The sequence below is a fragment of the Silurus meridionalis genome, chromosome 10 (assembly GCF_014805685.1).
Source record: "Silurus meridionalis isolate SWU-2019-XX chromosome 10, ASM1480568v1, whole genome shotgun sequence".
Classification (NCBI taxonomy): domain Eukaryota; kingdom Metazoa; phylum Chordata; class Actinopteri; order Siluriformes; family Siluridae; genus Silurus; species Silurus meridionalis.
In genome coordinates this window covers 18,946,423-19,090,601 of record NC_060893.1, presented here as the reverse complement: position 1 = coordinate 19,090,601, position 144,179 = coordinate 18,946,423, and the positions used below count along the sequence as shown (strand labels likewise).

The 144,179-nt window shown below is 37.5% G+C and overlaps 3 protein-coding genes and 1 long non-coding RNA gene across 4 annotated transcripts; 2 read left to right on the top strand and 2 right to left on the bottom strand.

The window, feature by feature from the left end:
- Positions 1–39,333: 39,333 nt before the first annotated feature.
- bnip1a (BCL2 interacting protein 1a) lies at positions 39,334–43,490 on the top strand. The gene is made up of 6 exons (XM_046858649.1): positions 39,334–39,692; positions 40,977–41,069; positions 41,149–41,240; positions 41,474–41,578; positions 42,415–42,533; positions 42,879–43,490. The coding sequence occupies exons 1-6, from the start codon at positions 39,618–39,620 to the stop codon at positions 43,073–43,075; spliced, it is 681 nt and encodes a 226-aa protein (XP_046714605.1). The 5' UTR covers positions 39,334–39,617; the 3' UTR covers positions 43,076–43,490.
- An 8,678-nt stretch (positions 43,491–52,168) lies between these two features.
- nkx2.5 (NK2 homeobox 5) lies at positions 52,169–54,885 on the bottom strand. The gene is made up of 2 exons (XM_046860116.1): positions 54,400–54,885; positions 52,169–53,277 (listed from the first exon to the last, which is right to left on the bottom strand). The coding sequence occupies exons 1-2, from the start codon at positions 54,716–54,718 to the stop codon at positions 52,676–52,678; spliced, it is 921 nt and encodes a 306-aa protein (XP_046716072.1). The 5' UTR covers positions 54,719–54,885; the 3' UTR covers positions 52,169–52,675.
- LOC124392862 lies at positions 54,866–62,464 on the top strand. The gene is made up of 3 exons (XR_006927233.1): positions 54,866–54,943; positions 56,619–56,805; positions 62,021–62,464. It is a non-coding gene; the product is annotated as an uncharacterized LOC124392862 (long non-coding RNA).
- A 6,932-nt stretch (positions 62,465–69,396) lies between these two features.
- stc2a (stanniocalcin 2a) lies at positions 69,397–75,506 on the bottom strand. The gene is made up of 4 exons (XM_046860117.1): positions 75,063–75,506; positions 72,564–72,706; positions 71,969–72,180; positions 69,397–71,410 (listed from the first exon to the last, which is right to left on the bottom strand). Exons 1-4 carry the CDS (start codon positions 75,205–75,207, stop codon positions 71,077–71,079), a joined length of 834 nt encoding a protein of 277 aa, XP_046716073.1. The 5' UTR covers positions 75,208–75,506; the 3' UTR covers positions 69,397–71,076.
- Positions 75,507–144,179: the final 68,673 nt, after the last annotated feature.

The following is a 144,179-nucleotide window of genomic DNA, read 5'->3' as shown; positions in this document are numbered from 1 at the left end:
CTTTTGTAAGTCCATGATTTCAACCTTTATAGTTTATCATGTATTATATAACTTTCAGGTTATTAGTACAACTAAGAAAGAGGGAAAGAAATTACAATTGCACTTTTTATACATTTTAACCTTTATTGATGTAATATTCTATTTCATTTGTACTCATGCATGATTAATGATTACTAGGATCTATCTGTATTTGAAGATCGTTTTATCATATTGTTTTCCATTAGCTTTTCTTTTTGTCTCAGAGCGGATATGATTGTTTGAATGGGTAAGCATCACCTCATCCTTTTTTTTGTTTGTTTTACCTTTCTCAGATATGTTTTTCCCATTTGCCTGCCTTCTGCTTATCTGAACTTTGCTAAAATCCTGCCGGCTCACTGTAAATAATACATTCTCATGTTGCAAGCATGTTTATACTAGTAACATGTAATGCTTTTTGATAGGAAAAATGTTTTTCGAAGGTCACATGCTTTGCTGCTGGAGATAATGTGTCTTATCTGGGTGCATCTAATGGCAATACATAATGGGAAGAGTAGCCAAGGTTATTAAATGTTTATCTCAAGCGCAACACCATGCTTTTTGTAGGAATAAATAAACTATACTAGTAGTCTACTGCTACCACTTTAATAGAAAGGCATTTTAGTACATTTCTAAATATATTAAAACTGCAATCATAATCATACCTTTTTAAATGTAGTACACAGACTCTTAAAAGTGCTACAGAATCTTCAGGAGCAACAGAGAGAGAGAGACTCTGGAGGAGTTTCTACCCTCAGGCAATTTGGCTATACTGAACGAAGACACTCGAGAGAGATTACATATTCCTACTTGACACGTACACATTTACACAATTTTTGCACCTTAAAAAAATCATGTAAATATTTTACACACTGTGTAGATTCTGTATTAATGCACAGGAATTTTCAAATATATTCTAAAATTAATATATTCAGTATATTTTTTTATTATAATTTTTCCTATATTATATTTTTAATGTGCAAGCATGCTCTCTGTTTATTGTTGAATGGTGAGATGAGTAAATGAGAAACAAAAAAACATTTGAAAACTGCCTTGAACAATATATACATCATAGAAACCTTTGTATATATAATTCGAATCATATTGAAAGGAATCCTTTGTAGTATATTAAGTCAAATTTATGTGTTATTGTCAGAGGTGTAGCTACAGGGCAGGAAAGGAATAAAACTGCCTGTGGCCTCACATTCTAAAAGGGCCCAGACGGCTTATAATATAAGAAAAATTGGGGCCCTGGACGGAAATATCATCTGCTTAAGGCTAAAAAAATTATTAATAATTATAACTTTTGAATATTTATTACTTTCAGAGTTGTATTCTTTCACAGTATCCATTCAGATGTTAGCATGTACTGTATCTATCAGTATATTTATGAATGAATGATGATTCTTGATATGAGTCACATGATAATTTTTGTATCGCTATTTAATAAATTAATTTCTTTGGTCGTGTCTCTTTTCTTGTATTGGTATTTGTATGTGTGCACCTGTTCTGTGTCGAGTGTTTAATTTATTTGTATTGTTCATAGTTTCATGCATTTGGGAAATGGAGAATCAGCGGTAAATTATGACTGAAACGATGTGAGTTCAAATCATAACACTGCCAAGCTGCTGCTTTTTGGCTTTTGAGGAAATACTTAACTGCTTATTTGTGTAAATACTATAATTACATGTTGCACTGAATTAATGTTTTTGTTAATGCTGCAAATGTAAATGCAAATGTAAACCTTGTTTAGAATCTAATTCTGCTAGATTTGTGTCTGGACTCTACCAGCCTGTGACTTGACCTAACCTATGCTGTCGAATATAACAATGATTCCTGAATTGCCTTAATTGAAGAAATGAAAGAAGTTTACTTAGTAATTACATCCTGTGCACTTCTACCACATTAACTCTCTATTGAGAAATCTACATTTAAGATTCCACACAGTATAAATATATGCTTTCATGATATCCCACAAGGTTCTATTTTAGCCCTCTTATGTTGTATTTTGCAACAGGGCAATCACTTCTAAAACTCTGTTTTTGAATGGCTGTTAGCTGTGTTAGTTCACTGTGAATCAGCAGCTACACAATACAGAAGACCATGATACAGCTTGGATGACTATAAATGGATTTCTGTAAAGCTGCATTGTGAGCATGCCTGTTGTTAATGGTGCAAAGAAACAAAAATCAACTGAACAGACTAATATAGAAACGATTTATCATTAGTGCGTGAGAAAGCAAGTCCTTTTATTTCGCCAAAATATTTTTGACAACTGATGCCCACTGCAACCACAAAAAAAAAAGGTCTATGTCAGCTGTCATTTTTGTGGGTCATGTGTTCTGTAGCCTTGTGAACACTAAGATTATTCAGTGTTGCAAACACACATCTTGACCGCAATGTTATCAGGGAAGAATCATTGGGAGGTAGAGTCCTATAGGGTTAAGGTCACAACAAGGTCACTGTACACAGAGCAGTGTTTAAATGATTGTTGTTTTGTTTGGTTGCTTCACGTTGGTGTGCATGTGCTGGCTGAGAGCCATGTATGGAGAATTCCTCAGTGCTAAGTCACCTTCCTGATCATTTAAATGACATTGTGTTTGTTTAATCTCCATTAGAGCCCCTTGACATCTTGCAATATTAATAGACCCCATTCTTAATGATGCATGTTAATGCTGTGGGTTTGTGTGTGCGTGCATTAGAGAGAGGAAGTGAGAGCGAGAGAGAAATAGAGAGAGAAAGAGAAAGATGGGTTTTATTTGTACATTTCTATTACTTTCAAAACCTTTTTTAATCGCATGCCATTACAAAATCAACTTGTGACCAAGGTGATAAAAAGCAGCACAAACATAAAGACAGATTTGTGTGTCACTGCTAAAACCTTGCATCGCTTATCTGTAGCAGTGCATGGTCTTCAGGTGTTCGCAAGAGAATGATTGCACAGAGGACAGTGTGTGGTGTTCAATGCAGAATGCAGTTTGAACAATGAGTGTCAAAACCATTGTGTTGCTGTTTTCTTGCTCCACAATACTAGTGCCAAAAAAACCCTTGAATTCTCAACATCTTTTCCTCTTCTGGCTGCTTTGCATGTGAATTTTACCAAGTATTTTTGTGTCTGTCTGTTCCTCAGTATATTCATACACAGAACATTGCTAAGTCCAATTGTATAAAGAAACTAAAAATAGAAAGTAGACATCCATGAGTATACACTGACCAACCTAATGCACCCAAACAAAAACTTAAAAAAATACATTTTTTCTGAATTTGACCTGTTTTGGTTCTGATTGTATTGTTTGCTGATCGCATGATTGTATGTACTGGTTCTAGACCTGATTCACATTTCGAATCTGTTTGCAATATCTTAATAACAAAGCCAGATGAAGATCCTAACTAATTCATAATTTATCATAAATTATACAATGTTTCTACTGTATTATAACAATATAGTCACATCAGTGTTTACATTCTTTCCAGTGTAGAAAACCACCTATGAGACTAACAAGTAATAAACAAATCCCTCACTGCTGATCTTCCAACTCGGATCACAAAATGGAGCACAGATAACGAACACTCTGAAGGCCAAATCATACGCACATCTGTGTGAAGTGAAGGACACAAAAGATAGCATCTGTCATCTTCAAAACTTCATTGATCCTAAGGCATCTTTAAAAAAACCTCTGTACCATACAATGTTTAATTCCATTTTATCAACAATGGCACACATTGTCTCATTCCTAGAAACTGGAGTTGTGAGGAAAAACTTTGAGAGAACATGAGGAGAAATCTTCCGGGATACTAGACTCAAAATAAATCCCATCCTGGATTTCTGATTTTTCCAAAGTTGATGATCAAATATCAGTAAAACACAGTAAACACTCTCTTTCTCTCACACACTGTGTCTTTCTCTCTTTTACTCTCTCTATCCATCTAACTATCAAACAGTAAGATACATACAGCACTATCTATTTCTCTCTCACTCGCTCTAACCATCTTTTGATCAGACTAACAGTCACACTCTCTCTTTTTTCTTTCTTATTGTATTTATCCAGCTCTCTATCAAACTAACTAAAAGACATATGCTCTCTTTCTCTCTCTCCCTCTCCTCCATCTCTCTTTTAAACAAACAGTAAGACACTCTCTTGCTCTGTATCAAATTAACAGTAACAAGCTCTGTCTTTCTCTCTCTTTCATTCTCTCCATTTATCTTTCAATTAAACTAACAGTAAGACACACACTTTGTCTTTCTTTATCCTACTCTATCCATACATCTCCAACAAACCAACATGAGACATACTTTCTTACTTTCTCTTTATCACTCTTTCAATCCATCTCTCCATAAAACTAACAATAAAGCACACACTCTTTCCCATGCTCTCATCATCATCCCTCTATCTTTCTTTTTATCAAACTTACAGCAAGACACAGTCTCTCTTTTAAACTAACAAAAACAATTTTTTTCTTTCTCTCTCTCTCTCTCTCTCTCTCTCTCTCTGACACACCCACACACACACACACACACACACACACACACACACACACACACACACACACACACACACACACACAATACAGAACTGAGCTGTACAAAACACACACACTCACTGAACTGTGTGTTACTGTACTGTTACTGAACTCAACACACACTCAATACATATTTCACTTTACTTTGTACACATCCCTCATCCTCAGAACCACCCATAGTATAGTATTGTATATTACTCATATTATCCTGTCTACATGCTGTTTTGCACCTCCTGATTGCTGCTATTGCTGTTTTTGCAAAACATTGTGTTCATTTGTGTTTCAAGTCAAAAAGCTTTTATTGGCATTCCAACCATATATAGCATGACAATAAGAGCTTCTTGACTTGACTTGACTTGACTTCCCTCTCCATCTGTCCATCTCTCTATTAAGCTAACAGTTAGACACTTTCCCCCTCCCCTGCTCTTTCCATCTATCTCCCTCTTTCTCTTTCTACCCCTCTCTCAGTCCACCTGTATCACATTTTCTCAATCTATCTACTTGTGTCACTTTCTCACTCCATCTTCTACTTGTATCATTTTATTAGTCACCTTCTTTCCATCAGTAACCATCTGTCTGTCACTCGTTTATTCTTTATGTCTATCTTCAAGCTTATAAAACAATTTTAGTCTTTCAGCCTGGCTTTGTCAAGCGAAACTCAGTGTTTGCCGTGATAAACTGTACCTATTTATCATTAAAATCATTAAAATCGGTACTGTATGCAATAAACAGAACTAAGTCTGGTGAAAATGACAGGTTCAGTATGAGTGTATTGTAAGTCAACCCAACTCTCATGTGCAGTCTGATGGTCACCTGTCTTACAACCTCCTTATCCACCATCACAATTGTACTGTAAGTTAAAATACAACAGACAGTGATGGAGGCATTCTATTTTGTGTGTGTGTGTGTGTGTGTGTGTGTGTGTGTGTGTGTGTTGGGTTGGTTCGGGTGCGGGGTTTGGGGGGCTGTGAAATTGTTTGCTGCATTGCACATCAGTCCTGGCATGACAGATGTGCCACTGGCTAATGATAGGTTGAAAATAAGAAACAAAACAAAACCAAAAAAAACCCAGCGCTTTCTTTGTTCGACTAAACAAACACCGGCATTTAGAGTTGCTGCTTATTGCCTGTTACTTCTGTTTGCCTCAATTTTAGAGTAAAATCTGCCACATCTATGCATATGTGTGTGTGTGTGTGTGTGTGTGTGTGTGTGTGTGTGTGTGTGTGTGCGTATGTGCGTGTGCGTGTGTAGGCGAGCTTGATATTGAGAGCAATACAAAGAAAATGACTGCGAGGAGGTGATGAACTTGAAAGAAGAAAATGCAAAGAAGAAAAAAGGGAGCAAAGTAGAGATGTTTATTACAGATGAGAGATGTCATTATGGATGAGTCAGACGAGTCTACAGCCAGACAGCAGATGCGGAGCCTGAGAGCTGTAATATTCCTTTAATCTGAGATTCACTTCAAGTATTTAAGCCTCCCGTTACATAGACACCTTTCACTGCTGAACTGCCCTCGGGTATTTATACGTTGTTTTATCTGCCTTTTACTTTAATATATGCCACTGTACAGTTTTACACAGCATTCTGAGCAGTTGATTCATTTCTCAGAACAGCAGCTCAGACAGAAATGTTGGCTTAATGGCAATTCACAGGTGTGTACACTGATCAGGCATAACATTATAAGCACTTGCCTAATCTTATGTTGGTCCCCCTTTTGCTGCCAAAACAGTCCTGACTTATCAATTAGCAATTTGAGCTACAGAAGCTCGTCTGTTGGATCAAACCACATGGGCCAGCCATCAATGAGCCTTGGCCGCCCATGACCCTGTCGCTGGTTCACCACTGTTCCTTCCTATGACCACTTTTGATAGATACTGACCACTGCAGACCAGGAACATCCCACAAGAGCTGCAGTTTTGGAGATGCTCTGACTGACATTTTTCTTCTAACACATCAAATTTAAGGAAAGAATTTTCACTTGCTGCCTAATGTATCCCACCCACTAACAGGTGCCATGATTAAGAGATAATCAGTGTTGTTCATTTCACCCATCATAATGTTATAATGTCACAATGTTATGCCTAAACGGTGTATTAATGTGCCTGCTCTGATGCGCTACTGTTTCCACAGCTTACTGTAAATAGATTTTGTATACAAGTGTTCTCCATTTAATAAAGAATTAAAAAATGAATTAATTAGTTACGTTTCATGAAAGGCAACATTTTAACATTAAAGGGCAAAGTCTTTATAGACAGGTCTTTAGCACAGAGAAATGTCATAACAATATCTTGTTCTACAGATGTTCCGCATCAATAAATGTACTTATATATTTGTATATAAGAATTAAACATTGTAATTGTTGGAAAATTTGTGTGGCATAAGAGTAACTCAAAGTATAGTAACTGAATATTTTCCTATAATGTCATAAGGGCTCTGGGTTATTGATTGAAAGGTCAGCATTTCCAGCCCCAGCACTGCCACTGTAGGGCCCTTGACCAAGTCCATTAACTCTCTCTGCTCTAGGGGGCTGTAACATGGCTGACCCTGAGCTCTGACCCCAACTTCCAAATAAGCTGGGATATGCAAAGAAATAATTTCACTGTGCTGTAATGTATGTGTGACAAATAAAAAAAGCATCCAACAAATACAGATAAATAAAACAATATGAAGAATTGCAAGCCATACTTGACATTCTAAATACTTTCTTTCACTCTATATGATGTTCCCAGCTCTAATGTTTAAAATGTGCTTGGATCTACACTGTGACCTGAACGGTTTGATCCAAAATAATTAGAATACTTTATAGATCAGATTCAGATCAAAGATTTCATTCATGTTTGTTTTTAGACAACATTATTAATAAATATTAAATTTTAATTATGTGATCATTTATTGTCATTTAATAATGACTGAAGTACTGCCATAGAAAATAAATCCACATAATTTAATATGAACACAATGCAGTAATACTCTGCTAAAATTATTTCGATTAAATTGAATTACATTTTATTTAAAATAATAAATAAACAAATAAATACATGCATAAACAATCAAACATAAATGAATCTAAAAGATACATTTACTCGAGAAGTTTTCTGATGTACACTCAGTCTCTACAGACGATTTGATATTTGGCAGATGCTTTGTATCCTGACATTTGCGCTTGAAAAAATACTTTCTTTCATTTATAAAGAAATGCGTCTGGAATTTCACTCCTTAAATGTCATTTTCTATTTATGCAGAAGGAGCAGTTATGCGCAACAGTGCACATTTAATAAGGATAGTTAGAATTCTGGTGAACCTTTGCAGGGATTTGAATTGACTATGCTATGAGTGTGTAGATGAATCCAATCTGGAAAAAAAACAAACAAGACCTAGTGATGATGACCATGTGTTATACAGAAAGTACAATAATAATCAAGAACCAAGACCCTCATTAGTCCGTTATGGATACCATTTTGTTGTTGCAGGTTTTAGCAGCCATTGATGAACCTTATTGCCACGTTGTTTAATGTATTCATGTCTAGATTTTTATATCAGGGTGTGGATGGCTGTGTGAATTGCTGTAAACAACATTCACTTCCCTTCCATCCACACCTTCTCCTGTCCCAATCCACCACCCGGCATTAAAGTGTTCAGTGACAAGGCTCAAAACAATGCTTTACATCTAGTTAGGACATGAGCTCACTTCCAGGAAAGCAGTTATTATGTGCAATCAGCTGCTGTTGTGCTGCTCGTGTTTACCTCTGGCGCCTTCAAACAGATATATTGTATTTTTATGAAGGTATTTTTAGAGTAATGCCACAAAAGGACCATTTTCACTGTTATTCTTTCTGTGATATTTTGCCTTTTTTTTTATATATATATACAAAAAGCATAATAATCAATAACAATACAGCCCAAATATTCTGTTTTTCTGAAAAATGTCATTCTTTGTGCCAGCTCCTAAAATATTGCAAGATCTTAAAAGATTCAGCAAACAAAAGATTCTTTATTAAACAAAAAATATTTTTTTAAAGCAGGGGTTTTCAATTTCAGGCCAAAATGTAACAAAAGTCCTGAAACTAGCATTCAAACATTTACTTATTTCACAGCCTTTGCCACAAGTTAAATTTTTTTTTTTCTCACCTAGAGGGGCTTATCTACTTCTTAATCCTTCAAATCTTTACAATATATCATATAAAAGAAATAGTTCTGTAAATATTAACACACAGTCCATACACCATGCACCATGACATAACTGTCACATGTCACTTAAGAACTCGCACTTGTTTCTTGCCACCCTTCATGTAATACGTTTTATTAAGGTCTCATAATTATCTTCAATACGTTTGTCCATAGATGTTCAGGTTGGTTTTTCACTGTCATGTTTTTTGCTACTTGGTGTAGAATTTGAGAGATTTGGCGCTTGAATTCTATACACATTCCTTCTGTTTGCAATGCAAACATGGACTCTTTTTCTTAAAGCAAATCCAACCACTACTTTCTTTCATCTTCTCCTATTAGGGGTCGTCACAGCGGACCATCCGCATGTTTGATTTGGCACGTTTTTACGCTGGATTCCCTTCCTAACGCAACCCTCCCCATTTATCCGGGCTTGGGACCGGCATTAAGGCTTGTGCAACCCTAATGGCTGGGGTTGGTTCCCTGACCGGGGATCTAACCCGGGCCGCAGCTGTGAGAGCGCCGCATCCTAACCACTAGACCACAAATCCAACCACAAACTAGCTAAATTGTGTGTTAAAACTGTATAATAAGTGCAACATGATACCTTAGTATAGAATTATTCTGAAAACATTAAAGTTATAGTGGATCTTTATTCCTGAACCTTTCACATTCATTATGATTAAATTGATTAAATAAACACTTTTAAATTTATTAATTTAATTGATTAAATATTTAATGAATTCAGTTGAAATTCTATTCAATTCAACTTAACAGACAGAGCTATTAATAATAATAAACAGAATAACCTTAATTGTTGTGTGTTTTTTAGCCACAAAAAAAATCAACATCCCTCTGGCTATACTTCATAGAAACATGGAGAAACTTGAACCCTATTTTTGGAGTCACTTATCAATCAAACGAATGTCAATATTTCCAGAAGTGTTGTGTTGTAGCTATTTGAACCCCTTTAACTATAAATTAAATTGTATGGGCATGTCAATGCAGAGTTATTTTATGAACATAATCCAACTATTAGCCTCTAGATGTTTTTTGATGTAGTTCTGATGCCATAAAGCTTTCATTCTGGACCCAATTTTGTAGATTTTAACAGGCTGAATTCAAATTACCAGTCAAAAGTCTAATAACCCTAAGAACTCAATAACAAATCAACTTTGAGGATGGTGTGTTTGTAATTTTCTTCAATGTAAAAGCATAAATAAATCACAGACTCTTTGACTCTGCTTTATGTATCCCTGTGCTTTCTCTTAATTTTTGCTGGTTAGCCTTCTTATATCAATATAAAAACCAGCTCCTTCTCACCCAAAAGTCTGTGCCCTGGATAACTAATCGGAATTATTTCCACATACGTCATCCCCTCCTGTTTGGGTCTATTTGACTCATAGTCAACAGATTAAGACTTTCCTCTATGGATGGCTTGTCTTTCAGTAGAATTTCATTTGTTTACTCTTTCTGTTTTTTCTTCCCATGCTATCGCTTTTTCATTCGTCACTAAGCAATTTTGAGCAATCACAAATAGACAAAAACTAGATGTTGCTTCAGGCTACAATTAATGTATCAAAGGCAACTTCCATGACAGTCTCCCACTAAGTTGAACTAAATGGCAACCATTTAATTTTTCCCAGCACATAGGATTTATAAGGAATGTAGGAACAATTTCTAAGAAATTAAGAAGTTAAAAAAGGCAGATGATGTGAGATTGCAGTTTGTTTGCTCCAAAGGTTGTTAAAAATGTAGAAAAAAAGTAAAAAGTTGGGACACTGTACAAATTATGAATAAAAAGGAATGCAATAATTTACAAATCTCATCAACTTATATTTTATTCACAGTAGAATAAATATAAAATATTAACATTTTGAAAGTGAGACATTTTGAAATGTCATGCCAAATATTGGCTCATTTTGGATTTCATGAGAGCTACACATTCCAAAAAAGTTGTGACAGGTAACAATAAAAGGCCGGAAAAGTTAAATGTACATAATAGGAATAGCTGGAGGACCAATTTGCAACTTATTAGGTCAATTAGCAACATGACTGGGTATAAAAAGAGCATCAATTACAACATCATGGCTGCGTAGAATAAGGATCCAGGTACTGAAATGGCCAGCCTGCAGTCCAGATCTTTCACCCCTAGAAAACATTTGGTGCATCATAAAGAGGAAGATGCGACAAAGAAGACCTCAGGCAGTTGAGCAACTAGAAGCCTGTATTAGACAAGAATGGGACAACATTCCTATTCCTAAACTTGAGAAACTTGTCTCCTCAGTCCCCAGACATTTGCAGACTGTTATAAAAAGAAGAGGGGATGCCACACAGTGATAAACATGGCCTTGTCCCAACTTTTATGAGATGTGTTGATGCCATGAAATTTAAAATCAATTTATTTCTTCGTTGAAATGATAGATTTTCTGAGTTTAACATTTGAATAAAATATAAAAATTTGAAACTTCCACATCATTGCATTCTGTTTTAATTCAAAATTTGTACAGTGTCCCAACTTTTTTGGAATCGGGTTTGTAGATCCAACACCAGCTTCTACATGCAAGAGCCTTTTAACACTTAAAGAGGTCCAATGTCCAAACTCAACATGAGGTGTAATGCAAATGATGCTGGTACGTCTCTAGATGGTTCGGGATGTTTGCGGGGTCGGCATCTACTTCTTTAAAGGTCCATAATCTTCATGAGGTGGGACATGACTGGAGCTGGCACAACCTCAGGATGCCTCGGGATAAGTAGAAAAAGAGAAGCAGTGGAGAGGAATTAGCATAGCTGCTGTTCATAAAATTAAAAAGCACAAGTTGATAATGTAATTTGATCAGATGTCCTGAAGCAGAAGGTTATGATATGTGATATGTGTTGGCCTTGCTAAAAAAAATGTTTTTAATTTACACTTAAACTGCCAGAGTGTGTCTGAGCCCCGAATACTGTCAGGAAGACTATTCCAAAGTAAAGAAGCTAAATATGAAAATGCTCCACCACCTTTAGTGGACTTTGCTATTCTAGGAAAAGAAAGTCCAGAGTTTTGAGATCTTAGGGAGCATGATGGATTGTAGTGTGTTAGAAGACTGGATAGATACATGGGAGCCAAACCATTTAGTGTTTTGTAGGTAAGAAGCAGTAGATTGTAGTCAATTCAAAACTTAACAGGTAACCAGTGTAGGGACGATAAGATTGGGGTTATATGATCATATTTTCTTGACCTTGTGAGAACTCTGGCTGCTGCATTCTGGACTAACTGTAGCTTGTTTGTTAATGCTACAGGACATCCACCTAGTAATGCATTACAATAGTCCAGTCTGGAGGTCATGAATGCACGGACGAGCTTTTCTGCATCTGATATAGACATGTTTCTTAGCTTAACAATATTTATAAGGTGGAAGAAGGCTGCTTTTATAATATGGTTGATATGATTTTCAAAAGACAAATTGCTGTCTAAAATAACTCCCACGTCTTTTACTATGAACTAGTAATTACATCCTTCTAAATGCAGGTTAAAATGTTGGCACTTCTGTGTACTGGTTTTTGGACTGATTTCAGTTAGAAATTTCAGTTTTATCAGAATTTATTAATAGAAAGTTATGCGTCATCCAATCTTTTAATTCTTTGACACACTCAGACTCACACTCAGTTGAGCCAATTGAGCTGTATCGTCTGGTTTCGATAAGATATATAGCTGGGTATCATCAGCGTAACAGTGGAAGCTAATCCCATGCCTTCTAATAATATTTCCTCAGGGAATCATGTATATTGTAAAAAGCAGGGGACCTAGACCTGAACCTTGTGGCACCCCATAATTTACTTGCATTAACCTGAATACCTCTCCATTTAAGTGTACAAAATGGTAACGATCAGACAGGTAGGATTTAAACCATCTTAATGCCTCTCGCTGAATGCCGATGTAATTTTGTAAGAAATCCAGGAGATCATGATCTATAGTGTTGAATGCAGTACTAAGATCAAGCAAAACTAACCGAAATATGTAGCCTTGGTCTGAAGCTAAAAACAGGTCATTAGTGATTTTAACTAGAGAAGTTTCTGTGCTATGATGGGGCCTAAAACCTGACTGCAACTCATCAAATATATTGTTCTCTTGTAAGTAGCAACAGAACTGGGCAGTGACAATCTTTTATAAAATCAGACATAAATGGGAGATTTGAAATGGGTCTGTAATTTGATAGCGTGTTTGGATCCAAATTAGGTTTCTTAATAGGGGCTTAATAACTGCTAACTTAAAGGGATTTAGGGACATGACCTAAAGATAGTGAGGAGTTAATAATATTAGGAAGAGGCTCACCAGCTGTATGTAACATCATACAGCTCTTCCTGAGCTATACATGTAAAGCAGTGTAGTTGTGGAGTTTTAGGTAAGATTGTGTCAGGAGATGCTGTCAGAGATTGGACCACCAATCGTTTTTCTAATACTATATAAGTACTCACTACTAAACTGTGATGGAACACATTTTTCAGATTCCATATTTGTTGTTAATTTAGCTACTGTACTGAAAAAGAACCTGGGATTGTTTTTGTTGTTTTCTATGAGTTTGTTCAGGTGTCTGTCTGTAGCTGAGCATACTGTCTTTATACGCAATTCTAAATACCTCCAATTTAGTTTTCCTCCATTTTCTCTCCAGATTACGGGCTGTTCTCTTGAGGGCATGCGTATGACTATTATAACAAGGTGTTTTTTCTCTAACCTTTTTTAACCGGATGGGTTAAAAAAGGATAGAATAAGAAACATAGAATAGAAATGTTAGAAACATAGAATAAGGTCTAAGTTTTTAGTCATTACATCAAGATAATTAGGAGTTATGGGTTTAGTGAGAAATTGAGATAAATCAGGCAGGTTATTTATGAATCTGTCTTTAGTGGTTGGAACAATAGTCCTACCAAGTCGATAACATGGTGAAACATGGCTAATCTGCTCTACCGGTATTATTCTCTAACGTAACTGGGCAGACACAATCTTTTGATAGTGTGTTTGGATCCAATTATATTTCTTAATGAGGGGCTTAATAACAGCCAACTTGAGGGGTTTAGGGACGTGACCTAAAGAAAGTGAGGAGATAATAATATTCGGAAGAGGCTCACCAGCTGTATGTAACACTTCTTTCAGTAGTTTAGTTGGAATGGTATCTAACAGACATGTTGATTTGTCTTTGGTAATAACATCATACAGCTCTTCCTGTCCTATACTTGTAAAGAGGTTTGGAACTTGCTTTTGTAAAATGGTATTCACCCTTCATATGCGAAATGCCTCTCTCTCTATAATGCCACATGTTGTTATATTGCGTTTTTGTATTGTAATGATGGTTTCAATAATTGCGAAGTGATACTGGTGGTATTAAGAGGTGGATTAAGTCCCCACTGAAGGCCCAGGCCCAGGTACTAAATGCACGGCCCGCCACTATATATAAATATATATATATATATATATACAGTGGAACCCGGTTATGTTGATGTCCTAGGGGGTCGCCAAAAAGCATCGAGGTAACCGATGATCGAGATAAACGAAAATCAAAATGGCGGCAATATATTAACGTGCTTGAAATTTCTTTATGTACAAGATGTGCGTTAATAAATGAGAATGTGCATGCACGTGTTTTTGAAGGGGTTTTTTACACAACAGCGTTGCTGCGATTTGTTTGATGAAAGCATGCTATAAAAATACATACAGTACATGTTTATCTGTCAGGAATCCACCTGCCATGCCCCCTTCGGCCCCCTTCGGCATGTCAGGTGTTTTCACAGCCACTTTCTCTGAAGCTCCCGGCTTCAATCGCTCACATATGGTGCTCGTTTAGCATCATCACCAGCTCCTATTTAAACTTCCACACTCTCACCGTCCGTTATTGTTGGTATATGTTGGTTCACGGCGGTCGTTGTTATCGCTCATGCGTATAACTAACAGCAGAGATTCACCAGTAAACAATACAACACCTGTAGCAGCTGTAAGCGTTGATTTTTCCGCCACTTTCGCGAGTTCTTCTGCAGCTGCACCGAGATAACCGACGTTAAAAGGCAAATTTTTCCCCCCTTGTGCTCGAGATATTAGGGTTCGGCGACATAAAAAAAGTCGACATAACCGATAAAAAATGCTTTTGCGAGAATTTGGCGGTTCCACTTCAAAAACGTCGACTTAATAGGGTTGTCGAGGTAACTGAGGGCGAGATAACCGGGTTCCACTGTATATATATCTTATTCATGCATCCACTGATTATATTATATTATATTATATTATATTATATTATATTATATTATATTATATTATATTAAATTATATTTAAAAGCATCTCGTATTGTATTATGTATATCCATATGATTATATTCAGGCTGTATTTATTGCTCATTAGCACCATTGAGTTGTTTAGCTCCCTTTCTGTGGTATTCAATGAGTTTAATTATCAGTGCTGTTGGGAGTCACTCTGCTTGACCTCTGGCTTTTTCTTCTGTCAATTATTGATGTTCAATAAAGAGCACGGCTTTTACATTTAGTTTTGATCTTGTTTAAATCAATCTCTGTCTCTTTGTCTGTCTCTTGCGTTTGGTTCAGTGGTGGTTTCCTGTCAGAGCCAGACATCTGAAAATAACTGTTTGAGCTCTCAAGTTGGTGTTGAATGTCTTCACTCGAGGACAGTCCAAACAGAGGTGGGAAAGAGAGTGAGAGGGGGAAAGAAAGAGATAAGGAATAATTTATGGATGACAGAATGATAATGAGAATGAAGGTATGTATGTTTAAATATTCCTGTGCATGTGTATAAGTGAATGTATTACATGAGCTTGTGTACACATTTTGGTTTTGTTTAGCATGTCGAGGTGATATAACACCTTTCGTTTCCCTTCTTTTATATCGTGTGTCTTTGGAAAAACATGGTCTTAAATGTAAATCCAAGAGAGTATTCCTCTGACCCCAGAGTCAGAACAGTCGTAATAAATTAGCGGTAAGTATTGCATCAGTCTTACAGAATCATGGACACTCTGTGTGACCCTAATCACACTAATGCTAATAGTGGCCTTGATTTAGTCCCAAAGCTGCCATCCTAATGGCATTGATTGTGACCGTATCACAATAGCTCATTCGGGTAGTAGAAATAGTCAAAGCATTTATGAGTGTGAGAGAGAGAAAATGGTGTGGAAAACAGGAAATCAGAGAGTGCAATTCAATTTTGAGGCATTTAGAAATTTATTCAGTGTTTAATGATGATTGAGGAGGATGTTCTTAAGTCATTAACGTCAGACATAGAAACATAAAGTTTGTTAGTATTACACTGTTTGTTCCTAAATGTGGGGCATGAGGCAAAAGATGAAAAGGCAAAAAAGTGTTTTACGGATGGATGGATGGATGGATGGATGGATGGATGGATGGATGAATGGTGGATGGATGATAGAACATATTAATTAAAAAAGATTTTTACAAGAGTCAGACAGGTAATTCAATTCAATACATTTTTTTTCTATAGCGCTTCTAACTATGGACATTGTCTCAAAGCAGCTTTACACATATAATATAATGAATGAATAATATGTTCTTGTTAAGTGTAAGTTTGTCCCTGATGAGCAAGCCGGTGGCGACTGTGGTAAAGAAAAACTTCCTGTGATGGCATAAGTACGAAAGCCTGAGAGGAACCTCATTTGGGTGGCACTAAATGTCTCTTTAGTACAGTTAAACGATGTTGAGGTGTGCAGTGATGGTGATCAAATGCAAACTGTAGTCCTGAGTCTAGCAGAAGCAGAGTTTAGCAGATTGTTAATATATATAGTCCAAATCTATAGGTTACTTTGTATTATCATGGATGCCCCGGCCATTGATGTGAAACTATCACCAGCTGCACAGATGGCTTCCATTAGAAGAGAACAACGATAGATAGGTAGGTAGGTAGGTAGGTAGGAAGGTAGGTAGGTATACTACGTAACTATGTAACTATGAAAATGGAATCACTTCATCATCACTTTAAAATCATCACAGACATACAGATAGACAGACATATATATATATCTGAGACAGAGAGAGAGAGAGAGAGAGAGAGAGAGAATGAAAGAGAATGTACTTTCATCCATTAGTAATGATGCAGGTTAATGCTTTGTTTGTCTAAGTGTGACAGAGAACTGAGGGTCCAGGTCTCATATGGAGGAACATGCTAGTTTGGATGACATATCTCATAGGCCATGCCTTAATGGGCTTTTACTGAATGACAGTTGTGGGGTCTTTTATAACCGACACATATCCCAGTATAGCAAATTATTAAGCCATGTCTGACCCGAATTGTATATTTTGTGTCACAGGAAGGTAGACAGATAGCTATACCTTTTACCTCCATTTTTAAACAATACCTATACACAACATACTGTACATATTGCACATATTTATTTACACAGTGCAAAAACTTCAGTGTACAAGCTAGAATTGTTTTTTTTATATCTGTGTGTGTGTGTGTGTGTGTGTGTGTGTGTGTGTGTGTGTGTGTGTGTGTGTGTAAATCGAACATTCATTGAGAAAAGTGAGGCCAGGTGCATATAAAGGAATAGTTTATTAATATAAATATCCGAAACCAGGCAAATTCAAAGCACAATCCAGGCTAAGTATACTTAGTATACAATATACATAGTATACAGCTAATTGAATGCTAACTGAAATTAAGATAGTAGCTAACTGAGGGTTGTGGAAATAAACTGTGTTATAGCTAAAAAAAACAACAACAAAAAAACACTTATAATCCTTGTCCAATGTTTTTGTTACCATGGGTATTATCTCTAGATGTTTTCTTTGCTTTACATTCCAGGTTTTGGTAATGGTAAGACTCCAAACCTCTACACTACAACCACAACTGTGCACCTACATCATCTGGAGCAGTCAATATTTGTATAATAAAATGACAAAAACATTAAAAATGTAAATAAAATACAACCTACTCACCAGAGATGAAGATTTATAATTTCCTCAGAGGCTGCAAGCCAGTGGTACCGCTCGTATTCACTGGTCTGGAAGTGGAGAACAAACCCTTTCCCAGGCTGAGATAAGCTAGCTAGCTTCGGGGTTGGCCGACCTCCTCATGATGTCTAGCTTTTCTTGAAAATGGATTTTTAAGTATGTCCGAGACCAAATATATTTCTCTTCCTCCGCAGGCATACATTTTTTAACTCAGATGTATTTATGTGTGCAGAGCTTTTATATTTTTTTATTGTGTTGCATTTATTATAATAATAATAATATTTATTATTATTATTATTATTATTATTATCATTATTATTATTGTTATTATTATTATTACTTTTAGATCTGTATCAATGCAATATATCATCAGAATCTCACTTACATGTAATCCAGCTAGTGTGGTCACACCTGCTTGTCGAAGTTATAAATTAGCCCTTGCTGTTGCACAGGCCTGTGCACTTCGCTGATAAGTGTGAGATGAAGCAGGGCAGTGTTTTATGAAGATTTACACACAGCACAATCTTTCCTCAGTCCTGACCTAATCACAAAAGCGGAGTTTCCAAACCAACCTGGCAATTAGTCAAGTTCTCTTTTGTTCTAGTTTCAGTGTGTAAAATCTTTTATTAATCAAAATTTAAACACGAGATCCAAACATTCATATAAGGATCTGTCTTGCTTCTCTTTTGAGCTCTGTTTAATCGGTCGTGTCTGCTTTTGGAAACAACACAAATTCCGATGTTGAATGTTGTTTAACTTTAATGAGTTGTGCTTTTTCTCCTTTATATTGTAGTAATGTTAACAAAATTAGATAGCAATTTTTTTTCAGAAGCGATCAACAGCACACATAGTGATGACTCACACTGTCCCTTTTTGTCTGTTCCCATCAGTACTACTTATAAAGATGTTTTTATTTTGCTGTACTGAATACGCTCGGTGCAGCTTAAGTACTCCTGAAGTCGACAACATGATTTTTTTTATTGTTCCTGTTGCATTGCTGATTCAAATTACACGAACTGGGCCACATCAGTTAATGTTAAATAGACACATTAATAGACACATTCCCAAATACTTTTTTCTCAAAAACGACATGCTAATCTATGCAGCTAATTAGTGAAATAAAGCTAGTGATGAACAAAATCTCTTCTGGTGCCAAAATAAAATTGGACCAAGCTCAAAATGCAAAACATTAAGCTTTTAATGGTCTCAACAACAAATTGTTGGCTAGAAAATGATCAAGAATGAATCAAATACACTCCTGTGAGCTCCTGTACCACTATTTGCTTGTTGTACTGCAGTGAACTGTTTGGGAAAAGCCAGAAACAGGTGGATTCACATTTATAAATCAATTCTGAATGGAACAGCATTTGCTCATCTATATGTAAAAACCTGTGTGTATGTTTACCCACAGGATTTAATTATTTGAAGAAATCAAATGCCTTTCTCATACTAAGTTACTTTATCTTTTTGTGATAAGTCACATTTTCTTTTACATCATTTAGAGAGCTAGATGTGTGTGTGTGTGTGTGTGTGTGTGTGTGTGTGTGTGTGTGTGTGTGTGTGTGTGTGTGTGTGTGTGTGTGTGTGTGTGTGTGTGAGACCTACGAAAGTGTTCGTACCAGGATGCCCAATGGGAAGAAAGCAAGCCAAAAGCAGTTCAATACTTCAGACAATGTTAGGGAAACCTATCTAAACATTGTTGCAGACCTAGTAAACCCCCTTAATAGTAACGGTGTTCCCTAATGGCCTCTTTCAATGCTCCTTGCCACACTGCAAATATTGTTAAGGAACGGTTCAATGTTGTGCTGGACAAACAAGTTTGATATATAGAGGTCCAGCCTCACAACTTACAGGTCTTGAATGATATATTGGTGCCAGATACCACGGCACATCTTTAAAGGTCTTCTGAATCCATTAAGGTCGTCAAGGCCTTAATGGGTAGGAGCTGTTTCGGCAACAACTAAGGGGGAATTGGGCAATATTAGGCAGGTGGTTTTAATGTTACGGCTGTTATCGGTGTATTGTTATTCTACAGGGGCAAAAAGAATGAGAAAGCTTTTAAACCTCAACTTTTGATTTCAAACACACACACAAACGCACGCACGCACACGCACACACGTGCGCACACACACAAACATACACACATAATGATTTCATTTTAGATCATAGCTTCTCTTGACTTATTCCCCTTCTATTCCACTGACTCATTTTTTTTTTATCTCTTCTTTATTTCCCTTTAGGCCAAAAAATATAAAAAGACAATTGTGTATTTTGACATTCAATGGCAGAGGCTCATGTTAAACAATAAGTTGTAGATTGTACTTAGTATTCATCAAAGCAGAATATGTTTCCTTGTCACTAATAGTATATTTCTATGTTGCTGCTGAGGTAATTCTATGATGTTGATGTTTCTTATTTCATATTGTGATTTTATGATGCTAGAAAGAATTTCCCTGTGTCCTGACACTTTTCAAATAATGCCTGAAGACTCAGCTCTTCTTAAAGCACTCGCATGTCATTGCTAAAGAAAAGCCTCCGGCACTCTGCCGCTGATTGATGTCCAGCTAGGTGTCCTATTTTATCTTGCCTTTTGAAATGATTAATTAGGTTTGTTCACACACTTTAAATTTATTAGCATTTTTATAGCTATTAAGAGTTTGCCTGCTAAATATGTGACTTGTTTTTGTCAAACTGCAAGGTAATCCCACATACTCCAACCACTGTGTGTCTGTATGAGAGTATAATTTATGTTTGGTTATTTTTGTACGTTCTACAATAGATCTGCACCTTACACATTTTTCTCTCAGTTGGCTGACATTTAAGATTGTTTCACTGTTGTTTCCTTTACGTCGTTCCTTTCTCGCTTATTAGTCACTTTTATTGTAATTGTGAGTAAATTAAATAAATAGAAATGAAAATTTATTTGTAAGTAGTTTATGGTAATATGAGAATATTTCTGGGATTATTGTAGGGATCATTTGTACTTCCACCCTCAACAACCTGCAAATCAATACTTATAATTAACATGTGATATTCAATGGATTCCACTGCAATTCTGAATTGAATTTACATTTTGTTTAATTGTACATTACCCACAATGCGATTCTACTGCCTGCTGATAACAGCAACAGTGGGAATCTATTTCTACTTAAAAGAACTGCAGCAAAAGCATCTTATAATCCTTTAATCTTCAATCAGCTCTAACAATTCCTCATCTGTACACACTCTGCTCAAACAGATCATGCTCCAAAGCTTCTGCCTGCATGCTAATGGCATCCACCATCAACACTGTCATGCTTGTCATCATGTACATCGCTAACTGGCCGAGATGAGTGTTGTTTAGCTTTTGGAACTTTAAAATCTTTTGTTTGCTTTCTCCATTCTTAACCCAGCCATTAGGGTTGCACAAGCCAGTGTACTGTTAGTGCCGGTCCCAAGTCCGGATAAATGGGGAGGTTTGCATTAGGAAGGGCATCCAGCATAAAACATGTGCCAAATTAAATATGCGGATCACGAAAGAGAAATTCATATCGTATCGTTTGAGGCCCGGGTTAACAACGACCGCCACAGGTATAGTTAGCCAACAGGGTACCGATGGAAATTGGGCAACTGTTGGCCAAACGAGGAGATGGAGAGGAGGAAGACATCTACAGAGACGGCAGGGAAAGGAGAAGTGTAGGAGAGTGGAGGTTCGGTTGGTACTTTAAATGTTGGTACTATGACGGGTAAAGGGAGAGAGGTAGCTGATATGAGGGAGAGGAGAAAGGTAGATATGTTGTGTGTTCAGGAGACCAAGTGGAAAGAGAGTAAGACCAGGAACATTGGAGGTGGATTTTAACAGTTAAACAGTAAGAGTGTAGTGGAGGTGAGGAGAGTTTCTGATAGGGTGATGAACTGAAGCTGGAAGTTGAATAAGCGATGATAAATGTCATCAGTGCTTATGCTCCACAAGTCGGCTGTGAAATGGAGGAGAAGGAAAAATTCTGGAGTGAATTAGATGAAGTAGTAAAAGGGGTAACTAAGAATGAAAGATGGTGATTGGGGCAGATTTTAATGGGTATGTAGATAAAGGGAACAGAGGTGATGAGGAGGTGGAGGGTAGGTATGGCTTGATGGAAAGGATTGTGAAAGGGCAGATGGTGGTAGATTTTGCTAAAAGGATGGAAATGGCAGTGGTGAGCACTTATTTTAAGAAGAAGAAGGATCATAGGGTGACGTATAAGAGTGGAGGAAGGTGCATGCAGGTATGTTCTATGTAGGAGATTCAACCTGAAGGAGATTGTAGACTGTAAGGTGTTGGCAGGGGACAGTGTAGCTAGACTGCATCAGATGGTGGTCTGTAGGATGGTTTTGGAGATGAAGAAGAGAAGGAGAGTAAAGACTGAAAGAAGAATAAGATGGTGGAAACTGAAGGAGGAAGATTGGACATATTGTATATCAGAGGAAGAATACTGAGGACTATCAGGAAGACGGAAAAGAGGAAGACCAAGGAGGAGGTTTATGGATGTGGTGAGGGAAGACATGGTTTGAAAAAGGAAGATGTAGTATGGAGTATGACGAGTAGTAAGGAGAAAGCTGATCTGCTGTGGTGGTCCCTTATGGGAGCAGCCAAAAAAAGAAGAAGAAGAAGAAATTGCTTTCTCTATTCTTCATTCTACATGCAATGGTATCTCATATGTCTAAGATTTTTCAGCTCTTATATGCCATTGTTAACCTATATGGGCAAAAGTCTGTGTTTGATGAACATTGCATTCTAGATTTAGTCCCCCTTTGCTGTTTAAATATAACTTCAATTTTTCTGAGAAAGTTTTTTACTGGATTCAAACAAAGGCATTGTATACTATTGTGTGCTTTAAACTATTATTATAACTACTATTGTTTGCGTCAATAGTTTGGGTAGAACTATTGTGGCAGCGGTGAAGGGGTTGAGCACCGGATGGTGATTGGTGGGTGGAGCCAAGGAGTGAATGGTAAGGATCACACCTATGGGTTTCGTGGTCAGGTATATTTAAATTGTTTTTTTTGGTGTGGTTTTCCTTCAAAATAACTTGAATGCTTGTTAGAAACCAAGAATTTGCTGTTTTGTAAAAAACACAAAAAATCTAAATATCATGATACATATTTCTTCTTCTTTTTCTTTCGGCTTCTCCCATTAGGGGTCGCCACAGCGGATCATCCTCTTCTCTCCTCCTTCGGCCAACAGTAGCCCAATTTACACGGGGACCCTGTTGGCTAATGATACCTGTGGCAGTCATTGTTAACCCGGGCCTCGACCGATCCGGAATAAAATTCTGATTCCTGATCCGCATATTTGATTTGGTACATGTTTTACGCCGGATGCCCTTTCTAACGCAACCCTCCCCATTTATCCGGGCTTGGGACCGGCACTATTTATACAATTTGCATTGTTTATTTCTAGAAATGTTTGCAATTTTTTATAGTATTTTCCACTGAACCTAACGTTAGTCTCAGTGTAATCCTTATATTTATATCTGGTATGCATTGTTCCTTTTTTTTCCCCGATTGAGTTTGATTGCAAGTTTTACTATTCGGTATTGACACCGACACCAATCTAAGTAATCTGCTTAGTGCTAAACAATAATCGGCATTACAGAGTATTATTTCGTCTTATTTATGCTGGCTGGTGTTGTCTGTTGTCACAGAGCACAGTTTGCTAACTAATTTGTTTTGATTGCCATTTTTAATCAGGAAATGAACCCAGATTGCAGTAATTATATGTTGTCTGTTCATTTGCAAGACAAAGTTGACTAAACTGATGTCACATTGTATTACACAGTATCAGTATATTTTCTGAGTACAACTATGAATTATCATTTTATATATATATATATATATATATATATATATATATATATATATATATATATATATATATATATATATATATATAAAATTTATCCCCACCAGACTTTCCATCTTACTGTTTGTCTTTTTCTGTTTGTTGGCTGCTTTCAGGACTGTCCCATGCTGTACATTCACAGTGCAACAGTGTGTCACTGTGTACTGCCAGGATGGCCAGGTCTCAGGTGGCATAATGCCTGCCTTGAAGCCCTTCTGACTTAATGGCTCAACAACTCCCTTATTGTATGATGATCTAATGCCAGGACCAGTTTAGCTGTACATGCCCTTGCTAGAGAACACCTACTTCTACTCATTTCATACAGATGCTGCTTGTGTTGTTATGTGTAGTTACCTGTAGGCTTCAGTGGGTTTATTGTAATGTGTTGTAACTAGAGCAATAACCTTGGATAACGATTGTGTCTCGACATGTTGTACAACTGTATGTTGCAACCTATCCTGTGTATGCATGCGTTGTCATATACTGTACCCTCATTCTGAAAGCTTGATATTTTGTTCCTCTGTATTTATTTATTTTTAAAATTTTGCCTTAGTTAATGCTTTCTATAGGAAAGATTTGACCACAGCCAGGACACATGTGCAATGCTCTTTAGCTTTACATCCGGCACAATAACGTGAAAAACACAAGACAGTGATGCTGAATAGGGTTCCATTGCATGTTTTGCTATAAAAGGTATTATTATTTTTTATTTTTTATTTTGCAGATTTACAAATACATTTGGCCACACTGGACCTTCTTTTTATTTACATGTAACCCTATTTTGAACCCTAAACGTTAAAATGTACTTATTTTTTACACTTAACTAAGAAACCTGGATTCCTGGCAGTTGAATGGTGAATTGGCCGGTAGTATTCTACTATTTACATCAGTCTCTTATTACAATAAGGTAGTAACTTTTCAATATATCAGATATCCTTAAAACACAATATTTCTTAGTGGTAACTTCTTAAGTAGCAGTGACTCTGGTAAGTAAATTAACTATCCCAATGAATGACACACCAGAATACAAATGTGAATTAGTAAATTAACAACCCATATTTATTTTCTTATTCTGTCATTTAGTTTTGCTGTAGCTGTAGTTTAAAACAAAAATATGAAACCATTAATCAATAGTAGGGAATGAAATATTTAGAAAATAGAAACCAAAATACTTGTATCAAATGGTATGAAAAGTAAAATTAAAGTAAAATTAAACACCTCAAAGCCATACAAAAAAGAACCCATTTACACAATATGCATAGTATTTCACAGTCTATAAGAACTCTTTCAGTTCTGTATACAGTTTATATGAACTCAGTCACATACACTAGTATTTTTCGGTCGGCCCCAGTTGGTGCACATTCGTAGTGTGAAGAATTAATGACAAATCCTCTTAAGCACAAACTTGGAAAATAGATTCACTTACATCCATCCGAGGAAAAAAAGATGAAACGCAAACAGCATCAACTCACAGTTACCATAGTGATCAATTCCGCTGCGTGACGAGTCAGACCTAGTCAGACCTGTAAACACACTATCTTTACAGCAGCAACAACACAACACGTCCAGTCGCAACCAATGTCCCAGGTCCGACTAGATCCCGTCTGCAGTCACTGTCCACACACGTTTTTTATGTGATAGCTACTAGGCCTTTATACACAATAGCGGAGATAATATCTTATAAACAGGCGGTGAAACTGAAATAACTTTAAACTTTGAAAAAATCTAACAAGATAAAACGAATACAGTTTCGTTAAACTTTGAGTCTTAATATTTCAATGAATATACCCAGTCTCCAAAGATGTTGTCCTCATGCATGCAGTCTCTTCTCGCCATGTACGTTTCTCCTACCACACTGTAACTCTTGTTGTTACATGACCTTTCACCTTTAACTTAACAGTCATTGGCCAACAATAATACACTCACATTTAACACATTAATTCACTGGATATAAAACAAACCCATATCCAACAATAAAACAATGCTGCATGTAATATTACGTTTTGAAATAGAAATAAAATAAATAAAATGACATTATACAACATTGAAAACAAACCACATTTTGTAAAGGTCCCTAAATACACTTATTGGCCTTTGTATTGGTAACCCACTGCTAGAACTACTGTCTGAAACTCTGCAAGTTTGCCAGTCCCCCTCTATCATGTATCTTATTGAAAAGAGATTACCATTGGAAAGACATTATCTGGGTGCATGATTCATTCCTGGTGCAACCCTACCTCTGACATGGCAGTTTATCTGTGGTTCATTTACTGCAGTGTTATTGTGATGTGTGTACATTGACCTACAGACTACCAGTCATTTAACCTTTCCTAAGAATCTGTTTCCAGCCACAGAGCTGCTTCTATCTGGAGATTAACTACTCATTCACACATAGAGACAATCTAGTGTTTACCAACTGCCATATTTATTGCAGAAACCATAGAGTCCATTGGAAACCCACTCTCAGACACTGCAAAACTTACCCATATTTTCAGATGCCTGTGTCCACTGATAATTTGTGTGTGTGTGTGTATGGAAGGACAAAAGAGAAAGAGAAGTAAGTGAGAGGCCTTTCCCACAGCAAAATAATTTTTTTTTCAGTTTTTTTAAGTTTCAGCAACCTTTCTTTACCACCAGCTCACCTCTCATATTAGATTGTTTTTTCCTCAGTCACTGGATGTAAATTATTTATTATATACACGTTTGTTTATCCATATCAGGTCTTACAGTTACACTGTTTAATTAAATGCACATGAGTGCTGTCTTTATTAGATGTTTTGTCATCATATAAACCTATATGAAGGTTCATTATTGTGACTAGTGAAGGAGCCTTTATTCAAACCACTCTGGTTCAGAGGCAAATAATAATAACAACAATAATCATAATAATAATAATGAAACCACACTTTCTGTCATACTTAATTTGACAGCATTATTTTCATAAGCCTTAATGGATTATAAAACCTTTGATCGGTTGAAGCTCCATATGAGTTCAATCAAAATCGTACTCAGAACAGAACCAAGTGGATGGATTTGATAGATTCTTTCCTAAAGTGCTTCTTCTAAGTTCAGGGAAATTGTTTGTACCTGCGTGGTACTGATACAATGTGGTCCAAAAAGGCTGAGAGCCTCATTCTGAATGGTAATCATTGTATTTTTGATTACTATCAACATGAATAGAGTGAAATATAGAATCTATGAAATGCTTCCATACATTTCATAGATAGTATTCCGTTTGTCCTCTTTTGCTTCAGTGATAGTGTGCACTCAAGCTGGCATGGATTCTTGACACTTGTGCAAAACCTGCTGATCCATTTTAGATAAAATCCATCAGTATGTCATCCAATCACATGCTTCATTAAAATAGATTAGACACAAGGAAAATACTTTGTTTAAAGTAGTTAATTTGATCACACATTTGTTTGCAATTATATTAGGACCAAGATGTGAAATCTTAAATGAAAAGTCTCCACTCTATATAACTACTGAAAAAGCCTAACTAAATAATATGTAAATACAGTATAAACATATACTGTATATACATATATCCGCAAATATATATATATATATATATATATATATATATATATATATATATATATATATATATATATATATATATACATACGTATGTGCGGTTTTGGCAGTTCCTAGGGCTCGCAAATGGACCTTTTGAGACAGGCTTGGCCTTTCTCCAACCTCACCTTCTTGGTCCAGCACTCGCTCACAGGCTCAGAAGCAGACCTTTCGGCGGTTTCTTCCCCCTGTGAATCCATAAGATTTGCAAATCAGTAAGTGCATTCTGAAAACAATGTGTACAAACAGCACAATACATCGGATTTCTTGCAAAAGCCTGTTTTTTGCTCAAAATTCTTAGTTCTTCTTTTAAAAGTAAGTATTTTTGTCAATGAACATATCATTGCCATCAGAAAAACAAGTCCTTTTATCATTGTTTACGAACAAGATGTTTGGTCATTTTTCAATACGACAATGCTTTATTTTAGTGTTTCCTGATGTAAACTTTGTTTTGGATTACAAGTATTGAAAATGGCTGAATTTCCTCTTAGTGGCATCTATGAATTTCAACAGCACAAATTTACACATTACTGAATGTGGGATATTAAATTTAAGAGACCGGACAGGATTCACACTTTTTATTGTTCTTAACTGAGGAACTGACAAATAAATTGCATTATAATGTCATTGTGATTGAAAAGAAAAGACACAGTTTAAAATTCCAGAAAGGTAAACATAGGAAACAAAGGCAGAACTGCGTATGCCGCACTATACATTGCAATCTGTCTATACCCCCTGACGTCCCAGGCCAGAGATTTTCATCCACATCACAACAGATATCATCCCTTGCAATACAGTGTCGAATAAATCCCCTGGAATGTCTATTGTGTGATGTCCTCACATGCTCCATGGCAGCCAGCAGGGTCATCTGAGTATGTGGCTGGCAATCATAGACCTTCCACCTCCATGCTAAATAGAACTTCTCAATTGGGTTTAGGAATGGGGAATAGGGTGGGAGAAATTGCATCAGCATCCTGTTATGGGTCAGAAACCATTGCCTGATGGTGTTTGAGTGATGAAAACTCACATTATCCCAAAGTATCACGTTCTTTGGTAAATCATCTTGACATGGCCCACTCTCATCATCAGGGATGAGAGCCCTCCAGAGGATCTCTAAGAAGGTGAGGAGATGATGTGTGTTGTATGGGCCTGTTAGAGGAATATGAGATAGCACAACCTGCTCTGACATAGCAGCACCTCCTCCCCACCGGCCAGGTAAATCATCAGTAGCTCTGTGGCCGATGACATTTTAACCACGTCTTCTGATTTTGTTCAGATTAAAGCCAACCTCATCCACATATATGAAGTTGTAAGGTGGTTTACTTGACTCCAATTCTATTATACGCTACAACCCAAAAGACAACTAATTAGTTATGTATTTTCATTTCATTTCACAAGATACAGTTATATCAAATGTACACATATTGCATGTTTTTTTCCTACTGCTATAGCAAATGTACATAAGTCACACATGCTATATTATATATAATTCACTATAAGTAGTTTATGTAAATTGGTTAGTGTATGCTCATAGATGTGCATACCGGTACTGTAGCTCCTTCACTCTGTCACCATTCCTATCAAATGGCACGCGGTTCAGCTGTTTCATGCTCATGTGGTGTCTCTTCAACACCCTGTTGATAGTTGAGATGCTAACAGACTGGATGTTTTCAAAGACATTATTGTCTTCTACAACAGCCTTTATGTATATCCCTAATGGCATCGTTTGCTTGGACCATAGTGCAAATAGTCTCCTCTTGTTGAAGTGTGAAAAGGGGTCCTCTGCCACCCCTATGAGGTAATCCTGTAGTCCTGTGTGGAAAAAATGCACTAATGCAATACATTGATATTTAGATGTGTTACAGAATGAATATACACACTATAACAGCACAGTCCACACTGGTGGATGACATACCTGTTCACTCTACCAATTGTTTGAATTTTTGAAGGCACAGTTGATCTCCCAATATTTGGTGGTACCCTCCGACCCGCCTCAGCCATTGACCATTGGCCATAATTGACAACATCATCCTTATTCTTATTTTTGGCTCTCTGCCATGTTCGTTTCCTAGTTTTCAACAACTGTAAATCTGTGTTTTGCTCTTTTTATATATGCTCGCCAATTACAGGTTCAAGAGATTTAGCCTTGACCTATTTTAGAGAACTAGTTGATTATTGGTTGATCTGGAGTTGTACATGCCCCTTCATTAGTGACATTCAAGATTCATCTGCATAATTTATCAATTCAAGGCACATTTACAAAAAAAAAGTTTAATAGAACTGTGAAGAAGAACAAGCTTGACAAATTTTGACAACTGGTTTAAACATTTTGCACCCAATGACTTATTCAATGAACTGATGTCTAAATGTTTTGGGGGTTAAGACCATTTAGGTGAAACTAGTATAATACATTTTGATGAACATGACATAAACAACTGATAATGTAGGAATGATGAGCACAAATGAGTAAATGATGTGGACATTGAACAAGTAGTTTTGAGAATTTCATTTCTGATCTGAGAAACGCTGAGAAAGAAAGAAATTTCTGATCTGAGAAACGCTCCAAAGCAAGTAAGAAAAACTGTAATAGGCTTTTTTTTGTGCTTGATTTAAGACTTACTGCATCAGTAAAACAAATGTTTAGTGATTAAAAAAATTTTTCAGTGGAAGTTTTTTCCTTCGTGAATAAATGCATGTTGCATATGAGGTTTTAATTTCGGCTCTTTTATATTTATTTATTTATATTTTTAATAAAAATGGTCAAACAGAAATGCATGCTGCATTACTGAATTTCGGTACGGTTAGGGGGAAGAAATGCAAAACATAAAATTGCTTGTAAAATCTTTTCATAACAGTTTATTATTGATATTTGTGATCATCAACATTTAAAAAGTTTACATTTGTAAAACAATTTTAAATGAAATGGCAGCTTGGTTAAATAATATATAAAATAATATTTTATAAAATTTTATAAAAATAGAATAAATGTATTTTATATACATTAATTTATAAATAGAAAAATAAATATTTCCACAGCAGATATGAATATCTGTTTGAATGTCTTCTTGGACTTTTTTTAAAATTATAAATCCTTTTTTCTCTTTACTTCTTTGCATTTCTATGTCTGAAAGCCATCCCGCATGAAACGACACACCTTTGACGGCTTTGGCTCTCAGAAGAGATCTTCCGCTCCTACTGATCAAAAAAATCTTTTAATCTGAGCAATTCAAGTCCCAGACTACAGAGAATAATTGGCTCTCTCTGTGTCTCTCCAGAAAACTTGAGTGGCAGATTTCAAATCCTTGCTGCAACTTTTAATCCTGTTAAAAAAGATTTAGTGACCTACAGATTTCAGTAGGATTCATGAATGATTCTTTGACCCAATGTGTATCTGATCTAAATCACATAGACCACATACATTACATACAGTACACTATTCTGCCCATTCCTTTTGCCCTCAATTAATGACGAAACTTTATTATTAACCTTGTCTTGTAACAGGATTTAGCAACTTGCTCAAAATCCAAACTAAGCATAATGTGAAAAAGAGTTACTGTTACCACCCTGTAATTATAGTTTTCTCTTAATGAGTATTTTATTCATATCATAGCACTTTAACAAGGTTATATCTTTATTTGTTTATAGCTATGTTCACTATTGCATCAAATGAAACAAATTAGGTCGTTATCACTTATGTAATCGCAGCTACAAACCCTAACCAGAGTTGCTCTTTCTCATTCTCTCTCTCTTTCTCTCTCGCTTTTTTCTCTCTCTCTCTCTCTCTCTCTCTCTCTCTCTCTCTCTCTCTCTCTCTCTCTCTCTCTCTCTCTCTCTCTCTCTCTCTCCCTTTCTCTTACACTCTCTGAGTTCATGAGACAAAAATGTTACCAACATCAAGTTTTACATCCTGAAGATGGTATGATATGGCACCCTTGGAGTTTAGAGGTTTGAGTGCCTTGCTCAAGGACCAAAAAGTGGTCTACTGGGGCTTTAACCCCCAACCTTCCGATCAGTAGCCCAGAGAATTGACAGCTGAGCTAATGCTTTCCCATATCCTAATAAAACATTGTTCAACAGTTCAACATCCTTTACCCATTAAATCTGAGCATTTAAATGGCTGTGCTATAAACGTATCACAAGAATGGTATAATAAATCAAATTTTTGAACAAACAAAAAAGAAGCAAAAAATCCAGAGAGAAAAAACAACATATAGGGTATTATATAGCTTCGGGCTTCTGCCTAGCATTTATATTCTGATGAAGCACTCTCTTTGTTATGTGAATACCAAGCATGTAATATAAAAACAAGTCAATAATCCATGAATGTATGGAAACCATGTCGACACACTTGTTCTATTTATCTTTTGCAGAGGTGAGTAATGAACAGCTCATATTTTGGGAATCAGTTTGGCAAGCAAGAAAACTCCTCCTTTTCAACCTCGCCAGTGTTTTCCTCCAACAAGTGCCAATATCCTTCTTTTTTCAAGAGTTCTACCCACTCAACAATCATCCACTATACTTTTGCAACTCCCTTTTCCCTACATGTTCACTAGTGTGTGTCCACTGCAGACTCTCAGGCCATCTGGAGGTGTGTGTCAGATGCTCGGCCTGCATCACAGTTCTGGGTGAAGAGGTAGGGAAGATGAAAGGGCACTTCTGCTTCTGGCCGTCTGGGAGAACGACAGAGAGACAGCAGGCACAGTTGAAAATGTCACTCCATATAAACACATCCTGTAGGTGTCAGTCAAGAAATACTGTTGTTGTTTTTTTCAAGCAGTGACTTTGCATGTGAGATTTGACTAACGCAGTCATCCAAATGTTTGCATGACATCATCGTAGGAAAAGGTTGTGAATATCCTCCCTTTTTGAGATTGTTGAGAAAAGATTTGTGTTGTTAAAATTAGATGGGTTTTGGATGAGATTTCCAGATACATGTTATCGGTTAAAACTTTTTAAATATACTGTATGTGCCAGTGGCGGGCCGTGCATTTGGTCCCTGGACCTTAAGTGAGGACTTACCCAACTTAAACCACTTCTTAATACCACCACTATAATGTCACAATTATAGAAACCAACAATACAATACAAAAAAATGCAATATAACAATGCGTGGCATTACAGAGAGTGAGGCATTTTTCTAAAGCAAGCTCCAAACCTCTACATTACAACCGCAACCTACATCATCTGGAGCAGTTCAGAATCAATATTTGTCTATGCATTCTCATAATTTGCATCACTCCTCAGAAGCTGTAAGCCAGTGGTACCGCTCGTTTTCACTGGTATGGAAGTGGAGAACAAACCCTTTCCTTGGCTGTGACAAGCTAACTAGCTTCAGGGTTGGCTGACCTCTCCTCACGAAGTCTAAATTTTCTTGAAAATGTATTTTTAAGTATGTCCAAGACTAAATATATTTCTGTTTTGCCAGTCGAACTTGGCTGTAACAGTTTCCCTCTGACCAACTAGAGGACGGAAAAATGCTGACGCTATTCTGGGCCAGCTAGCTGCAGTGTGAGGCGAATATGAAATCTGATTGGTTAAAGAAACAGACTCATTGATAATATTCTCTATGGTAAAAAGGCCAGCAGTACTGACTTTGAAGGCCCTGGGCAGATTAGATTGACATGGCAGCACATAGAGGCTGAAATATGATAACATCCACATACACGTACTGGAAGCAGTGCAGCCAGAGAAACGATACGAAATGAAGAGAATAAACTGTTGGGAATAAATTTATACAATTTCATTGAACAAATATTAGAATTTATGTTGTAAATATACAGTGAGGAAAATAAGTATTTGAACACCCTGCTATTTTGCAAGTTCTCCCACTTAGAAATCATGGAGGTGTCTGAAATTGTCATCGTAGGTGCATGTCCACTGTGAGAGACATAATCTAAAAAAAAGATCCAGAAATCACAATGTATGATTTTTTAAACTATTTATTTGTATGATACAGCTGCAAATAAGTATTTGAACACCTGAGAAAGTCAATGTTAATATTTGGTACAGTAGCCTTTGTTTGCAATTACAGAGGTCAAACGTTTCCTGTAGTTTTTTACCAAGTTTGCACACACTGCAGGAGGGGTTTTGGCCCACTCCTCCACACAGATCTTCTCTAGATCAGTCAGGTTTCTGGCCTGTCACTGAGAAACACAGAGTTTTAGCTCCTCCAAAGATTCTCTATTGGGTTTAGGTCTGAGACTGGCTAGGCCACGCCAGAACCTTGATATGCTTCTTACAGAGCCACTCCTTGGTTATCCTGGCTGTGTGCTTCGGGTCATTGTCATGTTGGGAGACCCAGCCTCGACCCATCTTCAATGCTCTAACTGAGGGAAGGAGGTTGTTCCCCAAAATCTCGCAACACATGGCCCGGGTCATCCTCTCCTTAATACATTGCAGTCGCCTTGTCCCATGTGCAGAAAAACACCCCAAAGCATGATGCTACCACCCCATGCTTCACAGTAGGGATGGTGTTCTTGGGATGGTACTCATCATTCTTCTTCCTCCAAACACGTTTAGTGGAATTATGACCCAAAAGTTAGATTTTGGTCCCATCTGACCACATGACTTTCTCCCATGACTCCTCTGGATCATTTAAATGGTCAGTGGCAAACTTAAGACGTGCCTGGACATGTGCTGGTTTAAGCAGGGGAACCTTCCGTGCCATGCATGATTTCAAACCTTGACGTCTTAGTGTATTACCAACAGTAACCTTGGAAACGGTGGTCCCAGCTCTTTTCAGGTCATTGACCAGCTCCTCCCTTGTAGTTCTGGGCTGATTTATCACCTTCCTTAGGATCATTGAGACCCCACGAGGTGAGATCTTGCATGGAGCACCAGTCCGAGGGAGATTGAAAGTCATGTTTAGCTTCTTCCATTTTCTAATGATTGCTCCAACAGTGGACTTTTTCACCAAGCTGCTTGGCAATTTCCCCGTAGCCCTTTCCAGCCTTGTGGAGGTGTACAATTTTGTCTCTAGTGTCTTTGGACAGCTCTTTGGTCTTGGCCATGTTATTACTGATTGTATGGGGTGGACAGGTGTTTTTATGCAGCTAACGACCTCAAACAGGTGCATCTAATTTAGGATAATAAATGTAGTGGAGGTGGACATTTTAAAGGCAGACTAACAGGTCTTTGAGGGTCAGAATTCTAGCTGATAGACAGGTGTTCAAATACTTATTTTCATCTGTATCATACAAATAAATAGTTAAAAAATCATATATTGTGATTTCTGGATTTTTTTTTTTAGATTATGTCTCTCACAGTGGACATGCACCTACGATGACAAATTCAGACCCCTCGATGATTTCTAAGTGAGAGAACTTGTAAAATAGCAGGGTGTTTAAATACTTATTTTCCTCACTGTAGGTCAGTGCTTCTTATAGTGTTTAGGCCAGCAGAAAAGGCTTTGCTGGGCCTGACCACCCACCACTGGTATGTGCTGAGTTCTTAATCAACTAAATAAAAGAAAAAAATGACAAAAAGGTGTGAGCAAATACCATCTCTAGGTTAAGTATATAACTCGGTTTCCTGAGAAACGAGACGCTGCGTTTTACAGCTTACTGTCCCTGACGTCATCCCGCAGCACGGACAACGCGGAAGCATTTTCAAAGCATTGTTGACACAGTTCGAGGTTACAGTTTTTCAGGTTTCCTCAAGTTACTGCACGATTAGAACAGTTGATAATAGACAGTGTTAGATGCAATACTGTAATATAAATATATGTTGTGTGCAACAAGCATCTAGACAGATGCTTTTTTTTTTTTTTTTTTTACAGTTAGAGGGTTTTTACAAATAAATAAAATTGTCACTAACATTTCTTAGTTCACTTTTTACCAGTGATGCACAAAGTACACAAACTATGTACAGTATATGAGTTAAAGTAGTGATATGCTATTACTCGAGTAAAAGTAAAAGTTTTCCCTTTTCTCAAACTTTTACTTGAGTAGAAGCACAAAAGTATTTGCCTTCAAATGTACTTAAGTATCCAATGTACTATAATTTATTATGGCTTTAATGTTCCTATTATCATTTTTGTCAAAAGACTGTTGTTTAATCAACTCAGTTTATGTGAAAAGACTTTAATATTGCTCTCCAATCTATTAATAGAATTATATTAATGATTTAAACACCGATTGATATCTATTAAAATGTTCATGAGCTCAAAAACGTCTTTTAAACTACTTAAAAAACATTGTGCATGGCCACAGGTGTTGATCCAAGTTCAAGTCAGAAGTTTCTTCATCATTTATTCTTCTCAAAAAGGTCTTATTTCTCTCAAATGTTCTGCTTGCTGTTGAAATGACACTGAACTTTATGTTGGTGATAAGTAGATACCACAAAGTGACAATCAAAACAAGTTCTAAACAGAGTGCGGGCTCTACCCTGATTGATGTTTTGCTGTGTGCTGTATCCACTCATAAATAAAAATGAATGACTGATATCACAAAATGTAGTTAAGTAAAAGTAAGATATTTGACTTTGAAATGTAGTGAAGTTAAAGTAAAAGTCACCAAATGGAAATACTTCAGTAACATACTGATACACAAAAAAGCTACAGTACAGTAAAGAATTACATTTACATTGTTACTGTCCATGCCTGTTTTTTACTTTCTTTTTCTGATGTAAATGTGGAGTTTTAATTTGCACCTATTTAAAGCTAAGCTTTTCAATGAGAGGTTTATGACTATTAAGCCTTTGTGCCACTCCATTAAAAAAATCGCCCCTGAGTGAAGGATGTGTGTACCTTTGCCATCTCTGTAAATACGTTATATATTTTATGTAAGCGCCTTCAATTTTAAGTAGGGACTGTTTTTTTATTTTTATTTTATAGTATATGTTATAAGGAAATAACATTATTATGCCTTATATTATAAGGAAATGTTTCAATAAAGCTGCTTCCTTCTAGACCTGCTTTAATTTCATTTTCCTGTGTAATACTGTAAATATGCCTCAAACATGTATGTGAAAAATTCTCTCTTTAACAGATTGAAAATCTGCTTTTAATACGGTGGAGGTGCACTTACAGAAATCAATACTTTTGATTTAGTATCCTCGAATAATTCAGCAGATCAATACGGAGCAATTAACACAAACTTTTGCTCGTATTTGTTAAACATATTGTGGTGTATTTTGGTACTTTCACGACCCTGCAGTGTGTTACACACTATATATCGATAGAGACATTTCCCTGAGCTTTGTGAGGTCACTGGAAACCGACTGGCTGTGACCTGTGAATGTTTTTCAACACGATATGCTATTCCAGGTGTATATTTTGCCAGGACTGTGACTGGATGTTGATTACGCACTGACTGTTTTGTCCTTTTATGGGACATCTGAAAGAATAAGTCATTAAAAATGAATGCCATCGCCAACAAGCTGAAACAATCCAAACGAAAGAAGTCACCAGCATCAGTTGAAAAGTTGGCTGAACATCTGATTTACCACAAATAAGGGAAAACTGAATGCATTACTTAGCCAACATTATTTTCTCAAATATGATTAAGATTGTTTTACAGTACATCTGGCTTAGATATTATGCTCAGATTCTATTATCTGACTATCTCCACAGGAAGAATGTTACTTGCTGGAATTCATTCCCTGTTGTCACTTTTTAAGCAGCGGAGCATGTGCCCTCGTTCCAAACTGGTATTTTCAGAGCAGAACAAATGCTCACACTATATAGCCAGATCCGACTGTGAAATGCAACACTTTATTTTAAAGCAATGCTTCTCCAAGGGTATATGGAGCTTAGCCCAGGCATCTATGGTTTCTTTTTTTAATTACAGTCATTAAAATACAGTCAAACTAGACCCTGTTATTATCACACTAATTACATGTATTATTGAGTTCCTATTGTTATTATAGCATTATCATTGCATGTCCAAGATAATTCTAGTTTAACTTATATTTCTGTATAGTATATGTGTAAACAATGTAGATTAATTGGGTATTGTACAATACAATGTTACATACAATGTACATAACTAACTGAATACTTATTGTACATATTTTATGTATTGTGCATCTTACCCATATTCTATTTTTTCATTTAATAAAGATATATATATATATATTCTTACTGTTATGTACTCATCTGCACATTTTCAATGCCTATAGCCTATTTATTTATTTATTTATTTACATATTTCATTGCACTTTTTTCATTGCCAAACTTGCTACTTGCACCTCTGCATCTGTCTGCCTGCTTGCCTGCCTGTCTATTAGCTCACTTGCATTAAATGGATTCAATTTTACCTTCAATAATTCAAAAATAATTAGCCTTTAAATACTATAAAGTCGGACTTAGGTTCTCTTGTTTGAAGGCATAAGAGTAAAACGTTCCCTGGCTGCAATAACTAGCAAAAATATAAATTTTTGAGATAAAATGTGATTATGATTATGTTTAGAAAGCACCCATACATTTCTTTATGTCTGTAAACTCCTGTTTCAAAGAATAAACTGATATGTATTTATTATGTCATGACAAAGTAATAATGCAATATAATACATATGAAGGATATGTGCACATACTAAGAAATAGTAAGGAAAAAACAACAAACAAACATTCAGACAGGAACCATAAACCCATGTCTTGTCCATGTGTGACATTTGTCGCACCATCAACAGGAAGCAGCTTGCAAGTGAAGGGCTGAATGGCTTTGACGGCACGTCAGCCAAGTTGGCATCGCACTCATTCTGTCGCAGTAGGAGAGACCCTCTTCACTACGCCACTAATTACATCTGTTTCCTATTTCCTCTGTTCAGTCACAGCTTGAGTGCGCCTGTGCCATCATGCCTGTGGAGGTTGAATGTCATCAATAATTGGTTCCCCCTTTCCACTGCCACCACATATGCAGTGTCGCAAGCTGCCCAAGTGCCCAGGGGTCTCAGAAAACATTGTATTTTGTTATCTGAAAAGGAAGTTAAAAAAAACAAATCACTATTGTAAATGATCACTGTTATTGCTTCTTGTAAATGGTTTGATCTGGGACAGATATTTGGCGCCCTCTACAGGACAGTGCAGCTTGATGAAATACATAATGAGAGGCAGGAACACATTCTTGATTAAACAACAGTCTATCACAGGGCTGGAGACATGATTTTTTTCACTAAACGTAATTTAAGTTGCATTAAACAGGTTTTTGCCCACATTCATGATGTGTCTGGGATGTTCATTCATCACAATAAGAATAATTCCTGAGATTTCAGTCATCCAGCCACCTGTTGATCCATCTTGATGCTGTACCTTTGGATAGAATGAGCATTCCTTTACATCAGCATCCAAAAAAAAAATAGCATTACTGTGAATAGTTTTATTTAGAAACCATTTAATTCGTGTTGGACTGCAATTAATGTAAACAGTTTAACAAATATGCTGAGATTTACATTGGGAGTGACGAGGGTGGACAGGATTAGAAATAAGTTTATTAGAAGGACCGTGCATTTAGAACATTTTGAAGAAAAGGTGAGGGAGGCAAGATTGAGATGGTTTGGACATGTGCAGAGGAGGGACATGGGGTATATCAGTAGAAGAATGCTGAGGATGGAGCCACCAGAAGGAGGAAAAGAGGAAGACCAAGGAGGAGGTTTATGAATGTGGTGAGGGAAGACATGCAGGTAGTTGGGTTGAAAGAGGCAGATGTAGAGGACAGGGGGTATGGAGACGGATGATCCGCTGTGGTGACCCCTAATGGGAGCAGCCAGAAGAGGAAGAAGAAGAAGAAGAAGAAGAAGAAGAAGAAGAAGAAGAAAAGAAGTTTAACATACAAGTAACCATCAGTGAACTCAATAATGATGTAACTATAATGAAGGTATTTTGTGTCACCCAGAGGTTTCTTCCTCACATGGTGTCAGGGATTTTTCCCTAAAACTTTGGTTTGCTTCTTAAGGATAAAATCATAGGAATAGATTTATGAATGTATCATTTTTATTCCTGATAATTGGATTTCTATAGAACTGCTTTGCGACAGTGTCTGGTATTGAAAGTCATATCCAAGTAAATCTTGAGTTGAACTGGACATTGTCAATAATAAGACAAACCGAGAACAAGATATGGTCCAGATGAGAAAGAAAGAAAGAAAGAAAGAAAGAAAGAAAGAAAGAAAGAAAGAAAGACAAAAATACATATAATTTGATCTATAATTTCTATAGTTTATATTTTGATATTTTGAAGGAAAACGCGTTACTTCCGGGGTTTCTTTCTTTGTTTTATTGTTGCTAGCTTCACAGTTCGTCTCCGTCGAAGAGCCTGGTGTTTGTCGGTTTGTGTGTCAAACCGCTTTATCTTTCCTAAAGCACTCAATAGTGCACTTAAACCGACTAATTGTAGGCGGCCTACCGTTTGGTTTGGGACACGCATTTCAGTACACATTGTAACGCCCTGGACCTTTCCCTATCCTCAACGAGTGCACTACCTCTGAGAAGGACGCTAGATCTGTACACCCTATGTAGTTAACTACAGTTCTAAGAGAAGGTGTTTTTGGGATACAGCCCCGGTCTCCATACAGGAGGACTTCCGCTTACAGAGCAGTTATGGATGATGTCCACGTACGGATCTGTGAGCAGGAGATCATCAAATATGATCTGGAAATTAAAGCTCTCATACAGGTAGGCCTGTGACACGTGATCTCAGGGAGACTGTGGGTTTATTTAATTCAATGTGCATGTAAATATGGCTGTTTTCTGTTTTCTGTTTCACACACACACACACACACACACACACACACACACACACACACACACACACACACACACACACAGAGAGTTACCTAATAATAAGAAATGCAAGAAAAAAGATACATTTTAATAGAAAAAGTTAAATGTCTCAGTTACACAGTGGGATTAATAACAATAATAACAATAATAATAATTAAAAAACAATTCTACAATAATTATAGTTTATTAGAACTAATTATTATAAAATCTGTTCCATAACTATCAAAAATATAAAAAAAAAAGGTACATAAATTGAATGAAAAATGCTACTACTACTAATAATAATCTGCATTATAACTATCACAAAAGAAAAACGTATATATTTTGAATGAAAGAAAAAATTCACACAACAACTCCTGAATATGACTTTCTTTTGTCAAAGGAAAATACATTAAAAAAGTATTGTTTTTCTATAATAAAAAATACATACATATTTGTATAAATCTTTCCAAATGTAATTATTTATCATATGCACATAAAAAACATAACTACAAAAAAAGCTAAACGCACACATTTCTTCGTTAAAAAAAAAAAAAAAAAAGTACAACTCCGATTCCAGAAATACAGTAAAAAAAAAAACAATGCAATGATTTGCAAATGTCCTAAATCCAATTTGTATTCACAATAAAACCAAGAAAACATAGCAATTGTTCATACTGATAAAATGTACCACTTTAAGTGGGGAAAAAGGTCATTTTAAAAGTGCTGCAACACGTCTCAAAAAAGTTGGGACAGGATCATGTTTAACAATCTATAGCATCTCCTCGTCTTTTAACAACAGTCTTTGTAGGTCTGGGAACTAATGTCTGGTTTAGATCTGATCCAAGATTCTTGCTGGTCAACAGTCCTGGGGCTTCTTTGTTGTATTTTTTGCTTTATGATGTACCTACTGGTCATTTCATCATCTGGACTCTTCAGCAAAAAACTCTGCCGTCTGTTTTTATTTGCATTTTACTTTTTTTCCCAACTTATTAGAAATTGGGGATGTACCAATCTCTGTCTTTTAGAATGAAAAATAATGATGTTAATGATGATGATGATGATGATCTCATTGTTCTCTAGCAATGAGGGTAAAACCATTAAATGTTTAAAATGTGATCCTATAAAAAGTTTTTGTATGTATCTGATTTTCTGCTATCTATGTGTATGAATTGTGTGTTTTCTGCACCGTTTCAGGATATTAGTGAATGCACCGGGCCACACACTAAACTAACAGAGTTCAACAGTACAGTGAAGGAGAAATTTGTCCGTCTTCGCCAGAGGATCCAGGTGACTTAGAGAGACGTTTCTTTCTGGAGAACAGGAGTGTTGTTTTGTGTGGTTTCAACATTCACACCTCACATTACAGGATCTGGAGCAAATGGGGAAGGAGCAGGATAAAGAATCGGACAAGCTGGCTTTGCTCAAACACGTGGAGGCACATCGGAAACAGATGCTCAGGTCAGGATTATGACGACCGGATAATAACTGCCTTATTGTTTACGCACCTGTGTGTGTGTGTGCACGCTGAGGTGAAGACGTTTTCCTCCCTATCCTGAACATTCACAGATTTACACTGTACTTTGATGTATCAGTGCTCTGGTCATAGGTTATGTGCGTGACTGTAATAATCAGTGAAATGTTCAGGGGTGTGAATACTTTCTCTCTGTAATCGAGATCTTTTGCCCTTGCAGTAACCAGACAGCATGGAGGAAAGCCAACCTGGCCAGCAATCTGGCAATTGATAAACTGGAGAAAGAAGATTTGTTGAGTGTAGGTGACACGGCTGCAAGACAGAGGTGATTATGTGTGAGACATATCAAAAGCACTGACTTTTTGTATAGGATATAAAAAACATATTTATATTTAAATAAAGGACAAACAAATGGTGTTTCTGTGTGTGTTATTCTTGTTATTTATTTATTTTTTAAATACTGATTGAATTGTTTGTTTGTTTGTTTGTTTAAACCCTAACCTTACTTATTGGTCTGCAGGTCTGAATGAAGTGTACTCTGAGGTATCATACAGCAGCCTTTCATACCATACGTCCAAATTGTTAATTAAATCAGGGAAGAGAACTTCTGATTCGAAGTTCAAATCCCAGCACCACCAAGACAGACGCTTCTGGGCTTTTAACCCACAACTGCTATGTAAATAATTGAAATAATGGTCTGCCAAATGCCCTAAATGTAAAAGGAAAAGCAAATCCTGCGAGTTTGTCTTCTTAAATGTAACCGTAATACTGCCATTAGTCAGTAGAGGGCGTTTGGTCATTCACATTGGCACTGTTCATGTTTAATAAAAAGAAATATGGTCAATACTTAAGTTAAAATTAATAATTTTTTAAACATTATTTAAAAGCAGCTTAGCGAAAAGTGCTTCTCACGCACACTTCACATTTATTACGCTGTTCTTATCAGCCATATCAGGAAACCTCCTAAATCTCCTAAAACACTAATAAGAAAATAAATCTAAACAGGCCACAATTTATTTGCATTTTGGAGATGCTTTTATTTGAAGATTAAAGAAATACAAGGTCAAATGTTGGTGTTTCACAATCTCACCACACCAGCTATGAATCAGTGTAGTGCATTTTATTTACTTATTTTTTTTTACTTGGGTGATTCCTTTTCAGAAAGGTGACAAAGGAGAGCCTGGTTCAGACCTCCAGCGACATCACCGAGAGCCTGATGAGCATCAGTAGAATGATGTCACAGCAGGTGAAGCAGAGCGAGGAGACCATAAGCACTCTGGGTAAATCCTGTTTTTGTTTATCCAGGCGTTTGGCTGCTAGCCACTGTATTTTTGTTTCATACTCTAAGAGCTAAAAGATGCAAAGGATCCTGGATAATTCTTTCTTGAATTTACAATTAGACTACATGAATTGCTCCCTTTACTGAGATCTGCACTGAAGCCCCCAAACAAGCCCCAGCATTTTTAGATTACAACTGTCATGATCATCACACACACACACACACACACACACACACACACACACACACACACACACACACACAGATATCAAGTGCTCAACAGTTGCCTCTAATTCAGAGACCAATAATAATAATAATAATAATAATAATCATTTTCTCTTTATAGCCACATCATCAAGAACCGTTCAAGAAACCAATGAAGACTTTAAGGCAATGACAGGGACCATCCAACTGGGACGAAAACTCATCACAAAATATAACCGACGTGAGCTGACAGACAAACTGCTCATCTTCCTGGCCTTGGCACTCTTTCTTGCCACTGTTCTGTATATCCTAAAGAAACGACTTTTCCCTTTTCTTTGATCTTGAGCGCTCGGAATAATCCGACCAGGATCCAGGAATGGGTTTCCATGTGCCAGTTTTACGGTTACAGAGTTGAATTAATGTTAAACTAAATAGTTTGTTCAGTGATGATTTGTTCATCAATTCTATTATTATCAATTATATATTTATTCCAACACTTGCCTAAATCTGTATAAGGAAAGACATCAGTGTGGTTTTCAGGAAGAAAATGCACTTTAACTTTTATAAAGTGTACAGTGAATGACTGACCGATGACCAACTTCTGCTCTTGTGCTATTTTATGTTGCTTATTTTAATCTATTTTTTATTCCACGAAGTAATGACTAATAATTGTCAGTTATCTTTATGTTGTTCTGAATAAGTCCTGTATTATGCATAATTGCACATTCAATACAAAGTCTTACTGTCAACCAGAGCTGCGTGGTTGCTTTAGTTTTAAAACACTCAATGGTGCAGGAACGGTCTGAAATGACTTTTTGTGTCCTTATCGCTAAAGAATTGTCTTTGAATATAAGAAATTGTATCTATAGCTGAAATAAAACCTTTGTCAAATACTGACATCAAATACAGATCTAAAATAAATATTGAAAAGTCCTGCATTTCATGCAAATCTGATGTATGTGCAGATATGTCACTGCCGTTAATATACTGATACAATATATGCAGTAATGTGATTTTTAATATTTCCTGTTGCTTTTAAGCTTTAAGGAACTGATTGGCATTTAAACTAAAACTAGTCAGTGGGATGCACTACCTCACGCCTCTGGGTTATTGTCTTTGCATGGTTTCTGTTTTTCAATTTGTAATTCACATTCTATTTATACACTATATTGCCAAAAGTATTCACTCACCCATCCAAATCCTTGAATTCAGTTGTTCCAATCACTTCATGGTTACAGGTGTATAAAATCAAGCAAATAGACATGCAGACTGCTTCTACAAACGTGTAAAAGATGGGTCGATCTCAGGAGCTCAGTGAATTCCAGCAGGGTACCGTGATAGGATGCCACCTGTGCAATAAGTCCAGTAATGGAATTTCCTCACTACTAAATATTTCACATTCAACTGTTAGTGGTATTATAACAAAGAGGAAGCGATTGGGAACGACAGCAACTCCACGTAAAATCACAGAGCGGGTCGGCGAATGCTGAGACACATAGTGCACAGAGGTGAAGACTTTCTGCAGAATCAGTAGCTACAGACCTCCAGGAGAACGGTACTTGTCTGACTGCATTGTGCCAAGTGTAATGTTTGGTGGAGAGGGATCATGATGTGGGGTTGTTTTTCAGGAGTTGGGCTCGGCCCTTTAGTTCCAGTCAAAGGAACTCTTAATGCTTAAGCATACCAAGACATTTGGGACAATTTCATGCTCCCAACTTTGTGGGAACAGTTTGGGGATGGCGGTTCCTGTTCCAACATGACTGTGCACCAGTGCACAAAGCAAGGTCCATAAAGACACGGATGAGTTTGGAGTGGAAGAACTTGACTGGCCTGCAGTTTTGACCTCAACCCAAAAGAACACCTTTATGAATTATGAATTAGAGCGGAGACTGCGATCCAGGCCTTCGTGTCCAACATCAGTGTCTGACCTCACAAATGCACTTCTGGAAGAATGGTCAAAGATTCCCATTAACACACTCCTAAACCTTGTGGAAGCATTCGGGCCGTCACATCCAGACTGTGCAACAGTTTTTTCCCCCAAGCCATTAGGCTTCTCAACACAGAACTGAACTAAAAACTTACATGACACACACACTCAACTGTGCAGCTGATCTGTACAACCCGGACTCAAACACACAAACGTACTCACTTCACACATCCATGCCCATATTATATCACTTCATTACTACAAACTGTTTACATGCTGTTTTTGCACATCTTTTTTTTTACTGCTGCTATTGCTTTTTTGCACAAACCATTTTGTTTACATTTTGTTTGATTACTATGTTCACTCCTGTACTCTGTACTCGTTTACACACCGCACTGTGTAATATACAGCAGGTTTACTGGCGGCCCTATTTTGTGTGTTGTGTATTTGTCCTACACTGTCTTGTGTTGTCTTTGTACTGTCTGTCTTGCACTGTTTGCAGCAGGTTGCACACGATGCACTTTATGTGGCGAGGACACTTACTAGTCCTTAAATCTGTGTTTTCTGTTATGTAGCTTTATGTTGTTTATGTAGCACCAGGGTTCAGGAGGAACGTTATTTCATTTCACTGTGTACTGCATATATGGTTTAAATGACAATAAAAGCTTCTTGACTTGACTTGGAAAGTCTTCCCAGAAGAGTTGAAGCTATTATAGCTGCAAAGGGTGGGACAACATCATATTCAACCCTATGGATTAATAAATGGATGTTACACAATTTATTTACTTTTGGCAGTATAGTGTACAGGTGCAGCTTATTAAATTAGAATATCATTAAAAAGTTGATTTATTGTAGTAAATCAATACAAAAAGTGAAACTTGTTTATTAGATAAATCAGTGATCCCCAACCTTTTTGGCACCAGGGACCACTTTAATATCAGACAATATTTTCACGGACCGGCCTTTAAGGTGTGGCGGATAAATACAACAAATTAAAATGAAACGACCAGCATGAAAACTGGTATTTTCTAAATATAATAAACGTGAATCCACTGTGTTGTTGTTTGTTCATTTTGCTAGCTTGGGAGTTTAAATTTAGCGGTAATGTATTATGTGTTAGCAGCCGGAGCAGCCCCTTTAAGAAGGTAGAGGATGGAGGTAAGACATGTGACCGAGGCATCATGACACGTATCAAGAGTCATAGACAGATGTGGCGGAGAAAATACGGTAAATATCCAAAATAAAACATCGTTCAGAATCAGATAATTAATAAAACAGAAATAATGTTATGTATTGTTTCTATGCGGCTCAGTACCAATTCACCCACGGACCGGTGCCAGTCCACGGCCTGGGGGTTGGGGACCACTGATATAGATTTATCACACACAGACTGATATATTTTAAATGTTTATTTCTTTTAATTTTGATGATTACGGCTTACAGCTGATGAAAACCCAAAATTCAGTACCACAGAAAATGTGAATATTGTGAAAAAGTTGAATATTGGAGACTCGTAGTGTCACACTTTGATTAGCTAAATAACTCAAAACACCTGCAAATGTTTCCTGAGCCTTTAAATGGTGTCTCAGTCTGGTTCAGGCTACACAATCATGGGGGAAGACTGCTGACTTGACAGTTGTCCAGAAGACCACCATTGACATTGACCACCCTGACCATGGAGGGCTTGGATACAGTGCATTAATGGAAAGTCGAATGGAAGGAAAATAATGTGGTAGAAAAAGGTGAAATGAAGCCCATTCAAGAATTGGGGAGATTCACAAAGAGTGGACTGCAGCAGGAGTCAGTGCTTTAAGAGCCACCACTCCTGAACCAGAGGTGTCTTACCTGGACAAGGGACAAAAAGGATTGGACTGTTGCTCAGTGGGCCAAAGTCATCTTTTCAAATGAAAAATTTGCTTTTCATTTAGAAATCAAGGTCCCAGAGTTTGTAAGAAGAGAGAAGAGGCACAGAATCCAAGTTGCTTGAGGTCCAGTGTAAAGTTTGCACAGTCAGTGGTGGTTTGGGGAGTCATTTCATCTGCTGGTCCACTGTGTTTTATGTAGTCCAAGGTCAGCACAGCTGTCTACCAGGAAGTTTTAAAGCACTTCATACTTACCTCTGCTGACCAGCTTTATTGAGATGCTGATTTCATTTTCCAGCAGGATTTGGCACCTTTCCACACTGCCAAAAGCACCAAAGTTGGTTAAATGACCATGGTGTTGCTGTGCTTGACTGGCCAGCAAACTCACCAGACCTGAACCCTATAGAGAATTTTTGGGGTATTGTCAAGTGGAAAATGAGAAGAGACCAAAAAAGGCAAATAAGCTGAAGGACACAGTAAAAGAAACCTTGGCTTCCATACCACCTCAGCAGTGCCACAGACTGATCAGCTCCATGCCATGCCGAATTGAGGCAATAATTAAAGCAAAAGGAGCCCCTACCAAGTATTGAGTTTATATACAGTAAAAGAACATACTTTCCAGAAGACCAACAATTCACTAAAAATGTTTTTGATTGGTCTTATGAAGTATTCACATTTTTGGAGATGAATTGGCAGGTTTTTGTTAATTGTGAGCCAAAAATCATCAAAATTAAAAGAAATAAACACTTGAAATATATCAGTCTGTGTGTGATGAATCTATATAATGTACAACTTTCACTTTTTGTATTGAATTCCTAAAATAAATTAACTTTTTGAAGATATCCAAATTTGTTTGCCCGACAACAATACTTTTTGCAGGTGTGACTTTGTGAGGACATTTTGAAAACTGCCATTTTTTAGCTGAAAGGATACTAAGGTTAGAGTAATGTTCAGGTGTAGCATAAATAATAAAATAGCAAGACAAATGTGCATGTGTGCCCTTCAGCATATACAGCACATTACTTTTCAGGTTTTCATTTTATTTTATTTCAAGTGTTATGAGAGTTTTTCCAAACAAGAGATCATTGTTGATGAAGCCATCTGGGAATTCTTTAATAAGATGGCCAGCTCAGGCACTCGAGCTGTTTCTATAATAAAGAATAATTTAAATATACAGTAAACACTCTTAACAGGCAGCTGTGCACATACAGACTTCTCTGAGTGGCAGGGGCACTTCTGGGCACTTTCTTGTATGTAACCCATATCGGTATACTTTGGGCAAGATATGTTAATTTATGTAAGTGTCAAAAGAATTGTAGGAATCTTCATAAGGTCTTGTGTGAAGGTTGTGAGGTTGTTTATAGCATGCTTTAACTAACTTCTGCATGGAAATTCACACAGCGAAAACAGTGGCCTGACTTTTTATGTTTTAGATATTTTTTTTTACTATTAAACTATGAAGTGCATGTCATTATTTCATTCCCAGAAAGAGATTAATCTATTTTAAGGTTCATTTTAAGTCAAGCAAAGCAAATGAGTTATGACATGGTCGTTCAAGGCATGGGTGGTTATGTCCTACAGTCAGGCAGTGTATAGGTGTGTTTTGTGTGTTAAAGCCGATACAAACAAATAATGAAATCAAAGCACATGTTAAAAAAATAGTTTTTGCCTCTTGTTTTTTCCAGATACTGAATGCTGCATGCTGTCAGATGAACATCTACAGTGTGACAACTTCAACTGAATTAAACTCCATCCTGTGTAGTGTGGAGCTGCCAGTTGTGCAGAACGACAGGAGAAGAAAAGCTCAAAAAAGCCCAGGACACAATCTTAACGGTGCTGATAAAGAGGCATGCAGCTCTGTCCTTTCTCCGATAAGAGTCGGAAGAGCTGATTATTAACCCCCACCATCACCACTATCCACATTCTCCTTCTCTCTCTCTCTCTCTCTCTCTCTCTCTCTCTCTCTCTCTCTCTCTCCCACCTTTCTTTCTTTATTTCCTCCCTCGCTTTTTCTTTTCTTTTTTCCATTGGAAGAGCAAGACAAGGCCTGTTATTTTTAGGCTTGTGTAGCCATGTTATCTGCCTTGTTCTTTTCAACGCCTAGGAGAGCCGGTGGCCCGTCGTTGCCTGTGTGACCTTTCCGTCGCCCTCCCTCGTTCGTCCCCTCCAAACATTCTCATTTGGGCAGGGCCCAGAAATCCGGCTGCCATTTTGTACATTTAGAGTAGTCATTCAGTTTTACATGCAGGCCTTCGTTTGTTTATGTGTGCAGAGTTTGTGCTCGAGTGTGCAAACACACGAGTGTCTCCTGACGTGTTTAGAGATTTGAATAAGGATCATCGCTTACTCATGTGAAGTGGCTGCTATTCTGTCTGTCCTTTTCTCTGGCCGTAAACGTCACCGCCCTGTCTCCTTTGTCTCCATGTTAAGCAAATTGGGCCTTTTTAAACATTAAGCACAACACTTTTGGTCTGTCAGTCAACTCTGACATTGTGTGAGCTATGTTCATGAAGTTCACACATCTCCAGGCTTGGTACCTCAGAACCTCCATGTATTTATTTCAGGACCAGGGTTGGTAATCAGTGAGGAGGTTATTATACAAAACTTTTTATTATTATAATTATAATGATATATAATGATTAACATTAAATCTAATGACAAAACTAAATCACAAGTTATCATTTATTTAATATGAATAACGAATGTCCTACTGTATTGAATGCAAATGCAGGATGAAGTGTTGATATATTTCCTTTAATTGCAGCACTCAGTCAGTGAAATGATAACACACCAGTGTGTGTGTGTGTGTGTGTGTGTGTGCGTGCGTGTGTGTGTGTGTGTGTGTGTGTGGGTCATGGCGCTTAAACAGGAAGAGCTGTCACAGCAGCTTCACCCGATCCACCAAACATGTTAATGCTCTCCCACTTTCAAATAAATATTTGCCGGCCGCTGATTTGTCTTTTTTGGCGCTTTGCCGGTTCCATGGTTTTTTTTTTGGTTTGTTTCTTACCCAGGGACTGATAGTCAATTCCTAAAGGAGCTATAAAGCTGTCAGTGCCACCCACACATTACTGAATGAAAGTCTGTAATGAGCTCTAGAAAAGACTGAAGACGGACTCTAAACACAATGAATAAGTCTGTCCGGGAAAGTGAGCACTGAGTTTCTCTTTTTTTATTATTAATTTTATTAATCCCAGACACGGATTTTAGAAATCTATTATTATTATTATTATTATTATTATTATTATTATTATTATTATTATTGTTGTTGTTATTATTATTATTATTATTATTATTATTATTATTATTATTATTATTATTATTATAAATATTGTTATTATTATTACTATTACTATTATTATTATTATTATTATCATTATTATTATTATTATAAATATTGTTATTATTATTATTATTATTATTATTGTTATTATTATTATTATTACTATTATTATAATTGTCGTTATTATTATTATTATTATTATTATTATTATTATTATTATTATTATTATTATTATTATTATTATTATTGGGTAAACCAAAGAGAACATATTTATAGTATAAAGGAGAAATTTGCGACGCAGAGTTTTAGGGTAATAAAAAGCACCATGTGATAATAATAATAATAATAATAATAATAATAATAATAATAATAATAATAATAATAATTAGTCGTACGATAAAACATGCATATGTTTGTAATCAACGTTTGCAAACGATTCGCGACTTTCACTGCAATATTACTTCTGCTGATAATAATAATAATAATAATAATAATAATAATAATAATAATAATAATAATAACAACGACAATTATAATAATAGATATTATAATATTAGAAGAATACTACTTCTACTAATAATAATAGAATAATAGTAATGAACTAGTAGTGGCTAGTCTGTATTAGAAATGTACATTGAAAACACATTCTTTTAAATGTGAAAAACTACTACTACTACTAATAATTTATCATTCCATTTTCACGTTGAAAAAAAAGATTTATTTTAGATTACAGATCCAGAAATGTCCTGTATCGAAACATTTGTACTGGCAGCAGACTGTATCGACAAATACTGTGTCATTTTATCACTTTTCAAATGTGGGTCCGCTTTCAGTGGTCACCCAAATCAACATTATTAAAAGAGCGAAAACATGATAGAGAAGAAAAAAAATACCATACACTCACACTGTTGATGGGTTTGGATTTCCGGAATTGGTGTTTTTCACGTTTCATCGTTCAAGTTAAATGCGTTGAAAAAGATAAAATAAAAAACACGCAGCGCATTTGTTAACAAAGCAGATTTCATAGCACAAGTATAGATGGTACGATTGTGTGCATTTGTGTTAATATTGTTGATGCACAACACAAATCTCAAAGGCAACATCACCATAGAGTTTTCTCATTCTGTACAGCATCCTCTCATTCCATTACAATATACACTAATAAAATGACAATAAAATGACTATGATTTCATTCCTAATAAGATATAAAAGACTTCCTGTCCTATATGTCTATAATTAAATTATTGAGCAACTACTGACCTGTTTCTACAGTAACCTAATATCACGAAAATCCGCTTTGTGAAAATCACATCCCCACAGTGTGTCTTAAACAGGCTTTTAACCACAGACACTCTATTTATTTTTTTATTTTTAATGTCATATGTTGTTTTTTCCCCCGAAATTGATAATTTCTGAACAAACTGCTCAGGTATTATTTGTATTCACTGTAGACTGTGTCCAGATTGCAAAAGTGTCCAACCCTACAATAAAATTTCCATATATTATTATATATATTGGTGTTCAATTGTGAAAATATGCCAAAGTAAAGTCAACTATGTGCCTCTAATAATCAAGAGTCACGGAAAATGTACTTTATCTGGACATCGCAATGAAAAAAAAAACATTGCGCAAGAAAAAGAAAAGAAAAAATTATAATATGATATTTATTATTAATATATATCATATATTATAAGCCATATATATATATATATATATATATATATATATATATATATATATATATATATAGAAACCATAAAGATAAACACAATTTTCCGTTACTCTTGTTATTAGATGCACATAGTTTACTTCACTTTTGCCATTTTTTTAATAATTGAACACCAATATATAATAATATTATTAATAATAAATAATAATAATAATATTAATAATAATAACAATAATTAGTCGTACGATAAAACATGCATATGTTGTAATCAACGTTTGCAAATGATTGATTTTGATTTTGATTCGCGACTTTCACTCCAATATTACTTCTGCTGATAATGTGTGTGTGTGTGTGTGTGTGTGTGTGTGTGTGTGTGTGTGTGTGTGTGTGTTTGTGTGTGTGTGTTTTATGTTTTATTGTAAAAAAAAACAAACTAAAAAAAAGCACAAATAAAAGACCCTGTCTGCAGTTTTGTAGAGGTAAATAAAACATTGCTTTACATTTTGCTGAAAAAAGTATGAAGTATGCTGTTGTCTGTTAAGTTGGATATGTTACGCAGAAAAACACACTTCATATGTTCACTGGATAATTAAAGCTTCTTCTAAAACCTTATTCGAAACCTGCATATATAAAGGCAGCAAACTGTACCATCAAATGAACAAGTTCTGCACATGAATCATCACTCATCCAAAGATCTTTACAATATTTTATTTATCAATTAAAGCCCGCTGATGACTTTTAGTCTAATAAACTAATTAAAGCACACACAGCTTATTAAGAGCAAACCATGTGCTCCTGATGGCACGTTTCTTTGAGAGAGTGTATATAATCTGGAACAGAGTTACGGGACTTCTGGAGTCTCTAAACAAGGTATTAAAAAGAAACTGTATCCGTTACAGAACAATAAAAATAATAAATTAATACACAGGGCCTGTGTGTATGCAAACTGCATTTCTGTTCAATTACAGTTAATGAATTGAACACATTTAGATCACGTGCCTCAGAATTTAATAGATTTGCTTGGAAATTCACACATACAGAACTGCATTTCTAATTGAAATTTACTAATTCACACTAATTTACAAATTCCCCTTCTGTAAGAATGTTTTGTTTTGAACTCTCCGCGCAGTTCAGTCTGACTGTTGCTTAAAGACACCACTAATATCCTGTGCATGAAGTCCGGGAGAGTGCTGCTGCTTCACCAAGCCCGAATCCCGTGTAATGAGGAAACTCCTCCGCCGGCCTGGAACGGCGCCTGCACGTTATTCAGATCCCCAACGCCGAAATTCACGTAACCGCCGCTGGACGGTGACGTTTGCACCGGCTGCACGTTTGCGCTCGCCGAGTAGTTGCACGTGTAGTTCGTGTTGCCGCCGCTCGGGAAGTTCACGTTCCCGAAGCTGTGGTAAGCGTTGTAAGGGAAGTGGTTGATGCCCACGTTGTACGAGGTTCCGTAAGCGGCGTCTCCCAGGCAGCGCTTGCCGTCGCGCACGAGCACTGGCACAGACACGCGCCTCGGCGGGCCCGCGCCCACCATCTCGAGCGTCTGGTCCTGGCGCTGCCGCTTGCACTTGTAGCGCCTGTTCTGGAACCAGATTTTCACCTGCGTGGACGTCAGCTTGAGCACGTGCGCCAGGTGATCTCGCTCGGGCGCCGAGAGGTACTTCTGCTGCTTGAAGCGCCGCTCGAGCTCGTACACCTGCGCCTGCGAAAACAGCACGCGCGGCTTTCGACGCTTCCGCTGCCCGGGGCGCTCTGCCTCATCCGGTTTCTGCCTCTGCTCCGGTGAGCGCACCTTCTCTGAAATGACACAGTTGATTGATTAATTGATTGATTAATTGGTTGATTTGTGGAGTGACTGATTTATCGGAATGGTGCACTGATGTTGCATGTCTCAGACACTGAAAAAAGAAAATATCCCCTAAACCCATAATTTGCCAGAATCTAAATAATTACATAACACACACATTATAAACACATTTAATAAATATCTAAATTAATATAAAGCACATACACACTAAATATGAGCATACACACAAAATAATTCGTTTATTTATTTTACTTCTGTATTCATTCAGGTGTTCATTGAACACAGTAAGATGTTGCTGTTCTTTAAGATGCCCGTGAAGACCTTCAGCACTGATCTGATGTTAAAAGAAGACCACTATGGGCCCCACAGTACTTTAAAAAGAAGAGAGTAGTTTATGTAAAAGACTGTATGTGATGCTTCAGCGGGTGGATTTAATAATGAGGGATGATATTTTGTGAAACTGGACAGTCTGCGTGCAGAAGTGCTGAGAGTGCAAAAAAAAAAAAAAGAAACACTCTCCTTTTGTCATTCGTCAAATTGTTTGGATGAGCCTTCTGGAAAAGATTATAAATCGCGCGCAAATGTTCACTTGGAGTAAATCATAACAGTGTAAAACTCTCTGACAAGAAATAATGATTACAGATATAAACACATTTCCGTGGTGCAGATCAAAATCCAACGTCTGGGATTGACCAGGTTCACTGAATCATCTGGACTAAGACTTTGAACAAAAAAAAAAAAAAAAATGTATATATATATATATATATATATATATATATATATATATATATATATATATATATATATATATATGTATATATATATATATATATATATATATATATATATATATATATATATATAATAATAATAATAATAATAATAATAATAATAATAACATTGATAATAGTAACAACAAACAACAAACATTATAATCATTATTATTATAATAATGATAATGGTTTATTCGTACTGTTTTTTCTTTCTTTTGAATAAATGATAGTGTTCAACAACTACTAAATCCATCCAACTTTTCACAGCTGACCAAAATATTTTATTTAACATTTGTGACCTATTAAGCATATCAAAATATATTTCTCATTCAATATCACCTTTTCTTTCCTTGGAGTCAAGCGTGTCGTCTGGCTTTGCGTCTTTGGCTAGATCCATTTCTAAGAAACTCTTTCCATAAAAGGCAGGACTAAAGTCCACAGATGTGCTCCTGTCACCTTTATGCTCCTGCTCGTCACCAGGAGCGAAAAGCGCGGCTCCGTTCACCGCGTCCACGAACGGCTCCGGTTTGAACATCATGCAAGACGAAGTGGGGAGCGACATTTCCAACGAGACCATGTCCTCGTGGTTCTGTTCCAGGTTTAAAATGTCCCGGACTGAGAAGGGAGTGGAAGACATTTGGCTCGAGAACATCGCCATCGTCGCAACAGGTCGTGTTCAACCCCACGCGAGGGTCCCTGTTGTCATTTATCAGGATGACGCGCTGCGACTTTAATGCATAAAGACACCGCGATATTTCCCCACGTTCAATTTCCCCGGAGCACAAATAGTTCAGATCGACCCCTGAAACATCTCTTTCACGGGTTCTGTGGGGCAGAGGGGTGAGAGCCTGGAGTAAAAAAGGAGGGACTCGCGCGTAATAAGGTATACGGGGTCTGATTGGCTGAGACGAATTCTGTGCAAGAAACACAAAGTAAATGTATACACATGAACTGATCAGTTGATTTACCCCCTATGTGACAGATTGCTTTGTTTTTTCTTTGTTTGTTTGTTATTCAAAGATTTTTATTGATAGTTATCTGATAGATAACATTTCATTTATTTCTCTTGCTGCATAGTATAGTATAGTATAGTATAGTATAGTATAGTGTAATATAGTATAGTATAGTATAGTAATATAGTATAGTATAGTATAGTGTAATATAGTATAGTAGTATAGTATAGTGTAATATAGTATAGTGTAATATAGTATAGTATAGTATAGTATAGTATAGTATAGTATAGTATAGTATAGTGCAGTATAGTATAGTATAGTATAGAGTAATATAGTATAGTATGGTATAGTGTAATATAGTATAGTTATGGTATAGTATAGTATAGTATAGTATAGTATAGTGCAGTATAGTATAGTATAGTATAGTATAGTATAGTATAGTATAGTGTAGTGTAGTGTAATATAGTATAGTATGGTATAGTGTAATATAGTATAGTATAGTATAGTATAGTATAGTATATAGTATAGTATAGTGCAGTATAGTATAGTATAGTATAGAGTAATATAGTATAGTATAGTATAGTGTAATATAGTATAGTTATGGTATAGTATAGTATAGTATAGTATAGTATAGTATAGGTATAGTATAGTATGGTATGGTATGGTATAGTATAGTATAGTATAGTGTAATATAGTATAGTATAGTATAGTGTAATATAGTATAGTATAGTATAGTATAGTATAGTATAGTATAGTATAGTGCAGTATAGTATAGTATAGTATAGAGTAATATAGTATAGTATAGTATAGTGTAATATAGTATAGTTATGGTATAGTATAGTATAGTATAGTATAGTATAGTATAGCATAGTATAGTATAGTATGGTATAGTATAGTATAGTATAGTATAGTATAGTATAGTATAGTGTAGTGTAGTGTAGTATAGTATAGTAGTATAGTATAGTATGGTATAGTATAGTATAGTATAGTATAATATAGTATAGTATAGTATAGTATAGTATAGTATAGTATAGTATAGTATAGTATAATAGAGTAGAGTATAGTATAGTATAGTACATGCCCACTTCCAGATGCTTGCTTTTAATTAAAGCAGCATATTTCTCATTACAATTAAAGGATATAAATGAGAAAATCTCTGGTCACAGTTATGTTATGTTATGTTATGTTATGTTATGTTATGTTATGTTATGTTATGTTATGTTATGTTATGTTATGCTATGTTATGTTATGCTATGTTATGTTATGTTATGTTATGTTATGTTATGTTATGCTATGCTATGCTATGTTATGTTATGTTATGTCATGTCATGTCATGTCATGTCATGTTATAGTATAGTATAGTATAGTATAGTATAGTATAGTATAGTATAGTATAGTATAGAATAGTATAGTATAGTATAATATAGTATAGCGATTAGAACTTAGGGTCTTTTCTGCACTCAAAGGAGAGTTCTTACCAAAATGGGACTAAACATATGGTGTAGAGAACAGTATTATACATTAAAGTATTATGTTAAGTAATGTGTGAACTATTAACACAAAGGATTTCTTTAAAAAAAATACATTTTATTGTATTTATTCCAGGGAAACTTGGGGGTTGAGAAGATTCTGTGTGCTAGTGTGCTGGAACCTGAAACCTGCACCAACAAACTCAACTGTCTTTCACCGACAGATCGCGGTGTCACTGACTGTTATCGGTATGTGATAACAAATGACAACAAACCAGCAGCCACCCACATCCACCCAGCAGCAGCCCAGTTATAAAGGTCAGGTCAGTTATATCCCACATAAAACCTTCTTGTCTACATTTAACAGCAGCATGGTGCCTAAATATATACAGTATATAATGTTAATGGCTGATTTTGGATATAGCCCCCAGTCCTTATCCTCAGCACACAGAGCACAGATCTTAAGTGCTTAATGATGAGCAGTTGAATCAGGTGTGTAACATTAAGGGGAAGTAAAACCTCTTAATGTCCAGTTTGGATCCCCAGGTCTGAATGCTTCTGCCTTGACACCTTTTCCAGAATAAGAAACATGTTTTTCCTAAAAGATTGTAATGTATAATGTCCAGGTTTACTTCTATTCTTGAATAAAACTGGAGATTGAATGCAACTGAATGTAATAATCATTAGATCTAAAAAGCCTAGAAATGACACAAGCCGAATTCTTTAAAATTCTAATGGAAAAATGTATAAACAAACCCGATGCTAAATTTATGTCCAGTTCCTCTGGGCTAAACACAGTCTCCGGCAGTTTTTGGCCCGGGTGTGAAAGCAAGAAGCTTGGCACGCTCCGAGAGAGAGAGAGAGAGAGAGAGAGAGAGAGAGAGAGAGAGAGAGAGAGAGCTGTAATTCCTCACGGCAGACAGACAGCATTATCGTTTGTTTTTATCTCCCCCGGTTGGCGCTGTACGCAGTGTAAATGGTCCCGTCGTGTCTCCGGCTGCGTGTTTATAGTGTTTTTAGGAGAAGATCTGCCCCGTGGCTGATGAATGAACGCCAGCGCTTTTGGGTGCAGTGAAGAGTGAGCAGTCCTGCAGGCCACCGCTGCAATAATTGGCGAAATAATGTAAACTCGCCTAAGCTTATGGAAAGCTGGTTTCTCTCAGGATGATTTATGGACAGGGTTTTCTTTTAGAGAGGGTGTGGTTGAGGAATGGTAAAAAAGAAAGTAAGGTCCACGCATTATATTATTATTATTCAAATTAGAAATGCGTGCCTATATATATATATATATATATATATATATATATATATATATATATATATATATATATATATATGTCTTAATTTGATATTAGTTTTTGTATAAAATGGGGTATAGTAACTGTGGACACTAAATGCGTCGGATGCGACATCCCCGTTCGAGCGCAGTTGGGTCTCAGAGTTTGTCTTTCAACAGCGCGCTTCCAGCAGCAGATAAAACAAGGGGATAAGAGTTCTTGAAAACTTCCTCCTTGGTGACCTGCAGAGGATATTCTCGGGTCTGAGAACTGAAATGGTCCGATGGGTCTTATCTAAATTGGTCTGGCTTACTGGAACCTAGACTGGTGTGTTTCCGCCTCTTCACCTGCGTATCCGCTGTTATCCTGCAACTTCCAGACACAACGGCATCCACATCCTTATCACAATATTCAATATACTTGCTCCCTGAGAACCCACATTTGACCTTGTCTATTATAGACATGTTTTAGTTCATGCTCGTGCAACAAATAAAACACATTCTGCAATACTTTAGGTAGTGTTTTAACCACAGCCATTAGCCAGAAGAAAATCAAATCTCATCAAATAGCAATTCTCCTTTCTTTTTAATGGTTACCAAATCTTTTCAGGGAAAAGATGCAATAAAGCTAAAATAATAGTCGAAAGTGGATGAATGACTTCACAATCTAATATCGAATATAACCATCCTTCTAATCATTTGCATGTCCGAACGTGTTAGAATTAAAAGATGCTTAATTACAATATTTTTCATGGTTGGTGTGATGTTATATTAGATCGTTATCAATAGATATCTAATATCATAACAGAATAATATTAAAAAAAATTGTCAAATAATTTTCTAGTTCTGACTGTAACATAATAGGTTTCATTTTAGTGCCCTCATTCTATCATTTTTATAGCAGTCTATTCAGGACCTGGAGTCTGTCCTTCTACTTGCTCCACAAAATTAATATTATCATAAATTATTTAACAAATCATCCATTTTAACTTTTTAAAGTTCTATTTAATACTTTAAAACATCACAGAGACGCGTCAGCTTGTGTTCCCAATTGCAGCATCTATAAAGAGTCACCAGCCTCTGTCCCTCTTGAAATGACTGAGACACAGAGAAGCACAAATTCCTCTGTCTTAAAGATGATCCTAAAGATTTAGAAAAACTTGCTGACTGTTATAGAGTGGTAAGATTTATGAAATATTAAAGCTTATGTTTAAGTGTCCTTCGACTAAATTAAAGTTCCTTTGATTGAGTTGTTACTATAGAAATGATACACAATTGTATTAAAACAAAAGTATAAATATAAAGCTGTTATTTATGTCAAAGCTGAAATGAGCTGCTGTTACAAAAATTAATCCAATAATGCTATTAAAAGATAGAGCTAGTTAAGTTAAAGCAAAGAATATAGAAATTATTTAGTTTCTTGTAAATCGTCCAATGAAGTGAGATTTATATTAAGATTATTAAAAACATAGCTCAATGAAAGTGCAGTATGGGTTTTAACGATGGTGCTCACTCGGTGAATCTACCTCCCATTTAAAAAACTCAGCAGCTGTGATGTGAGCTGGGGAGCCATATTATGTGCAAGACATTCACTATCATCTGCTCACAAACTTCCTCGGTCAATCGCTAGATTAAATTTTTGAAATAAGGTTGCTTAAGATGTCCAAAAACCCAAAAGTACAATGATCCTGCCACTAAAGCTATTATGCCTATGTATACATAACCTGACATTAGGTGATTATTAAATATTTTGAGACAACGAATAGCCCATCTCTATAATATTCAAATGTAAATTAATATTATTATTTTTAAATAAACATAACTAACACCGAATTGCTTATTGGTAATTGCATTACATATTCATAGGCTTAAACCCCTGTAGTGCAGGTTCTTGCTGCTAATTTACTGATATGAATGTTAATATGTATTGTTATAAATGATTTCACATGATAAAAGTAGTATAGATCCTCCCACTATCAATGACACATTCTCAAGTGCCCCATCTGTTCTGCTGTGTGTTTCTCACATCTCGTATATGACATTCGTTTCAAATTATACACATTATTTTAAGGAGCTACAGCTTACAGTGGCCTTGAACTGGAAGTCAAGGTACTGCATTACATGTAGCCACAACCATGGCTTTAAATCATTTATTTTGAGCTTGTAGTGATTGTTGACATAAAATAATGAGAATAAAAAAAATTGCTTATTAAGTAAAATGCAATTGTTTTTTTATTTGTTTTTGAAAAAATAGTTTATTTAAAAATGTAAATGAGCTTCACATTTAAGTCAAATGTATTTTAAATTAATTAATAAATATTTATGATTTATTCTTTATTAATTAGTATGTTTAACATGTATGTTTTTTCAGTGCTAATATCTCAGCATGCTAACATTTATTTAAACTCTTGAATAGTTTGAATAATAGCTTCTTCTTCTTTTTTTTTTAAACGAAGCTTTTTTTGAAATAATAAAATATAAGCATCTGCTAAAATCCCACAAGTTAGACAAGAATCTCTGAAATGTATAACAAAACACGACATTAAAGTACCATTAAAAATGAAAAAATAATCAGAACTAATTCAAACCAAAGTCTTTTATCATCGCACAATTTGTTCTCCATTTGTCTTGAGATCATTCGTTCATGTTCAGAAGTTTGGCAGTAGATTAGACAGTCTATTAGTGTTCAGAGAGTACTATAGTGGATCCCAAAGGGAGTTAGTTGACCTGTCCTCTGTTAGATGTCAGAAAATAGTTTTGACTACTTGCACAGATTCAACTGATGTTCAGGTTCTCGCATTTCAAAACATCAGAAAGTCCTTGCACCTAGAGTCTATTCGTCATAATTAAGTGATACTTTTCCTGCTGGGGATTTTCCGTTAAGGCTTCTGACACTGCAGATGTCGTTTTCTTGACTTCTTTTAACTTTGTACCTCTTGCAAACCTTTCTCTGAAAGTTGTTTATGAAAATTCAGTAGTAAATTTCCTGAAAATGGAAACATGGAATTTAATATATTTTTAACTTCAAGCCTTAATTAAGAATCAGTTTTAATTATTATTACTGATTACTGATTTATTTCCCACAATCTTGTACCCTGTCATGGAATGGCCCAGACTATATTTATCAAGTGTAACGAAAATATAAATGTTATAAATATTGATTTTATAAATAAAACATGATTAAGTAAAAGAACAGACAACATGTTCTAAACAGGCACATATAGAGATACAAGTAGGAACTTTTCCTTATGAACAGATCGATATGAAGCTTTCAGGGCAAACCAAGACCACGAGTCTTAAAATGAAATGCATTTGTAGCATTACTCATTCTTTTTTAGTAACTACTTGGTTAATTTTGTTTACAAATCTTAATTTGTAAAAAAAAAAAAAAGATCCCAGTTAAATTCATTTAAAAGTATTTTAAGCGAGTGCAAAAAAAACCCTGCTTTAAAGAGAACCATCTCTAATTGTAATCAATAAACTTGATTGATGGAGTTGAAGTTGAAGATTATGGACTTTGCTTGAAAACATTATTTATTTGTGTTTGAACCATTAACGTTTTTAGAGGAATATTAATGTATTTTAATATTTAATATTTAATATAATGTATTGAAATTAAAGATGTAATACAGTAATTCTCAGTACTCCTTTTTCTCATAATTACATGATAAAACACAGTGCTTTAGTCCTGTTTAAATAATCTGCTGAATTCAGTGGCAAAAAGCAAATTGTTTTGCATAATCTTTTGTGAATCTTCTTTTTAACATTGTAAAATCTTAGGCGTCTTAATTCTTTAAAAAGGATCTAATTTAGTAGGTATGTGAGTGAACTTGAATACTTACATTTAATGTCTTCTTTGGAACACTTGTTTAACTTTTTTATTATTTAACAGTTATGTAACTGCTATTTTATTTGTTTTTATGACACTTAATATGAACTAGAATAAAAGATCGGTTCCAAGCAAGGTTTCAAAACTTTAGCTGGTATTATACGTGTTCAAAAGGTACAAGCGAATGACATCAAACCTGCGCCTAGTTTCTATTGACATTCTTTAGAAATGTTATAAAGTCATGACCAGACTATAAGGAGGCTCAACTCACCCCCGAACTTAGACATTAAAGAGTGAGAGGAAATGGTAGTCTGAATAAAAAGAGAGTGATCCATATCGTCTGACTCACATACTGGATTTTTTAGCGTTTCAGTTAAAGATGTATGTAGCAGATCCAACACGTGCTAACATACTTCCCCTTCTCTCCCACTAGACCGCACTGTGTTTGAGTGGATGTGTGAGAAACATCAGCATGATGTCCATCATCTCCCTGTGAGTTTTGTCTCCCCTTGCTGGTGCCTCTTTTAACATCGGGTTTTGTCTGATTCTTATGATTTATTTAGATTATGTGGACAAGTGCTCTATATTTATTTCTGTTGAAGCACCTTTTTTGTTGGTCTGTTTACTGTTGGTTTCTTATGTGTGGTTTTTTGGGTTCTTGACCTATTCCCATGTTCTAAAATATGCGTATTGGTGGACTGTTCATGTTAAATTTCCTCATAGATTGCATAAATTGTCATTCACTTAATCAAATGGCAAAATTGTAAGTTGCTCTGTATAAGACTTTTGTATAAGAAATGTTTTTTTATTTTTATTTTATCGGTTTTGAAATTATTTTTGGATCATTTGAACCTGTACAAGGCTAAAACCCATACAAACATGCATTCATACATACATACATACATACATACATACATACATACATACATACATATATTCATACATACATACATACATACATACATACATACATACATATATTCATACATACATACATACATACATACATACATACATACATACATACATATATTCATACATACATATATTCATACATACATACATACATATATATTCATACATACATACATACATACATACATACATACATACATATATATATATTCATACATACATACATACATACATATATTCATACATATATATTCATACATACATACATACATATATATATTCATACATACATACATACATACATACATGCATACATACATACATACATATATATATATATATATATATATATATATATATATATATATATATATATATATATATATATTCATACATACATACATACATACATATATATATATATATATATATATATATATATATATATATATATATATATACATACATACATACATACATACATACATACATACATACATACATACATACATACGGTTCTTTCTTAGAGGTGAACATGATCATGACTCTTTTATCAGTCTTTAATTGTGACAGTATTTTTAGTCAGTATTTTGAGGATGTGAGTTCTGAGATGTGTGGTTTCACATGTATTGGAGAAATTATGTGTTTGTCCTTTACTTTATATTCCTATTTCTTTTTCTTATTTTCTTTTTACCATTGCAATCTCTCTTATAAAGGCTCTTTTCTGTAAAAAAAAAAAGCATCTGTTTAAAGTACAAGATGTATGATTACACATTCTGTCCAGACTTCATATGCATTCAGACAACACTGTACTTTTTGATATTTTTGGCCTAATGGTCACATTATGTTGCGCAGTACTGAGCTTTAAAGCAACGTTGTTTATGTGTGCTGTATTGTAGGCAAACACTTACGTCTTTTAGGCAGTTCCTTTTCTAAACAGATATCATGTAAACCAAGCAATGTTACTAAACAGGTTCCCAACCCTGTCCTGGGTTACACACATCCTGGTTATGTCCTGTAAAGCTTACTGTTTTGCTGTTCTAACTCAACCACTTCAACTCAGGAAGAGATATTAATTCACTGATGATAGTTGATGATAGTTGAATCAGGTGTGTTGAAGTGTGGAAAACACTAAAATGTGCAGGAAAAGAGGGTCTTCAGGACCAGATGTGAGAGCCTGTGTTTGTTTGTAAAAATCGTTACTGTCACAAATTATTCGAACACACACACACACACACACACACACACACACACACACACACATATAGTATCTCACAAAGTGAGAGTACCTTTAGTATATCTTCTCAAGTAACAAATCTATAAAAATAAAAAATGTGTTATATTAGGAGTAGTAACACTTGTATAGCAGTTAGGTGCTTGCTGCTAAAGTTACATGATGTCATTTGGCTATTTCTGAATATAGAAGCTGAACTGAACACTGTAGCAAAACATGGACTGTATGCATAAACTCCATTACTTTGTAGATTAGTCATCAAATTTATTCAGCAGTAAAATGGAACATTATAGAGAATATAACCATATATATATATATATATATATATATCCTGATATATCAGATTTATAATAATCATAATAAATATGTATTGTAACTGTTGCACATTAACATACCATTAGATGAAATAAGATTAAGTTCACTCACTTCCATGCTGTTGTAATAATCAATCAATAATTAAGTAGTGTGTTGCCCCAAATGTCTTGTTTCTCTGTTATGTGTGTGTGTGTGTGTGTGTGTGTGTGTGTGGGTACAGTATCTCACAAAAGTTAGCACACCACTCACTATTTAGCAACCATTTTGGTAAATGTTCTGAAGATACAATAATATACAGTAGTAATTAAACTTGGATATATTTTAGAGTAGTAAATGTGCAGCTTGTATAGCAGTTTGGATTTACTGTCCTCTGAAAATAACTCAACATACAGCCATTACTCTCAAAATAGCTGGCAACTAATGTGAGTACAACCTAAGTGAACATGTCAAAACGGTGTCCAAACTGCTATCATGCACTGTCTTAATCCTCCTGGTTATGGAATTCATCCGAGCTGCACAGGTTGTTTTTGGGATCCTCTTCCATGCCTCCATAATGACATTACGGAGCTGCTGAATGTTGGACACATGGCGCTTCTCCACCCTCTGCTTGAGGATGCTCCACAGATGCTTAATAAGGTTTAGGTCTGAAAACTTACTTGGCCACTCCATCACCTTCCTCTTTATCAAGGCAGTTGTCATCTTGATGGTGTGTTTTGAAGCGTTATTATGAAATCTGCCATTTAGCCCAGTTTCTGAAAAGAGGGCATTGTGTTCTGCTTCAGAATGTCAGAGTACATGTTGAAATCCATGTTTCCCTCATTGAACCACAGCTCCCAAGTATGAGCAGCACTGTTGCAGCCCCAGACCATGATGATACCACCACCATGCTTGACTGTAAGCAAAAAGGTCAAGTTTATTTCTATAGCGCTTTTTAAAACCGACATTGTCTCAAAGCAGCTTTACAGAAATCAACAGTTAAGGTGAATGGTGTATATTTATCCCTGATGAGCAGCCGTGGCGACTGTGGCAAGGAAAAACTCCCTTATATGTTATGAGGAAGAAACCTTGAGAGGAACCAGACTCAAAATGGAACCCCATCCTCATTTGGGTGACATCAAGACTGTGATCATGGTCTTTAAGCAATACAGAATACAGGAGAGTGAGAAATACATGAGCACTGGAATGTAAGATTATGAGTAATGTTCTTTCTACAGTCTTATACAGTCTTTTGTGGTTATAAAACTAAGAGCTACTAAGCAACTCATAAAATGGCTCAACATTTGCGATCATTTTAGATCCAACACCAGCTTCTCCATGCCAGAGCCTTTAAACACTCAAAGAGGTCAAATGTCAAAACTCCAATTGGCACTGATACGTCTCCAGATGGTTCGTGATGTTTGCGGGGTCGGCATCTACTTCTCCACAATCTTCATAAGGTGGGACGTGACTGGGGCTGGAGCAACCTCAGGATGCCACAGGATGGGTAGAGAAAGAGAAGCAGTGGAGAGGAATTAGCGTAGCTGCTGTTCATGATATTAGCAGCACAAGTTAATAATGTGCATGTGATCAGATGTTCTGGAGCACAAGGTTATCATGTGATGTGTGTTATGTGTAGGCTTTGCTAAAAAGATACGTTTTTAATCTGCATTTAAACTGGGAGAGTGTGTCTGAGCCACGAACACTGTCAGGAAGACTATACCAAAGTTTAGGAGCTAAATGTGAAAATGCTCCACCATCTTTAGTGGACTTTGCTATTCTAGAAACTACTAGAATTCCGGAGTTTTGAGATCTCAGGGAGCGTGACGGATTGTAGCGTGTTAGAAGACTGGAAAGATAATTGGGAGCTAAACCACTTAGTGTTTTGTAAGTAAGAAGCAGTAGTTTGTAGTCGAAACTTAACAGGTAGCCAGTGTAGGGACGATAAGATTGGGGTTATATGGTCATATTTTCTCGGCCTTGTGAGAACATGAACGCATGGACGAGCTTCTCTTCATCAGATTTAGGTAACATGTTTCTCAGCTTAGCAAAATTTCTAAGATGAAAGAAGGCTGTTTTTGTAACATGGTTGATATGATTTTTAAAAGACAAGTTGGTGTCTAAAATAACTCCCAGGTCTTTTACTGTTGAACTAATAGTTACAGAACATCCGTCTAAATGCAGGTTGAAATTCTGGAGCTTCTTTGTACTGGTGTTTGGGCCGATGAGCAAAATCTCCGTCTTATCCGAATTTAATAATAGAAAGTTATGAGTCATCCAGTCTTTTAGTTCTTTAACACACTCTCAATTAAGCTGTATTGTCTGTTTTTTATGAGATATTTAGCTGGGTATCATCAACGCAACAGTGGAAGCTAATCCCATGCCTTCTAATAATATTTCCTAAGAGAAGCATGTATATTGTGAAAAGCAGGGGTCCTAGAACTGAACCTTGTGGCACGCCATAATTTACTTGCAATAACCTGGATAGCTCTCCATTTAAGTCTACAAAATGCTAATGATTAGACAGGTAGGATTTAAACCAGCTTAATGCCTGTCCCTGAATGCCGATGTAATTTTGTAAGCATTCTAGGAGAAGATCGTGATTTATAGTGTTGAAAGCAGCACTAAGATCTAGTAAAAACTAACAGAGAAATGTAGCCTTGGTCTGAAGCGAAAAACAGGTCATTAGTGATTTTAACGGACCTTTTAAGCAGACCTTTCGCTTCTGCAACCTCTAAAGCAATGCTGCAGCACTCGTGTCTGTTTTTTGAAGCCAGTTTCTGCACCTGACACACAGCACGAGAACTCGATTTCTTTCTCTTGCGAGGGCTGTTCGAAGTGGAACCCATCTTGGAAAACCTCTGTATGACCCTGTCCTCTGTACTGTAACTCAGTTTCAGGGTGTTATCGATCTTCTTATAGTCTAGGCCATCAAGATACACACATTTGTATGGTCCTGTCAAGCACACTAAAACATGAACATAATGAATATGACATGTGGCTTTCCATGGATAAACAACATACAGCTGTTATCACTTAGGGTGTACTCACTTTTGTTGCCAGATATTTAGACAATAATGTATATAATAATGTAAATATATCCAAGTTTCATTTCTTTAGTCCTGTCACTTGAGATATTGTTTGCTGAAATGTGAGGGGTGTAATATATATATATATATATATATATATATATATATATATATATATATATATATATATATATATACAGTATATATAATGACAAAAAAATGGTTAACAGATAGCATGTCATATTAAGCTTTGAACAACCTTAATATAGATTTTAATGGTCTTAAATACAAATCAACAACAAAAAAATAAACAAATGCTGTATATCTTTCTCTACTATATCAATCTCAGTTCTATTTAACATTTTATTATCAGGCCTGACATAGGATGCATCAGTGTAGAAAATAAAAATCCCAGTTTTAATTTTACATCAAATATTTTAATCATTATCACTGCCTTTGCCTTGTATACAAGAAGACTATAGAAGTGAATTTTCCTGCTTCTTGTCTTTCCATAAAGAGTTCACTGCAGCAAAGAAAGCAAGTACATGGTGGTACAAGTGATCTCAGAAGTGCATTTCTTTTATATTTACCATTGATTTGTTGTCAAGGCCATCAAAAGCTTTATATTTGCCAATTTAAAATTGGTACATTTGTTTGTTTGCTTGTTTGTTTGTTTTTGATCCAGATATTGATTTGAAGCTTTACATTTAACCTTTTCATAACCCGATAAATAACTGACAATGAGCTCCCATGAGCTTTTACAAAACCAGTTTTATTTTTGAAAGCCTTGTTTTCTTTGTAAAACAACATAAAAAAAATATAAACTCAATGAAACAGAAATATCAAGAGGAAAATAATATCTAGAGGAAAATATTTTTTTATCAATGACAAACAGTGACCTCAAGAGGGCAGTAATGCATTACTGTTCTTCAAACAAACCTGCTCTTTTTTTTTAACAGATCAGTGATACCAGAGTCTTTTAAGGTCAGTCTTGAGGTACTCAGAACGCATTTGCCTGTCGATTTAATCTAAAGCATCTTACTAGTGAACTTTAATCAGGTTCCTATCAGATCTTAACCGGTTGAAGGTTTAGGATCTTGATTTTGATAATTGAGGACTAGTTCTAGGCCTAAAAGTTTGTGAACCTTTGTCAAATAAGTACATATAAATGTAGATGAAACAATAGTTATAGCAACTTTGATGTCATGAACATCCCTACAAGTTTGATTTGGAAACTTCTGAGAGTGATTTGCTTTAGAAAGGTCTTTACATCACAAGTAAAATTCTTTCTTCTCATATCCCAGTGATGTTAGGAAGCTGGGGTCAAAGTACAGAGTCAGCCATGATACATTACAACTGGAGCACTGATGGTTAAGGGCCTTGATCAGAATCACAAAGAGTGGCAGCTTGGCAATACCGGGGCTTGAACCCCGACATTCTGATAGTTAACTCAGAGCCTTATTCACTGAGCTAGCGCTAGTTCACATCCCGGCTTGTTTTGAGTGTAAACCCGAGTATCAATGCTGAAGCTATAAATCTCTCACCTGTCTGGACTTCGAGTTACCCTGCATGTAACTCACCCCGCCAGAATGTGACATGTTCAGCTGACTCGTTGTAGAAAACTGGACAGAGTGTGAAGTATGACATCCCAGTAATAAGAGAATGTTGTGTGGTTGTAATAAAAAGCACGAGTGTTTACGCTAACTTGCTCCTGAATATAGGTTCCCAAACCTACTGGAAGGCTGACTGCGCGTCTTTGACGATCCAGACCAGATCCCCCACACCTCCAGTCCTGTAAATCCGAGACTTTTCAAAAAGGCCACTTTGTTGCGGCACTGGTCAGTCATGTTTCAGGTGCAGCCGTGCCCACCGGGGCCCTGTAAAGCCTGTTCATAGATCTGCAGCCCAATGACGGCACGGCCTGGGCCAAAACGTAGGGGAGCTTATTTACGATGAGACACACAGCGAGAGAGAGACAGAGCATTTTTTTCCCAGGCAGGCCTGTGGGATTCTGCAACAGCATGAAGGACGTGCTTGCTGCCATGGCATGGCTGGGGGCCAAGGCCATGCCACACACTCTGACAGCTTTATGTGCCAGTTTCGTGGAGCTCTCTTTAGATTATTGCTCCTGGATAGCATTAAGGCTTGCTGTTTTTCCCCTAAGAGAGAGCAGATTCTTAGAATCGGTGCCTGCTTGGACCCCACAGTAGCATGATTAATGCCTATGTACTCTGTGGTGTGAAATAATCACAGCTTGTGTGTAAATCCAGACGTGGTGTCAAGCTCACTTGGCCATATGTTTAAGTGTAAAATAACATTACAACAATGCAAATGCAGAAATTTAATAGCAAAACTGTCCAACTACTTTAATAAGTAGTTTAAATATATATTGCTTTATAATGAGTACTGATAAACCGACACTAAATACTGATGGATTTCAAGATTATCCAAACAAGACATGACTTGTCATTTGCCACAATATATAAGTACACAAATTGGGCAACATTCCAGACACATACAGTATAACATATGACCATATTATCTGTAATAATAAAAAAATATTTAATTGCACATCCTTAGAATACCTTTTATAGTATAAATGCATGAAAATGCAACATCACAGCCATAAATATAAAGGTGTTACACTGTCTTATCTGCATTATGTACATCCATTCTCCCTAGTTTTTTATAAAATGTAATTATTAGTTTTAACATTTAGTTATTTAATCAAGAATGCTCATGGTGCTCAACAGAGGATTGCATTAGCGATTATATAATTTCGTTCAAAACTAGTCAGGAAATCTAACAATAAAATGTTCACTTGTAACTTTTGCCTGTACTCAGTACTGCGGGCAAGTGGTGATATATTGCGACCACCAAAAATGGGCAAATTATGCAGTGACATGCATAATTGGTGCATTTTATTCTCCTATGGCTTTAGCAAAGGTGGTCTTTTCAGTGGTCGTGTCCATAATAACTTTCGCTTCTTGTGTAGACTTAACCTAGTTTCTAGGTCTTAGGCCAGTTTATTATGGCTCCAAACGCTGCCTCTTTTCAGTGGAGGGAGTGAGGGCTACTATTTTTTTCTACTTGGAACTGGTAGAGTTGTCTGAAGGGTTGGCTAGAACACAAGCAGCCTGGCTTTCCATGACACACTCTGTGAGCTGCTGCTGTTTTTGTGTCAGACTAATGTGTTTGGGGTAAATCCCAAATAGTGCATAAGTGACACACAAATGAGATAATCATAGACACTTCATCATTCTGGGACTGGTGAGTGACTGCGTTTTCTTTATGTTAGCAACTACAGTGTGTGTGTGTGTGTGTGTGTGTGTGTGTGTGTGTGTGTGTGTGTGTGTGTGTGTGTGTGTGTGTGTGTGTGTATATGTGCCTGATTTTAAACATCCTTGAATCATTTTTAACAAAAAAGAAATAAAAAAAACAATAGAAAACTATTTGTTAAAGAATCTGTTGCTTTTTTTTAAACCAATAATCTTGTTTATGTGCCACTCCTGGACTTTACTGTACTCTTTATATTTAATCAACAAGTATTCCAAAAAACAATACACACAAAAATGTTAAACCTTAAAAATAAAACAAAATATGTTACATATCTACAGTTTGATTGTAGTAGGTGAAATAAGGTAACTATTTATTTATTATGTATACTATATTACATATAGTTTATCTGTACTTCATACAATGGCTATATTTGTACAGGTTTGTTTAATTATAGATATACATGTATTTATATGTACATTTTATATTTAAAACATTGCATAAAGAATAAAATAAATAACTTAGAGGGGCAGGGGGTATGCTTAGGAAATAGAAACGCCATGTTAGAGTCATGTGATAAGAAACAAAAGAACCTATGATCTGCAGTATCAAAAATGAGCTACATCACAAATACCCTGCAAAAGTAAACAAACAGTCTGGGAGATCTGGAATGACCGCTGGAGGGGAAAAGGACAAGAGGAGAGCTTTACTGGGCCTGTTACTCAGTCTGTGCTTGAGGGATCTTCACCTCCGGATGTCGGTGTTCTCAGGGTCCTCCTGCTCAGCCATTGTGGCATCAAGGCTTGCACGCCTTGCACCCTGTCCTCGATTTCTTGGATGGGCGCTTGATCCCCCTTTGCCAGGCTTTTCCTTGTCTGCTTGACGCGGACCTTTTGGGTGCTCGTGTTGGCTTGCGTGGCGCTCCTGGTGGGCAAGGGGCGGTGGCGATGAACAGAAGCTCAGGCTGTGGCAGAGTGCTCCCCAGTTTTGCTCACACTGTATCCGCACACTTCTGCTAATGGCCTCCTTTACTTCTTCGCCACAGGCTAGTAAGATATTCACCAATTCTACATATGGCCTAAGAAAGAGAGAGAGAGAGAGAGAGAGAGAGAGAGAGAGAGAGAGAAAGCAAAGTTTGCACCTCCAGGACCATGTTGCAAAATACAAAACCAAATAGTGCACATTTTGGACCATGTGGAATTTCAGGACTTCTGGCAAAATGCTGGAGTTCTAGCTCTCTACGCAAGCAAGCCACTACACTGGTGGGTTATGTCACTGTACCGATGATAGAATGGACCTTCCATGAGACTCTTAAAGACCCATTTAACACTTCTGACTTAAGCCCTGCCATTATGCAAGTCTGTGCACAAACATAGATAATACAGTTTTACATTATGCTACTGTCTAGCTATATTTAGATGCTTATTTTTTACGATTTTAGAAAACAAAAATTTGCAAACGTTGGTTTGGACACTGTAGTCCTTTTCTTATGCAAATATAAGTGTAAAGAGATGTGACATTTAATGTGTCTTTGTTGGTTTGCTTGGCAGGTTCACTTAGCAGCACTCCATATAAAGGAAAGAACACGCAGGGAACTGGGTAGAAGACTGGCTTGTAACTGTGTGTGAGCACTCACCCTTTTGGGAGCAAGTCCTGGAAGTGGATCATTTCCACAATGACATTAACATTGTCCTTTGCCGCCGCACACAAGTTGTGCTTCGTGTAACATTCACGCTGGAGCTGGAACACCATGTCTTTTATGGCCAGACACTTTCGACTGATGCAGCTGAATTTGTGCCTCAGGCCATGGGCCATGCATTTCAGTGCATCTTTGATGAAAGACTTGCCCTGTAAACACACAAAACTCTTTTTTTTTCAGTTGCTTAAGTGTATGGCAGACCTCCTGAATAAGATACGATTTGGTAACAAATGCCAACATTGAAATACGGAGCGTTCTTAAGCAGAGGGCCCCCGTGCATCTGCTGGGATAACATGAGCCAGTGCAATTCCTGCAATGCGAGTTAAAAGCTCTACACAAAGTTTAAGGCCCCTCTGTGATGGAGAGAAGGTAGTGTCTTGAGGCTATGTTTCAGGCTGAAAGCTTTCTTCCCCGAATTCACCTGCAGCTCGTGAAACTGGAGCCGAGGCAGGGACCACCTGCCATTGGAGGGGGCATGACCTCAGTGAGAGAGCAGAGTCACACTTAGGGACCAAGAGACATTTTTCCTTACCTGAGAGTCAAACTTCCCAGCATTGTGCAAGAAGGTCAGGCAGATTTCCTGTAGTCCCCGGATTTCACACGAGTTGTTCTCGAAGCACTCGAACACGCCGCAGCCCACATCACCAGCATTCACTAGACAGTGTTGGATCTCAGCTGAGACAGCAGAGCAAGTGAGAATGTGATTTGTCACTTTAGTAAAAGGCAGACATTTGAGCCTAATCTTAAGATTCCTTTGAGCTTATCTCACAAATGCACTTTCAGACAAAACTCCAACCGTTCTTTTTACACAAGACTCCAACCTGCTAAAGGGCTTGCAGAGTTTAAGGCGAAATAAAGCTAATGGAATGAGTATTTATAAAGACCTAACCTTTTACCTCATATGCTTGTAAGAAGATCACTTGATGCCTAATTCAGGATTTGTTTCTCAACTGAAAACGTAAGAACTGTACTTAGAGGACAGATTTAGCACAGAGAAAGAGCATGCAGCTGAGGTAATTAAGGTATGCTATTAAAGTCAAACTGGGAGGCATCTGGCAGTGAGTGCTTGAGCTGTGGAAAAGCAAGGTTAACTGTATGGGGGGCAGGATGAAATTATGTTTATCTCACTCCAGAAAATGGCTGCAAACCTGCAAAAGAAATCTAATGACAATGTAGCAAGCCAGCAAAAGAACATCTAGCCTGGATGTGAACATGTGATGGTGGCTGGCATTGCCACAGCAATGGAAACATCTTATGACTCTAGCACATAAAAATGTAGAAGGGCTTGCATACTGCATATAGTCAAAGATCATGTCTCTTTTCATTACATAGACCACAAAACGAGCTCACATGATCATATTCTGGATTGCAAGACTGGCCAGTAAACCCAATTCTTATCAAGGTTTCATAATAGACCCCTGGAGATTCACCAGTTTGTCATCGTTTAAAGGTTCAGGTAAAGTAGAACCCTACAAGAGAGCGATATCCAGACAATCTGTTTGGAACCAAGTTAAAATCACAACCATGAACAAGTCATGGAAGCTATTTGTATAGGAATGTGTAGTTATGCACATAATTATGTTCTAACAGACATCATCAAAATCGCATTCTTATAAATGCATTCAATTAGTAAAACAAATTTAGATATATTTCAATAACGCTTGTCACATGAGTGATAAAACCAAGGGGTTATCTTCTGTAAACTTGCAGGTCATGTAATTTACTGTACTTTGTTAGTCTAACTGTGGTTGGATGATCTTTAACGGGTGAAAATACACTTTTGGTGAAAAAGGCGTTTCCTCACTTTGTCTCCAAGGTTCTATATGAAAATGAAGATGATTAAGCATCCAAGCATCCACAAGATTCCTCAGAACCATGCCACATGGGCTTTAAATGAACCATTAAACAGACCAGTGCATCTAGCTGCATTACAATCATAATTTGGTGTTGGATTCTATATGACTCAAGCTTTATATGACTCTATATGACTTAAGGCATTTCTTCTTTTAGATCGAAAATGCGCACGACGCCCCGTTTCTGCGCTGAGGAGGTCGTAATATAGCTGGTGCAATATAGTCCGTTATGAACCTCCGTGAACAGCAGCGCTCTGCGCGTGATGAGGATCGGCACGTGCGCCTGGGAAAAGTGAGCCTCCCGGTCGCTTCGCGCTGCTTGTGTTGGCGCGCGCGGGGGAATGCGCTCGGAGCGCGCGGGTCAGCCGCAGCCTTGCGTCGGGTTACAAGCGGCAGACTGAGAGGGGGGGGATTCTGCACTCATACACATACCCGCATGCATTGTACCCAGCCGTGTACGTGTTTGCTGTAAACCAGTTCCTGTTTCATGCGTTTCCAAGCGGCCATATTCTAAACGGAAGGATTTCGGAAATCGGTTTTTCTAAGTGTCGGTGTCGCGCTCTCTGAAAGTTATGCGTGGCGTTACGCGCGTGCAACGCGAAGGCTCGTTGCATCGCTCGTGCGGCGCGGGCGCGCGCGCCTCCGGGAAAGTTGTGCCGACCGAGATCTGGCTTGCGAGCGCGCGACGCTCCGTCGACACCGAGTTTCGCTCGACGTCCAAGAATAAAGCTGAGCAATTCCTAGAATGCGGACGCCTGTGGGGCTTTTGCAGAATGCAAACAGTATTACGAGGAAAAACGAAAAGCACACTCCAATAAACAGTCATAAAAACGCACGCGTCTACATTACCTCTCGTTCGCCGTACCTTGCGCCGCGCTATTAATAGTTTACGAAGCTATTGGATTTCCGCATCTACGTGTATTTACAGCGTGCTAGTCTTTCCTCGAGATCAGAAAACGCAGCGTGGCCATTTTCCGATCAATTAACCAATGATACGGCGGTATCAGAAGTACACGGCCGCGGAACGGGGCTGTTACGGTGTCATTTACCGCAGCCAGGAACGCTGCAGTGTTTTTGCGCAAAAAAAAAAAAATCTTTTTTTTTTTTAATTCTATAAACTCAGGTAACAGTAGTATTAGTAGTCATTATTCAGCCGAATGTGCTCTTTCGTGTCTTACCCGTGTTGTGCAAGGAGAGTCGTCCTTTCTGGTTCGGGCTCGCCGCTTTTTCCGGGTGACTCTCATGTGCGTCGGTAGTGTCTGTTCCCTCCGTCAGCGCCAGAACCGAGAGAACGAGCAGCGCCACCGCGAACCTGGCCAACATTTTCTCTCTCTCTTTCTCTCTCTCTCTCCCCCTCTCTCTTTCACTCTCTCTCTCTCTCTCTCTCTCTCTCTCTCGCTCTCTCTCTCTCTATCTATCTCTCTCTCTCTCTCTTTCTCGCTCTATCTCTCTCTCTATCTCTCTCTCTCTCTCTCTCTCTCTGTAAATATATATATATATTTTTTTTAAATTGTTATTATTATTTTCCGAGACACCTTGGATAATCGGGTCTCTCAAAGACGCGGAGTGTTTGTGTGTGAGTTTATGTGTGTGTGTGTGTGTGTGTGTGTGTGTGTGTGTGTGTGTGTGTATATATATATATATATATATGCTGGCGTGTTCTCTTGTCAGGAATGAGCGCGCTGAAACGGGATGGATGCTGCCTATATCTCCCGCGGCCCGACCTGTCAGTGGTGATGAATCGGTCGAGCAGGTGTTGTCACGTCGCCGCGGCCAAGCGACCAATCAGAAGCGCCGACAGTCACGGCCAAGTTTTGGGAACGGAGGGTGTGTGTGTGTGTGTGTGTGTGTGTGTGTGGGGGGTGTTGGTGTTGGTGAGGTGGGGTGGTTTAGGGTGTATGTATGTATGCATGTGTGTACGCACGCGTGTGTGTGTGTGTGTGTGTGTGTGTGGGTGGAGGTGCAAGGGGGTGTGTCCCTGGTGAAAGCTGCCCAGCGCGCCATAACAAACTAAAGCCGACTCGTGAAGCGTGCGTGGGGGCGCGTGCATATTTATCTCTCCCCCCTTAGGAATGCGACTAAAGTTAATTATTATTTTAATTGTTGCTGTTATTATTATTATTATTATTATTATTATTATTATTATTATTATTTGTATTTGTATTATTTTTATTTTTTATACTTTTTTTTTAAAGAATTCCGATTATGTTTCTAAAGATTACGATATAGCATATTGAAGGTCAGGAATTTCTTTCTCACTGCTACAGAGAGACACATGAATCCTCTTTATAAGAACATTTATGCTCTCTATATATTTATTATCATCACGTTTCAGCATGCAACAGGGGAAAAACTGCGCTATCTATCTATCTATCTATCTATCTATCTATCTATCTATCTATCTATCTATCTATCTATCTATCTATCTATCTATCTATCTATCTATCTATCTATTGCACACATCTTATGCATGGACTAAAATCTTAAAATCCACACCCATATGATCATCCGTGTAAACCACTCAAAGCCTCTTAATCCTAACGCGTATAGTAATGTCAACGCACGCGCAGAGATGTGGGAATAAGTGCCGTCGGTGTTTTGCATGCAGGATGACACACGTGGAGGAATTGTCATGGATGCCAGAAAGAAGGACTGCGCGCACATGGAAATGGACAGAAGGTGACATTTTACACCGCGTCGTCTCGGGAAAAAAAGTCACTAAACAACAGGCTTAATCATCTCCTGCCTCTATTGTGTCACTGTAGCCAGTGTGTGCCAAGTTCACACAGTGGAGAAAAAGAGGGCAACTTCGCTAATGGCTGGCAGAGATTGCATCATTCAAAGCCACCCCCACCCCCAAGGCAGCTGCTCCATTCACACACACATACACAAAAGCCATGTAAACGTGCAGCACCGGCTGACTGACTCACACGCACGCACACACTCAAACGCACGCACACAGACACACACATATACACACGTCAAATAGTCTGACGAGTTCTGCCAATAAAATATGGCACACCACCTAAAAGACTTCACGACGATGTGGTTTTGATATCACTTCTATTTCAAACTGCCTGGATGTGATTAAGCTATTAATATCCTGCACCGTGACTGAGTGTAATCAAATCTGCTTTTTTGAGAAGGTATGGCATGCTTGGTAAATCTTTTTCAACTAATATTCACGCTTTATTTATCTGTCACAGAATGAAGGAATGTGTGTTCCACACATATTAGGCAACACTATTCTTGTTCTCAGGTGGTGTCCTCAGGTGTACATCTTTTGTACCTGTAAAGAGGCCTATAATAAGAAATACCTACAAAAATAACTAAAAAATTACTGAAAGCACACAACTGGACCTTCTGAATCACTGATGAACCTTTAAAACTTTATTCTAATACAATTATATATATATATATATATATATATATATATATATATATATATATATATATATATATATATATAGATCATGACGATAATGCTACCACCACCATGCTTGACTGTAGGCAAGACACAATTGTCTTGGTTCTCCTCACCAGTACATCGCCACACATGCTGGACACCATCTGAGCCGAACAAGTTTATTTTAATCTCATCAGACCACAAGACATGGTTCCTCTAATTCATGATCATTAGACAGGTCGTCTTCAGCAAACTCTTTGCGGGCTTTCTTGTGAGCAAGGTTCAGAAGAGGCTTCCTTCTGGGACGACAGCCATGCAAACCAACTTGTTGCATTGTGTGGTGTATGGTCTGAGCACTGGCAAGCTGACCTTCTGCTTCTGCAACCTCTAAAGCAATGCTGGCAGCACTCATGTGTCTATTTTTTGAAGCCAGCTTCTGCACCTGATGCACAGCACAGGGACTCAACTTCTTTGGTAGACCCATGCGTGGCCTGTTCTGAATTGAACACACCTTGGAAACCTCTGTTTGACCCTGGCCACTGTACTGTAACTCAGTTTCAGGGTGTTACCGGTCTTTTTATAGCCTAGGCCATCTTTGTGGAAAGCAACAATTCTCAAATCCTCAGAGAGTTCTTTGGCATGAAGTGTCATGGTGAACATCCACTGATTAGTGTGAAAGAATTGTACTCAAGGCACTAAATTCTAAGTGCTTTATTACAAGTTACACAAATTAGTTTGGTCCTGTCAAGCAGACAAAACATGAACATGACGAATAGGACGTGTGACTTTGCACGGTTGCCAGCTATTTCGAAAATAATAGCTGTATGTAAAGTTATATTCAGAGGACAGTAAATTTGTACTGCTATACAAACTGCACATTAACTACTTTAAAATATATCAAGTTTAATATCTATAGTATTGCCTCTTGAGAATGGATGCTAAAATAAAAGCTAAAATGTTAGGGGTGCACTAACTTTTGTGAGATACTGTATGTATTACTCAAAAGAGGCAGTCTCACTGGTTGGACGTTATGCATTTAGGACCCCAGTATACTCATTTTAAAAGAAAACCTTGCAGTTTAGGTGACCGCCCCCTAGACAGAGTGTCTTAGCTATGCCCATTGCTTTCCAGGAAACGATTCAAGAGACATTTTCACAGCTTGAAGAGACATGAGCTCGTGTTTGTAGTCCAAATTTGGAACATTTGAGCAGTAAAATCGAGCAGTGTTGCATCAACTTTGGCAGTGCTTATATAGGTCCAGCAGCACCTACATGAACATAAGTGCTCGATTGTGCTGATGGATGTTGAAATGACGTAGCTGGTTATAACAGAACGATATTCTGTTGAAGCGGATGTACGTGCCGGGGGTTTCGGAGAGTTTAGTCTGAGAAAGAAAGTGGAGTGTCTGGTTTTGTGCACTATTTAGTACACTAGTGTGGTGTTTGGAATGGAGCCCTGGTTAATTTCAGCATTTTCTTGCGCTTCTCCGACTTTCTCTATTCCGGCGCAGACTGGGCTGTACAGATGAATGACCGCGTGTCAAAAGCTCCGCCCACTCCCCCGGACACACCCTCGTGCTCGACCAATCAGGCACAGGCGCTTGGATCCCATCCCTGCCGACACGCAGCGCGCGCACACACTCACCGGGATGCTGGTTTCTTGTTTGTATTTTTAGCGTGCTTCTGTCTCTGATGCGTTGTTTTTCTGTTTATTTCTTTACAGGAGATCTATCAGTACTTTGAAACACACAATGATAACATACAGATGAAAAGCATATAGAGCACGCTTTCTTAGATGGATTGCATGGCTCATTTCCCCCACACTATATTCACATAAAATATGGCTTGTAAAGCCATATTGTATGTGATATATCTTTATATATATATATATATATATATATATATATATATATATATATATATATATATATATATATATATATATATATATCATCTTTAGGTGCTACAAATGCTCCCTTTGTGATAGAGAAAGAGAGAGAGAGAGAGAGAGAGAGAGAGAGAGAGAGAGAGAGAGAGAGAGAGAGGAAGGCTGTATGTGTGTAAGTGAGGGAAAGAATAAGGGAATGAGAGAATGAGTGATGGAGGAATCATATTTTTTTGTCAAAAACATCAGTGACATTAAAAAAAACCCAGTGAATCCCATGTATTTACTTTGTTTGAATATATATATATATATATATATATATATATATATATATATATATATATATATATATATATATATATTTGTGTGTGTGTGTGTGTACACACACATAGGTTTGAATAAATTATGTACATTTAAGTACGGTTCACTGTCTGGCTATCTTAGGAAAAAAGACCATGATGGCAAAGACAAAAAAAGCCTTCTCCCGTGTGTAAACTTACCTGACTTGCATTTTTAAACAAAGTGCTATTCCTCTGTATCTGTTGTTTACATTGCAACAGTTTGGGCAGTGGCTAAGGGAGTGTTATGCATTAGTTTTGGCCCATATAATGGCTGTGATTAAAGACTGATTAAGTGCTGCTCCTGGTTTCAGTAAAAGAAGAGCCACATCATAACAACTCACAAACACATTAAATGAATAATAAAAATGAACAAACAAAACCACATGTTCCACTGTATCTATGAGAACAAAACATGAACATGTCTAAATTAAATATGCAAATAAAAAACATGTATTACATAGAAAACATTATCATTTGAATGTAAATTAGCTAAATAAATAAAAAATCAATAAATGATGAAAAAATACATGATAATATTACATATGCACTGTATGAGATAATATAAATCAGTAAATCAAAAAACACCCATTAAAACATTTCCCCGGGATATGAAAATAAATGATTGCACAATGGTTTACACTTATGATTTATAAATGTTTTTATGTGTTCTTTTTTTTGTTTTGTAATGGACAGGCAAAACTTTATCCCTGTAATGGAATTTTGGAAAACAAAATGAATAAAAATGTATTTTACTTAATGTACATATGCATATGAAATTCCTATTTGTTAATAGAAAATACAACCTGAAAGCCAGAAATGCAACCTCAGAATGAAATCGTCACAGTATAACAACTATGTTAATCTGTGAATTAATAAATCAGAGGTATCAGTCATATGATCTTTTACTTTGACTGCCCTGCAGAAGAAGCAAGCGGCTGAGGTCCATTTTTTGCATGGTGTTTGGCCAGAGAGCTAAGACAAAGGCTCAGTCTGACATAATAATACCACATAATGAGTCTGAAAGTACGAGATGTGGTTTTCATCGTGGGTGGCACATAGTGTCATCACCGGATGAGCAAAGATGGCAGCAATGTGTGTATGTATGTGTGTGTGTGTGTGTGTGTGTGTGTGTGTGTGTGTGTGTGTGTGTGTGTGTGTGTGTGTGATGGGGGATCTGGCTTCCTTTGCCAGCATTTTATATGTAACAAGGCAATCAAAGCCTTTTCTGGGTTATGCTGCATTTCATTAGACCAGTAATGCTATATTGCTATATTTATTGATGTGAAGGACAAAAAAAAAGTGTGGCACAATCACTCCTCATTAGAAATGAATAGTGCATTGTGATGGACCTGGGGGTCTAAGTAGATCATTAAAACCCTCTTTTCAATGTTTATTTTTTGTTAATTAATAGGTGCCCTGTTACCCACAAGCAGTGACGATAAAGAGTGTGGATCAAGTGAACGAGGCTAAAGAACACAGACATTTGAGAGGTTAAATATGTGCCAAAAATATCCATACCACTGTGTATGTACTGTAATGGTTGTTTTGTGAGCCCTTACTGTTGTCTGTGCAGTGCAGTATATGCTCTACCCAGAGGTGGCAAAAGTACACACATACTTGACTTAAGTAGAAGTACAGATACTCATGTTTTAAAATACTCTGGTACAATTTGAAGTACTGACTATTCTTTTTTAATCAAGTTAAAGTAAAGAAGTTTTGGCTCCGACATGTATTTAAGTAAAAAGTAACCATTACTACTACCCATTTTACTGTCACGCTGGTAACTGGACCTCACGCCATATTAATATTAGGGATGTTAATCGAATAAAAATATTTAATCATGATTAATCGTACGATTGTCATAAGTTTACTTACGACATTTTTATGTTATAAATGTACCTAATACTTTGAAAGTTTTTATTATACTAATCAACATGGGCATGTATATGGATGCTTTAAGCAAATGTATGTTTATTATTATTGAAACCAAACTCAACATAGAGCATGAAGACTAAATATTCTTGTAAATATTTTAAAGTAATTATGGTGTTTTAAATTACGTAAATCATCAGGACACCAAACCGAACCTTTGCTATGTTTCCACAACGATGGTTAATGAGGTGATACCGGAGAAACTGTACCTCTTCTAACTTCCATACAGATTACATCCCAAACTTCTTGTTGCTTTCTGTCATGCTCATTGTTAACTTCGTAAACTGGTCTATATCTGTAGTGTGTTAGAGCCAGGAAATGATACATCGATGCTAGATTGAAAAGCAGCGCATGACAGAAAATAGGTTGATGAGCTGAAAACGGCACACAGTAAGAAGAAAAAATGTTGACATTTAATTATCAAATAGTAACAAGCCTGTTTTTAAAAGTTTTTAAAAGTAAAAATTTGTCTAAAAAATAAATAGTGAAGTAAAGTTCTGATACCAGAAAAATCTTTTTAATTGCAGTAACGGAGTATTTGTACTTCGTAACTTGCCACCTCTGGCTCCACCACATGCCATGATGACCCTTAAATGACACGAGAAACCTGGAGAGCTGGCAAATTAACAAGACAACTGTGTCTAATCTTGAAATTTTAGCATTGTTTTGAAATTTATGATTGAACACTAAGAATTTTTGGTGATCCTGATGTCCAGCTGAAATGTCATCTGCAGATTTCCTGTGCCAGAAAACACACATACTTAAAAAGCACATAAAGTTTACATACTGAAACCTTTAAACATACAGTGTATCAATTCATATTCCATTTATAATTACCATGTGTGCTATGCAACACTTCCACCATACATTTCCCTGTAAATGAGTTCACATCAGACCAATCAGATTCAAGAGTTCACCAGTACTAGGGTTGAACTTGCCTTACTGCATTCTAATTGCTGCCTATTATTATAACCTGGATGGATTTAACTTGGCAACCTATGTTCTTAAAGCCGAAAATACAGCTTTAAAAATTATTTTTACACCATACATTTCCAAGCTGTTATATCATTACAGTACAGCTTTTGACTTTAATACTGTGTAATGTTTAGTGAATCTTTAAAAGGGTGCAAAATACAGTAACTGAGGTGATATTTTCGCATTGTAAATGCAAGCCTATTTTATCTGCATATTCTCTCACTTAAACTTTTCTCCAAAGCCCCTATGCATTAACTGCCCTATTGAGACAGTAGCGGGCAAAAACCAAGAATGCAACACAAACTCTAACACATAAAAGATACAAATCAGTGAAGTGATAAAAACAACCAAAAAAAAAGATTTATTTTTTAACATAGTTGTAATCTAATTATAGTTTCCATGAAGCCCTGGCCTGTAAAATTCCCTTCCAAAGTTTTCCTTCCCGTTAGCGTACATCTAATGAATTTCCGGACGATCCAGAGATATTTTTGTCTAACTCAAGCAGCGTTTTCTTTTGTTGCAAAACTCTATATATTTTTCTTGTGAACAAACATGCCCTTGTTTGCCATCTTGTTAAACCACATGTAGCCTCTGGCCCAGATGTAATAAAGGCTGGGCTGTGCTACACATCTACTACAACTACAATTTAGTCATTACAAATTCAGCATTAAATATTAGAAGCTTTGTTTTAAATGTCATACCTTTGAATAAAAAGAGTGGAGTTCATGAAGAAAACAAAAACAACTTTGAGAAGTAATGGCAGGCTTTTCTGTCTCAAAACTTTGATACACTGAAACAATTTTCGATTTGTACTTTTAATGCTCTCTCTCTCTCTCTCTCTCTCTCTCTCTCTCTCTCTCTCTCTCTCTCTCTCTCTCTCTCTCTCTCTCTAGCACTGGTCTGGTCTTGGCCTGAAAGTTTTCCATTCAGAGTTGTAATTTTATAATGGCTGGGAATTCAGCAATTTGGTGCCAAATTCTAGACTGACAAACCAGCTTGATAAGAGAGCAGTCTGGCTCGGTTTAATGATAGGTCAGTCGAATCAGACAGCTTCACAAATGCATCATCACAAGACACTCTAACAATATAACAACTCAATAAAAGTCACGGCAGCCATACAACAATGTTAGTGAATTTCTGTTTATACAGCATTATTTTTATTGTCACTCATGGAAATTGACCCTGTAATCTTGATCTGCTAGGCCTTTGTTGATACTTCTCCCTCCTGCTTGTGAGAACATGCCGTCCTTTATTTTCTGAGAGGAGGTAAGCTTAGACGTTGAAATGAGATGAAACGAGCTACTACGAGTGTCAAAGCCCCCAAGGAATTTTGGGAATGCTTCTTCATAATTAGGAGATCTGTAGCCTATCAACACCCTTTCTTGACCAATAACACCGTATTAGAATAAAGAGGTGAGGATCTGGTCAGCACAAATGTCAAAACTATGAGTTATTAAATATTCAGTATTGCTGAATTCTTAAATCTGATTAGAGATTAGTACATTTTCTATATCGCCAGCTCTGGCAACAGGTTCTGGCTGTAATTCAAATCATAGTTTTATATCATTGCACTTTCTCTAATATAATATACTTAATCATATATGCTACAAGAATATTATTTAACACAAAAAAGCTTAAAAAATTGATTTTATGAAGTATTTGAGGAGGAGACATTCTGTGTTCTGTGATATTATACTATATTAGGATATACATATATGGTTATATTCTCTATCCTGTTTCATTTTACTGCTAAATAAATTTGATGACTAATATACAAAGTAATGGAGTTCATGCATACAGTCCATGTTTTGCTACAGTGTTCAGTTCAGCTTCTATATTCATAAATAGCCAAATGACATCATGTAACTTTAGCAGCAGGCCCCTAATGGTGAGAGATCAGATACTCCAAGGCTCAAGTCACATGAGTGATCTCTGACCTGGAGGTGAAAGTTCACCTCTTATCATTACTTCCTGCTGACAGTTTACACTGGCGTTCCTGCCCCCTCCCAGAATAGCCAGAGGATGTATGTAGCTTGACAACATGCCTAAATTACACACTTCCAATTCACACATCAGTGTCAAATGGTATTCATTTTTTAAGCCTTCTGGTGAGCCAGCTAGACCTGTTGTTTACAAAGAAGCAGCAATTGGCAAAGATAATATATCAATATTGTTTTAATTACAATATAATAATTAATAACAATACGAAAAGGCATAAAAATAAATGATAAGACTTTCTTATAACTAATAATACCAATAGTCTAATATGGCTTTAAGTCTGAGGCATCAGCTAGAATGAGAGTTCCCTGGTATTTATTTATCTCTCGGTTGGAATCCTGGTATGTTGTGCAAGCCGTGTTAGCGCCATGCACATCGATGAGAAATTTGTGATAAATATTGTCCTTAGGTGGCCGTCTGTCCACCCCTTCATTCCAATGAGGGGTTTGGAGCTCACACATTCTTACTGTTGGACAGGCAGGTGAATGCCGAATGAAGACGGGTGTGTAGGGCTTGTTTCATTGTGACATTAAAAGGCTTTAGAAAGGCTGTGTGTGTGTGTGTGTGTGTGTGTGCTTATTTTATGGTATGATGACTGTTGCACTGCAGCATGTTAAGGCCTCTCTCTCTTTCCATCTCTCTGACATGGAAGATCACCGTCACCGCTCTTTTGTCTCCTATTGTTACCTTTTTTGGAATCATTTACGTTTTTAGAACTGCAACTGTTTTCCCTACTTGCCGGGACTCCTGGCCTGTTTATATACGTGGACTATGAAGGATCTGCCCAATCATTGAGGACACATAAAACTTGAGGGAGTTTCTGTCTCACAAGTCTGCTTTGGTCCAAACAGTGGGATATGTTTACATTTCAGACAATTCAAGTGCATGAGGGAATGTCTATTGCTTTGCATTGTTCGAGCGTACGAACAACTAATGTTACGGATTAACATAAAATGAACTACACGCAATGGCATTCACTGGCTTCATTTTTACAATCCTGCACGTCCACACATCCATTGCTTTCTCACACTGCTGCATTTACGGTATTAATGCACCCAATAGCAGATCAAAATCATCCTTTATTAGTCTCATGGCAGCACAAACAACGGTCACATAAAGGCTTTTGGAGTACACACCATAACGTTTTTTTTTTTTTTAGCAAGGTAGATTAGAATATATAGTCACAACTGAAAAAAACAGATCGTATCTAAAATGAATTGGTCAGTGGTCTAACAGTCTCCCTTGAGGTCACTCTATGGCCTAATATGTTTAAACTAATGAGTTTGAATATTGCTGTAATAGTGGCTGGATGAAGCAAGCAGCATATTCCACAACAGTTAGCCAAGTTACAGTAGCTTGTTGCCTAAAACCATGCTTATACTGCCAATTTAAATGCTCATATGAGCACGATAGAAAATGGGTCATATAACATTGGGTTTGCTGGATGATAATATTTTTTATGTATATATAAAAATATGTTTACATTACCATTTATGCATTGTTGTGATCATAGTCTCTAATAATAATTCAGCACATATATGAATTTCACTCAGTTTTGCACATGATCCATTTCTGACCAAAAAGAATGGAGTAAGAAAGCTATATGATAATTTTCTGATTCTGCTTGTACCTTAGCAGATTATTTTTATTAGAATGTAAAACATGTTTTGCATTAATGAATGTATGAATAACTCAATCATTCATTCATTTATTTAATAATTGTCAGCAACCTTTCATCCTGGTGAGTCAAGATGTAATGATACAATTTGGTCACAATATACCTTGGTGGTTTCCTGTTTTCAGTCTAACTCTCTCATATAATTTGAATGATATTTTCCTTTAATTTAAGATCATAAGCAATTTAAAACTGCTTTTTGGTCTGTATAAAACAAAAGAACAAAATGGCAATGAACAGAGGTTCAGTATTGTAAAGAAAAATGTACTACAGTACATGCGTCAAACAGTCCACCATTGTTCCTGTCCCGAAGAAGCCCCAGCCCGCCTGCCTCAACGACTACCACCCTGTAGTCTTGCCCTTAGTAGTGGTCAGAGACTTCATCACTACAACACTACCAGACACACGGGACCCTCTACAGTTCACGTACCGCCAGAACCATTCTACTGAGGACCCCATCACAAATCGTCTACACACAACATTGAGCCACCTGGACTACAGAAAAGGAAATTATGCAAAGATGCTGTTTGTGGACTACAGTTCATCGTTCAACAACATAATTCTCTCCACACTCACCTCTAAGTTTGAGGTCCTGGGACTTCAATGTCAATGGATCTCTAACTTCCTGACAGACAGACCACAAGCCGTACGGGTGGGCAAACACACCTCATCCACCCTCACCCTCAGCACTGGAGCTCCCCAGGGTTGTGCTCTGAGCCCCCTGCTGTACTCAGTGTACACATATGAATGTGTGACCACTTCCAACTCCACCACCATCATGAAGTTTGCAGACGACACTGTTGTGGTGGGCCTGATCTCAAACAATGACGAGATGGTTAAAAACCTGGAGAGATGGTGCCAGGAGAACAACCTTCTCCTGAAAGTCAGCAAGACTAAGGAATTGATTTTGGACTTCAGCACGAAGCAGGAGCAGTCATACCAACTGCTAAACATCAACGGGACCCCAGTGGAGAGAGTGGACAGTTTCTGGTACTTAGGTGTTCACATCACACAGGACCTGTCTTGGTCCTGTCACATCAACACCCTGGTGAAGAAGGCTCGGCAGCGTCTGTACCATCTGAGACACTTAAGGGACTTTAAACTACCCTCTAAAGACTATCCACACATGCACCATTGAGAGTGTTCTGACGGGTAGCATCACTTCATGTAACAGCACCATGCAGGACAGGCGAGCTCTCCAGAGGGTGTTGCGTTCAGCTGACCGTACCATCCACACCGAGTGCCCTGACCTGCAGGACATCTATAGCATGTGGTGCCGGACCAGGGCCAGGAAGATTGAGAAGGACCTCAGCCATCCCAATAATGGACTCTTCTCTTTGTTGTGTTCAGGGAAGCACTTCCGCTCCTTGAAAGCAAACACAGAGAAAATGAGGAGGAGCTTTTTCCTGCAGGCCATTCAGAGTTTAAACCAGGAAACACCCAGGATCTAGAACCAGTCCACTTCCATGTCCATCTTCACACTTTTTCTGCACAATTTTCTTTTGCACTATGACTTATATATACTTTAATCTCTGGACTGTCACTTTAACTCTGGACTTGTACAGCACAGTCACTTAAACTCTGGACTTGCACAGCACAGTGTATACCACACCACACCGCACAGGGTCACTTTAAGGACAATCACGTCAATCACCTTAAATTTTATTTGTTTACAGTTTATATGCATTCTTGTATATACACTTTTTTTCACATATATATTTATATATTTTATATTGTATATAGTTTATACTTTTTATTTTTATTTATTTAACTTTTTTTTTCTTGGATTATTTTTCTCCTCATTTTATTCCCTCATGCCGGACCGTCGTAAAAAGCATTTCACTGTATGTCGTACTCTGTATTAATGTGTATGTGACAAATTAAATTTGATTTAATTTGCTTTGATTAAATTGGGTAATCATTCTAGTGTTATGTTTTAGCTATAATTTTGGTGCAATGCTCTAGCTTTATTTTTATTATAGCCCTAAACCTTCAGAATTATGATGCACACTAACAATTTCCAACAATTTACTGTATATACATTGATTGCAGTTTCAATACAGTAAACATGCACCATCCAGATCTATCACAAAATAGTGGTATGTTATTTTTACTTGCTTAGTAAAGTGTGTACTAATTGGTTCTTTTCACATACTGTATCACCCAACCTAAGCGTCTAGCGAGGATTGTTATAAATACCACCAAGGTGATCAATAAGTGCAATTTGATGGTGCTAAAGTAATGTATTATTATATGTCGTTTTGCTACCTGCTGACTCCAGACCTTTAATAGACAGGTCAAGCAGTTGTGCTTTTAAAAATCACTGTTTAGTTTGGATAGCGGAAATTTTCATGAGTCCCCAATGGCCTTGTATGACAAGCTAGAGGACTGCCGTGGCTTTACAGGTTATACAAGACCTGAGTGATTTTGAATAATATTTTACAGACCAATAAAAACATGAGTGTAAACAGAGGCTTTACTCATCTACCCATGCAGCAGCTCCAGACCAATAAACCAAAGACCCACACTGCGCTCAGCCATGTGTATGAATGTGTAGGCTTTTACGTGGTGTGTGAGCATACTGTACGTTCCTGGGTCTTGTGTGTACTTTTTTTTCTTTGCCAAAAATCCCTGAGTCATCAACTTGAGTGTCATTGCACCCCTCACTCTGTTTTAAAAAAAGGCCCGTTAAGCGAGGGAGTCAGGTTTGGTTACCTCAGGAATGTTTGGGAGTCTCTCAAAGCACCACTCACAGAGGCTGCCATGAATGTCTAGATAATTTCGAGGCAATGAAGAGGCATGAGCTCACGTTCCTTACCTGAGCTGTCTTTGTGCTGAGCAGGGCAGGATGAGGAATCAACATTCCAACATTCCTATAGGCTATTAAATAACTTAGGCCATGCGGTTTTTGCTTTTAGTGGGAAAGCTCTTTTGTTAAAGACAACTTGAATTTAAATCTCACCTATTTTGTGATTGAATTATCAAAAAAAAAAAAAGTATGCTAAGTCTCTGTTTAAATCAATGTCTTTTAAAAGCTAAGCAGTTTTTGGCGGCTGTTTTTGGACAAAAATAACAATTTGCTTGCATTTGCTTAATAACACTTATATTTAAAGATTCAAGCTACAAATGAACAAAAAGAGTTCCTGCATCAATGCTAGATTTTTTGTTTGCTCTGCCCAAACACCAAAACTCATGAACTAGCAAACAGATAACTAATGTTAGTAATTAGAGCTATTTAGCAAAACCACAAAATGTATGGTATATATTGTGGGTTTATTTACATATGGTTAGGTCTAACTATATACATATATAATATATATTTTGTACTATATACACTACTATTTTTTCAGGTGAAAGTAGCCGTGTTGAACTCTGTGCTGTGCACACTTTTCCAATTTATTGTGTAGGAATTCCAGATTGAAGGGGAATTTACTTTGGATTTTCCTAGCCTGAGGTTGGAAATTCTTAGAATTCATGGAAAGTTACTAGATTTAATCGAATGCAGCATTAGATTTTATTAGCAGATGTTCATAAACAAAAAAACAGCTTAAAACTAAAGTAGTCTGAGTATCACTGTTATCACTCCAAGCCAGGATAGTACTGCAAGTTACAGGTCACTGTCCACACTAGATAAACTGTATTTTGTTACTGACAGCTAGAAATGTTGAGTTCAGTCTGTATAATAGGTATGCATAATGTGAGGTATACAACCTTATACATTTTAATCAAGACAGCACAAAGGTTTAGCAGGTAGATTTGTTGCATCTCTGGGATTTAGGATTGATCTTGATCTTTATGTGGACTTTTTTTATGTTCTCCCACTTAAACACCTATGCTGGTTTCTGCTGGGTTCTTCAGTTTCCTTCTACAGTTCAAAAACACGCCAATAGGTAGATTGGTTTTGATAAATTGGCCACAAGGCATAAATATGTGTGCTATATTGCATGCTTATGTCTGACTATGTCTGAGGTCAATATGTTAAAACATGGTGTAAAGGATCGAGTGGAATGTAAGTTCTGGCTGCATTTACAGGTAAAGTGAAAATGACAGCATTGTTCGTAAGATGCGTGGTTAACCTTAATCTAGAAAAGCCAGTAATCTGCTTGGAAAATGCACTAAGAATGCAATAGGCGTGACAGTTATGAGCCAGCACACCCTGTTCAGCAATGGATCGGAGTCCCATAAAGTGCCACCGGGTCAGGTTCCAGATTCAACAGGAGTCAGATGGGGATGAAGTGGAAATTGCATTACAATGCTGCATTCTAGTTAATAGAAAAAATGGGTAGATAAAAGAGGTCTGTCAATACACTTTTAACCATTTCTGAAAAGAACACATTTTTCAGTGATAACTGGGATTGGCTGTCATCCTATGTGTCATCATATGTTTCCTATATTCAGTATTTTTTTTAATTCATTTTTTATTTTGTACTATTGGTTAATCAAATTTATATTGTGTTATATTGTTATAATTTATATAATTTATATTGTGTGTTTTCATGAATGTTTCTTCTGCCTATGTATCATGCAGATGAAACAATGGTAAAGAAAAAAATATATAATTTTGAAATTGTAAACCTTCTCTAAATAACCAGTTTGTTTTGAGTTTGCATGATCACTCAGATAAGGTTCCAGGATGGAGCTGAACTTAACAGTAAGGTAAATTTCAAAGAGGTGAGATAGTGATCACTACCCTATAAAGGAGAAGTTTAAGAAAGGTTTAACTCCAACCAAAAGCTTCACTGAGAGTGAAGAAAGTCTCCATCTATTCTCCAGCTATATACACATAGCCATAGTGGGTCAAATTCAGGCTCTGTATCACTTGCTGTGAAACCATCTGGAACGTGACTCACAGTGCACTCACATCTACCCCTCATCTCAACACCACGTCGCAAAACTAGACTACAAAGTCCCCACACACAAGGCATAATGAAAGAACAAAAAAAGAGGATGAGACAGAGCTGTTTCATGTAAATGGAAATAAATGCATGAAGTGCCTGAGGTTTTTTAAGTGGCCAGATTTTATGAGTGAATGATTAATTCCTCATATTTGGACACCTTCACTTTACCGCAGCAACGTTTTTCCTGGCTCAGCAGCTGGTACCAATTTCTGTACCCCAGTCGCATCAGGGTCCAAGTACATGTACGGCCCATAGCTTATCTCAGCAGCTCTGCCCTCCCCTCCTCTCACGCTTGAGTTATTATTAGCTCTTTTCTTCTCCTTGTATTTTTAGTTACACTCACGTCTCTGGGTCGTTGAAGTCATGCGTGGGGCCGTGTGTGTGAGTCACAGCTGCTAACCATCAGCCAAGTCATGACACACTCCTGACCATCATTTTGCATGTCTCTCTTCATTTACTTGTTCAAAGGCTTGCTCTTCTTCTGAGAATGAGATCTATCACCACAAATCCAGAATTGAACTGTAGAAGAATGCTTATTTTTTTTGGCAATAACTGAAATATGTGTGGTGCTCTTTTTTAAGACATTCCCGGAAGACTAATCCTGGATATAAAGATTGGCTAAATGAAAACACAAACATAAATAATCTCAAAGTGGTCGATTATTCATTACCGAGCTGGCTCATAACTGTCACGCCTATTGCATTCTTAGTGCATTTTCCAAGCAGATTACTGGCTTTTCTAGATTAAGGTTAACCACGCATCTTACGAACAATGCTGTCATTTTCACTTTACCTGTAAATGCAGCCAGAACTTACATTCCACTCGGTCCTTTACACCATGTTTTAACATATTGACTCTCAGACATAGTCAGACATAAGCATGCAATATAGTGATGCGTAGGTCTGCCCTACTGCTTGGAGCTGTGCTCTCTGTTGCCTGGGGTCCCTGTAAATTGACTTGACTGTTACTGGAAGTCAAGGGTAGATTATTTGTTTTCCTGGCAATAAGCACAATATCACAAGAAAAGACATGCATCTGTCCCAGAGAATCTGTAAATACTTTTAAATTAGGTACATCAGTTTTGCCCATCTATGTTCCGATTAATGGCATTAAAAGTAATTTCTGTTCATCTGAACTGATCATGAACCGGAATTTTAGACAGTCAGTATATTTTGTGTCACTGGGAAAATAATTTTCAGCTGAACAGATCACAATTTGGACATCACCAAATTTCAATTGTTAACACACATCCACGGAGGATATGGGCTTTAAAAAACCTGCACTTGAACAGCCTCTAATGAAAACAAGTCAACAAAACCACAGCCTGTCAGATTGCTGGACCGTTTCCTATTGCTCAAGCACGCTAGCTAAGTCTCTGCTGTGGAGGGACAGGCACTGTGGAACGAGGTGTACACCGCACTCCTAGAAGTAAGTCGTCAGGACTTAGGCACCACGGCCCGTTTATTAGAAGCGAGGACGACCCTCAGGTCTCCCGGCTCCTTCTTGGCCTTCTGGGCTTCGCGTTGCCTGGATGTACCAGGCTGAGGCTGCTGCCGAGCAGCCCAATGGGAGCAGTGAGGGAGGTACTGCTGGAACACTGCGATAGCTTTTTAGTCTCCTGAGACTTGTCGACGACCGCTGCTACAGCGTCACTGAACAAGCCAGGAGAAGCCATTGGAGCGTTCAGCAGCACAGTCCAATCCCTGTCAGGGAGATCTGACAGGGTGAGCCACAGATGCCTTTCTGTGGCTACTAGGGCTGACATGGACCGACCAACAGCCCACGCCATGTCTTTGGTGGCCCCAAGGGCATTGCCCCGTAGCCGCACTCTTTAGCCCCAACTCCATTCACATACAGAGAGTTCGTTGGGGAAAAGTATGTGCCACATACGAGGTCTCCCAGAACCTGGACACCTCGGTGTACAGGTCGGGGAAGACCGGTAGGCCCTGGCGTTGAGGCTGTGACACGGGGCGCAGGAAGCACTCATCCAGGTTACTGGGTGCACGCTGCTCCCGTTTTTCGACCGGCCAAGCTAGCTCGAGCTTGGACACGGCCTGCGTCACAACCTCAATTAGCTTCTCGTGCAGCACAGGCTGTGAGGAGTCTGCGGGCTCGCTAGCGTCCATCATCTCTTCCCCCTCAGAGGGAGAAATGTGGAGCACCACACTGCTCACACCAGGAGAAGAAGCAGCCACTGGGTGTGCTTCCCCGAGAGAACAGATGATCGACTCCATGCCTACTGCCAGATCGGCCTGCGAGCCCCACGAATGCCGGCGCCGCTTTGCCTTGGCAAGAGCAGGACTGGACCCACAAGGGAGAGCGCTCTCCTCGAAGAGCGCTCTACGGGAGCAAAGCGTGCGCATAGCCATGAGGCTACAATGGGAACAATCGACTTCCTTGAGAGCCGATTAAGCATGCTCCACTCCCAAACAAACAATGCACCGATCATGCGTATCCTTCCCCGTAATGAAACGGGGGTAAAGATGAACACACACCTGTATTTTTACTAGCCATGCTTGCACAGAATCTCACACACAAAGCACTTAACTGAAGAAGAAGAAGCTAATGTTGCTACCACTGCACAGCCATTTTGTAGCTCCTGGTTGTTGCAACATCACCCGTGGCGGGTGAATGGAACACTGAATTGCTCAAAATATAGTTAAAATAGATCAGTGTCCCATTCGGGAACTCGGCGTGGCGCCTATTGGCCAGATTTCACATGTGGTTCAGAGCGTGAACAACGCAAGGCGTTCCCAAAATTGTTGCAACGCAGCTCGAGTTCCCGAATGGGGAACTGATCTATTTTAACTATATTTTGAGCAATTCAGTGTTCCATTCTCCTGCACAAAACAACTTTTTATGGGTTTTTATTTCTATTGTTACAGAAACACGATCAGACCCTTAATCACGTACTTATGTAGTCATTTTAAAGCTAATGGTTTTTTTACACATTAAAAATGCAGTGAAGTAAAAGTTCACAAAATGTAAATATTCTAATACAGTACAGATACTTGTAAAAGCTTAAGTACAGTAAGGAAATACAAATAATTCACTACTGCTGACAACTGTAAAATATGAACATATAATTCAAACCAAAATATTTATTGAAGATGAACAAATACATGTGGTAAATGCATCTTGTGGCAGAACATAGCCTTGACTGGCTATTACAGTAGAAATTGCCTGCTCCTGTAACTTTGTGTCCCGATGAACACCTCTACTTAGACACAGATGTTTTGAATTTGAAATGGGTGGAATATTCATATGCCTCTGTCCATTCGTTTTTTTTTTTTTTTTTTTAACTTTCTCTCTGTCAGAACCTCACTTTTTGACATTTTTAGCTCCCTCTGCCCTTCTGTGTGCATTTATCTATATAATTTGCATAAATGTATGTATATGACTGGATGAATAGCAAAACAGGATATGGGTAAAGGAGCCGAATTGGTTTAAAAATTAGAATCACTGAATTATTTTTTAAGCGGCTTGAAATACTTTGTTAGGTCTGCATGCAGCCGTTTGCAACCAAAAATCACTTTTTATGTGGCTGCAGCATAATTGAAAGAGACCAACACTAGGACTCATTACTCTGCAACTTATGTATCTGAACAGTGAGGAAGCCTCTATCTAGAAGGAAAAAACAACAGATACAATTCTATCAACTAAAATTCCAAGCCCCCCCTGCACTAGTTCGAACAAAACATACAAAAGTAATTAAAAAATATAAAAAATATAAAAGTGTACATCTCCGTCCTGCCTAAACAAAAACAGAAAATGATTGCATGATCACAAAATAAATGGCACATAGCCCCACTGTTTCCAGGCAGTCACTGTGATTACAATTATCGGATAATTACAGAGCACAAATATATGATATCTGACATCTAGGAAATTATACAAGCTGACCAAACACTAAAAGAGTATAAATCTTAAATATACCAACAAAAATACAAAGCCCCAAATCATAGAGTATTAAGTTAATGGTGACGCATGAAGTCATGATGACAAGAAAGTGTGTGTGTGAGAGAGAGAGAGAGAGAGAGAGAGAGATGCATCCCTCTCCATCCAGATACATAATAAGAATGCAACTGATTTACCATGCCTAGTCATTACTTTTATGATTTTTGACACTCTCCTCCAACAGTGCAGCATTTTAACAAGGCTTACTCTATAAATCTTATAACTGATGCCCTCAACACAGCACTGCTTGTAAAATTTGCATAGTTCAGGGTTGGTTAATGGTTAGCCTGCACTCATTCTCATTGTCAGTGAGGTATCACAACCAACCACAATGCCTGGACTAACCTTTTCCTTCACATTTAATGGTTCCATCCATTTAGAGACACTAGGCCTCGCTTGTCAGGATGAATATAAACAGATTTATTCTTAAGTCTCTTGTATAAGCGTTTACACAGGAAATATGGTATTCATGCAAACCCCAATCAATGAAACTTCAAATTTCACAAAAAAATATCATGTCTCTGGTGTTCTTTGTATTAGACTAACTTATATAAACATGAATTTGACCGACTTCAAATTAGATCATTTGCCTGGAGTGCTGCACTTTTATATAAATGGATTATACTGTCAAGTTTAAATAGCCAATGTGTACTACTTAGTGTAATTCACTAAGTCAGGGACTATCGCCGAGAACATTTTGTAAAAACATCATTGGTCTAAATAAAAAAATTAAAATAAAAAAACAAGAGAAAGCAATAGCAGTGCCTATACAAATTCCATATATTAAGAAAATAAAAATTCAATTGAAAAATCAATGATTTTGTTTAAAAGTTACTCTTGGAAATATCCTTGAAGAGCTAGACTATCCAACCTGCCCTGTTTTATGTCTAGATCACTTGTAAATTGTTTCACATAACCAGCACCCCCTATTTAAGTGCAAGGTGTTGTCTTTTTTGTTTTTTTCTTTGTTATGTCTTGACAAAGGAGCTTTATTTTAATATTGATAATATATTAATAATTGTGCTTCCATCCTAAATCTCCTATATATCATGATCTGCATGAACACATTTATAGGGTGTAGTGTAAATAATTTTTTGTGCTTTATTTTCTTGTTACCTAATTTAATTCACATAAACACTTTTATAAATAAACACTATAACTTGTCTCTAGATTGTTAGCTTTTTGGGTGGTTTTATATATAAGTCACTTAGACTAACTTCCAGTTGCGCCTTTCCTTTCGGTGTTCATTTTGCTCTCTGTGCACTTGACCTTTATTGGAGTTTTGTGGAAAATAAATATTTAATGAAAATATTGCAAATGCTGGATTTAATATCTTTTAGTTTTTCAGAAAAAAATGTAAATCCAATATTTTCATTTGGTTTAGCTTACTAATCAATGTATCCTACAAAGTGTACGAAAATCAGTTTTTTTTATTTTTTTTAACATTGTACTTGTGCACTACTTGACAATAAAAAAGAAACAAAAAGGCACTTGTAATCTGTGTATTAGCCTACTATGTGTATCAGCACTGACTCTTAAGTATGGCAATGGCTTTACTTGTTTGGCATCTTTAGTCCAGCGCAGATCTGCACTAGCTCAGGGATTTGTTTTCCAAGTAGACAACAAAGCACTTCTGTAAGTCGCTCTGGATAAGAAGAGGCGTCTGCCAAATGCCACAAAATCAAAATGTTAATGTAAGTCTCTGTCGAAGGACTGATGAAAAGCCTACAACTCCTTCCAAATCTTGGAGCATCGTCCTTCAAGTCAACGAAAATGGTTAAAACCCCAGGATTGACAATGAAGACAGATCGAACCCAAATCCTTGTGGAATGTCTTGTTTTTTCCTGTCAAAATGGTTTTGCATGAAGGGTGTGTAAGTATGTCAAAGGCATAATCCTCCTGCAGCTGCTCCTCACTTTCCACTGGGGTTTTATGCATATGGACAGCCTGCATTCCTTACTTTACATTGAAACCAAAGTTGATATTAATGGTTGCGTTTTGCTGACTGCAGGACCAACCCCTGGCTCCAGAGCTCAGCTCATGTGTGGTGAAATGGCTGGCTGGAAGCTGCTTTACAGCTCTGTGCCCAAAAGATAGTGGCTGATTCCAACTCAGCTTGTGCACTGAGCACAGAAACAGGCCAAGTGTGGATTTGACTGAGTAGTTAATGACAGTGCAAGCAAAGCAGAAAGCTTTTGCTGGAGAGAAATCAGAATTTACTGCTTTATGTTAATGCAAAGAATTATTAGAGAGCATATATATGAAAGAGACAGGAAGGACAGAGAACAGATATAAGAGTCTATACTGTGAAAATAAGCACTCTCAAACCAGAAAGCATATTCTTCCAACCTCACATTCCTTTGTGTTGGATGATGTAATTCAGTAATGCTGTACCAGTGAAGGATGTTTAATTGTTTGGAAAACTGTAGAGTTGAAAAAAAGTTAATTTGTCAAAAGAACGAAAGGGGCTCGAAACCTAGCTGCCAATGCAAACTAACAAAACATAATAGAAAGCTTTTTTCGCTTTCAGATATCATGATCTCAAAATATGCCTTTGCCCAGTTCACTACACCATACAATCATTATTCAAAACACTCTAATAGCTTTATTATTCGCAGTGCAAAGTTTCTCTCTCATTATGTATACACACACTGTGCGTCAATTATTATTGATTCAGCACCATTATTCCCTATATGTTATTATTTGTAGCCTATGTAGAGTATATATATTATGTGGTATGTGTAGATTTTTTTTCTCCTTTACACCCACGAATAGCTTCTTCTCTCAGAGCATTTGATCATTTCTTCATCTCAACCCACTCGACTCATTTGAGTATCCTTTTTATTTTTCATTAGAAATTCAAAGTAGTGGAGGGCATTGCTAATGATTCAGCTGAAGGGAAGATGGGAAAACAGTGGCTGGAACGGAGGAGTCCTGCGGAGAGCCAGACCCCTCTGGCTTATGCAGATCAGTGTTCTCATTAAAAAATATGAGAATAAAGTTTGCCTTGTCTGGAACAAATCTGTCAGACTTACTGAAAAACCTAGCTTTCTATTATTTTTTTAATATCCCATTTAAACCCACTGGCAAGGAAATTTGCCAGAGTTTATATCCCATCTTTATCTTTTGGAAAGTCTAGTAAATTGTTATGGCTTTAGTGGTCTATTTGTCCTCCATATATATATATATATATATATATATATATATATATATATATATATATATATATATATATATATATATATATATATATATATATTTATATATATATATTTTATTATTTTTTTTAACATATTATATACAGGAGTGCAGAATTATTAGGCAAGTTGTATTTTGAGGATTAATTTTATTTGAGGATTTAATTTGAACAACAACCATGTTCTCAATGAACACAAAAACTCATTAATATCAAAGCTGAATATTTTTGGAAGTAGTTTTAGTTTTAGCTATTTTAGGGGATATCTGTGTGTGCAGGTGACTATTACTGTGCATAATTATTAGGCAACAACAAAAACAAATTCATACCCATTTCAATTATTTATTTTTACCAGTGAAACCAATATAACATCTCAACATTCACAAATATACATTTCTGACATTCAAAACCAAACAAAACAAATCAGTGACCAATATAGCCACCTTTCTTTGCAAGGACACTCAAAAGCCTGCCATCCATGGATTCTGTCAGTGTTTTGATCTGTTCACCATCAACATTGCGTGCAGCAGCAACCACAGCCTCCCAGACACTGTTCAGAGAGGTGTACTGTTTTCCTCCTTGTAAATCGCACATTTGATGATGGACCACAGGTTCTCAATGGGGTTCAGATCAGGTGAACAAGGAGGCCATATCATTAGATTTTCTTCTTTTATACCCTTTCTTGCCAGCCACGCTGTGGAGTACTTGGGCGTGTGTGATGGAGCATTGTCCTGCATGAAAATCATGTTTTTCTTGAAGGATGCAGACTTCTTCCTGTACCACTGCTTGAAGAAGGTGTCTTCCAGAAACTGGCAGTAGGACTGGGAGTTCAGCTTGACTCCATCCTCAACCCGAAAAGGCCCCACAAGCTCATCTTTGATGATACCAGCCCAAACCAGTACTCCACCTCCACCTTGCTGGCGTCTGAGTCGGACTGGAGCTCTCTGCCCTTTACCAATCCAGCCACGGGCCCATCCATCTGGCCCATCAAGACTCACTCTCATTTCATCAGTCCATAAAACCTTAGAAAATCAGTCTTGAGATATTTCTTGGCCCAGTCTTGACGTTTCAGCTTGTGTGTCTTGTTCAGTGGTGGTCGACTTTCTGCCTTTCTTACCTTGGCCATGTCTCTGAGTATTGCACACCTTGTGCTTTTGGGCACTCAGTGATGTTGCAGCTCTGAAATATGGCCAAACTGGTGGCAAGTGGCATCTTGGCAGCTGCACGCTTGACTTTTCTCAGTTCACGGGCAGTTATTTTGCGCCTTGGTTTTTCCACACGCTTCTTGCGACCCTGTCGACTATTTTGAATGAAACGCTTGATTGTTCGATGATCACGCTTCAGAAGCTTGGCTATTTTAAGACTGCTGCATCCCTCTGCAATATATCTCACTATTTTTGACTTTTCTGAGCCTGTCAAGTCCTTCTTTTGACCCATTTTGCCAAAGGAAAGGAAGTTGCCTAATAATTATGCACACCTGATATAGGGTGTTGATGTCATTAGACCACACCCCTTCTCATTACAGAGATGCACATCACCTAATATGCTTAATTGGTAGTAGGCTTTCCAGCCTATACAGCTTGGAGTAAGACAACATGCATAACGAGGATGATGTGGTCAAAATACTCATTTGCCTAATAATTCTGCACTCCCTGTATATATTTAATAATATGTATTAAATTGTAAATATGTCTAGAAAAACTAAGCAAAACATATTGTATTTTTCTTTTCTTTTCCCAAACCAAATTCAAGTGAATTTTATGCTTCAGGAGAAATAAATGCAGAAACTGAATACATTTTTATTCACAGCTCATCTGGAAGTATACTTGAGCACGTATCTTGTGCTTAATGATATCAAGCTTGAGCAAGCAGCAATATGTCTAGTGTCAGTGTCAAAGTTTGTTATAACCACAATATAACTTGCTGAAATGTAATTTTAGATGATGCAAAACACTTTAGAATGTCATTTGAAACGAAAAATGGAGACAAAAATATTATAGAACTATTTAAAAATGTATTAAAACTAACCCATAATACTAATTTAATAATAATTTTAAAAATGTAGTTTAGTAATTAATTTGTTCTGCACAGAGAATTTTGGTGAGGACTAATTTAGAATCAGAGACTAAGAGTAGATTTACATAAGCCTATCATACCATATGAATGCTTAGTTAGCTTATCCTTCAAACCATCGGAAAGCCTTGCCATTATTTTATTTCCTTGACAGATCAAAATTGCAAATTAGATGTGTGATAAAAACAGGCTACATTCCATTAACAAATTACCATTTCATAACTGGGGTTTAGTATCTTGAGGCTTCATTATGTGCAACTAAATGTGCAACATTTGTTTTACATGCTCAAAGTTTTGGAGAGTTTCTGGAATTAATCAAACATTTTCTGTATGTTGTCATTTAAAACAAAACCTTTGTGTTCATTTAGTAAAGTCCCACTGACATTACCAGTTTCTCTATTATATATAAGCTTCCTTTTATTAAATACATTTAGCAAATATATAGCCTCCTCTTAGCTCCTCAGTCTTAGCCTCCTCAACTTGTCTGTGTTCCCCTGTGGGTGAGTGGGTTTCATTTGGGTTCTCCAGTTTCCTCACACTTCTCAAAAACATGCCAGCAATTTGATTAGCGATGCTAAATTGCCTGTAGGTGTGAATGTGTGTGACTGGTGTTCTTGGATAGACTGCATCCCATCTGAGGTGTATTCCTGCCTCACAGCTTGTGTCTCAAGGGAGACTACAGATCCACTGCAACCAGAAAAGTGTAATTTGAACAAGTGAATAAAATGATTCTTTATAAAAATTATTATTTATTATTAAATATTTATTTATTTATTTTAAATTCTACATGGTAAATCAGTTGCATACTACTCTTATTACTGCTGTTCTACTTCTTCTGTTTTTACTATTGCTACTACTCCAAATGCTGCTACTGCCATATCTATTATTAATACCTTACTACTGATACTGTTACTATGGTTGCTACCACTCCTTCTATTCCTTCTACTAATATGGCATTTAGTACTACTATTAGTTTTATTAAATTTTTTTCTACAACTGCTGTTACTACTACTTCTACTACTACTGCTACTGCTAACTACTACTACTACTACTACTACTAATACTACTGCTACTACTACTACTACTACTACTACTACTACTACTTCTACTACTACTCCCACTTCTACTACTACTGCTACTAATACTGCTACTACTTCTACTACTAATACTACTAATGCTACTACTAATGCTACTACTACTACTACTACTACCTATACTACTAATAGTTTTATTACATATTTCTCTACAACTACTGTTACTACTACTTCTACTACTACTACTGCTACAACCACTACTACTACCACTGCCACCACTGCCACTACCACTGCCACCACTGCCACCACCACCACTACCACTGCTACCACTGCTACCACCACCACCACCACTGCCACCAACACCGCCACTACCACCACTGCCACCACCACTGCTGCTGCCACTGCCACTACTACTACCACCACCACCACCGCTGCCACCACCACTACCACCACTGCCACCACCACCACCACCACTGCCACCACCACTGCTACCACCACCACTGCTGCTGCACTGCTGCTGCTACCACCACCACCACTGCACCACCACTGCTGCTACCACTGCCACTACCACCACCACCACTAACACCACTGCCACCACCACTGCCACTACTACTACCACCACCACCACCACCACTACCACCACTGCCACCACTACCACCACTGCCACCACCACAACCACCACCACCACTGCCACCACCACCACCACCACCACCACCACTGCCACCACCACCACCACTAACACCACTGCCACTGCTGCCACCACCACCGCTGCCACCACCACTGCTACCACCACCACCACTGCCACTACCACCACCACCACCACCGCCACCACCACCACTGCCACCAACACTGCCACCACCACTGCCACCACCACTGCCACCACTGCTACTGCTACTGCTACTACTACTGCTACTGCTGCTACTACTGCTACTGCTACTACCACTACTACTACTACAAGCTAATACTACTGTTACTACTACTACTACTAATACTACTGCTACTACTGCTACTAATACTGCTACTACTGCTACTACTACTGCTACTGCTACTACTACTACTACCACCCATACTACTAATGGTTTTGTTACATGTTTCTCACAACCACTGTTACTACTACTACTACTACTGCTGCTGCTACCACCACCACTGCTACTACTACTGCTACTACTGCTACTGCTACTACTGCTGCTACTACTGCTGCTACTGCTGCTGCTACCACCACTGCTACCACTGCTACTGCTGCTGCTACTGCTACTACTGCTGCTGCTGCTGCTGCCACCACTGCTGCTGCCACCACCACTGCTGCTGCTACTGCTACTGCTACTGCTGCTGCTACCACTGCCACCACTGCCACTGCTGCTGCTGCACCACCACTGCTGCTGCTGCTGCCACTGCTGCCACTGCTGCTGCTGCTGCTACTACTACTACTGCTGCTACTGCTACTACTGCTGCTGCTACCACTGCTGCTGCTGCTGCCACTGCCACTACCACTGCTGCTGCTGCTGCTGCTACCACCACCACTGCTGCTGCTGCACCACCACCACCACTGCTGCACCACCACTGCTGCTGCTGCTGCACTGCTGCTGCTGCTGCACTGCTGCTGCTACCACTGCTGCTGCTGCTGTTGCTGCTGCTGCTACCACTGCTGCTACTACTGCTGCTACTGCTGCTGCTGCACCACTGCTGCTGCTGCTGTTGCTGCTGCTGCTACTGCTACTGCTGCTGCTACTACTACTACAAGCTAATACTACTGTTACTACTACTACTACTACTACTACTACTACTTTTGCTATTACTACTTCTACTACTACTACTAATATTTGTTGTTAAAATTAATAAGTACATTTGCCAGTTTATTTATATTATACAGTAATCATCTTTGCTGTGTATGTCATCTGTTATTGGTCTTACAGTCTGCCAATGAGGAGGCTTACATGCAGACCAGTTCAACTGATTCCTTTATACTTCTCATCAGTTGGAATGCAGCAGGTAGAATGATGCTGTTCCTTTATCAGTCCTAATTCCTCTGTGAGTTAGTCAGTTAATCAGGCTGCTAGCTCCTGCAGAAGTGGGAATAGCAGCTGCTAATGATCCATAAACACAGTGGAACAAATGGAGCACAGTGTAAAACCTAATTTGGGCTCCTAAATCATCAGTGCTCTGTGTGACAGGCCCGCCGACTGTTAGCCAACACACTCGAAAATCGCGAGTGTACTGCCAGGTTCGAAAGCATTCGACGCATCTGGCCAAGCCCAACACTGGCACAATGCCAGCCCCGTTTGGAGCACTGGCATGCAGTGGCACCCAGGGCAGCCTAGGTATGCAGAAGTCTGGACCTGCGGGCACACCGAATAAAGACACAGATACGTCACAAGCATACCTCCAAATTCAAGGCTATTCACTAGCACACGAATATGACATCACACATTTCTCACATGAAAAATAGAAATACAGCATAAAAAAAAACATCAGCACCAGAATGACTAAAAACATCTATTAAGACAAATATTTCAACATAACGGAAAAAATGTATGAAGCCGCTAAACCTGTCCCACTAAACCCATTTAAGTATTCGAAAATGGGTTTAGTGGGACAGATTTAGAGGCTTTATGACTTTCTGAAGGCTAATGGAATCTCTCTCAGTCATAACAAGAATTCTACAGCTCACATAACAAACCGATTACTCAATATCATGGGCATTCAAGTATGAAGAGTGGAACACAGGTCAGGCCATCCAGACGCTACATAATACACAGTTTGTTTGTGAGTCATTCATGGATTGGAATTCTGAGATATCAGATGAAGAGGAATTGGTCACAGTGTTTGAAATTGTAAGCATTCAAATCCAGCGCAGCTCATGGATGTTATGTCAAATGAATGAGACTGTCATCACTAAGCTAATCTTAGTATGATATAACACGCTATCCAAACCATTCCCAAGTGTGTGTATGCTTGCGTGTTAGTGTTTGTGTGTTGTGCATTGCTATCCCACATATATTTCGGTCAGTTCAGTTTCCTGGCCAGGAACTTGATTCTTGGGTCATGATTCCAGGCTCAAGGTCTAGTTGTAGTGTGATGTATTTAATTATTCTAGTACTAGGTTTTTTAGGGTGATGCTGTAATAATGTTATGTCTGTGAGAATTTGGTAGTCATGTGACAGCTAGTACAGTTACAGTGTTGTTTAATAGGAGGGTTTTTTTTTTTTAACACACACAAAACAATCTCACATCAGGGATAACAGTAGCATGTAAATACCAGTTTTTGTTTTTATTAGTTCTAAAAAAAAAAAAAAGCATAGCTTATTTTACTGCTCTGTATTTTCCAGTGACATTCAATGCAGTGTTGAAAAAAAAATCCATCTCCATGTTGGACTCAAAATCCCAGAATTCCATGCAATTAAGAGGCAGGTGCACAAAGACTTACTGTAGTAATCAGCCAGTGAGCAATATATTGGTGTTGATGGTGATATTAGTATTACAGTTGACGTTTTGAAGTCTGATCAATGAGAGTACAGAGGAGGAGATAAGAGAGTTGGATAGAGCAAAAGACTAAAGCATGCATTATAAGGGCAAGTGATACCTAAATGGTTAATACGCAGGGTTACTGATCAGAATGTTGGAGGTTCAAGCACCACCAAGCTGCCACTGCTGGGCCTTTGACAAAGGCCATTAACCATCTCTGCTCCAGGGATGCTGTACATTGTGCTTTTACCTCAGCTTTATAACAAGCTAGGAAATGTGAAGAAAGGGTTTAACCATGCTGTTATGTGTAAGTTACAACTAAAAGCCTCTCTTTTTTTAAAGCAAAGGTAAATATTTAGCAAAACTTCAAACTGACAATAATTATAAATAATAATATTCGAGTCAGTCAGGGTCTGTTCAGTTGATCAAAGGCCATAAAGTGAAAGTTCTCGCTTTCTCTAACATACACATTGCTCCATTATTCATGCCCCTTTTCTCCACAGAATATCAAACATTCCAGTGTTTAAATGTGTTACAGAAAATTTGCTGCTTCATCAGTTGGTGATTATGTGCTGGTTGGCACATTTTAGGACAGATATACAGGGAGGCTTTTCAGCATGTTCTGAGACTGCTCCATCATGACAGCGCAAGGTCGTAGAACTGGGAACAAGATGAATGGTGACAGCATCAGCCAGTTGTTGTTTTTTTTTTAAGGATAATTCATCAAGCTGCTGATTTATTATGAAGGGCAGTTCATATGGAATGTAGTGTTGGGGAATGAATAAACACCATGCACACATCTTCTAACTCAGCAAATCTTTCAGACTCTTATTCATTAAGGGCTGCGTCCTGATGAATGATCTAGGGAGCTTATGTCTGGCAGAAACTTGAAACTGAAACATGAAAACAGACTTGGCAAAAGCATGACAAATCCCACATCAGGCCTTTGAAAACCATAATTGTCAGTTACATTTTTCAGCCTTGTTTATTTCACAGTCTGGAATTACAATTAAGGGAATTTGCCTTGCAATTAGTGTGTTAAAAATAATAAGACTTTACTTAAAATACATGCACTTTGTGCAATGATTGAAACTAGCAAATTGAAATTACAATGTTGGGTCATGTTGGAGGAGGTCTGTTAAAGCATTTGAGTGATGGAACTGCATTTTCAAGGATCAGGAGTAAATTGAAAAAAAAAAACCAAACCTATTGGATTAAAGTTACATTCCATCAATCCAGAATCCAGAACATGTTCTTATTAGATTTGTAGTGGAATGAGGGCTGGTATAAAACTCAGGTCATCCATTTTCTCATATGGAACGAGATTATCAGGATGAAAATACAATTATATGAAATAAGCTTTTGAAAAAGATAATGAAAGCGAAAAGATAAGCTGAATTTCATGTCCTGTTCTACTTTGAGAGTAGACTTGGCATATATAAATACAGTTTACCTGGTCTATATTCAGAGAAAGGTAGTGGTAAGCATAGAGTCGTGTCTAGATTGGATGCTTAGAGAATGTGTAGAATGAAAAGCTTTTTCTGGATGATTTTTGAAGCCATTTTTTATATCCCATAATCCTGAATAATGTCATTTTCTCTAACATTACTTAATTCAATCTTACCTTAGAAATTTTAGAACCAGTGGATGCTGCATTTTGTCAGAAATTTGAAGTAATGCATTTCTCATTAAATAAAATGTGCCTTTTTTTGTGTTGATCATAATTCACAGCTATGCTTAAATGAAACAGATGAAAATGATTCTGGTTTATTCAGAAGGAGATGATAGAAGTTTGTAACATTTTCCAAGTTGTCCTTGTTTTTGTTTATTCACTTGTGAGGAAATTGTGTACATATGCTGTTGTTGCCTTTTAGTTGCCTCAGATGAGTCTCAGATGCTGAGGACAATTAGTATCTGATAGGCTTAAAATAGTTCCCGTGATAAACATAAATGACTTACTTTAGATGAGTTGAGATGCCACAGCATGATGTTAAACTCGTGCTATAAGCCTCTGACTGTCTGGACAAAGCAAACAGGCTGTTCATCTGCGTGGCGCTTTAATTGTCCTTGTCTGGATTGGAAGTCGGCAGAATCTGTTCCTTCTTTTTTCCCCTTGAATGTAACACATGTGCTTGGGGAAGGCGAGAGAGTACGGACCACAAAGAATGGCTCGTCTGTCCCACGCAGGCCTGTCGTGCAGAGGAGCTCACGGAAAGCTCGCTCCCATCAGAAATCTGCAGCTCAAAATTGCTAAAGGAAAATAGATGTGATTTATTGAACCCAGAGCAACGTCATTAAGCATGGACTCAAAGCAAATGGTCCACATGTTGAACTTTTGTTCGCGGCACTTGACTGTACACACAGCACATATTAGCTTCTTTGCTGTCTCGTATGTTGTAATGCATGTATCTGCAAAAATTCTTGACATTGTATACAGTACATATGTTTGGATGATAGATGACGACAGTAGAAAATGGACTTTGCGACAAACACAGCAGGTCCTCATTTTGAAAATGGCTGGCATTCAGCAGACAATACAGCACAGGGCAACATACCAGCACTTTGGGCCTCCTGCTGAATATGCTCACAAAACCCGTAGCACGTGGAATGACAACTAAGATGTGCAGCGGTCTGACTGTGCTGCCTTTTTTTTCTCTTACCGCCATTCCCCAAGCTCGCCTTCTCGTCGTTCTTATTCCAGCCCTGAATTGCAGTAATAAGACTTGATTTCCCACATGCATGCGGTTAGGGAATGTGAAGTCCAAATTCCAGCATATATTTAACCACTGCTAAAAATAGTAGGCCAACTGTAAAATTAAGAGATAAGTGTAGTAAAATGAGCATGTTGGACACCCCCTCCTCAGGTATTTAACACATTTCAGGATCGCATAACTCACCAGTTTTAATGCATCATTTATGCACCTTGGTATAGTCGAGGGATTCACAACTTTTCTGGCCCTCTGTGTATGTGTGTGTTTAAGCGACTGGTCTGGAACACGGCCATTTAGTTTGGCGTGTACCTATCTGATCATCTACGTCAACAGGTGAATTATGAAATCGAAGCTCGAAGCCAAGTTTATAGTTACAGTGTGGTTAACACAATGTGTCTTTTGTTAGAAAGGCAACAAGTAACAGAGTGTTCAGTCCTGATTTGGGGCTCACTAATAACTATGTTCTTGCCACTGCACTGCTCTGCAATCACAGAGCAATTACAGAAGTAGACACTTCTGTCAATGCCATAATGGTAACATATTGCAATTGGCATCAGATGTGCAGCTTTTGGAGAGTAGAGATGGAGAGCAGAAGGAAAAATGTGAACGCTGTAACATCTGACCACCTGTCTTATTTTATAAGTGTTTCCCTACTGCCAATAGCAGTAAGAATAATATTGACATAGGTAATAGAATCTCGGCCCATGCCTTGTTGTGGATAATTATAGTAAGATTTTTACACCATGCTACAATTGAAATCTATGGCTAAAGGAGGATTAATGCAGTGGGAATTATAGTCAAGGGTGGACAAATCGCTATCATGGGCACACAAGTCGAGTTTATGGTTGCAGTATTCTTTTTTTTTATTCCAAGTTGTTTTGTGGACATGTAGGCTCACAAATCAAATAAATAATTTGATGAAATGAGGAACGTGCAAGCAAACTAAAGTTCTGGGTAAAGCTGTTATACAACACTCCATTAAACATAACACAAATTCATCTTGCAGTTTAACATTCAGATGTGAACCTTATTGTAATAATATATTTGACTTAACTTGACTTTGACTGATATGAGGAGATATCTTCATGTCAAGGTGGTGCTACAATCTTTGCAATCTTGTTTAAGAGCGATATAATCATATGGCTAAATAATCAACTCCTCTGAAGGAATTCAAATACTCATTTGTTTATTTCCCTCACAGCATTCATTTCGACTCCAGCAAGCACTGTGGCATTTAAACGCTCGCGTTCGCTCCAGTATTCTCATTTCACACAGTGCCCTTTAAAAAAACGTTCATTTGTTCATAACATTGCAGAGTATAAGCACAGTTCTTGTCTTTGTACTCCTGATAATATTTAGCCTGTTTATATTGTGATTGGGTTTTTGATCTTGACTTGTTTTGTTTCTCATTGTTGTCTCAAGACAAGTGTATCCTGTTTGCTGATTGCCGGACCCTGTTCTGAAATTGACTTTGATTTCACCTCTTGTTTAGAATTTGTTTGCATATCTTACATTAAAGACTGAGCTTCCTGCATTTGCATCTGTATGTGCTCATTTTGTTTAACATAAAGTTCACTCAACTTTCACTTGTCCTAAGGACTAGGTAATGAGTGAATCTTTAGTTTACTCTTGATTGTGCATTTACTTGTTTTGATGTAACTCCTGGTCCATTTCCTTCAAACTTAAGCAGTCTCAGTGTAACTTTTCAATGCATCTAAAAAAAATCTGTCTTTTTTTTTACCAAGTTAAGAAGTATTGCTTAAATTAGTCATGCTTTGTCCTTCAAGTCACAGAGAGGATTATTAATGCATTAGTGCTATCTTGCTTGGACAATTGTAATGTTGTATTCACTTGCTTTAGTCAAAAAAACTTTTAGATCAAAGATGCATCAAACTTTTACTGTGAAGGGCCAAAGATGAAGCTTGCTCGAGAGCTGTGGGCTAAAAGTAAATGTTTCCTGTATTATATTCAAATTAAAATCGCCATGTTTCAACTTAATGTCATGATCCATTAAGTTCCTGAGCAGGGTAAGCATTCAGATAACATGAATGATAACATGAATGAAAATCTGATAACCTCAACAATGATGGAACTATAATGAATAGACATTGAATGATACTCGGATGAGAATGGGTTTCCTTTCTGAGTCTGGTTCCTTTAAAGGTTCCTTCTCACACCATCTTAGGGAGTTTTTCCTTGTATTTGTAATCTATTTACTTCTACTTATCTGCTCTGGGACAATGTTCATTGCTAAAAGCACTATACAAATAAAAGTGAATTAAATCTAATTGATTTAATACAATTTTAAATAAATAAATGAATAGAATGAACAAGTAATTTGTTTCCTTTTTAGAAAAACTTACATTTTATTAAAAAAATTACATAAAAGAATATCTGTGAACCTATTTAGTACATAAAATTAGCATATTACATTAAAATGCAAATACATAAATAAAAAATTATTAATACCAATATAAAAATTAATTTCAGATTACTCTAAAAAACATTCTAACGCACTGTATGGTGTTTTCTTTATGATTTAGTTTTGAAATGTTCCAAACTTTGGAAACATTCTGTCATTTTCTTTGGCCTGAATTTATGGAAGCCAGTTTCCACCACAAAAAAAAAAAAAAGTTTACTTGCAATTCCGAGTTTTTATCTCTCAATTGTTGTCAGCCTTAAGTTTCAAGCTGTTTATGTGTGAACGAGACCACCTCTGCTTCATCTGTCTTGTTCCGTCTCCTCCAGACCTGATTGTTAGACATTATGTTTAAATGTTTAAAGCTTTCTGGCACTATAGAGGGGTGACGCTGCGGAACTGCGAGAAATAAAGTCGCAATTTTGGAAAATTAAATCTCAGAATAGCCAGAAATAAATCGGGAATTGTGAAAAAAAAATCAAAATTAGGCAAACCTTTTTTAATGTGGCGAGAACAGGCTCAATGTGAATCTTCTCCTCGTCCCTCACTCTTTTCTCCTTCTTCCTTAATTTTTTCATTCTGTGGCGTCCTCTGCGTTACCTGTTTGCAGTGCTCCAGAGTTTAACGGGTAATAATGGTCTGTGGGGAACACAATGCTCTATGAGTAGTTAAATGAACTAAACGAAGCATCAAGGCAAATAAATTGCCTCAATTCTTTTTTTGTTTTTGAATTACTCGAGTTACTCGATGAATTGTTTCAGCCCTGCAATGAACACAATTTAACAAGTCTTCTTTCACTGCAGCCACAGCTGCATCACCCACATACTGTACATCATCTCTAGCAGAAGCATCAATATTAACCTCACAAAATCCTACCACTGGTTTTTTTGCATTTGCTTGGTACATTATGGTTTTCCTGGGGATTTCAAATGAATGCAAATTCTGTGTTTTGTACAAATTATAAATGCAAAAGTATAAATCGTTCATGAAAAAGCTTAACAACTGTTTTGAACTGTTTCGGCTGACCTTTTCACAATATCTAGCTTTCCTTGAAAAGACTTGTAAATGTCCCTGTAAGTGTATCTGCAACCAAATCACTTTCTTTTTAAAGTAACAGCATGAAGCAGCATAGATTTAAATCTAAGAGATTACACTGTTTATTTCCTGCCGGCCTTATGGAAATACGTAATGTAATGGCTAAAATTTGATTGGATAGAAACTCTGATTAAAACTTACTTTCCGTGACGCTGCAACAGAGCACCTGAATGGACTATTGGAAATAATTATTTCATCTTCATGGACAAAAATATATTAAACGTAAGTTAGTGATTCCGAGTTTAGGCCTGCAGAAAAAGCCTTGCTGGCCCTGACATCCTAATGTTTAATGCCGAATTCAAGCTATAAGCAGTACATGCTTATGCTTGTAATATCAGTGACCTCTAATAAGAGACATGAATCTGGTCCTTATTATTAAAAATTCTGCTCATAGATGTAAGTAATGCCAACATTTTTGCAGATGAATAATAAAAAATGCTATGTTAAATGTTAACTTGGAAATGAAGATCTGTGTCAGTGGCATTTTGTGTCAATGTCAAACTTTTTGGTTTTGATTTTATTGTGAAGCACTAAATAAAAAAATTACTCTACACATTAGGTCTAAGTTCCTTTTTTTTAACTTTCTGTTAAAGTTATAGTAATCTGAAGCTAGCTGTTTTGAAACCGAAGTCAACGTTTTTTTCTCTAAAACGTGTGGATTGCATATGGGATTCTTTCCAAATTGATTATAAGTCACAGGATGTTGGCTCTAATAGCCTAAAAAAATTATCTTACAAATCCTGGGGCACCAGAAAGACTGGAGTTTCTTTAAAGACAATACATTTTATTAACAGAATGTCAGCATATAGTACAAATCTTTTTATTAAAGATGATAGATAAGAGATAAAGACGACCATAGACATTTTGTCTAATGCCTGTATTTATGATTTTTGTCTTCCAGGGGCCACCGCTTGTTGAACAAAATACAATGTTCTCAAAGCTTTTCATAATGACATTGATTTCTTTTTGTTGCTAAATAAAACAGATGATAATATTTTTTAGGAATGTCTTTGAATGCCAACAGACTAACAGTGTCATACTGCAATGATGAATCATTTTATTTTTCAAAGCTGGCTCAAGTTCTGTTTTTAGATGTGGGGAAAAACCTCATTTATCAATAAGATATGGATTGTTATTCACATGACAGTTGACTCACACGATATCAGTCAGAAGTCCTATGACAAACAACAATTACATTTACATTTACAGAATTTATCAGATGTCCTTATTCAGATTTACAGTTATCTGATTGATATGCAGGTATGGGCCTTTCTTAAGGGCCCAGCAGTGGCAGCTTGAGGCTCTGCAATTTGAAGTCAAGATTTTCCTATCCGACGTCTTTCCCCACTAAGATACCACTTCCCTGTATAATAGCTATCAATATCTGATCCACTGTATATGTGTGTCAGTACTGATGTACAGAAGCATGAAACTGTGGGAAAAGGTGGCAGTGGGAGCTCAACAGCATCGGGCTCTGATCAGAAAGTTGTATGCATTTTTATTTTAGGTTCATTTATGTTTAAATTGTTAAGGGTAACAACCTCATTACATTTGCTCTTGCTTGTGCAAGTCATGCTCTGAAAAAATAATTTTCTTCAAAGGCAATTGTAGCTCTGTAACCAAAACGGCTGCTCATGTTACATCACTGCTCCAGTGATACAACATTATATGCAATTATATGCAATAAGCTTACAGATGGCCAGGAAAGACTAATTATTTTCACTTAGAGATCAAGTATAATTGGAAAACAGAAAAGGAAACTCTTAAAGAAAAGATTACAAGTTACATATGTGTTTCATGCAGTCAGTAATCAAACCATAGTTCCAGGTATACAGCTCCTGCACCCAACTCTACCTTCTGATCATGCTAATTGAACAGTCAGAACACTGATCTAAATTATTATATAAAAAATCACATTCATACGCAACTGAGAAGTTACAAACATTAAGTCTATATTGTACAGTTTGAACAAATATTATAATAATAATAACAAACAAAATATTTCATTCATTTAGCAGATATCTTTAGTCAATATAACTGCTGTTTAATAGGCATAATTAGATTTTTAATTAGATTTTACTGTAACATTAGGCTGTTGTGAAACAGTATGCAAAAGAAGTGAGAATCCTGAAGTGATTCAAAATCATAACACCTTACAGTAAATGAATTACTTCTAGATTTTACATAGTAAAAAATTTTCTATTTATTCTTATATAATTGAAAACGAACTGTTCAGATTTACAATATTTAAAAATTCAGGCCTGTCATTTGGAAGTCAGCACACCTTGCATTACTTTTACAATACTTTGTATGTCCACTTTTTCTTTTGATGACAGACTCAGTCCTCCTCAGCATGCAGAAAACTAGTGTTACCCAATTTCTGTCATGTACTGCCATTCTTCAGAGGTGATTTTTCTTTCAGCTGCTCTTTCCTGGAGGAGGTGTGTGGCTCTACATTCCTCTTTAAAATCCTTCCAAAGGTATTGTTTCTGACTCAAGTCAGGCGGCAGGGTCATCATTTATTAATTTTTTTCTGAAACTCATGAGCAATTTTGGCAGTGTGCTTTCAATTGTTATCATACTGGAATATTCCTCTTGCCAAACTTCTGGAGAATGGGAGTCATCTTGTCAGAAAGTATTTTAGTATGTCCACAGGCATTCATAATGCCATCTATAAATGTCATCTCCCCCAGCACTCCCACCACCGTGCTTCACTGTCAGGATTATTCGTTCACTGTGGTAGTGGCCAGGTTCATGCCAAACATGCTGGACCACATCTAAGCCAAACAAATTTATATTGATCTCACCGAGCTGAAGAATGTGCTCCCAATATACACCAGGCTTCTTTTTATGTTCTTTTTAGCAAAGTTTAATCTTGCAGTTTTGTGCTGAAGATCAAGCAAGGGCTTTTTTTCTTGGGAGCGGTTCACAAAGGCTGACGTTATGCAATGTCCTTCACGCTGTCTGAGATTACAGAAAGTCAGATTTCCAATAATAACCCTGTGTCAAGTCTAAAGCACTTGCTTGTCTGCTTTTCAGAGCTAGATCTTACAAGAAGTGCACTCTCCATGGCGTCACATTAGGAGTATGGGCACCACAGCTCTGATTAGTGGTACTTTGGCCTGTTCTATGTCTCGTGATTGTTTGTTTAATAGGTCACAGATCTTCCTGTATCATTCTTTAACTCTCTGAAACCTCACAATCAGATTTTTTTTTTAATCCTCTGGCAATTCTTGTTCATGTCGAAATATGGTGCAACATGCAGATAGACACAGCCTATAAATCTAAAACTGAGCGGTGTTCATAGATTATTTTATATCCATGTTCGTGCAATTGGAAATCAAATGTGAACATCATTTTGTTTAAATTACACTTTTTTTTTTTATTTGTGCAGGTTTTAAAGTATTATTTATTGGGTTTATACTTGAAGCTTCCAATCTATGTAAAGTCTTTGTTTTTGATTCTTCATATGAAGAAATATTTTACTCAGAAATCATTTTAAAATAATGCAGATATTAAGAGGTGATAAAATGTAAATATTTTTTTATAATTGATATAAAACTGTTTAGTAGATATATGCAATTCATTTTTATTTGTATTTTGGTTTAAACAACAGACATTCTCATAAAGCAGCATTACACAAATAAAATGATGATTAAGAAATAATAAATAATAATTTAACTTTATAGATAATAAAGCATATATTTGTTTCTTATAATTGCAGGTTAGTAAAGATAAATCTTTATGCTTTAATAGATATAAGATTCATTGATCATTATTAGCAGCTCATAGATTATTATTTTTGATTGATTATTAAACAAGATAAGTTATTTCTTGTACTTATTTTATCATCTTTCTTTTAATTGTTATTTATGTAATGACTATTCTTTACTGAACCATTTAAACAATTTTGTCTGTTAATGGCATCACCTTAGTTTAATAATACTTTAATATTGAATTTTTATATATATATATATATATATATATATATATATATATATATATATATATATATATATATATATATATATTTTTTTTTTTTTTCAAGATTTTGAACTTTCACATTTACATACTATTCTGACTGGAATAGTCTCATAAACTAGAAAAAACAGTGCCAAATTGGCCAGATCCTTATAAAAGTAATTTGTACGCAGCATTAAGAGACGCATGAGGTGTGTATGGAAACTTCACCTATTAGTAGTACAATACTTCAGAAGCATGTAATCTTTCATTGTAATCTGTGTTCAAAATGACTGATAATCACATCTGTCGGTCATTTAGGGTCAGATTAAAAGGTTTAGGAAAGCAGAAAGTCTTATCGTTTCACAGGTTTCCATGAAACCCTGTAATTCCAATTCCATTTTCCAATAGCGCATTGAAATGTATCTTTTTCACTGTGCCGTGAAAAAGAGGTGACCTCATGGCCGATAAACATCAGTACACAATGCACTAGCCAACAGCCCCAGTACATCGCCATGAAAGCAGATGCTGGCCTTTACTTTTACTATAGCCTCCTGTCTTCTCACCCATAGCACGCACATGCACTCCAACACATTTAAACACGCACATGTGTGAAACAGGGAACAAACTGTAGCTAGCATTCCTAGAACTTTGTAAGGAATCATTTTATTGTGTGAGAAGTCTATTGTTTTTATGATGTAAAATTTTTTACATTTTAAAGGTTCTGAAAAATCAAATGTACCCTCATTTCTCCATTTACTTTAATGGCAAGTTTCTACTGTGGGGCCTGAATTTTCAATATAGCCTTTGTATTAATTATTGATTGTTCGCATGATAACATTTAGGTGGCATTGCACAGGTGTGTACTTACTTACTTCAACTGTGTACTATCACTTTATGCTCTTTAATAATTATATTTAGACATAGTTTTATGCACTTTAGTAGGTAGAAGCTATTTATGCTTTTCTTAGTTATTGAGTAATACATGCAGTGGTTCATAGACATTGTTATTGATTATACAAGTTATTATTTGTACTACTTCACAAACTCTTTCATTTAAGTGTAATAAATTAAATTAGTATTTTAATAAGGAAAAATCTATTGTGTTTTCAACTGTTATTATTAGTTATCAATTATGATTTTTTGGAGTCTGGCTATGGCATCACCTTATTTACAATAATACTGTAACATTTTGCAGTGAAACGTATGGTAACCTTTGTGTTTCTCAGTCAGGTGTATGGTTCATGTGTTATGTTTAAACATCCTTTTAGTAGTCATTTTTGGGTTGTGTCAATTCCGACATTATCAAGGCTGATATAAGTGAATTTACCCCACTGCAGTGTTGTATGTGGTTGAATGCATTTGAATTGTTAGTGGTGATTAATTATTAATAATAACTTTTAAATGATGTGCACTTTAAGCTTTCTTGCATAAAGTTAAAAAAATTATTTTTTCTTTCAAGGCAAGACCAAAAATGTAACAACATTATCGTTTGAAAGAAAACTGCTAGAATAATCATTGGTGCCATGTAAACCATACTAAGCTTTTATGTGTGGAAATTGTTTCCATACTTTTTTGAGCAAAACTCACTCCAATAATTTTTTTTTTTTAAGTGTGAAAACCATGGGAAAAGGGAAATCAAATAACATGCTTTTAGGATGCTTGGGTTTTAAACCCAGAACATTAGTAGAAACCATAAGAGCTGGCTCAGTGAGAGTGAGTTAGGTAACTCCAGAGTCCCTCACACACATACACACATGCAATGATGTAACGCCAGACATTTCTGATGAAGTATTCGCTTGTTGCAGGCTGAGAGGTCTATTTATACTTTATTCCTCTGCTCCAGAAAGCATTCCATGTTTTGTTGGTGGCTTTTTATAGCTCACTTGTACCAGCTTGTACCACTTTATGCTAATGGTTTTGGAAATGCTCCTTGCATGGCGGCCATGTGACAAAATAACAGACCTCCTGTTTCAAAAACGGTGACTAAAATATACGCAAGGGGAATAAACGTGAAGTCAATAAGTTTATAAATTTAAAAAATAGTATCTCATAAATTATTTAAAGAGCAGACCAATCTTGCTTTCACCACTTTGTGAGACTCAGTGATTTCTCTGCCAGTCTCCATGTCAACTGGTTGAACTATTTTGTGCTCCAAAACTACAAAAGCATAGTAAATTTACCATGACCATTGAGGAATAGACATAATCCAGAAATGTATTTAACACAGGCTCTTTCAGGATAAGTGAACTTTTTTAGAGTGCTGACTTGTGGTATATATGAAACTGATACATGGTTGTGGAGACTGCATCTACCAATTGGCCATACCATGGTTTTACTTCTATCTGCCGTTCTTTATTTGGCCTTCTTATAGTCCATTATCCCTGCTTATATAACATTTCATGAAAAAACAAAGATTTATGTAACACCTCTATGTATACATCATGCATAGCTGCTGTGGCATGACAATTAGATCAGTGTTACATTCATTTATCTGTGTGTTTCTGGTTTAAATGTTTGGTGGAAAATAATAGGAAGGCAGACAGGTTATAATTATGTATCCAGAGATATATCAGTATGGGTTTTGGAAGTAATAATAACTTTGCTCTAACCTGAAGTTCTTTGGTTTAAAAAATACGTCGTGGCGAGGACACTGAAATCATTTTGCCCCCTGGTGGCTGCCGTCAAATAATACACATTCCTTTTTTTTATTCCCTTTTTTTGTTTATCTTATTTTACATTTGCTTCCTGGGGTTTTTTCACAATGAATGCACTGATGTCTCATTTATAACACGTCCAAACATTTTTATACTGTATGTAGCGGCACTAATATTGGCCACTCATATTGGCACCCTAAATTTACCCGACTTAATCCACCTCTTAATACCACCACTATCACATCACGATTATAGAAACCATCAATACTATACGAAAACGCAATATAACTTCATTTGAAACGCTCCACAGAGGCTGTAAGCCAGAGGTACGGCTCGTATTTACTGGTCTGGAAGTGGCAAACAAACTATTTTCCGGGCTAAGACAAGCCAGCTAGCTTCAGGGCTCACAATGTCTAGCTTTTCTGGAAAAGTCCGCCTTAAAAATGGATTTTTAAGTATGTTTGAGACCAAATCAATTCCTCTTCCTCTGTCAGCTATTGTGGGTATAAAAAAGACTAACTCGGATGTATTAATGTGTGTAGAGTTTTGCCAGTCAAACTTGGCTGTAACAGTTTATCTCTGGTCAACCAATCAGAGGATGGAAAACTGCTAGTGAGGCACATTTTAAATCTGATTGGTTGAAGAAACAGACCCATTGCTAATATAGTCTAAGATACATCGGCCAGCACTACTGATTCTGAAAGCTCTGGGCAGATTAGATTGACATGGCAGAACATAGAGGCTGATACCTGACTGAGCAAAAAATTCTATTATCCACATACACGTACTGGAAGCAGTGCAGACAAGAGAAACGCTACTAAATGAATGAATTTAGGTTGTAAATGTAGATGTAGGTCAGTGCTTCTGATAATGTTTAGGCCAGCAGATAAGGCTTTGCTGGCCCTGATGGGCCACCACTAAGGTATATATATATAAAAAGTATTTAGTCAGCCACCAATTGTGCAAGTTCTCCCACTTAAAAAGATGAGAGAGGCCTGTAATTTTCATCATAGGTACACTTCAACTATAAGAGACAAACTGAGAAAAAATTACATTGTCCGGGAAAATTACATTGTCTGATTTTTTAAGAATTTATTTGCAAATAAGTATTTGGTCAATAACAAAAGTTTGTCTCAATACTTTGTTATATACCCTTTGATGGCAGTGACAGAGATCAAACATTTTCTGTAAGTTTTCACAAGGTTCTTACACACTGTTGCTGGTAGTTTGGCCCGTTCCTCCATGCAGATCTTCTCTAGAGCAGTGATGTTTTGGGGCTGTCGCTGGGCAACACGTATTTTCAACTCCCTCCAAAGATTTTATGAGGTTGAGATCTGGAGACTGGCTAGGCCACTCAAGGACCTTGAAATGCTTCTTACGAAGCCACTCCTTTGTTGCCCGGGCAGTGTGTTTGGGTGTTGGGTTTCACTTAAAATCTCACGATACATGGTCCCATTCATTCTTCAATCAGTTGTCCTGGTCCCTTAGCAGAAAAAAAGATCCAAAGCATGATGTTTCCACCCCCATGCTTCACAGTAGGTATGGTGTTCTTTGGCAACTCAGCATTCTTTCTCCTCCAAACATGACAAGTTGAGTTTTTACCAAAAAGTTCTATTTTGGTTTCATCTGACCATATGACATTCTCCCAATCCTCTTCTGGATCATCTAAATGCTCTCTAGCAAACTTCAGACGGGCCCGGACATGTACTGGCTTAAGCAGGGGGACATGTCTGGCACTGCATGATTTGAGTCCCTGGTGGCATAATGTGTTACTGATGGTAGCTGTCAGGGATCCACCTGCCACGCCCCCCTTTCGTGGCTCTCATGCCTACGCTCTCCCTGGAGCTCCAGGCTTAACCATGCACACCTGGGGTTCGTTGTCTCTCATGCCTCTGCTCTCTCTGAAACTCCAGGCTTGACTCATCATCACCCCACCCCGCTCCTACAATAAACCCCTCACTCACACTCACTCCCCGTTCGTTATTGTATGTGTTGGGCTTTACGTACTGCTGTATGTTTACATGTTCAGGGTTTCACACATGACTCTATGCATCCGTTCCATTCTGACTCTACAATCCTGTACCGGGTGCGCTTCTCCTCCCCGCGCATCTCGGACTTTCTCAACCGAAGGACTGCCGTGTGCGTGTGTGTGTGTGTGTGTGTGTGTGTGTGTGCGTGCGTGTGTGTGTGCTTGTGTGTATCTCTCTCTCTTAAATCTCTCTCTCTCTCAGGAGAGCTCCACTCCACTTCAGAGTTTCCTTGAAAGCTCCGTTCCGCTCCAGTGTGCTCCACTCGGCTCCAGTGTCCCTCCGAGGGTGCCATTATACTGCCACCTGGCTGCGAAAGGGACGTCGTACCGCGGCCTGGCCGCAAAAAGGACGTCGAACCACCGGCTAGCCGCGAAAGGGACGTCAAACCGCCGCCTGGCCGCGAAGGGGTCATCGTACCACCGCCTGGCCGGGAAAGGGACGTCGTACCGCCGCCCAGCCGTAAAAGGGATGTCGTATCGCCGCCTGGCCGCAAGAAGTAGGTCGTACCGCTGCCTGGTCATGAAAGGGATGTTGTACCGTTGCCTGGCCGCGAAAGGGATGTCGTACCGCCGCCCGGGTGCAAAAGGGATGTCACACCGCCGCCTGGTCACAAAAGAGACGTTAAACCACTGTCTGGCCGCAAGAAGTATGTCGTACCACCTCCGAATGTCTATGAAGGTGGCATGGCAACCCGCGGTCCCTCTGACAGCCCCAGGTCGCTTCCAGAGCTATCCGGCAGTGATGTTGCGGTCCGAGACTCTTCTGAGGGCGACACCACAGCCCCAAGCTCCTCTGAAGGCAACAAGACGCCTGCAAACTCTCCTGAAGGCGACATCTCGCCTCTGAGCTTCTCCGATGGCGACGTCTCGCCCCCGAGCTCCTTCGTCGGCGACGGCTCGTCCCCGTGCTCTTCCGTCGACGACATCTCGCTCACGAGCTTTTCCGACGAAGACGTCTCAGCCCCAAGTCTCCCAAAAGGCGAAGCCACACCTCCTGGACCATCTGAAGGCGAAGTCACACCTCAGCATCCCTCTCCATGAGACGTCTCGCCTCTGGGCTCCTCTCCAGGCGACATAACGCCTCTGAGTTACTCTCCGGGCGAAGCCACTCCTCCGAGTTCTTTTGAAGACGTTGTGCCTCTGCTGGGGGCATGGTTCCATCCCGTGTCTTCAGGATGGGCATCGTCCGGTTCTGGCGCTCCGCCAGGGTTGTCGCCCCACCTCGAGTCCTTCCCGGCCTTCCCTGGTTCCGCGGCGGTTCTGACTGGGTCCCTTTCGACCCTGAATGGACACCGGGATCCTCCTCCAAGTGCCTTGGCCCTCGGGGCATCTGTGGGTTTGGGGCGTCAGGTGCCGCCCCCTCTGAGGGGGGGTAATGTCAGAGATCCACCTGCCACGCCCCCCTTTTGTGGCTCTCATGCCTACACTCTCCCTGGAGCTCCAGGCTTAACCACGCACACCTGGAGCTTGTTGTCTCTCATGCCTCCGTTCTCTCTGGAGCTTCAGGCTTAACTATGCACACCTGGGACTCATCATCACTCCACCCCGCTCCTACATAAACCCCTCATTCACACTCACTCCCCGTTCGTTATTGTATGTGTTGGACTTTACGTATTGCTGTATGTTTACGTGTTCAGGGTTTCACACAGGACTCTATGCATCCGTTCCATTCGGACTCCACAATCCTGTACCGGCTACGCGTCTCCTCCCCGCGCATCTCGGATCAGCTACGCTTTTCCCAAGCGCACCTCGGACTTTCTCAACCGAAGGACTGCCGTGTCCGTGTGTGTGTGTGTGTGTGTGTGTGTGTGTGCATGCGCCTGTGTGTGTGTGCTTGTGTGTAATTCTCTCCCTTACTCTTGTCATTAAAACCTGAGCGAGCTGTACTCCCGCCTCCTGTTTCACTCGCACCCTGACAGTAGCCTTTGTTACTTTGGTCCCAGCTCTCTGCAGGTCATTCACTAGGTGCCCCCGTGTGGTTCTGGAATTTTTGCTCACCGTTCTTGTAATCATTTTGACCCCACCGGGTGAGATCTTGCATGAAGCCCCAGATCGAGGGAGATTATCAGTGGTTTTGTATGTCTTCCATTTTCTAATAATTGCTCCCACAGTTGATTTCTTCACACCAAACTGCTTACCTATTGCATATTCAGTCTTCCCAGCCTGGTGCAGGTCTACAGTTTTGTTTCTGGTGTCTTTTGACAGCTCTTTGGTCTTGGCCATAGTGGAGTTAGGAGTCTGACTGTTTGAGGTTGTGGACAGGTGTCTTTTATACTGATAACGAGTTCAAACAGTGCCATTAATACAGGTAACAAGTGGAAGACAGCTGAGCCTTTTAAAGTTACAGGTCTGTGAGAGTCAGAAATCTTGCTTTTTTGTAGGTGACCAAATACTTATTTTCCACCATAATTTGCAAATAAATTCTTTAAAAATAATACAATGTGATTTTCGGGATTTTTGCACAATTGGTGGCTGACTAAATATTTTTTTTGCCCCACTGTATATTTATATATTTTATATATATATATATATATATATATATATATATATATATATATATATATATATATATATATATATATATAGAGAGAGAGAGAGAGAGAGAGAGAGAGAGAGAGAGAGAGAGAGAGAGATTGGTATTTGCACTTCTTGTTAGGTGCTAACTAATTTGCTCTGTACTTGTATTTTGCACAGTTCCAAGGTGTTCTTGAAATAAGACAAACCTTTTGACTTCAAAACAATATACATGTGTGTAATACAGTATCTAGCACACTGATAAAATATAATTAGGGTTAGTACTCTCAGTGCTCAAATCATCTTCCAAATGATTACTATTAAATGATTACAAATCATATTCCAACTAGCCTACTGAATAAGATATCTTTAAAATGATACAGCTTGCTGTGCACAGCATGCTGTGTTATACCATATAAACAGTTATCAGCACATACTCATTTCTATTTAAGTGTATTCTATTTATATGTATAATTATTAACCTGTGAGATCTGGGCAGTAAGAATCTCATCTGGGTTCCACGGTGAGTTACCCATGGAGACGTGTGGTCTGAGAGCCTGATTTGATGGCCATGTAGTGGCCTTGGCTCCTGCATCATCAGTCGCTGAGGCTGATCTGGATCAGGCCCAGAATGTCACGCCAGAACCGCTCACCGCGGTCATGTCCAGTCCCACGCATTTCCCATGCTTTCTCACACTAGGCAGTGAGGTTTACCACAGCTTCATGTCCCTCCCTCCATCTCTGGGCTCCAGGGGCTGTAGCTGCTGCTCACACTCTAAAACCCAATACCTTTTGCTTAAGCCTAGTATGGTTTTGATTTACTCTTGTAGGATATGCCCTTTGATTATATATATTGTCTATGACCTGTCTTGACCTACAAAGTCATGATCACTCATACTATGATGTTTTCACACTTGGTCATAGTTGAGTCAGCAACACTCAGGGCATGCACTCCTTTAAGAGTAGCTGCAAAGATATGCGTTTTTTCACAATGCTATAAGCGCTAAAGCTGATACTAAAGGTGAGTTAATGACAGTGCTCTAATGCACCTGATGCACTCCTTACCAGGGTTTGGGGGCCACCAACAGACCACCAACAGTTCTCTGAACTGCTCCCAGGCTTGAAAATATCTTTTACACATCACCAAAGCTATTGACCACCCAGAGCCCTGATTCTGGAAAGATTAACTCAGAAGTCAGGGATTAATTAGTGTTTGCTCTCTTGCTATAATCTTTCTTTCTTTCTTTCTTTCTTTCTTTCTTTCTTTCTTTCTTTCTTTCTTTCTTTCTTTCTTTCTTTCTTTCTTTCTTTCGTTCTTTATTTATTTCTTTCTCTCTCTCTCTCTCTCTGTCTCTCTCTCTGTTTGCACATTATGAGTGAATGTGTGTGTGTGTGTGTGTGTGTGTGTGTGTGTGTGTGTGTATATGTTTATAACCTCTAATCTCCATAATTGAGGCATTGTAGCTTTATAGAGAGCTCGTCAGACTATTATACAAAACAAAGTACACAGAAAAGTGCACATCACTCACTAAGACATATTATTGAAGCAATTGTATTGATTTACAGCAATATTTATTTATGCATATCATGAACATATATGATGACTCATCTATACATGTTAATACACAATTTCACCTGTTAGTTCCTGCCCACACTCACTGTATGTTTCATGATTTAAAAATAGATGAACATTCTAGAGATTTCAGTCCAGAGGTTCATCGCAGGTAGTTTACATGAGCACTTTTAAAGAAGATGAAGATGAAGAAGGAGGGGGAGGAAGAGGAGGAGGAGGTCTATAAGAGTTATAGAACCTGAACACTGAATTTTCTGGTATGGATGTTTGGCCTAGCAGGGATTAAAAAATGATAGAACTATGTTTAAATTAACAATTAATAGCAGATCATCATAGTTTTCATTGAAGAGTACAGCATAACAATATTAATCTGAAACATACTGCATTCAAATGTGGTAAGTGACTTGACAGATTTGGACGACTTCATTTGTAAAGGAGTTTGAGTAGATGATTACTGTTTATGCTTGGATCTATAAATCAGTTTTGCACATCATGCTTTTGGGAAGGTACTTATACCATTTGTTTGTGATACAGGTAGTGAATGAACAGCTGGTCTAGTGCATGAGTGCTGGTATTTCCTTCTTGTTGCTCACCACTGTGGAGCTCTGCTTAACAGGAAGGTGAGGATAGATGTTCAGGAACGAGCCATATTCCAATCCCAGGCAGCAGTTTTTCACATAGCAGAACCCGAGCTGAGCTTGCCGAGAGCACAGCGAGCCCATGTGTAGGCGTACGTGTCCAGTGGCCACTCACAGAAATGAGGCATGTATGTGCAAAAAACGCAAACTGGCTTGCAGCTCGGGCTGAAGGAATGCATTGCCTATCTGTCAACAGAAGACTTTTCACTCTCTGGCAGTGATCAGGAATTTCATAACCTGCAGACTGTGTGGATTTTAGAACACATTCCTAATGCCATAGTCACCCCACTCTGACTTTGGCAGCACCTGTACTTAAATATGAAGGGTCACTGGAAAACTAACTTTGAGCCCCAAACTAACCCAAAGTGTGCACAAAACATGTAGTACTCAGCCTGGCAAACCCCATTCAATCATTCTGTTCTGTTTTCTTTACTGAAAGACTAAACAAATTCTTATTATGTCTGGCTTTAAGGGATGAAATACCAGATGCTGGAGTCAACTTTAACTGAGTTGTGTTTTACAACAGAAGCTAAATATTTAAAAAAAAAAAAAAAGTACATTTTGAAATAGAATAAACAACTAAAATGTATGAAAAACGTACTTTAAAAATTTTTTTTTTGCCAAATAATATAAAAGTTATTAATTTATACTTTATACGTTATTAAGGTATAATTTTTATCTGTAAAAAAAAAAAAAATATATATATATATATATATATATATATATATATATATATATATATATATATATATATATATATATTTATTTATTTTTTTATTTTTTAATTAGTTTTTTATAACTTGATTTTTATTTAAGCAAATTTTTTAGCATGTTATCTTCATTCATCTTCAAAGATCATGTTGGAGAACGAAAATGGTTTAACAAATACGATGAAGTAAATATTATAAAAATAATAAATTTACCTGCCAAAGTATTTTACAGTATTTATACAAGTAGATTTTTCCATATAGTATAATGCAAGTACATATAAGTGCAAACACAATTTAAGTAAATTTTTTCAAGTACATATACATCCAAATATGTTCATTTATTGAAACTTTTCTTGATTTCATTTTAATGTGTTAAACCTTTCTTTTTACTGCACTACATTTCAGAAAAAAAAAACAGCTTTTGCTTTATAGTAACTGCATATATCGTAACCCTATGGTTTTGGTGAGTGTGTGTGTGTGTGTGTGTGTGTGTGTGTGTGTGTGTGTGTGTGTGTGTGTGTGTGTGTGTGTGTGTGTGGAGTGTGTAAGGGACTCACTGTGTGTCTGTAACAATAGAACTCTCTCTCCATCAAAAGGTCTGATGTGCAGGATAATGAAACATTGAAATGGACTAATCATATAAAATATAGATCAGTCCTTTTATGTTTGATCCCTTTTTAATTAAAAAACAAATACCTTTATATTTTTACTCAGGCAGAAATAAAAAATGATACATTTTTCTTTTATTTAAACATATTTAAGCAGGGGATTTATATTTTTCTCAAGTAATGATGTACTTTGTCTTTCGCTGCCTGTTTGTGATTAGATGTTGCTGTAAAAATGTTCATAATGCATCTGCACCATCAAATCCTCATTATCATTATCATCATCGTTGGTCTTTCTGTATAGATAATAGAGAGGCAAAAAACATCCATTTAAAATAACATAACTAAGTTAGACTTAAACTCAATGCCCAATTCAGTAATCTATATTTTATCAAGCGTTTATAATGACAGCTAGCAATTAGCCTTCATCTCAGCGTGCCATCTGAGAGATTAAAGCAATAATAAAGCAATCATATTTTCCATGATGAAGAGGCACTAATTTCCCACCAGCAACTAACACCTTAGTGGAATAATGTGGTAGGAAAACACAGAACATTTTAGTATTTATTTTGTTATATGAGCATTTCTGGGCATATATTTACATTTAATTCACAAATAAGCATTTACATTATATTGAAGAAAGCATGAGAACCAGAACAGCAGCCACATTGCTAGGCATAGATTGATGCCATTAGCTTTCTTGGTCACTACTATCTATGTCTACAATTATGTATGTTATAAACCCAGATATCACATTTTGCCCCCCATGTCCCTCTCTCTCATACTTCTCATTGGTCCTCGCCAAGAGTAAATGAATGCTGTTCTCTGTGTGGGGCCTGTGAATGCAGTTGAGGCCTGATGGGCACCACCTGAGTGATGATTCTGTGTCTGCCAGAGCGTCTCCAGCATGGCTGACCTGCTGGGAACACAGTCACCCTCTGTGCTGCCCCTTCCAACGCACTCGTAATTAGAAAGGTCCGAGCTCACAGCACAAGCACTGCTCTCATGCTGTCAGGCCACATTAGGGTGAAGGGCACTATCCAGGGACACTAACTCCCCTGTGGCTCCAACATCGTTGTGGCCCAACACACCCCAGGGACCCCAAAGCACACAGTTCATGTATTTCTTGGATGGCTATTATTAGATGTGTTTAGCATTGCCTAAACGGTGGCAAAATCCAGGTACCTGTTGCACATCCAGTTATTGCTTAGAGTCAGTTTGTGACTGTAAGTAGTTCTTGTTGTTGCTTTACAACAAGCTATAGTAGTAGAAGTTCTCTTAACTTGTAGATTAGTTAGTTGGCTAACTACACTATAAGGACAAAAGATTCAAACACCTGACTATAAGATTCGTATGTGCTTTCAGAACATCCCATTCCACATCTAGACCCTTGTTGCTGTTGTAATAACCTCCACTATTCTGATAAGATGGTACACTGGATTTTGGACGGTGGTTGTGCAGATTTTGCTCATTTGGTCACAAAGGTATTGGTGGAGGAAGTACTCTAACCATGTAGTTGAGTTAAAGTAGAGAGTTTACAATAGGTAAAATATGACTCCACTATAATGAAAAGTTCTCCCTTATAACTTTCATTTAAGTAAAAGTACAAAAAATGTTGCCTTCAAATGTACTTAAGTATCCAAAGTACTATGATTTATTTAAGGCTTTAATGTTTCTATTATCATTTTTATCACAAGACTGTTTCTTAATCGACTCAGTTTATGTGAAAAGACTAATGTTATTCTTAGTACACCGATCTATTAGTAAAATGATATACATTAATCAAACACTGATTGATATCTATTAAAATTATCATGAGCCCAAAACTCCTTTATCATTTATTCCTCTCAAAATGTTCTGCCTGCTGTTGGACTGATGCTGAACTTTATGTTTGTGAGGAGGTACCTGGGGTACAGCCAGTGTTCCAATTCATCTTAAAGGTGTTCAATAAGGTTGAGTTCAAAGCTCTAGAGCAGGCCTTATCTCCATAGAGGCAATATCATGCTGGAACAGATTTGAGTTCTTAGTTCAAGTAAATAGAAAGTTTTATGCTACCGCATCCAAATATCCAGTACAGTTCCGTGCCTCCAACTTTGTGGCCACAGTTTAGGAAAGAATCACATATGGGTAAAAAAAATTAGGTGTCCCAATACTTTTGTCTATATCATGTATCTGTCTATTTATTTGTTTATCTATTGATTTAAATCTGGCTTGTCATCTCTCTAGACTGATTCTGGAAGACGATTATGAAACTGGCTCCAACAAAATCAGCCCTGAAAGAGAAAATGGCAAAGTACCAGCTCTAAACTTCATTAAACAGTAATCTAGTGTGTGTGTGTGTGTGTGTGTGTGTGTGTGTGTGTGTGTGTGTGTGTGTGTTTGCGTGTGTGTGTGTGTGTGTGTGTGTGTGTGTGTGTGTGTTTGGTCATAATACATATCATATAAATATTATATGATGGAAGCCTTTCCTCAGTGGAAAGTCCGCAGGCTCTGCCGGAAGTTTCTTAAACCATGTGGCTCTTTTTTCTGATTTGCATTGTCAGCTGTGAGAGGTGTGTCAGAGAGAGATCATGTCCAATCAATTCACATTTGCACAGGTGGACTCTAATCAAGGTGTAGAAACATCTCAGCAATGATTAAGAGAACTGGAATGCACCTGAGCTCATTTTTATTAAATGCAAAGGGTTTGAATACTTATGTAAGTGTAATATTTCAGGTTTTGTGATTTGTGATGATATGGAATGATTCACACTTTGGGGCTGTGCAAATTGTTTTTACAGCACTAATTTTATTAACACGTGATAAATGCAGCGTATTTCTATTTGACCATTTTAATTAAAAATATAAATAAATAAATATAAAATAACGGAAATTAAATCCTTCAAACCCAACACTATTTATTCAAGACATCCTTTCTTTATTTAGGTATATAAAATAAATAAATAAACTTTATTAAAAATTGTTATTCTTTTTTTAATCACTAAACATAAATTTGTTTTACCGATGCACCAAGTCTTAAATCAAACACCATCTGCAAATCTGCCATGATGCACACATGTAGCAATTGGACCGTGTAGAAACATAGCAAAATTTTGGTGTCCCGATACTTTCCGTAATTCAAAGCACCATAATAATATATATACAGTGGAACCCGGTTATCTCGACCTCGTTTAACTCGACAACCCTATTAAGTCGACGTTTTTGAAGTGGAACCACCAAATTCTTGCTTTTTCTAAGCATTTTTTTATCGGTTATGTCGATTTTTATGTCGCCGAACCCTGATATCTCGAGCACAAGGGGGGAAAATTTGCCATTTAACGTCGGTTATCTCGATCGGCACTGTGCAGCCGCAGAAGAACTCGCGAAAGTGGCGGAAAAATCAAGCCTTACAGATGCTACAGGTGTTGTATTGTATACTGGTGAATCTCTGCTGTTAGTTAGTGCACATATGCCTTTTGTTGTTAAATGTTATGCGATGAACGGGAGGCGCAAGTAGAAGCGCGGCGCTGAACAGCACATGGGAGAACGTGGGATGAGCAGCAAAAGCATAGAATGAACACCGGCAGGATTGGGGGGAATCCGCGATGCGCTTTGGGAAGAAAAGCGCAGCCGTTGAGAGAGTGCTGGTGGGAAGACACGTACCGGCATACGCATGCGTGATAACAACACCATATGTGCGCGATTGAAGCCGGGAGCTTCAGAGAAAGCGGCCGAGAAAGCACCTGACACGCTGAAGGGGGCCGAAGGGGGCGTGGCAGGTGGATTCCTGACAGATAAACATGTACTGTATGTATTTTTATAGCATGCCTTCATCAAACAAATCGCGGCAATGCTGTTGTGTAAAAACCCTTCAAAACACGCATGCACATTCTCATTTATTAACGCACATCATGTACATAAAGAAATTTCAAGCACGTTAATATATTGCCACCATTTTGATTTTCGTTTATCTTGATCATCGGTTACCTCGATGCTTTTTGGCAACCCCCTAGGACATCGACATAACCGGGTTCCACTGTATATACACACACACACACACACACACACAACCAGGCATAAATCTATGGCCACCAATTAGAAAAAAACGTTATGACCACCTGCTTAATATTGTGTTGGTCGAGCATTAACACCATTAACTTCTTTAGCAATTTAAACTACAGTAGTTTGTCTTTGGGATCAGAACACACAGGCCAGGCCTTTGCTCCCTATGTGTATCATGGGGCCACCCATGATCCTATCTCCGGTTCACCATTATTTCTTCTTTGGACCACTTTAGATAGATACTAACCACCACAGACTCCCACCGTATTGTACAGCCTTATGTGGTTCTTTCACAAACATACAACAAAGTTGAAGGCACACAAATGTATAGGATGTCATAGGATGCGGTAGCATTCAATTTTCCCTTCACTTCACAATTCGGAGACCCAAACCTGTTCCAGCACAGCAATGCCCCTGTGCACAAAGCGATCTGAGCTCAATCAAGATTTGATTTACATGGATTGAAGTAAAAGATATTCAGTGGCCTTTTATAGTTGTGGCTAAAAGACAACTACATTCTCAAATCTACTTGGTCATCTTCCCAAAAGAGCAGAGGTTATTATAACAGCAATTGAGACTAAATATGGAATTAGAGCAAAAATAACAATCTTAGGTGTCCACAAACTTTTGTCCATATTGTAAATATTAAAACAAATCACTGGAATGTTTATTTGTGTAGCAGATTTGTGTCTTCTGTCAACAAATGCAACAGTTTTGTAGATCGATCAGCATTTGCAATAGCTTATTCTTTTTCTTGGCATATACATTTAAATCTATTTATTGCATTCTAACTTCCAAATAGTAAAATGTAATACTTGGGTGATTATGGTTGTATGGACACAGGAAGCCATTGCCTCTCTCATGAGATTTTATACAGTCCATGTTAAAGCACAATCAAGCATGATTGAGATGACTAACCTGGTGGTGAGAGAAGGAGCAGGATTTTTCACACAGAGCTCAGATGTGCATACCACGTGACTTATGTGAGGATGGCGTCACCCACAGAGCCAGAACTTCAGACAGGAAACAGCAGAGGAACTTGCTGTTCTGTACATAGATAGGTTACTGTGGTTAACAATGTCCCCTCTGGCCCTGTACGACAGCCATGGACTCACAAGAGAGACGTGCACAAAACCCAGTGCACTTTCCAGGCCTCCTTTTGTCTCCCGATGAATAATCTTCAGTCCCGTGAGGTAATCAAGCCTCTTAGACGAAACACTCTCACAAAGCTTGTCATTTATCCCCATTAGCAATGATGTTACCTCATTTCTTGGTTAACTCAAATTGCATGGAAAAGGAACAAGTCAGCATGGTCGAAAACTTGCCAGCAGACTGAATTAGCTGTACAGCGGCACATTATGACTGCCGCAATTACGGTCGGTTAAGCTGCATAGATGCACATTGTATGCCTCCCTCGTGGTCTGGCGAGCAGTGGGAAAGCCAAATAGTGGACGATGAGGTCATGATTATGCAAACGCACATTTATGGGATATGACACAAACTGTTAACCCATGCACCATAACTTGCACACACAAACATACGCACACACATCACACACACAGTCAATCAACGTAAGTACCAGTTTTGAAGACTGAAGTGTTCCCTGTCTCCGTGTTTGCTCAGTGTAAACAAGACACGGTGAGAGCCAGTGTGCATTTATGTTGCTATAAATCTGCTATAGTGTCAGTGTTCCCATCTTTTAAAAAAGAAAGTTAATGAAGAATCAAGGCAACTACGTTTGGGCTGAAAATAATGCTCTGCCAGACAATCTAACATCACTAATAATAAGAAGGATTAGAGCAGTAGCATGACCAATTTTATTCCTGTCCCCAAATGTAGTGGATCGGATTGCTTCCTTTAGTTTATAACTGGAGCTACAAAGCTGGTGTTGCAGGTAAGTTATGCCTATAGTGCATCAGTTCTCATACGAGCAAAGTCCTTGTAATAAATAAACATACAAACATAATAAAAAAAATACAAAAATTGAAACTACTTTCCATTATACTGTAAACAAATGATTCTAACATTATATCTGCCTGCTCTTCAAACCTGATTGCTGTGAAATGTGAGATTTATTTGCTGAAAATCTTCTGATATTATAATAATTATATTGTATTTTGTTTAACAAAGTGTTTCCTGTACAGATGACAATAAACTCTTTAATCTTGAATGCCGGCTACTAAACTTTTTAGTGCTTTAACAAACTTTTAATGCAAAAACATGATTTTTTACAAATTCAGTTTACAGGAAAAAAACATCTACCATATTAGCAGCACTAAAAAAAAACTGTTATCACAAACTACCAATTTAAACAATAGAACAATGGGAAATTTGGACAGGAAAAAGACTTACTACATGATCTTATGACATCACACCAGCTTTGTCATTAGATACAGAAAATAAAGTCTTTAGTGAGAGTTAATTCACCAGAAGCGTTGTCTGAATTAATGGTTGCTCAGTAATTAATTTCAATTGAATTAAATTTATTTGTAAAGCACTTTTAAGAATAGATATTGTCTAAAGCAGCTTTGTAGAAATAAACAGATTACAAATATACACTTTTGCACCCGAAATTAGACTCTATCAATTAACTTTTAATGAGTAAGTTTATAGGCTACAAATTAGTGCAGAATTGCTAAATCATTGCACACATGCCTTGAATAGGTTTGCTTATATGGTTTTTGTCACACAGATAAAGGCATCATCTAGAAGACAAAAGAATCAGCCGTCTAGACGACACTTTAGTGCAAGTTTTTCAGTGCAAGATTTGGAATCACTTCATACAGTCTCAGACTCTTATTATGCTTTTTTGAATCTGTCTAATGGCATTTTGAAACAGAATGACATTTATTATACTGTATGTATGAATATAGAATATTTAGACAGCATTCCATGGTTTTAAACTAGAGGGTTTATCTTATTTATTAAAAGCATCTTGTAAGTAAGTGAATTCTGCTTACATTTGATCTTTTGCTAAATATTATTTTTAAGCATGAACAACCAGATACATAAGTTTATCCTAAGAAAACAAAATATTACATCACTGGCTCGTTTTACTGATTGCAATGTACCACTAGAGGGAGATATGCTACCTGATTCTGACATTGCCACATTGTATTTAGAGGAAGCACTGCAGTGAAAGTCCTCTTTAAGCCTGAAGTATGTTCTTTAACCACAGTCTTGCTGAAAATGAATCCATTGACTATGAATACTCTGATATTGAGATTTGGTTCAGGTTCAACTCGAGTTATTATAGCTAAATCTTCATGAACAGGCCCTCCATCTTTTCATTCCTTCATCTTCAGTGAGTACTTGCTCCTGATCATGGTGGACCCAGATTCAATTTAATAGACTCTGTGGCTGAGGTTTAAATACATCCCAGAATGCAATGCACATACTTATTATCAGATTATTATAATGCTAACAGCTGAGAGAACCGGATTTACGCTGTTTATGCCTTGCTGTTTTCTCATGTTCCTTAGTCAAATGATCTGTCATTCGTAACTAAAAGTATTGTGAAACCATTGTGTAATATTTAACAACCTTTGATAAAACATGTGTACCTAATAAACTGGCAACCTCATATCCTCAACTGCACATGTTGTTTAATGCTATTTCATTTTCGACAGTTCTCACAGCGAATGACCTCCTGAGAACCTAAAATGTCCTGGAAATTTTTATAATATGCACAGTGGGCAACCAAACATAAAAATACAAAATGAAGTCTGTAAAGCTCAGAAATGGTTTAAATGTTTCTCCTGGCATGAAAAGCAATGGCATTTGACAGCTTGTAGAGCATAAAAGTAATTGCCAACCTAAGAGCATGGTAAAGTAAAGCAGTTTTTACATTGCCTTTGCAACAGCTGACTCTCTCCACTGAATTTTTTTTATTTGTCTCGTCTCATTATAATGCAGGAAAGGCAGCTTGTGGGTGCAAAATCAGCCAGAATTTGGCATAACAAACAGTAGTGTTAACAGTGAGAATCACATCCTCATGTTCAGTGACTGTACACATCCTGCTATGTATAATGCTGCAGTGAGCAGAGAAAAATGGGAGGCAGACAAGAGTTCAACCCAAAAGCTTGGATTTATTTGCCACAGACTTTAGTTGCACACACCTATGCACACACCGAGCTTTCTCTCTCTCTCTCTCTCTCTCTCTCTCTCTCTCTCTCTCTCTCTCTCTCTCTCTCTCTATCTCTCTCTCTCTATGTGTGTGCCCTTTACCACTTATTTCCTCCAGCTCTACCCTCCATTCACAAACCGGTGTTCGACCATGCCCCTGCTGCAACAACCATGTTTATATTACATCTTTTCACAAAAACATGCAACATCCAGTAATCCATTCTGCCGGACCAGAGCCAGGAAGATTTTGAAGGACCTCATCCATCCCAACAATGGACTCTTCTTTGTTGCTTTTAGGAAAGCGCTTCCGATCCTTGAAAGCAAACACAGACAGAATGAGGATAAGCTTCTTCCTACAGGTCATTCGGATTTTAAACCGGGAAACACCCAGGATCTAGTACTGGACTTCTCTCTCCATCTTCACAACTTTTTTATATAATTATATGACATCTTAACTTTGGACTGTCACTTCAACTCTGTACTTGTACAACACAGTGTCACATTATACCTCACTATAGTGCACATGGACACTTTAAGGACAATCACACTAAATCACTTTAAATTGTATTGTCAATATCTGCCACATGCATCCATCCCTGTCTAGATTCATGTATATACATATATTTTCTATAGTTTATACTTTTTTATTTATCTACTTTTTATCTATATATTGTATTCCTTTTTTTATATGATTACATGTTGGACAGTCGTATAAAGCATTTCACTGCATTTCGTACTGTATGTATGTATGTGTATGTGACAAATAAAATTTGAATTTGAACTTGAACTTGTTAATAATGCATGTTTGGTTTAGCCAGGCTATATACAGTGCATGTATTCCTTGCAGTCTGGGAAAGTGTTTTTAACTATATACAGTTCTGAAAAGTACAGGCTTCCCCGAACTAAATATGTCTCCCAATTGCATGTACCAGAACCACAAGGAAAGTAATAATATTTTAAATTATGCTTACATGCTAAATGCAGAAAGAGAGAAAAAAATGCAATTAAAGATTTTATTTGTAATTCCACTGAAAGACTGCCCCTACCTTTAAATAACTCAAACTACTCATAGATAGATAGATAGATAGATAGATAGATAGATAGATAGATAGATAGATAGATAGATAGATAGATAGATAGATAGATAGATAGATAGATAGATAGATAGATAGATAGCAAACAAGCAAACAAAGACCTGGCTGATGACCCCAACACCTTCTACTGCAGGTTTGAGAACAATATCTTCACACCTCTCATCCAACCCAGCCCAATGTCTGCCCCCATCACACTTCTGGAATCCTCTCTTACAACTCCTCCCAGCACTCAAGTTGCGCTCACGATTTGTGAAAAGGATGTGTATCGGCTCCTTCAGAGACAGAAGACAAGGAAAGCTCCCGGCCCAGACGGTGTCTCCCCCTCCTGTCTCAAAGCATGTGCTGACCAACTGGCTTCCATCTTCACCTCTATCTTCAACAGATCACTGGAGTTGTGTGAGGCCCCCTCCTGCTTTAAACTCTCCACAATCGTCCTGGTCCCCAAGAAACCCTCCATTACTGGACTGAACGACTACAGGCCTGTCGCTCTGACATATGTCGTCATGAAGACCTTTGAAAAGCTGGTATTGGCCCATCTGAAGAAGGTGACAGAACAGCTGCTGGATCCCCTACAGTTTGCATACCGAGCAAACAGATCAGTGGATGACGCAGTCAACATGGGGCTACATTCTGCAACACCGTGACTGCCCAGAAACATATGCCCGGATTTTGTTTGTTGACTTTAGTTCGGCTTTCAATACAATAATTCCAGGAATCCTCCACTCCAAACTCCTAAACCTCACTATACCCCCTGCCATCTGTCAATGGATCACCAGCTTCCTGACAGGCAGGAAACAACAGGTGAGCCTAGGAGGTGTTACCTCCGGTATTCGGACAGTTAGCACTGGTGCTCCCCAGGGGTGTGTCCTTTCTCCACTGCTATTCTCCCTTTATACGAATGACTACATATCACGTGACCCAACTGTCAAACTCCTGAAATTTGCAGATGACACCACGCTCATCGGACTAATCCAAGATAGTGACGAGTCTGCATATGAGCAGGAGGTGAAGCAGCTGGTGCTATGGTGCAGTCAGAACAACCTTGAGCTAAACACACTCAAAACTGTGGAGATGATAGTGGACTTTAGGAAACATCCTTCAACACTACTCCCCTCACAATATCCAACATCCTGTGTCACCTGTGGAGAACTTCAAGTTTCTGGGCACTACCATTTCCCAAGACCTGAAATGGGAATCAAACATAAACTCGATTCTGAAAAAGGCCCAGCAGAGGACGTACTTTCTACGTCAATTAAGGAAGTACAGTCTACCACAGGAGCTGTTGATACAGTTCTACACTGCAGTCATTGAATCTGTCCTGTGCTCATCAATCACCATCTGGTTTGGAGCAGCAACAAAACAGGACAGAAACAGACTGCAGAAAACTGTTAAAACAGCAGAAAAAATCATTGGTGCCCCCCTGCCCACTCTCCAGGACTTGTACCATATAAGAACCAGAAACAGGGCAGAAAAAATCATTAATGACACTTCACATCCTGGACACAACATCTTTTGGCTCCTCCCTTCTGGCAGGTGCTACAGAACTTTGTTCACAAAAACTGCCAGACACAGGAACAGTTTCTTTCCCCAAGCAATCACCCTCACTAACAACTGACCATAATTATATTCCATGCTCATATCTATGAGTACTGCACAGAACTGTCAGTCATCACATTATCTGTATATGTTGCACACACTATTGCTGCTATATACTGTACAAAGTTTTATAGTAAACTCTCTAATCATACTTGGCACACAATACTGTCATTTGCACTACCATGCACTCCCACACTTTATGTACATTACTGGTCTGTATGTCAACACACTCGGCCAATAAACCTGATTCTGATTCTGATTCTGATAGATAGATAGATAGATAGATAGATAGATAGATAGATAGATAGATAGATAGATAGATAGATAGATAGATAGATAGATGGATGGATGGATGGATGGATGGATGGATGGATGGATGGATGGATGGATGGATGGATGGATGGATGGATAGATAGATAGATAGATAGATAGATAGATAGATAGATAGATAGATAGATAGATAGATAGATAGATAGATAGATAGATAGATAGATAGATAGATAGATAGAACCTATACTATATAAATAGTACAGGTACACAGCAATGAAATGCAGTTTAGCATTTAGCAGAAGAGCAATTAGCATTGTTAATTGTGACAAGACCAGATAAATACCATGCCTAGGAGGATTAAGGCAGTGCTAGATAACAATGATGCTCACACAAAATATCAACACTTTGGACACTATTTTCTAATGCATGATACACAAATTTGTATGGCCCTGTCAAGCAGACAAAAACATGAATATGATGAATTGGACACGTGGCTTTGCACGATATACAGCTGTTATCACTTAGGGTGTACTCAATTACATTGCCCGCTATTCTGAAAATAATTGCTGTATATTGAGTTATTTTCAGAGGACAGTAAATCTATACTGCTATACAAGCTGCACATTGACTACTCTAAAATATATCATCAAGTATCATATCGATAGTATTGTCTCTTAAGAAGATATAACATTAAATATAAAATATATATATATCATTATTATTATTATTATTGTAGTAACTTAATGACTAATTTTACAAGATTATACAAAGTTGCTTTATATCCTGGGTTCAAAGTCCTGCACATCAAATAATCACTCATTCATTCAATCAGTTCTGTCCTATTGGCTAAAATTCTTGTTATTACTGTCTTGTCTTTGCTGTCTGTACACAGCACGTATGCCATCTTCTCTATTTTCATGATGACATTAGATTTCACTATGGCATGCTGTTATCCAACACATTGCTGTACATAACAAGACTTTAGACACGTTGAGGCTGACATTTTTTATAGCTAAGTTTTTAAAACAGGGTCTTTGCTGCCAACCCAGCTTACATCTGAACAGTTTTATAGTGTTGCTGGGAGACATCATGGCACCTAAAATATTAATTAGCCATCAGAGATCACACTAAGTATGAGTGCATGTGCTTGTAGGTCATTATTTACTGATAGAACTACTTTAGTCACTTCTTGAATATTACGTCTGAACATCAAATGCTGTAAATGTAAATGTCCTCAGCCATGATTTTAACACTCATGGGGAAGGAAAACACAGCAAAGGTGTACACATGGTTACAAGTGATTCTTCCTCTAACAGCTTGCAATAAAATATTTTTTCCAGAGAGGTCGCTAAAATCCCTCAAAATGCAGAACACCATCTAATTTGTTAGCATAATTTCAATGTAATTATGGTCATAGACCCCAAAGAACTTCTCTATTGCACCCTATTGTATAAACACTAGATTTTACAAGCGTACTCTTGGTTAGACGACCTAAACATTATATTAGATAGAAATGTGAATTTCATATTGAATTTATTCATTTGTGATGGACTTGTGTATTATGTCTTATCCTGGGATGCACAGATTCAGCGACCTTGAAAATCAGAATGCCAGTTACTGCAAAAAAATAAATAAATGAATCATCTAAAATCTATCTTAATGAATGATTTCAGTGTTTTGAACAGTAAAGTATCACTTCCTCTGTGGGCACTCCTGAGGTCAGTGTGAGATGATGTCTGTGTGTGTCATGAACAGGCTCCACTCATTTATGTTCATTTATACCCTGCTGCTGTGATGTCCTGAGTGTGACAGTTGCTAAAGATATGTATAGATATACAGTATATTTTTAGATTTTAATTTTAATATGCAGTGTTTATTTAGACTGAATAATAGGTTTATAATATGGGAAATGGCAGCCCTGGTGCATTTCTTTATATTTAGAATAGCATGAATTTTAACAAGATGGAATATTTCTAAAGGAATGTGATGCCATCAAACAAGAAAGTCAGTCTCAAGAGTCTAGCCTCAATTTTACCTCAGGAACTTCTAAATTTATCTTACTCAGGATGTACATTTAATTCAGTAAATTGAGCGTAACTTTTTTTTGTAGTATATGGTATTTTTTAAACAAATCTTTATTAAGTCTTAGTTACAACAGTAACTAAAAGGAATTTAAATGGAAAAGAACATGATATACAAAAAGAGCATTAACTTTTGGTAGTGGTTCATTCTGCATCCTCTTCTAATTTTACTTCCTGCAGATTTATCTACATAAACATTAACCCAGCAAATTAGACAGTTCTGGAATCATGGGTCAACAGGAAACAGGTTTTTTGTTTTCAAGAGGACATGGAGGAACTGCGTATTTTTGCTTATTCAGGACATCCAGCTTTATCCAAAAGCAGCTTGTACAGACTGGCATACACATTGTTTTAAAAGAAAAAAAAAACGTTTATTTGGGCAACCATTTTTGCAAACTATTTGACAATTTAATAATTTAAATTCAGTATCCTAAAACCTCCTCCTCTTGCACAAAATTCAATATTTAAAATGTAAAAACCAATACCCAAAATCAGACTTTCTAATCTAAGCTTGCTTTGGACTTAAAGTAACAGTTACAATGCTACTGCAGTGTACTTATGGCATTGAATGCAACCTCTACTTTACTATTATTATTATAATTCTTTTTAATTTTTTTAATTTTGTAATAAATAATGTATATGTTGTAGCTTGTTCTCACTCTGTATACATGCTATGCATATGTGCTTTGCTTACAAACTCATAGCAAAACTGCAGACAATAAACAGAAAACTGAGAAATGTTTATATGAAGAGTGCAGGTTTTAAATACATATACTTTTAATGTAACCATTCATATGGTATATACAACATTATCACACACATTAAAAAAGTTGATGTCTAACAATATGAAATTAAATTTATAGAGAATAATAGTAACACTTTTTTACATTCTAAACTATATGTGTGTCGTTTTTTTTCTATGTAGGCTTTAATGTGTTCACCAAGACAAATCTCCTTATTAATAGCAATTTATTTTTAAACAAATTTCAGGCCAAGCTGCATGTTCTATCTTCAGAGAGAGTCTAAAGTATCATTTTTGTGTATAAGTTTTAGGGACAAGCCGTACACCGTGATATAAGGCTGAAAAACAAAAGAGCCATCCTTGTCCGAGAGAGAACATTGTTTACCTGCTAAAATAATTAAAAAATCTTAAGGTTGGCAAAAGAGGATCAAATTAATCAGGCACAGATTTTGTGCACAGGCTTAGACAATTAATTTGGCAGTTATGATAAATGCATTTATGTAAGAGTGAATTGACTTCACATTTTGATGAATAAGGAAAATGAGAGAAAGAGGGAGAGAGAGAGAGAGAGAGAGAGAGAGAGAGAGAGAGAGAGCGAGAGAGAGCGAGAGAGAGAGAGAGAGAGAGAGAGAGAGAGAAGGTTGGCTGGTGTGGAGATGGTGAAGCAGGAATTGGATAGGATTAGTTAAGGAGTAAGTGAGAGCAGCGATTAAGAGGATGATGAGTGAAAAGTTGGTTGAACCAGATGAAATACCAGTAAAATCATGGAGATGTTAAGGTGAGATGGCAGTGGAGTTTTTAATCAGATTATTTAACAAGATTCTGGAAGGTAAGAGGATGCCTGAGAAATAGTGTAGTAGTGGAAGCCAGGCTGAGAGAAGAGGTGACCATCTGTGAGCAACAGTATGGTTTCATGCAGAGGAAGAGCACCACAGATGCATTATTTGCTTTGAGAATGTTGATAGAGAAGCATAGAAAAGGTCAGAAAAAGTTGCATTTTGTGTTTGTGGATTTAGACAAAGCGTACCACAGGGTGCCGAGAGAGGAGTTGTGGTACTGTATGAGGAAGTCAGGTGTGTCAGAGAAGTATGTGAGGGTGGTGTGTATGAGGACAGTGTGATAGCAGTGTGCTGTAGGAACGACAGACTGGTTCATGGTGGAGGTTGGACTGCATCAAGGATCGGCTCTGAGCTCTTTCCTTTTTGCAGTGGTGATGGACAGGTTGACGTACAAAGTCAGACAGGAGTCTCCCTGGACTGTGATGTTTGATGATATTGTGATTTGTGGTGAGAGTAGGGATGAGAACCAGGTTGAGAAGAGCCTGGAAAGCTGGAGGTACACGCTGGAGAGAAGGGGAATGAAAGTCAGTAGGAGTAAGTCAGAGTACATGTGTGTGAATGAGAGGGAGGGAAGTGGAGTGGTGCGGTTGCAGGTAGAATAGATGGAGAAGGTGGAGGAGTTCAGGTACCTGGGGTCAACAGTGCAAAGTAATGGAGAGTGTGTTAGAGAAGTGAAGAAAAGAGTGCAGGCAGGGTGGAGTGGGTGGAGAAGAGTGATAGCAGGAGTGATTTGTGATAGAAGTGTATCTGCAAGAGTGAAAGGGAAAGTTTATAGGACTGTGGTGAGACCTGTGATGTTGTATGGATTAGAGACAGTGGCATTGAGTAAAAGACAGGAGGCGGAGCTGGAGGTAGCAAAGCTGAAGATGTTGAGGTTTTCGTTGGGAGTGACGAGGATGGACAGGATTAGAAATTAGTTTATTAGAGGGACAGCACATGTAGGATGTTTTGGAAACAAGGTTACAAAGAAGGAGTGAGGCGAGATTGAGATGGTTTGGACATGTGCAGTGGAGGGACATGGGGTATATATGTAGGAGAATGTGAGGATGGAGCCACTAGGAAGAAGGAAAAGAGGAAGGCCAAGGAGGAGGTTTATGGCTGTGGTGAGGAAAGACATGCAGGTAGTTGGGTTGAAAGAGTCAGATGTAGAGGACAGTGGGGTATGGAAACGGGTGGTCTGCTGTGGCGACCCCTAATGGGAGCAGCCGAAAGTAGAAGAAGAAGATATTTGGTTCTTTGCCAAACTGTTACCACAACTGGAGGTACAGAAATGTATAGAATTTTACTGAATATTTTTGTATGTGGTATGATTAAATTTTCCCTTCACTTGAACTAGGAGAGCTTAACCTTTTCCAGCATGACAGTGCCCCTGTACACAAAGTAAGTTCAATGAAGACATTGTTTAAATGGGTTGGAATGGAAGATCTTGTGGTACGAATCTTAATTTAGCACCTTTGGGATGAATTGAAATGCTAACTTCATCCCAGGCCTCCTTATCCCACATCAGCACTTGATTTTACACCCTTGTGAATGATTGAGCAGAAATCTCAACAAGCACACTCCAAAATCTAGTGGAACATCTTGTCAGAAGAGTGTGGAGGTTATAATAACAGCAAATGGAGACCAAATTGAGAAATTGAGGTTCAAAAGCAAATATAAATCTTACAGACATGTGTGCACAAACTTTTGTGCGTATAGTGTATCTTCATGGATTCTCTTATGACATAATGTGAGGCAATAAAATAGCCTGTTTGGAAGCATTCCTGGCATTTTAGTTTGCAAAGCAGATACCTTTATTTGCCTCCTTGATATGACATAAAGTATAGAATAAAATCTATTATTAAATATAAAGCGTAAAAGGGGACTTAAAAAATGCTCTTCCACACAGGACCTCTAAAGAAAGGAATGCAATACGTATTATAAAACCTGCATCGTAGCAATATACATTCTACTAATTATGTTGGGTTTTTTCAGAGGGGGGAACAGAAGCTGTCAACACTGTGATACCAGCATTGCATGATTAACCAGTCCCGATATATGGTGAGAAACTTAAATGAGCAAAGCAGATAAAATGCGGAAAGCCATGAATCTTGCCCAGGTATAATCTGCAGGCGGGATAACAAAGCGGTGTTTCCACTGAACTATTTCTGTCTCACACATTCCTCCCACCTGATAGCACACATGCAACCAGCTGGCCAGGCACTCGCTTGAGCTATCTCTTTTCCACACACACTTTCTCTGGGTCTCAGTATGTGTGTGTAGTTGTCGTCACCATGGTATGTTATTTTTAAACATTTACAGATTTATTGTTTTATTTCTATTCTACATATTGCTTAATGAAAATAGGTGTACTGAATGTATAGAATGTGCGGTCTGTTGATGAATAAACATTCATCGCTTTGCTAATCATTTATTGATCTCAATTTTCCAACATATCTGCAAATCCTGATCAGTTTGTTTGTTTAAGGCTTAAATGTGCAGTATTCCATGCTGGAAATTTGTTCCTTATCCAACCGCAACAGAGTAGCTCTCCACTGCCCTTATTCCATAAAAGGCAAATCATGAGGCATGCGTATAATTTTAATAGAGGGTTGGAGTCGGATGGGGGAAGGGGTAGGCCGCTCTGTTTTCTTTGCGATTGCAAATCACCACATAGGCAGCAAAAGCCTCTAAAATGCACAAATTGCTCATTATACATATATGAATCTATATCTTTCTGAGCATCAACTAGCACCTAGTATAAGTTCCACTCAATATAGTGTTCCAGTTGCTGCATAATTTCTTTCATCTTATATACTGTAGATAATGCTACCTGGTGTGTTCATTTTGAGAAATATAAACAAGTGTATTACCCAATATATAGTGGATAATATTTGCATGATGTAATGGACAGACAATTCTGTGTTGCCCCATCATCCAAGACAGAATCCAAAAATCAGATTTACAGACATTGATGAATATAATATACAGAAAGGGAGAAAAAAAGGCAAATACGTAGCAATCACCGGATAAATATCTCAGAACTTACATGAACATTATAGTTGGAAAGACCATGCACTGTCTGAATATTTTAATTGGCCTTATGCAGTCTGTTCAATGGACAGTAAAGAAGAAAATTGTATTGATGAGTTTTCTGAATTTACAGATATGATTGTCAGGCAGACAGAGAACATTTATACTGATTACTTGGATTTTTCTGGTCCACATGGGTCTAAGTCAGATACAAAGATTAAAGTTTTGTTTTCTGAATATTTTTATTGATTTTCACCAAATATTCAACAGTGATCACTGTGCTGCAGATTTCTGTGATCATTGGTTGACTACTGAATGTAAGACTCAAAAAATCATGCTGGGTGGGTATTTAGTGACTCTAAACTGTCCTTTCTGTAGTTGCCACTAGATGAGTATTATATTTCATCAATGAGTGTGTGTGTTTGTCTGCATCCATCTAGAATGTATTTCGGCTTTATGCCCAGTGTTTCTAGTTCATGCACTGGATTACTAAATATGTGGGACTGATTGAATAATCAAATGATACCAGAAATACATGAAATTGTACATTGTTTCATTATACATTGTAGTAATATCTGTAGAAATATCTGTAGCTGTGTCCCATAATTCCCTTTTCACTACACATATTTGTGTTTCCCTTTTTCACCTCACTTGATACATCTTTTCAGCTCATTACCATTCTTTTATGAGTTAAGTGTTAGTGCAGTAAAAGAAAACCACTGCTACTTCAGAGATGCCCCTTATTAGCTCTCA

Bases quoted from the DNA above. Each gene is read 5' to 3' on its own strand.
- bnip1a (XM_046858649.1), top strand. From the start codon at position 39,618: ATGGATGATGTCCACGTACGGATCTGTGAGCAGGAGATCATCAAATAT. The intron at 41,579-42,414 runs GTGATTATGTGT...ATTCCTTTTCAG, and splicing joins GACACGGCTGCAAGACAGAG to AAAGGTGACAAAGGAGAGCC. The intron at 42,534-42,878 runs GTAAATCCTGTT...TTCTCTTTATAG, and splicing joins GGAGACCATAAGCACTCTGG to CCACATCATCAAGAACCGTT.
- nkx2.5 (XM_046860116.1), bottom strand. From the start codon at position 54,718: ATGGCGATGTTCTCGAGCCAAATGTCTTCCACTCCCTTCTCAGTCCGG. The intron at 53,278-54,399 runs GTGATATTGAAT...GTGTCATTTCAG, and splicing joins TGACTCCAAGGAAAGAAAAG to AGAAGGTGCGCTCACCGGAG.
- stc2a (XM_046860117.1), bottom strand. From the start codon at position 75,207: ATGTTGGCCAGGTTCGCGGTGGCGCTGCTCGTTCTCTCGGTTCTGGCG. The intron at 72,181-72,563 runs GTAAGGAAAAAT...GTGTGTTTACAG, and splicing joins CTGGGAAGTTTGACTCTCAG to GGCAAGTCTTTCATCAAAGA. The intron at 71,411-71,968 runs GTGAGTGCTCAC...TCTCTTTCTTAG, and splicing joins CAGGACTTGCTCCCAAAAGG to GCCATATGTAGAATTGGTGA.